Source organism: Nelumbo nucifera, chromosome 6, assembly GCF_055504915.1.
Source record: "Nelumbo nucifera cultivar China Antique chromosome 6, China Antique-T2T, whole genome shotgun sequence".
Taxonomy (NCBI): Eukaryota; Viridiplantae; Streptophyta; class Magnoliopsida; order Proteales; family Nelumbonaceae; genus Nelumbo; species Nelumbo nucifera.
Window position 1 is genome coordinate 8,973,033 of NC_142654.1, and position 126,340 is coordinate 9,099,372.

At 37.8% G+C, this 126,340-nt stretch overlaps 6 protein-coding genes across 19 annotated transcripts; 3 read left to right on the forward strand and 3 right to left on the reverse strand.

Annotated features, from left to right (window-relative positions):
• Positions 1–16,168: 16,168 nt before the first annotated feature.
• On the forward strand, positions 16,169–20,541 carry LOC104604603 (serine carboxypeptidase-like 51). Of its 4 annotated transcripts, none has more exons than XM_088889768.1 (14): positions 16,169–16,414; positions 16,539–16,748; positions 16,867–16,961; positions 17,073–17,180; positions 17,287–17,527; positions 17,678–17,721; positions 17,848–17,915; positions 18,015–18,120; positions 18,217–18,416; positions 18,550–18,619; positions 18,942–19,049; positions 19,238–19,290; positions 19,363–19,498; positions 20,098–20,541. In XM_088889768.1, the coding sequence occupies exons 2-14, from the start codon at positions 16,610–16,612 to the stop codon at positions 20,176–20,178; spliced, it is 1,449 nt and encodes a 482-aa protein (XP_088745894.1). In that variant the 5' UTR covers positions 16,169–16,414; positions 16,539–16,609; the 3' UTR covers positions 20,179–20,541. The 4 variants fall into 4 exon arrangements, with proteins under 4 accessions (XP_088745894.1, XP_088745895.1, XP_010267335.1 ...); XM_088889769.1 differs by having other exon boundaries at positions 16,184–16,414; positions 18,942–18,992; XM_010269033.3 differs by lacking the exon at positions 16,169–16,414 and having other exon boundaries at positions 16,432–16,748.
• LOC104604604 (protein FAR1-RELATED SEQUENCE 5-like) lies at positions 20,098–31,858 on the reverse strand. 6 transcript variants are annotated; one of them, XM_088889765.1, is made up of 7 exons: positions 31,541–31,858; positions 31,404–31,454; positions 27,982–30,326; positions 27,572–27,631; positions 27,107–27,485; positions 26,956–27,011; positions 20,098–25,960 (listed from the first exon to the last, which is right to left on the reverse strand). In XM_088889765.1, exon 3 carries the CDS (start codon positions 30,308–30,310, stop codon positions 28,097–28,099), a length of 2,214 nt encoding a protein of 737 aa, XP_088745891.1. In that variant the 5' UTR covers positions 30,311–30,326; positions 31,404–31,454; positions 31,541–31,858; the 3' UTR covers positions 20,098–25,960; positions 26,956–27,011; positions 27,107–27,485; positions 27,572–27,631; positions 27,982–28,096. The 6 variants fall into 6 exon arrangements, 5 of the variants coding, with proteins under 5 accessions (XP_088745891.1, XP_088745892.1, XP_088745889.1 ...); XM_088889766.1 differs by lacking the exon at positions 20,098–25,960 and having other exon boundaries at positions 26,018–27,011; positions 27,107–27,181; positions 27,300–27,485; XM_088889763.1 differs by lacking the exon at positions 20,098–25,960 and having other exon boundaries at positions 26,019–27,011.
• A 6,982-nt stretch (positions 31,859–38,840) lies between these two features.
• Positions 38,841–47,614, forward strand: LOC104604605 (vacuolar protein-sorting-associated protein 37 homolog 1-like). The gene is made up of 7 exons (XM_010269038.3): positions 38,841–39,107; positions 40,090–40,326; positions 43,676–43,763; positions 46,775–46,814; positions 46,902–46,948; positions 47,044–47,164; positions 47,282–47,614. Exons 1-7 carry the CDS (start codon positions 39,091–39,093, stop codon positions 47,440–47,442), a joined length of 711 nt encoding a protein of 236 aa, XP_010267340.1. The 5' UTR covers positions 38,841–39,090; the 3' UTR covers positions 47,443–47,614.
• Positions 47,615–49,872: 2,258 nt separating this feature from the next.
• LOC104604607 (uncharacterized) lies at positions 49,873–89,575 on the forward strand. Its single transcript, XM_010269039.3, has 9 exons — positions 49,873–50,267; positions 54,438–54,509; positions 58,389–58,478; positions 60,860–60,902; positions 62,304–62,410; positions 67,854–67,949; positions 87,124–87,314; positions 87,452–87,521; positions 89,171–89,575. The coding sequence occupies exons 1-9, from the start codon at positions 50,085–50,087 to the stop codon at positions 89,282–89,284; spliced, it is 966 nt and encodes a 321-aa protein (XP_010267341.1). The 5' UTR covers positions 49,873–50,084; the 3' UTR covers positions 89,285–89,575.
• A 2,006-nt stretch (positions 89,576–91,581) lies between these two features.
• LOC104604608 (DNA binding protein) lies at positions 91,582–98,087 on the reverse strand. 5 transcript variants are annotated; one of them, XM_010269042.3, is made up of 6 exons: positions 97,935–98,087; positions 97,730–97,775; positions 95,360–95,526; positions 92,590–93,475; positions 91,979–92,142; positions 91,582–91,843 (listed from the first exon to the last, which is right to left on the reverse strand). In XM_010269042.3, exons 3-6 carry the CDS (start codon positions 95,491–95,493, stop codon positions 91,735–91,737), a joined length of 1,293 nt encoding a protein of 430 aa, XP_010267344.1. In that variant the 5' UTR covers positions 95,494–95,526; positions 97,730–97,775; positions 97,935–98,087; the 3' UTR covers positions 91,582–91,734. The 5 variants fall into 5 exon arrangements, with proteins under 5 accessions (XP_010267344.1, XP_010267346.1, XP_010267343.1 ...); XM_010269044.3 differs by having other exon boundaries at positions 97,902–98,087; XM_010269041.3 differs by having other exon boundaries at positions 97,927–98,086.
• A 1,308-nt stretch (positions 98,088–99,395) lies between these two features.
• LOC104604609 (uncharacterized) lies at positions 99,396–119,621 on the reverse strand. 2 transcript variants are annotated; one of them, XM_088890623.1, is made up of 15 exons: positions 118,870–118,993; positions 118,715–118,785; positions 118,157–118,243; positions 116,829–116,932; positions 116,488–116,538; positions 109,088–109,259; positions 108,651–108,971; positions 106,709–106,912; positions 106,091–106,600; positions 105,792–106,001; positions 103,430–103,618; positions 100,926–101,098; positions 100,433–100,585; positions 100,271–100,352; positions 99,396–100,192 (listed from the first exon to the last, which is right to left on the reverse strand). In XM_088890623.1, the coding sequence occupies exons 3-15, from the start codon at positions 118,229–118,231 to the stop codon at positions 99,803–99,805; spliced, it is 2,634 nt and encodes an 877-aa protein (XP_088746749.1). In that variant the 5' UTR covers positions 118,232–118,243; positions 118,715–118,785; positions 118,870–118,993; the 3' UTR covers positions 99,396–99,802. The 2 variants fall into 2 exon arrangements, with proteins under 2 accessions (XP_088746749.1, XP_010267347.1); XM_010269045.3 differs by lacking the exon at positions 118,715–118,785 and having other exon boundaries at positions 118,870–119,621.
• Positions 119,622–126,340: the final 6,719 nt, after the last annotated feature.

Genomic DNA, 126,340 nt, shown 5'->3' on the forward strand with positions numbered 1-126,340 from the left:
TACAAAATAGTATGGATAGGGATATGCCACAATTTAATTTATCATTTATAGTATTTTCTTGCAGATGGGCCATACTATAGTGTGGACAGTTTGTTGGAAGGATTCAATGTAACGTAAGAACATTAACACTGGTCTAATGACTCTCATTTTATTTAATTTTTTAATATATTTTGATTTATATTAAAATTATTTATTGTTGAAGATAATATTATAATGATAAATATATTTATTTTTATATTTATTAGTAATTACGTATTGGTGTTTTATTTTATCCATCATTATTATTTCAAAATGTTTTTGGCTTAAATTGTGGTTTTTTCATTCATCATGACATGGGTGCAAATGGATTGGATCATCCAATCTGAATACGATCCTATTTTTGTTAGATTCGGATAAACCTTTTGTTGGATTTTTGGATCGGAGCCATTTGGAATTCGGATCACCCCTATTTGATACAATCCGACCTATATATATATTTATGAACATATTTACTTATAAAAATGCATATATATATATATATATATATATATATATATATATATATTTAAATATATTTATATTGCATTTTTGTAAATTATTTTATAAAAAGGCATGTACATATTAATATATATGATGAAAATAGTTGAAAAAACTACTTATATTTGTTGTTTTTCTTTAGATAAACTTTTTTGTTTTTTCTTTTAATAATTTATCAATTTTTTTTCATAATTTGAATCGGATCGGATTAGATTTAGATATTTGACATCCTTAACGAATTTGAATTCTAATCACCATTCCAATCGGATCTTTGGACCAGATTGAATCGGATTTGGATATACCTTGATTCGAATCCAATCCAATCTGATCCGTTTGCATCCCTACATGATCTTTTGTTTAAATTATCTCACAAGTTGTATACAAGTTAGTTCCTCTACAAAGTGTGACGCGAATCAATCTACACCCATCAATTTCTCATCCACATTACAGAATACCCCCTAAGTCAAGTCGAATTGAATTAAGCCAATAAAATTTAGATAAGCCAAACCCAAGCTTATTAGAACATGTTGGTCAAAATCAAGGTTGGAGCTGGATGAATTACTACTGCTCGACCAAAACCCCAGCCAGATCTGATTCGGGTTCGGACCTTCAACCCAACACCTATAGCTAGAGTAAATTAAGCAGAGAATAAAGAAAGAGCAATTGGGATATCAATCAAACGTTACTTCAGATTCTTTGTACAAACTTGTGGTGGGCCATGACTTTTTGAGGTTATGAAAAATTAAGAAAGAAGTTTTTTTTTTTTTTAAGCATTGTGAAAACAAACCACATGACCATCCAACCCTAGAGCTTCCCGGGCCACACATGGGCCTAATAATCCACAAGTCAATAACAAGAATTCTCTCCCATCCACTGAAGAGATGGCCCATTGGCGCTTATTGGAAACAGGTTCCTGAAAACCCTAGAATCCAAAGAAATTAATGCAGGCCCCAATGGGCCAGGGCCTTCTTTTCAATGATTTATTATTATAACACATTCTTGTTGTGTACTTCTTTGCATTTATTATATTAAAAGAACCAGAAATTGGACGACTTAAAGCCTTTTTCCCCTTTTCTTTTCTAGAAATGTGAAAACCCTTAAGCTTGGATTTAAAATTGGACCTGTAACTTCTAAGGCAAGGAATAGAGTGCAAAACCTTTATTTGTATTTACATTTTTCCTTTATGCTGTGTTTGGAAACGGTGCAAATATGTAGAGTATAAAACGGTTCATATAAATTGTGAAGTTGGGTTAGTTTTGCAAATTTAAAGCATATGCTTTTTTTATCAAAAATCTCTTTGAATGCAAATTTACTACTTTTTTATTGATGTAATTTTACATCTTATTATCAATGTAAATATGCATTGGTCTGTCATTTGTCAATGCATAAATATAAGCAAAAGTGAATGTAATGTTGCCAAATACAGGCAAAAGTGAATTAGAGTGCAAATTTACCCTAAACTAAGATTTACACTCCATTTGCATCGCTTCCCAAACACAGCCTTATGAGGAAGTTCCGAGTCAAAATTAGATTAATGGTAGGAAAAAAGAAGAATGTTCCCAAGTCCAAAGAAGATCCGGACTCCTATAGAAGGGTGTGTAGATTTACATCATCTCCCCTCATTGTGCCATTTGAAGGGCTGGCATGGCCAATTCAGACCAATGAGACCATCTATTGGTCAGTATTCAAGATCATGCATTACAGAAGTTAGGAGTGATCATTTCTAGCCAGGACCACAACTTTCTAGGTAGGCCTGGATCAATATTTGGGAAAAATTATAGGGAGGTACCTAGTACCAAGGTTTTTAAAATTGAACCGGATAATGAATCGGTCAGGGATCTGATTCTCGGGTCGAATGGTCTGATCGTTCGAAGCGAATAGAAGGCCCATTTTAATAAAAAAATTAAAAAAACGGTCAAAACCGTTAAATGGTTCAACCACCTGAATTAACAGTTTACTGATCAAATCAACGATTTTTGGTAAAATAACAGTTTTGGGGTAAACGGACATATTCATGGTTTTTATGGTCCGACCATTCGATCTGGTCAGGTTTTGAAAATCATGCCTAGTACTTTCAAAAATGAACACTCATCCAAGTCGTTAATCTATGTTGTGGTAAGTGGTAAACTTATCCAAATGCCCATTCACAGTTTGAATAATTAGAATAAAATTGTAAATTTATAGAAATGAGCATGGTTAATGCACAGATCATTGTGTTGCTTAAATGCCAACTCTAAAAAAGAAAACAGCAAAGAAGTTAATAACTAAGGGTTTTAGAAACTTAGGGGTGTGAAATCAAAATCAAAATGGACCATCCCAATTTTCACTGTTTGGTTGAACGGAATTAGAATCCCATTCCCATTTTTTAATGGAATGATATTCCCCCATTTGAGTGATGGTCATATTCCATCACTCAAATCTCATTTTTGAGTGATGGAATAAAATCTCCCTTGGGAATGAAATCTCATTTTTGCTTAATAAAGAAGAGGGAAAAACGATATCTTGAAACATGAAAAAGATAGTGTTGATATTTTTAAATATTTCAAGGTGCACATACATCACATGCTCTAGATAACCAATGGAGTGCCAACTTCTCAACTCCAGTATTGACTTCTGAAAGTACATCACTGAGGCTTACTTATGGGGCTGAACCAAAGCTTATCTTGAGCTGGCTTCTGTGGAAAGCCACATAAATAGCTTTATGATGATCAAATTTTGCTCTTGAGGATTTTTATCAAACATTGCTTAAGACCTTTCAAGTGGGCTCCAATTTATATAGCCAAAAGTTTCGATATAAAAATTACACCCTCTCAATTCACTCGGGATCTGTTATTCATGAGTTGTTCTCACATTTATATCCACGGAACACTACCGTATATTGAGAACATATCCTATGAATGATAAGGGAGATATTCCTAATGCACAGCTATAATTACTGGTGGGGAGGGATGTGGGAACAATTAAATCTGAGCCTTTCCCAAATAGGCATTGAATTCTGAAATCTACTTTTACAGCTTTAAGCTCTTGTTTTTTCAGAGAAAGGCTTTCTGTTCTTTGTTTTATCTGACACGGCAGGAATGACATTTTTTTTGGTCTTATATAATAGAAGGACTCAAGGGTGGGGATTATCACTGAATACTTACCCATAAACACTTTCCACATTGGAAATATCTCCCTTAATTTGTCATTTACAGGGAGATGCTCCTAATACACGGCGGAAACGTCTATTAGTGTTACGTGGGTAAGGATGTGGGAAGAATTTATAAGTAATAGATCCGAGCTCAGGGATTACACCTGTTCATGATTTGGGTTTAGGACCAATTTTACCACTTATTAATAGAAAATGTCCAAATTTGAGCCCAAGCCTAGCTTGATTATTAGATCTATTTTTGAACTCAAACCCAGCTCTAATATAAAATCCAAAGCCTGGTATACATTATACAATGTCTTAGTTTTATCTTCTAATTCCATATTTTTCAACTTATACCTACCCAATCACATATTTTGCATATCAAAAATATTATTAATAGTAAATACAAGGTATAACCTAATACCTATGACTAACATATATTTTTTATTATTTATAATATACTAATCAGGCCAAATTCAGGATCGGGCCAGGCTTATTTAAAAAGTTCCAAGACCAGCCCAAAAAATAATCAGGCCTATTATTTACAGCCAAGCCCGAGCCCATAGGCCTCAAAACTATCGAAACTGAATGACTAGAGGTCTAATCGGGATAAAAGTAGAGCACATGAGGTCCATTTACCTATGCCTACAGTTACTCGAATTTGATCCTACGCTTCCATTTTAGAAGGATACCAAGTGACTATCTCTAACTGTTATCTTCCACCTCCATAATCTATCTTTCTGCATATCTCAAATTTATCCTCCACCATCATAATCTTTCTGTATGTCTCATGAAGAAAAAACTGCATCCACTATGTCCTCCACTTAGTAAGGTGCTATACACTAGACCCAGTTAATGGAGTTAGTGGTAGCAGGGATGCATGCTTAGGCCCACTGGCATTCACCACATGGAAACCCTGCCCCTCAGTTATGGTAGTGTGTCATGCGCAGAAAGCTCCAAAACAACCCAGGCTGTAGGGGTATCAATTGGACTGGATTTCGTTTAATCCAATCCAATCTAATGTGGATGCATTATAAATGGATCAGGTCCAATCCAATCAAATGAATATTTTTGGACCGGTCCAATTCGATGTCTAGACTGTTCATTCTGTTCAAATTTGATTTAATCTGAGATTAGTTCTAACCCAAACATGATCCATTGACACCTAATTCTTATTTTCTATCTATGGCTCAAATGTTGGCTCATCTAACCCAATTCAACATAAATTCATTACAGATGTCCAATGAATACTTTGGACCATTAAGTCTGGGCCGGTCTAATTCAATTATGTCTCGTTGGTCCATCCAATCTGTTCAAATTGATTTTAATTTGGACGGGTCCAATCCAAAACAGCCTGAGCTGCTTTCGATCTTCCACAACATGGCACGTTACCCCACCGAGTTCCTTGTTTGTCTTCTTTACTAGAAAGAATATTGGTTGGTAATTACTCTTTTACCCCTCACCCATGGTAGCGTGTCATGCACAGAAAGCTCCAAAACAATCAGGCTGTTTTAATTTCTTTGAAACAGCCAAAGTTTTTCCAAGCTACTGGATTCAGTCAGTGCAAATCCCATTCGAACAGCCATCATAGCCGAATATCTCCCCATGAAATAAAACATAGAAGTATGGAGATGTTCCCAATACAAGACTGTAAAAACTGTATTCGAACAATATTAGAACGGGCCTTGCACTGACTGAAGCCGATCTTAATTTCGTAGTGTACCCAGTAGAGAGAAAAAGAGATAATAAGAAAAATTTAGTCCCCAAAACCAAAAACTCTTCCTTCTTTTTTTTTTCCTACCAAGCACACCCAATAATGATCTGAATTCTAAACCCATGTTAGAGGGAAAAATAAAAAATAAAAGTTAGAGAATAGCTTATCAAGCTTTTATCAATTTATTAATCTCCTATGAAGCTAAAACTGATTATGTTAATCAAAAATAGAAAATTGATTTGTGGGTAGAGCACATGCAATAAGGTTTTGCTCCAGAAGACCCACCATTTTGTGGCCAACCAGAAAGCCAAATGCCGCCAAAGTAGATTGGAGATCCTCTGGATTCTGAGTTTGTCCAGAAGAGAATATTTCTCCAAACAGCTCATCTAAGATTCTTGTCTGCAACTGCAATCCCCCCATCTCTCTCTTTCAGCCATGTGAAGAGATGATGCAGCAACAAATCTGGAGACTCCATTCAAGTGTGGGACAACTAGACTGCTCCCCAGAAAAGCAAAAGTGCATGCACTGTCCATGTCAAACCCCACTTCCTACTGTAACGATTGCTTAGTTGCCTAGCTGTCCCACTGCCTTCCTCTCTGTTTTTATTGATTTTCAGACGGAAGCGCTTTCATGGAAAAATGCCCACGTAAGCCCCCTCCTGTTTTTGGTTGCTAGGGCTGTAAATGGATCGAATCGAATCAGATATTGATAGATCCAAATTTGATTTGTTTTAATCCAATTCGAATCAGATAGTATCCAGTGGATTTACATTTGGATTATAATCGAATATTAAATAGGATAAATAAATTAAGCTAAAAATGATCAAAGTGTTATTTATAATTAATAAAATGATTTTAATAAAAATACAACATTCATATCAACTATTGATAGATATAATTTGAATTTTAAGTATATATGAACATATATATTTAAAACAAATTGAATCGAATTATATCGGATCAAATAGGATGGATCCATATTTGACCCAATTATGAACCAGATCAAATTTGGATTAGAATTCAGACAAACGAGTACCATTTGCAGCGCTAATGGTTGTATTAAAAATTCAACAACCACAGAGGAACTATTGGCATTTCTTTTCTAAGGTTTAAGCCCATCTAATAAGGTCTCGTCAAATAAAAGCTCGGCCCAACACAAATCCTTCGGCTAATAATCGAGCCCATGTAAAACCCAAAATCAGGTGCTTGGAGTTGGAGGCGGTCCGTTTTACCAACAGAAACCTTCAGTCCCTTCCCAATGTAAAAAGAGGTTTGGGCCCATTTGCTATTCATTGGATCTGTACCCAACATTAAAGGTCTCCCCGTCATGGACCTTAACTGGACCACAAATTTCAGGTTTTCTTTTTAATTATTTCCCTCCACGATTACAATGCAAATTTATAGTAGCAAATGGGCCAAGGGCTGTCTGAACTCTTAACTTAGGCCCCGTTTGGTTTGCAGGAATAGGGGTTTGGAATCGGAATCAAAATGGGCTATTCCAATTCTAGTTGTTTGGTTGGGCAGAATCGGAATTCCATTCCTATTTCTACTGGAATGGCATTCCCCCATTTGAGGGAATGGCCATTCCCTGCCATTTTCTTGGGAATGAAATCTCATTCCTGTTGATTTCAATTCTCATTCCCATTCCTATTTGAACCAAACAGATTAAGGGTATAGGCCATTCTGATTCCGATTCCGAAGGATTTTGATTCCAATTCCAACTGTGAACCAAACAGATGGTCAGATCTGGTTTGGACCAGTGCCAAACTGATCATTAATCGATTCCTTAAAATAAATCCAGAACTGAATTAATATTAATTTTTTTATAATATAACCTTAATAAAAACGATAAATTATCTTATAAACTATCTATGAAATTTACCCTTTTAAACAAAAAAAAAAAAACCGGGAACCGGTCCAACACAATTATTAATCAGTTCAGTTTTATCGGGTACCCCCGACCTATTAACAACTCTATTCCTGTTAAGATATTGGAAAAACCAGTGATAAAACAAGCCAAAAATTTTCTCGCAATCAAAGAAAATTTTTTACTTACCGAAAAAATGAAAATTTTCTGCTTTGTCAGAAAAACCTGTTGAGCAGAAAATGTTTGACAGAAGAAATGTAGGAAAAGAGGTATCTCTTTCATTACTTGGCATGAAGGGCTGAACTTGGTGGATTATCTAGGATTGTTCTAGGCCCATCTGATAAAGATTTTTGTCCTGTAACTGACCTAAGACAAACAAGTAGGCCCAACAACATAGCCCAAACATGGAACAGAGTTCTACCCATTCACAATAACGTACCATGTCACGGTATCATAATTGAGGTCTGTCTCTTTTCCTACCATTTTGAGTTGAAAACAAAGTGCATTGCAAGGGCTATGGCCCTACAGATCTCGATTCAAATATCCTCAAGTTCCATAATAAATAATAAATATTTTTATTAACAAGAGAAACAAAATACAAAATTTAACTCTGTCAACCCACCATGTTTTGATTATTTGTTTTTTTTTAATATGTTCTGATAAGAATATTAAAATTATTATTGTTATTTAAAATTGTAATGTACAAAGAATATGTAATTTACTAATTTATAATTATGCACATATTATACCACCATTGTATTCCTAATATAAAGCCCAATATAAGGTAGATCTGCAAACAACAGCTTAAATTTTAATTCAAACCCGATTAGCCTGACTAAGCTTACTCAAGCCCCAATTGGGCCCGAGCCAGGCTCCAGTCATGTTGAATTCAACTTGGATTGAGCTTGGGTTGATAAACTTGAACTTAGCCTTGAATTGAGCTTGGTTTGGGTTGATTAACCCTTGGACCAGGCCCAACCCACTCTAGTTTTACATATCACAACACCTATAAGTATATAATCATATATGCAGAAAACAATACATTCATAAACACATAATTTTATAAATTCCCCTAAATATATGGATACAGGTGCAATTAAAAAAATAACATATATTGTAATTTGTTATCTGTGACTCACTGGCCGGATCAAGCTGATTGACGGTTCAACCACCCAGGTTGACGGGTCAATGACCAAGTCAACAGTTTACTAATGGCAGAATTAAAGTTAATACAAACCAGAATCATGACCAGAGATGGATTGAGTGGTCCGACCAGACTACCCCTATCAGCCACTAAATACTTATTCACTAACCAAAGTAAATATCCCATTCCGGGGTGATGCGTAGGGGTGTTCCACGGTTTCATTAATTGAACCATGAGCTATTTTTTGAAATCAAATCGGTACCACCAATTAACCAATTGACCGGTTCAGCTCTTTAAAAAATCGTTATGTATTGTATCGGGAGCACCCCGATATGCCCCTACAAATAGTGTATTGGGGTTTTGACTGGTTCAGGGGGTGGAAGAACTTTAAACCGCCCCCTGAACCGGATTTAAAATAAATAAATAAACAATACCGATACTCCCCTACCAGCATATCGGGCGGATCAATATTTAGAACCTTGGGTTAACCCAAAATCGAATCAATCTTTTGATTTTTCAAAAATATTAAACTGATCGGTTTGATTAACCAGATCTTTTTTATTCAATTTTCTTGATTCGGTTCAATTTTTCGGTTTTTCTCTTTATAATAAGCACCCTTCACTCCTCACTTTTACGTCTCTTAGTGCAACCACGCTACGTTTTCTGCACACACAAAACATCTCGTTGATTGATTGTTTCTCGGTTTCTCTGCAAATATCTTCAGTTTTCTTGTTTTAAACAGCCTTGCAAATGACCACCGACCAATCCCACTTCTCCCCTTCTTTTTATCTTTATTTTGTTCATCACCATTGCCATCCTTTTCTAACTTCTCTTCCACGTTTCTTCGGTTGTAGAGAAAGTGTGGAAGACTTCGTCCCATAACAGTATAACAGTGCAAGTGTTTTAACTTTCTCTGTTTATCATTTAACCTTTTATTGTTTTTGCTCGATTTCCGAAGTGGGTTTCTGCTCTTTTCCCCTCTACATTGCAAAAATTCTGTTTTCTTCTTCGTCTCTGCTCTGTTTTCCCTGTTTCATGGTGAATTTTCCATGACTGATGGCACTGACTACGGATCCGCATTATGGGGACACGATGAAATCCGTCCAAGTAACTATATTTTTCCTTGTTTGATTCTTTTTCAGCTTCATTTTACGTTATCAGACAGAACTTAAGTAAGCATTGTTTTTCCCAGTTTATGATTTCTGCTGCTACTGTGTACTGTAGAAGCCCATAAATTATAGTGGGTATTCTAGAAGTCCGAATAGAGTTGAAGACCACTCACTCTGGCCAAGTATTCTGTGGTTACAGTGAGGACCCGTGAGTAGTCGCTGTTCGAAATCAATAGGAAACCAATGTTAGAGACCCAGATTGTCATTTGTTTTTGAGAAGGTTGCCTCAGGAATTGTATTGAGAATTCAACTTGGCTAGGCTGTAAGTATAACCTTCTTTTTCATTGGATTAAGGATGAATTAATTGGGTCTGTGCAAACAAATTCTGTTTATGATGACCCAGTTGGGACTGGATTTATTTCTGTGGAGAACGAGGAGTGAATGAAAAACAGATGAGGATTGTGGAGGCAGCAATTGATTTAACCCACCTGTTGAAGGAACTCTTTAACCAGAATCAGAACCTCCAAAACAATACTCTTTACATTGTTGCATAAGCTTATGGAGGAAAGTTTGGGGGGTTCTTTGAGGGAGAAAGTTGGTCAATGAGTTTTTTGGTTCCCATTGACCAAGAATCATATTTTTTTTTTTTCAATTTTATGTGAAGATCAAGAAAAGTTTATTTTCATGGGTATCACTTTCTGGATGTCACTTTTACACAGAAAAGTGATACCCATCTCTTAGATGGATAAATAATTTTTCCACAGAGGAGAAATTGCCAACACTTGAATGTATCAAAAATATCTCTTTTAATAATGGATTTTTATGGCTAAAATGGTCATTGCTTTATTTACCAGTGAAATAAAAAAAAAAAAGAGTAAGAGTAAATGCACTTACCCAAGTAAGTGTTTTCCGGTAAAATCTTACCCAGGTAAATAACTTATCGAAAAATAAACGGCCTTGGAGGCAATGAAAAATGAAACAACTTTTCCATTACAGGAAATTTTGAACTTTGTTGTGCCCATTACTTATTTGGTGAAGACAACAAAACTTCATCGAACAATTAACAAATTCAACCAGACAAAACTAATCCCTGTTATTTGGGATCAGATGTGTACTTGTTCCTATTTCTATCCTTTCAGGCATGCCACTTACCTATTTCAACTTCAAGGTGGGGGTTTTCTTCCATTGATCGATCCATTTGTAACTAAGGCTGGCATTAGTTTATAAATGTTTAAGGGTAGAAAATCTGTCTTCTCCACAGAAGGAGCAAAATGTATAGCTGAAAATTATGAGTGAAAAAATCTGCTCCTTTTACCATGAAAAAAAAAAAGAACTTAAGGTTCCCTTTATTTGCAATGCAAATTTCATTTGCACTGGTGTAAATGAATAAGAGTGCAAATGGGCTGACTGTAAACCCTGGCTTACTTTTGCTTCAGATTTGTAGGTCTTCTACAATTTTCCGTTGGATTCAGGTCCTTCAGAAAGGGATCATTTATCCATGATAGTCATAGAGTTGTCAAAGGTTAGAACAATTGAGAACTGCTCGAAGTATCTCATCTCTGTTAGGCTCTCCCCAGGTAATGGTGTGTACCTTGGAAGCTTGATTTTAAAGCCTTATAAGTTGAAGTGGGCCCAACAAAGAATTCAAGACACAATATAACAATTAGCAATGTCATCCTCGCCAATTTAGGGGTTATTGCTTGGTGTAATGGTAAAATATCAGTATGGCAAGTGTGAAAATGTGGGTTCGAGCGGGTTTGAGTCTTAGAGCGGCCACTTTGTATCAGAAAATGCTAAAAGTCAGGATTGCATTCAGTTTACCCCGCCAGATAGCTGGGACCAATATTGGGTAATGGCCTTTTTTCATCATTACCAACTTCTCTTGAAATGCTTCATTTCCCTCTGGCTAATCAGGAACTCATCAAAGAGTTCCAACCCTAAACCTCAACTTGGTAACCATATAAATAATGGTTTTAAACAAACGCGACCCAAGTCTTAATGCTCATTTGGGAGGGCTTTCATACAGAAGCTTTGGGCGTTGCATGAGCCAAGAAACCCAGAAAGCCCTGAAGCCCTGTTTGGTAAAAATCCAGAAAGTTAAAAATATAGGCTTACATGAGCCCAAAATTTTTTACTTTTCCCAAACGGGCTCTTAATTGCAATTTCTTCTTTCTTTCTTTCATCCCTTATCAATGCAGCAGCATGAGTTGGTTTGTATCGGTAAGCTAAGATGTAGGGGTGATCATTTCTAGCCTGGCCAAGCCTGGAAAATTCCAGATCCATCCTAGGCCCAGCCCAGTCTATAATTAAACTTTAATGTCATAAGCCCACAAGTCCGGCCCGGCCCATTATCACCCTACTAATATGACCATCGGGGGTGTCAAGTTATGGATGGATTTAAAGATTCTACCCAAGCTTTGCAAATTCCGACATTCAACAATTGAATGGCACGAGTCACGACTCACGAGACACGAATAACAGTAAAACGAACGAAGTACTTTTCCACTTTTCCTTTCCAAAACAAACAAATAAACCAGACAATTGGATGGCACGAAAAAGTAAAAACAGTAAAGACATTGTCAGCATGTTTGGATGCCACCTGCATTGAAATGATCCCATTGTCAATTTCCAATGTATTTGACGCCACAACTGACAAAGTCACCACCTAAAATTATTTGTTAAGAGGTCATTTTAAGGCTTCCAGGAATGAATTCATTTCCATCTTTTCTCAACAACCAAAAGTGGATCCTTTTTTTAGTTAGAATTTTATTAAATCGTGGTCCAAATGTTCAGAAAGCTTAATGAAATTATTTAATTTCACATGGCATCCAAACATACTATTGGTTACTTTATTTAAAATTACTGGTCCAAAAATGAGGCAGACCCACAAGGCCATTACTCAATGTTGGTCTCATCCATCTGGGGTTTTTGGCATTTTTCGCACAGACTCAAATCCATATTCACACACTCGTCAGTCTGAGATTTAACCATTACACCAAAGTGGATAATGTAGTTTCAACTTTCAACTGCCATATCATTGGATAAGAAGACAAATTACACTAATCACTTATGGAGTAAAATCCATTAAATTAAGTTTGAATGTTTGATGGGTATTTAAGTATTATTCTGATGGGTTTCTTTCAACTTGCTTCAGTTGTTTATTTGGTTAATTTAATCCGTTTTCTATTTAATAGAGGATACCTCACCGACATTGGAGAGTGGAGGCCAACCCCTTTTAATATAGGGGAAACCAAAGGCATAATTAGAGGTGAAAATTCTTGGCCCAATCTCTCAAAATTTCAGGGTTGGGTCATCCGGCCTAAGCCAATTTTAAGCATGGGTTGGGTTGAAATTAAACATTGCTTAAACAGTTAAACCAACCTGGACCGGCTTGACTAGGACCTGATCTAACCCAGATTCTCTACAGAAGCACCTGGTTTTCTGCCGGCTGCCGTGCTCCTCCAAGGTTGTGAAGTCAGGCTGGACTCGGCTGTCGGCACTTCCAAAGCCCACCGGGCACCGGGACTTGATTCTACCCAAAAGCCTGACCCAATCCAATTCTCTGGCACCTCTGGTCCTCTGCCAGTCAGCCATTCGACAGCAGGCGTACTTTACTTTGGTGGGTAGGGGGGTCCATTACTTTCAGATTGGGCTTCCAAACCCTGGACTAGTCTGAACTGTCTGGTGGTGGTGGGGGTAGTAGTGAACTGTACAGACACAAGTACATATCACCAAGTAAAGTCATACAGAAATAATTTAATCACAATAATCACTCATTCACTCCCCCACACATGTTCAGAATACTCATAATGGAGTAATATGAGTCTTAATTAGCTAAATATCTAGCTGGACCAACTAAGTCTCCTAGACTAATTTCATATTTGCTTTTGTATTCTTTCTAAACTGAGCCAGAGAAAATTACTTCACATTTGCAATGCAAAATACCCCTTTTAATTAGAACTTTATTTTTTTATTTTTTATTTCTTGGGATGAGTGGAATAGATTGTGGTTTTAAGGCTATGGAAGAGGATTTACAGAAGACCCATTATCTTTTCTGTAAAGCCCAGTCTATTTCTCCTTTGTAACAAGCTAGTTGTCTGCTCACGGGTCTATTCCATCACAAACTGATTACTGTGAATTTATTATTATTTTATTGTTAAAATATTGATATGGGCACATCAGGTTTTTAATAAATTGGGTACAACCTTGTATGAAGACGAAATGTTTGTACTTATAAAGACAAAGGAGGGCATCTTTTGTCCCTTTTGGCATTGGATGTGCCCTTTTCTTTTGCTAAAGATAGCTTGTGCCATAATCACCGCATCCTTCTTACTTGGTTTTTTTTTTATGGATTCTTACTTCTTGGTTGGATCTATGCAGAGAAATCTAAATGGGTGAGAGCTTTCCGTTTTTCTTTAAGATCACAAGAGCCTAACCCTAGTTTGGCAAGAGGCCTCTGTTGTTGGGATGCATTTGGCAGTCTGGGGCCCCATAACCTATCATTGTTATATTCAGTGGATTAGACCCAGTGGCTGAACCGGTGGCTCCATCTGACAGAATGTCTAGTCCAAAAATTCATTTTGATTGGATCACAAATTGTAATAGAAATTGTTTCTTCTTTGCCTCAAATAAATACCGTAAGAAAATATAGGTGTAATAATAAATAATCTATTGAAGATTTCTAGTAGGCAAGACCCAATCATTTTGCAGGGTTTGATCCTCAGAACATGCAACACAGAGAACCCAGACTGTTCTGTACTAAATATGGTGTGTCCTTGAAGTTGAAGGCCTGAGCCTAAGCTTTTCCCAGCCGAAAAATTGCTGAACTAAAAGCATCTTACCTTTATCAACATTGGGCACAGTGTAGGTACCTTGAAGATGGTGAGGAACTTTAGTTACTATCTTCATCCCATTCATCCCAGAGAAAGAGAGAGTAGTAAATAGTTAAGTTGCACTGGATGCTGCGTGAAGCCAATCCCTTTCATTACAGGCTGCATTTGTTTATCTGCAAACTGTTGATGAAATTTCTCTCTACAGCAAGTGCTTTGTTTTCCACACCTAATTTGTTTTGATGCAAATAGCAAGAAAAACAAAGTTTTCATTGTAAAAGGACCAAAGGAAGATACAGCCCGAATGATTCAAGCTGAAATATTTTCAATTCATTTTACTCGTCTTTTTTCATCCCATTTGAACCCATAAAATCTAAAATCACTCATCTACGATGGGGTTATTTAACTCACTCTTATACAACTGGAAATGGCTTCATTTCTTTAAATCTTGAAACAAACTCATTTATAAACCAAGGATCCAAAAACACAACTGGCAAGCAGAGAAAAGACAGAAAGAGAACAAGAAAAGAAAGAAAAAAAACACAAGAGATTTACATGGTTTGGCTTATAGCCACTATATAGCAGTAGGCATTACAATCACAGTCTTCACAGCTTCTCTCACCAAACCCTGACTCCCCAAACACCCGAGAGACCCTCTCACACCCATTATGCCTCACACACTCTCAAACTCTGCTTTTTCTTTCTTCTCAAGATACAACTATACAAGATAGCTTGTGGGCCTAGTTGGCATAAGCCTCTCTGCTTCCACCACAGACCACTATGAATTTTCCCTTCAGTTTTTTCTCAACTTTAATTGGAGCGGGTCATGGATCATATCGCAACTAGAATTCAAAGGCACCAATCCATTTCATTTTAGGTGACCTCTCCTCTAAAGAAAACCCTTTTTGAAGGTCTTGACTTTTAGGATGCCTTAAACACGAGAATTGAGTAATTTACAAACAACTGCCAGGATTCAAGTATCCATAACAAAAACCAATACCAAAAACAGAAACAAAAGCCCCAAAAAAGTTTAAACTTGATGAGAATTCTTTGGTGGTGTTGACTTTTAGGCTGCCTTAAACACGAGAATTGAGTAATTTACAAACAACTGCCCGGGTTCAAACATTCATAGCAAAAACTAAAACTAAAAACAGAAACAGAAGGCCCCAAAAGTTAAAACTTGATGCAGTAGCATGTCAACCTGTTTGCATCAGATTTCAACAAGCTGCATTCAAGTACTCAGCCCATTACTAATACCAGAGTAACCAGACAACTGGCTTTGATCATGCCTTTGTCTGAACCTGATTAGTTGACTAATTAGTGGACTTGTCGCTCTCCATCAAGGCAATAAATGACCCATCACATGTGATTTTGGGTACAGACAGTAGGCTCCAGATAAGAAATGGCATGGCATCTACTGGTACCCTCTTGGCAGAAAGAAACTATGGATTGCAGAGACCATTGCACCTTGCGAATCTACTAAGATCAAACTAAGCATGGATGTTCTTAAGTCAACCTGAGGTTGCTTAAGAGTGATGCATAATGCACATGCAAAAGTGAAAATTTGATGCCATCCTTCCATTCTCGTCCACATTCATGTCCCCCCATTTTCAGAGCTTTGAAGCAGGAGAAGAGAAGCTTCCTGGTCAATGGTATTAGGTTTGGAACAAATCTCCAAGACCCCATTTCTCTGAGATGAAAACAAAGAAAAAAATTATTAAAAACAGAGTCTCACCCCTCTCCACGTCTCTATACATTTATCTCAAAGAAAGTAAAAAAGTTTGTTGGAAAAATACAAAAAACCCCTCTTTTTGTGGGTGGGATCATCACTCATCAGTGTAACAGAAACTGAGAAAAAGGTGGAGTTTGATTGGTTCCAAAAATATATACAGATGGGGGTACATGGACAGTTATTATTTACTCATTTGAACTTCTTCAGAGCCTGTTCCTTCTACGTCGCTTTCACCACGGAGACCAAACTACTTTTCTGCACGCAATCTTCCTTCCTATCTTCATTGATTCCTACTGAATTTCTATTGTTATAATTAATATTCTAACACCCTTGGAGCTGAGGACAAAATACACCTTGAAAAGTGACAGCAATAGGCAAACACAGTTACCTTCTTTTGCTATATTTTTCTTAATCTAGAGATATCTTTATCATAAAGGACTCTGTTTTTCTGGATTTTTTTCCCATATTGTTTCAACGTTTTGTTGTTTGGTTCCACAGGAAAAGAGTGGCTTCACCTTAATCCATTAACGATTCTCTGAAGTGGGGTTTTTGATTGCCTCACCTTTAGAATGGAGAAGTTGTTTTTTATTCCTTTTCTTCTTCTTCTCTCTGTTCTGGTTTTTCCTTCTCTGTTCCATGGAGGAGTGGCCGGTGCTGCTGGAACCAAGGATGGATCCGAACAGTGGGGATATGTTCGAGTCCGACCCAGTAAGTCTCCCGCTTTATACTGTTAAACTGAATATTTGATAATCTTAGCGCAAGTATGCTGAGACAAAAATTTAATGGAATTGTTTTTCTGTTCTTCTTCCTTTATGGTGTGATGCAGAAGCCCACATGTTCTGGTGGTTCTATAGAAGTCCGTACAGAGCTGAATATCCTTCCAAGCCTTGGCCCATAATTCTGTGGTTGCAGGGTGGCCCTGTAAGTATTTATTATTTTAAATTCAATGAACAAATATCAGAAACCAAGATATTTGCTTCATTTAATCTCCCACACCTGAAATTGAATTTCTTGTGTTTCGAGTACTTACAGGGTGCTTCAGGAGTTGGAATTGGAAATTTTCAAGAGATTGGACCACTGGACACAGATCTCAAGCCAAGAAACTCGACTTGGTTGCAAGTAGCTGATCTCTTGTTTGTAGTAAGCCATGTTTTCCTCTCAATCTCTGTCAATTCTGTGAATGAACAAGGACTGTAATGAAGCAGATATGTTCTAAATGTTTGTTAATTTTCTTGGCGTAATGTAGGATAACCCAGTTGGAACAGGATACAGTTTTGTAGAGGATGAAAAGGTAATGGTGAAAACTGATGAAGAGGCAGCAACTGACTTAACTACCTTGTTGAAGAAACTCTTCAATAGGAATCTTGGGCTCCGAGGAAGACCTCTGTACATTGTAGCAGAGTCTTATGGAGGGAAGTATGCTGTTACTCTTGCACTGTCGGCTTTAAAAGCTATTGAAGCTGGAGAATTGAAGCTCAAACTAGGAGGTAATTGGGTTATGGATTGATTTTGGTTTTAGTAAAATTTATTTCTGATGAATCACTGGAAAACATAAACACTGCTTTTAGAGCAACGAGTGGAATCGTTCTGGATTTTTATTTTTCCTTTTTTGGTTTTCAATTCTATTTTGGACACAGGAGTCGCTTTGGGAGACAGTTGGATCTCCCCTGAAGATTTTGTGGTGAGTGGTGGCCTTGAAATCATCAGTTTCCTATAACTTATCAGATTAAATGCATCTATGTTTGCTCTTCTTTGAAGCTATCAAATTTTTCACTAGATGTTAAGCTTCTTAATGTGAAAATTGCAGATTTCATGGGCTCCTTTGCTCAAAGATTTGTCACGGATTGATGACAATGGAGTGAAGAAGGCAAACAGGTCCCATTAATTCTATAAAATCTTGAAAAGAAGAATGAGTGAATATAAAAAATTAGTGTAGCATATTTGATTTCTCTAACAACCCATTTCACAGAACAGTCTTGTTCAACGGATTAAGCAGCAAATTGCATCAGGCCTTTATGAAAATGCAACAGATTCATGGGGTGAGCTCGAGGACGTGATTATTACAGCCAGTAACTTTGTGGTACTACTGTCTCTGTTGCCTTCTGTCTCTTCACCACTATAATTGATTTTCATCAAAGTTTTCAAAATTGTGATGAAATTCATTTGGGTACTGCAGGACTTCTACAATTTTATGCTGGATTCAGGAAGTGAAGACATTTCTACAACAACCATGGAATCATCCAAGGCAGCGGTGGTGAAGAAGTACTCAAGATATCTCAACTCCAAGAGATTTTTTGCAGGTGGAAATGGCGATATTGAAACACTGATGAATGGAGCCATCAAAGAGAAGCTCAAGATCATTCCCACAGATGTAAAGTGAGTCTTTGTACATTGAAGCAAAGTAATTTGTATTTAAGAGTATTCCTACTAATTAATTTTCTTGGGATATTGCTTCCACTTGGAAGTTACACTCTTATCATCTTTTATATGTTTGGGTTACTTCCTGCAGATGGGGAGAGCAGTCAGGGTCTGTTTTCTCAGCTTTAGAAGGTGATTTCATGAAACCAAGAATAGCTGAGGTACTGATCAAACATATCAACCAAAAAGTAGTAATTGTAAATAGGAATTTAACTGTAATTAACTCATATCTAACTTGTAGTGACACCAGTAAAAGATCATATAATTATGGAATACCCTCTAATGGATTCTTAATCAAAATTTATAGTATAAATTAATCGAATCAAAATATGTTAAGATCTTACTGATGTTGCTTGTTTCATGGACAACACAGCATTTGATGTTTCTTACAGTGGATTCTCTTCTCATCCAGAGTTTTTTTCATGACTGACTTGAACAAAAAAAAAATTAAGAGATGGTCTGATATATGATTTTTGTGAACAGGTTGATGAACTTTTAGCTAAAGGGGTCAATGTGACAATATACAATGGACAGGTATCCATCCTTAAGTGTTTTTCAAGGATTCAGCACCTTAAATATCTACTCGGTTGGGTAAGGTTTGGACCACCCATTTGTATTTCTAGCCATAAAAGTTTGTATTGATAGTTGGCACTTGGCATTTACCTCCCCCCCATGTGAACCAATGAATAAACTTTCAAACATGTATAGGACAAGTTAACACCTTCTAATGAATTTCCTGTTCACATTGTTTTTTCTTCATTTTGATGGGGTTGTTGTAGCTTGATCTCATATGTGCAACCAAAGGAGCTGAAGCATGGGTCCAGAAACTCAAGTACTCTCTCTCTCTCTCTCTCTCTCTCTCTCTCTCTCTCTCTATTTATTAAAATTATTGATCTTAAATCAGGTGGAGTGGGCTGAAACAGTTCTTGAGCTTGGACAGGACCCCACTTTATTGTGGGAAGGACCATCAAACTACAAAAGGGTTCACCAGGTCATACAAGAATCTGCATTTTTATTGGATACTTGGGGCGGGTCACTTTGTAAGTTGTTCCATTCATCCATGTATCATCATCATCATCATTAATTCACTATCATCTTCATTTTCGTAGTCACTGTCTGTGTCATCTCTGAATGAATCTGAGGAGAAACACTAATAAAACAACTCCCAACCGGCTACTCCACTTTGGATTCCGTGGGTTTCTTTCTACTTTCAGAACAACCATTTAAAGAATCTCAAGTCTCAACCCGCCAGATTGTTAAAACATCAGTAGACTGGAGACTGGAGTGCAATTAATGGACTGAGTCTCGAGCTACCAAATCAGACCTCTTTTGAACAACTCTCTCTGAGTTGATTTGGTAGCTCAGCCAGTCACCATATTAAATACCATAAGAGCTCGTAGCACCAACTCAGGGATCGAATTTGAACTGGGGTTCTTTCGAATCCAAAAGGGTCTTCTGATTTGGTGGGTGGTTGAGGCTTGAGAGATGAGACTGCGTACTTCCTCGTCAGGCAGCAGGCATTTTTGTGGTCAAAGCTGTATGATCGTGGGAGACTTGATGAACAGCAAACTATTTGCCTTTTTTTAGTACTTCCAGTTCCATATCTGAACGTTATTGAATGATCGAGATGTGGGTGCAGGTGCCTGTAGATCAGCCCTGTGTTGCATTGAAGATGGTAGCTGACATCACACACTCTCCAGGTGCTGCTCTTCTTCCTTGAAACTAGAACAAAGCAACCAAAAGACAGACAGACAGACAGACAGAGAGAGAGAGAGAGAGAGAAAAGAAAGAGAATTAAATGACATTACAACAGTATAAGGAGAAATGGAGTAAACACATGCAAATAATAGCATGGATGATGGATGGGTCAAGGTAAGACACTTGCAGCCACGCAGTGGAGACTGGAGGAAGAAGACAGACAGAAGGAAACGTGGAGAGATAAGTACTGAATAAATGTCATCTCTTTTTCTTTTTCTTTTTTTATAATTCTTTTCTGATTCTCATTGATGATTTTCTGAATCTTCTTTATTTATAAATATAAAATTCAGTGGAAAATAAAAAAAAAAAAACTTTTAATTGTTAATATCTTGTTCTTGTAAATGCCGGCATTTGTGTTCCCCATGGATGATGCCCAAAAGACTGGATATCTTTTTATTCATTAAATCATCTCTTAATCTGTTGCTTTGTTATGAACAAATTAAATTTTCATTAATTAGTATCACAAAAAGTCCTACAGAAGTTGGTCGATTCAACTCACTTAGGCTGCAAATGGTATCTGTTTATCCGAATTAAAAATGGAGTGCAATCCAATTAAGGTCTTTTTCTTTGAATTAAATTAAACATGGATCCATGAAAATTTTTTACATATATATCTATATGTGTATTTATATATAAAAAATGCAAAAAGAACTAGAGCATTTCTAAGGGTGAAGCAGTGAAAAATTGAGATACCAATAAATATGCCAAGAAAATTTAGGGTGCATTTATTAATACATATTAATTATACCGTAAATCTAGATATCAACCAATCACATTAAATTCTGCATATTTTTCATTAATTCATATTTCACAAATTATAGCTTCAAATTTAATTGAGTATATTTTACCATCACATTTAACCAATCTGTCTTTTGTTGTAGGTGCACCATAGATTTTGCCTAAAGTGATGAATCTGCTTAAGCAGAAGTTTGGCCCCCCTGGGTTTATCCTTGGGCTTGCATGTGTGTATGACAGTGCATATGCAACCTTGGAATCCAGGTTTTATCCACATATCGTATTTGCAGTCATGCATTGGGAATATCTCCACATGAATATATAAAAACATGCAAATACGGAGAAATTCTCAATTCATGGCTGCAAGGATGGTGTGAGAATGGATTTTGTGAGGATGAAATCCAGATTCACAAACTTGAGCCTGAGAGAATAGGAAGGATTTGAATTTGCTTATAATGCCTAATTTATTTTTTCATTTGATAATTTACTTGGATAGGTAAACTTATCCGGGTAAGTTTTTTTTTTTTCCCGGGAAACACTTGGTAAATACATTTATCATTTTAGCCATAAAAAACTATTATTAAAAGGAACAATTTTGTCTGTCATGCATTGACAACTTCCCCGTGAGTAAAAAATTATTTAACCACATGGGAAATGGGTATCGATTACATGGATTAGTGATACTAGGGAAAATAATTTGTTATAAGCCTTAAATGAATATGAAAAACAAACATGATATTTGAAAACAAAATCTCATTGACTAATTTTTCCCTTAAAAATCAAGAAAAGTAATGGGGCCCAAGAGAAATGTGAACAACTAGAAGACATTGGTTTTGCTTAACCAATTAACCCCACCTATTGTATGCAAAGATTGATTAAAGAAGAGATTCATGGACTTTTGAAAAGAAGCCCCCTCTCTTTTACGTGTCACACATATAAGATAGAGCTAAAGCGCACAATCATGCACCAATCATCCTCAACAAAATAGGAGTCTAAATCTGCTGCATCTTTTCCCTCCACTAATTCATACATACTAATTAGAAAAATGTGAGAACGAAGTTAGAAGGAGAAATAAGAACTAAATATAAATGAATTATCTTCTATCAAGACTTTTGTTTTGTAAAAATTTCCTTAACTTTCCCTTTTTTTTCCTACTTTTTCCTTCAGGAAGCCATAAAATCATTTTCCTATCACCCTCTATTCGGTCTTGTCTTGGTAACAAATTGAAGTCTCCAAATATCAGGTCAAAATTGACAGCGGAGGCCGCAGGTAGAGAGGTAGTCCAAAAGGTGATGATTTTAGCATCTATGTATTAGTAAAATCTTGGACTGACAAGATGTGAAAACACGACTTCAGCCAGTCTGAGACCAGTACTGTGCAAATAAAATATAGATAATGTCTATAGTCAGGCCACCCCCCAAGAGTGGTTGGACCATTTCACACTGAGCCTCAAAAAGTGATTATCAATCAACTGGCATTCTTTTTTTTTTTAATACAGCAGAAAGACTAAGCAAAAACTAGAAAATGGTAAACCTAAAGGCTGCCTTTGGAAATTATGTAAATGGAGTATAAATTCAGGTTAAATTTGCATTCTGGTTTACTTTTATTTGTATTTGGCAATATTACATTTATGCATTGACAAATGACAAAAAATATATTTTTCAATACATATTTACATTGATAATAAGATGTAAAACTGTAAAAGTAGATTAATAAAAAAGAAGTAAATTTTCATTCAAATGGGCTTTTGATAAAAAAGGCATATGCTTTATTGGGATCCGTGTTTACATCCATTACAGCTAAAAGTCTGGTAAAAATGTTAATTTATCCATACAAAACTAACCCAACTTTACAATTTATATGAACCGATTTACGCTCTACATATTTGCATTCACACCAGCCTACCACTTTATTGCCTTCTCTGTGAATGTATGAATTGATTGGCTTCAACATGTCTATCCCTCTATTATAATTTATAAGATTAGAAGAACCTATCTCCTTGGCTATTCTATGAACTTCCAAGCCGTCCCTCATTTTCACACCTATCGAAACCCGCTGGCACTTTGAAATTTCTTACAATACAGCCAAAAGCACAATCTTCATTGATTTTTCTAGAGGTATCAAAGTTGATCTTGACTGCTAATGGGCTTGGGAATCATTTTACCCATATGACTGAGGCTTTATCTTTAACCTCTCCATTCGCTTGCACTTCAATAAAGTTTCTCGCAATATTTTCAAAATCGAACCGGACTGGATAATCGGACCAGAAAAATCAAGAACTAATTTAACCCCAAAATTACTTTTTTGTCAAAAACCGTTGATTTGATCAATAAACCGCTGATCAGTACGGTTTTAAAAACGTTGGTTTCTCCAAACTCTCAAAAGTTTTCTAACTATCTCTGAAAGTTTTTGAAGTTTATTATTATAAATTTTTTCTTTCTTGTTTTTGTAAAGATACCAGGGAGGGTAGCTAGTTTTTAGAGAAGGGTAAAAGATCTGTCTGATTGGTTTTCTATGAGAATGACACACCAAACAATAAGAGATTGGTTGCACTCGACGTTTGGTCACAAGAGACCAAACCCGGGTTGCCAAATGGCAATAGATAAGAATATGGTTGGCATCTTCCTTTTGTCCACAGACTTGATCAAATTTTCCTTTGTTGGAAGCTTTGTCCCTAACAAAACATAGGGGCAAAATACTAAGACCTCCTTGGGGGTTTTTCTGAAAATTACTAAAACCTCCCATTAATTTACAAAAGTGACTCTGACAGTTGCTCCGTTTGCATGTAACATGATGTGCGTGTTATATTATTTTGAAAACCCAATTGTGCTCTTTGATGATTGAATATTAAGTTAATTTTGTGATTTTTGTCTTTGATTTTCTTTCAAATTTTCAAAACATTCCAGTTTAAATACAAAGGCTCTCTTTAGGGGTGTCAATGGACTGGTTTTGGGTTGGACCTTGTCCAAATCAAAATTCATTTGGATGGATTGGACGGACCAATAAGATATATTGTATTGGACCAGTCCAAGCTTAATGCTCTTATGCTTCAAAGTATTTATTAGATTGGGTTGGATTGGATTGGACCTGATCCATTTATAATGAATTTATATTGGATTGGATTGGATTGAACCAATATTCAGCCTATTGATAGAAGATAAGAAAGTTCCAATGGACCAGGTTTGGGTTGGAACCAATCTAAATAAAAACTAATTTGAATAGATTGGATGGTCCAAACATTAAATTGGATCAGTACAACTGTACAACATGGTCCAGAGCATTCATTGGATTGAAACTGGTCCATCTGTAATGGACTCATATTGGACCAAATCCAGTCCAATTGACACCCCTATTCCCCGCCATCAAACCCACTTTATTTGGGTCTTCTATAAGGATCAACTTGCACGATCTGGGAGATGAAGAGGAGAACCAAAGCCAACTCCATGTCTTGTTGCAAAAAATAAATAAATGAGAGCAAGGAAAACCCGGATATAGCCCCATTAGCTCCTTCTACAATCTCTACAAATGAAAAAGAGAGGATGAAAACTGAAAACAGCTTGAGTTCCAGATCGGAAAGAGGGGAAGCTTATTAACTGTTGCTACCATCATCAACACCAAGTGCATGTTCACAGGTGTCAAGTGACTGCATCGCCGTCACCAGCCGTGTTTCATACCACAGCTTTGTTTTTGTCATAGTGTGGTGGTAACTAAAGCGTGAAACCAAGGTTCAAAATATAGTCATGTATCGACCCATATCGACCGATACGTATCATATCAGAGCCTTCACGATACGCCCCTATAGGGGGTGTTTCGGGCTGGCAAGTGTTTCAAGGGGTAGACCGGCCCCTCTGAACCTGATTCAAAAAAAAAAAACAGTACCGATACAGGTTGATACACCCTATCAGTGTATCATCCTGTACCGATATTTTGAACCTTGCATGCAACCATGCATGTGGCATCAGCCAATCCGAGCTGAATTGAGGACAATGGTGATGTTCCATCCGCAACCAGGCCCATAAATGGGAAATGGAGCAGATGCAGCAACAGTGGGTTCAGAAGCTGTTGTAGAACTGGAGTTACTACCTAAAGTTCTTCCTATACCCTGAAATGATACATGGTGCTTCTCTGGTTCAAGACATTTCTCTCCTCTCCTTATAAGATTAACTTGAACTGGAGATATTTGTTGGCTCAAGAAGAATCCATACCTGATGGAGTCAGGTTCTAATTCTAAGCAAGGTTCAAAGTATCAACACGTATTGGCCCATATCAGTTGATACGTATCATTCCGGGACCCCTCCAATATGCCCCTACAATGGGTGTATCAGAGGTCTGACCAGTTCAAGGGGTAGAGGAGACCTAACCCCCCTGAACCGGTTGCGAAAAAAATATAAAAAAAAAGGACCAAAATGTGTATCGATTCACCCGATACTGATAGGGGCAGAAAGTGGTGAGGAAGATTTGCTCCTGGGTGTCAGTGAATGAGGAATTTAAAAGTCAGAATGTTTCTCTCCTTCTTTGTAATAAATAATGGATGTTCTTGTAATATGTCTTGGGCTCAGGAAGGCCTAATTGGCCTGAGTCTTGTTGTATTTGGCTTTCTTATTAAATAAAATTGCCTTACCTTTTTCAAAAAAAAAGATACTGATAGGGACATATCGGGTATATCAATATTTTAAACCTTCATTCTAAGACGTATATTGAGGCCACAACAGCTCTCTTCTTCCTGGAGAGCCGCAGATGGGATCTCATGGAAAACTACAATAACAGCAGCAGCTATTATAACATCAATGCAGCCAATACAAACCAATCCGCATGTCCTTTGGTTCTGTCTGACACTCTGACTTCAATCTATGATAGCCACATCTTCCCAAGACAAGCTCTCAAAGCCCTCCCCCAGTTTTGGCTTCTCTAGGTTGTTATGTCTTCCTCAACCTCTTTTGGCTTCAGTCTTCTTTCTCCACTTGTGTCGGTGGATATGTCAAAGCAATCCTCCTCAATCAACAATGAATCTACATATCTCAAATACAAGGAGATAGCTTATTATGAAAGGAAAGCTACACAATAAGAGCTGCAATGTCATCTAATAACCCTGGTTCCTGAAAGGTTATAACTTTTTTGTACTGGAAAGTTGACAAGTGTCAACATGGGTTGACTGTTTGTATAGCTTTTATTAGCTTTCATCGACTTGTTTGTGATTGAATGTTAGCATCACTAGCTATAATGGATTTGAAAGAGATAAAAGGAAGAAATTTCTACTCAACTAATTGAAATGAAGAGGGTGATGGTCGAAATGGTGGTAATTGAGGCAAAAGAGATGAACTACAAAAATCCATCCGAAGAATTGCAACGATATTCTATTGTGCATTGTGTTTTATGTAATGGACCATATTTTTCTTCTTTGCTTATTTAAAGCCATTTGACCATTCCATTCAACATGAGCACTACCCATTCAACATGGGCATATCCGCACTCGCTCATGTAGTAAAAAGCTCCAAGTTGGTCCAAGTGGCTTATTTCGACAATTGATTTTTAGCTGATTAAAGATGTTGGGATTGATTTTGTAGCTATTTGATTCATAGGCTTTCCCCACGTATGAAAAGATCTGCATGATGAATCTAAATCCCATCTTCCACCCAACAGGAAATTAAGCATCTAATTGGGCAAATATCTTCCATCCCAAGTATATAGTTGGACGCGAGCATGACCGTAGTTGCATGATATTATGGTGTTTATATTTGGACAAAGGAATTGAACGTTCTTTAAGTTACCAAACGGGATTTCCTACTCACTTTTCCTACCCACTCTCTACCCGCTGTGAATTGCAGCCACACATCTCTATTATGAATTGAGAGATGTGTGGCTGTAATTCATGGCGAGTAGAGAGTGAGTAGGAAAAGTGAGTAGGAAATATGGGTTCTTAAGTTACAGCCTAACACAACCTTCTCCATTAGCTTAGTCGAGGCACAAGTCACAACTCAACAAAGCTGGTGCTCACCCCACATACCTGTACAAACAGAATCCAAAAGGACCAAAACCAAGTCTGCTACAATATGTTGGAATCTGTACAAAAATTGGTGTTAGCACATAGAAAGAGTATATTACAAACTATTCTCAGTTGAATAGAATAGTTAGATCTTGCAAGTTGTTGCATGTACCTGTTTGTTTAGTTCATTACTGTTACACGACTAAGACAAGTTCTTTGAGAAAATAGTCGAAGAGTCTTGACCATGCTGCTTTAAGTACAACAACATCCACAGCAATCATAAATCGTCAAGAACACCCTTGACCATCCACAGAAGATGAAAAATCTTACATTGCAGTTGCAAGTATGCAGTGAAGTGACCCTACCTAGCTGGCTGCACCAAAGCATCTGCCAGAACATACATTCAGACACTTGAACTTTCAAAAATATGAGGTTGCTTGCAAATATACATGTGATGTAATCTTTGAGAACTCAGCATTCTACAAACATGTCATGTGTGGTCCTGTGTATGTTGTTGAGTTCTTATTGTCCTAGTAATACAAAAAGTTTTCCTGTACAGAACATGAAAGTGTTTATTTAGTATATCTGGTCAATAAAAAACTAAAAAAGAAAGTAAAAGAGAAACATACAAAGTTACCTGAGAATACACTCGTTCATTTCATGATTGGTGTTGGTATAGTCTAATCCTTGATGAGCCCTGGAAAATATATTTTAGCATTTATAACCACACATCAAATTGAAAATGTAATATAATTCTTTTGACATAGAAACCATCACCAGACTCATATGAGATCCACTGGGAATGGGTTATTTAAAAAAGTTTACCAGGTAGTTGTGCCTATAAATAGAATCAATGAATGTGAAGAAAATTTTTATTAAGGCATTATTCAATAATCTAAATATGCCACTTGTATATTAGAATCACTAATAAACGAGTTGAAATGCTTATATGTGAAACAATTTGGTGCCCAAAGAAGATTGTGTCAGATATATAAATGGTTTCAATCTACTACCTGAAATGGTTATTGATCAAAAAAAAACCATTACCTGAAATAGTGAAGGTATGGTACAACTATCCTGCAAATCCATCTTGAATGTGCTAAAATTTGATTCAAGTGGATGCCATGCACTTGAATACCTTTTCATTAAGTGTAAAACCATGTTAGACCATGTTAGAAGATGATTCACCATACTTGCATATGCCATCAATGCAAGGAGAGCTACTATTTTCATTTTCAACTTCCATATTCTCAGATGGAAACAAAGATTGACCAAATGTTGTTTGCTTTAAACATGTTGACACATCTTCAAAAAGCTTCTCTCCATACTTCATCACAATCTTATAAGTATCCTGATTACATGCAGCTCTATTTACTATTTGGCTAAGCATATGAAACATCTCTCTTCTACGTATTGCCATTTTTGTATTTGCATCAAAATGCTGAGTGGAGCCATGAGATTCTTCAAATGTGATCATCCTCGCATTAATGGTCCATCTTCTCAATATATAGCATGAGGGTATCAGCTTTATGCGTCTATAATCAAGTATTTTCAATGCATGCCCACATAAGATCCCAACAAATTCAAACTTTTTACAACTACAACTGATTAAATCATTTATTGTGTCAAAGGTAACTTTGTATTGTCGATTTACTCCAAACATGTTAACTATATACTCAGTTGTTGTTTCAGACACAATATGATCTTCTTCAATGCTGCAACTCAGTTGTTTCAATACTTCATCATTAAAAATAGAAAGAACTGGTGGTGTATATATTTGAGCAATATAATTCAAAGTTCCCAATTGTGTTGCCAAGGCTGGAGTGCTTTGTGTTGTTGCATATTCAACTTTTAACTCTTCATAACGCCTATCAGCAACCACTCTCTCAAAATGCTGAAGGAATCTTGACAAAGTGTGTTTCATATTAAGATACTTTTTCAGACAGCTATTCATCCTATCGCTTCTCTGTGCAGTGCTCATGTCAGCAGAAAATGTTTGGCGCCCAAATGCTAAAGCCCATCTATACCTTTTATCATACAATTTTTGCAACCATTCATTCTCTTTAAGCCCATACCTATTGATCATGCTCTTCCATACATTTTCAAATTCATCCACATCCTCACAATCATATACACAGCTGCTGAAATCCTTAGGAAATGTCTTAAATTTCTCGAATACACTATTAAGGTATTTTGTAGCATTTTGGTACATATGCCAAATACATAATTGATGATGTGATTCCGAGAATACTGAATTAATTGCATTTACCATAGCTGCATCATCATCAGTTAGAATTGTTTTCGGTTTTTTTCCACCCATTGTTTTGATAAACACTTTAAACAACCATTCAAATGTATCTATGGATTCATCATACAATAATGCAGCACCAAAAATAATTATTTGCTTATAATTATTCACTCCCACAAATAGTACAAATGGTCGATTTTCTTGGTTTGTTCTATATGTTGTATCAAAGCATATCACATCACCGAAATGGCCATAGTCCACTATCATTTGTGCATCAGCCCAAAACAAATTTGTAACTATGTCATTTTGGTCCAATTGTATTGCATAGATAAAAGATGGGTCTTCTAATTGCTTGACTTCAAAATATTGTAGAACATTGCCTACCTCTCCCTTCTTCACTTTCCTAGTCCGATTTGAATGTAAGTAGTTCTTTTGATCCACAGGGGTGAATCCAATATTTTCATGGCCACTAGCTTCATTGGTCATAAGTTCCATTGATTCTTTTGGAGCTATGTTTGAATCATCTGCAATTGTAACTTGAGTACCCTGTGGCTCATTCACCTTTCTTTGTGATTTTGGCATGTGTACCTTCTTAGGTGTTACAATCATATGATTATGAGTCTCATTGAAAGCAACCACATGAAACCAACCATCTTTACGACGACTTATCTTCATTTCTGCCATACAACCGCATCTTGTCTCTGCTCGAGGTTTCTTGACAATAGGCCTACGCTTATCTTGGAGACGTTTCCCTTCTTTAGAACAACAGAACTTTCTGTATCTCACTTCATGAGTCTTAGAGCATGTTGCGCTACTACCTTTCCGAGCACTAAATCCAACCATTCCAGCATATCTATTATAAAACTCATATGCTTCTTCATCTGTTTTAAACATCATGCCTACCTTTGGGATCCAATCCCCCGGAACAGGGGTTAATTTGTCTTCAAATTTATTCTGTATTCTTAAATCAAGGCCTTTCTCTTCTTGAGTTTTAGGTGAACTATCAACAATAGGTTTTTCTTTATCTAGCTCAATAGGTTTGGATGGTTCATTTATGTCATTATGTTGATCTTTCTCTCCATTTAGTTCAAAACTTAGCTTTCGCATGGAGTGTGACCCAACCTCCATTTTATCTTTGATTATCCTGTTAAACACATAAGAATACAAAACATGCAATCAACTTGATAAAAATATCAATATGGTAATGCAATTTTATCATCAAAGTAACAATTATGCTTACAAAGAATACAAAGCAAGGTATTTTTGGGCATAATTTTAGCATAAAAAGACCAAGAAGGTATGGATATGCAAATTACAAAGTTTTGAAAATTTGGGCATAATTTTTGTAGGATCTTGGAAAAGATTAAATGCTTTTGTGTGTGTGTGTTAGGTGGAGGGAGGGGTAGGATCTAGATCGATAATCCTCCATGCTGGGTTTTTTTTTTTTGCAAAGGTAACTGATTGGAAAAAGCTTATAGATAGTTAAAAAAGAGGAGGTTGCTAGTAAATCTTATTACACCAGCAATAGTAACTATTTCAATTAGGTCTTGTGTATAAGCTCTATTGAATATTGTTTGATAATCATCTTTTTTTGATCGGTTTGTTTGATAATCATTCTTCTGAGATAATTAAATGATTTTCTTATATAATCGAGCTACTATAAGTATCTTTGCAAGTTAGATGCTACCTATGCAATTATTTAATTATATAGCCCTGAACTTTGACTCAACATAGAAGGCATGCAAAAGGGTCGGGTTCAGCTTTGTAGTTTTCTAGCTAGACTGGACCCAGCATTCAACCAGTGTATCAAATACTGAGTTTGAATTAATTTTTTACACGGTTTGAATCCCTAAATACCATAATATTGTCAAAATTTTGATATTTCTGTTTGTTGCATGGTGGGATTCAAACTGAGATTTCATGGTTGCAGTGAATATGTAAACTAATTGAGTTAGAGGCTCACCTCAAAATTGTAATAGTCCTACTAACCGTAGGGATGTGTTAAGATTATTAAAAAAAAAAGTCATAACCAATTTACCACATCAGAGTTTAAATACATATCTATTGTTTATGTTCTGGTAATTTTTTCCTTGTTAAAGTTAAAATTGTACATTCTTTTCATATTTAGGGATGGACCTATGCTTTAAATGCAGTACTACTGAAGGCTACAAGAATATCAGCATAAATGTATGGTAGCTTGTTTGGGTAGCCAATGAATTACCTTTCTCCTACAACATGTTCTGTATGGTAGTTAACACACCGGCATTTGGCTCTGAACAAAGGAACAGATCAAAATAAATAAAGCTTTGATATTGTGTATAAGCTCTAATGAACACTGATACAGGTAAATAAACTCACCAGAAAACTTCGGTCTCCGGTGAGTTTTTGGCCTCCAAGTCCGGCGTGTCATCCGTTGTGCAGAATACAGTTACACTCGTTTTGCTTTGAGTTGAGAGGGTGTGTTACCTGCAAAAGCCACAGGTGTATTGTTGCGCAGAAAATGTCGGCCTCCGGTGATTTTTTTATCCAACTCCAGCGTACTATCCGTTGTGCAGACTGCAGAGTAGAGTTAGGGTTAGGGTTTAGAGATGATGAAAGGGGGTAGGAGTTTAGGACTACAGGAGGCGGGAGGAGAAAGACTGAAAGAGAGCGAATTGTTTTGACTTATGAGTTGAGACTTGAGAGAGAGAGAGCACTAACGGATGAATGGGCTTAACGTGTGATGGGATTCAGTTACTGTAACTCCCGTTCGAACAACCATCATAGCCTTGCATTGGGAATATCTTCCCATGAAATAAAACATAAAAGTACAGAGATGTTCCCGATGCAAGGCCGAAAAAGCTGTTCGTTCGAATACTGTTCGAACGGGCCTTGCAGTGACTGAAGCCGATCTCGCTTAACGTCCATCGTTAGTGATTCGCACATGAGAAGAGTACTCTTGTGTCAAAGGGACACGTGTTGAGTTTTATAATGTTAGCAGGTTATTAGTAGAGTTTATGCTGATAGTGCAGCAAAAATCATGTAAGCACAACATCGAGCCGTATTTATGGAATATCTTTCCATGAATTTAACACAATTGTACAAGAGATATTCCCAATCTGCGTATTGATTTTGTGATCTCAGGATGTTTACAAGATTTTTGCTTTCAGGAGATCCGGGCTCGATGTGATTTCGTTTCAGCACTCGGCAGCAGCAATAAGAAGTCAAGAACGAGCGAAAGAATCGTCTGAGACGATCTCCTCCTCTGCTCTCTCAAAGTCTGAAGTATTTTCACGGCTGCTGTTCTCCAAATTGGAGATTCCTCTTTGTTTGGTTGAAGATCAAAGGAGCCGTTTCATCCATGTTCAAGTCCTTCTGGTATTCCGTCCCTTCTCCTTGTCACCTTTGAGGCTGAACCAATTTTGAATTATAAGACATCGCTTTCCCTTTCTGGCCGAAAAGTTTAATTTGATGTCTCTGTTTCGAAATTTTCTTTTTCGATTTCTTGGGTTCCTTGCTGACTGGAATTTGGCTTGTGGGTAATCAGCGATTCCCTATAAATTGTATTTGATCACTATTTATTATGATATATTTCGTAAATGAGCAGCTGAGTTTCGTGTTCGTTTTACATGGACAATGGAGACTGATGAGACAAATTGCTAACATATCCATAGAGTCACCTTCAATCGCCACTAGTGTGAGCTTCAAGCGAGAGGCAAGCTTTAGGTCCTCTATGAAAGTCTGAGCTTCTGCTTAGACTGGCGAACAGGCTAACAATGGGATTGCATTGCTACTCTGCTTGCCACATTGGACCCTGTCCAATCTCGGATCACAACCCCTACACCTACTTCTCTGAGAGTGCCAGCGCCATCAACATTTATTCTGAACACATTCACATTTCACTTCCATAGGGAATATTGCTATAGATTTATGGCCTCTAGTTCCGATTGATGAGCAACTAGCTAGATACAGGCATTTCCATTCATAACCTTTATGTGCGCTGCTGGCTTGGATTTAAAGTTCTGTTTGAAGATACAAGATTAAGCCTCCAAACTCATACTTCATATGTTCTCTACCTGCATCACCTTGTAGTTTTTTTTTTTTTCAATGGGTTGCATCACCTTGTAGCTTATTCAATGCCAAACCTCGTAATCCTTTTAATGGTCATTCTAATTATATCCACACAATCTTTTATTGTGCATTGAAGCTCTAACCAAGAGAAACAATCTCAGTCACATCCTTAGGAGGAGGTTCTTGCTGAGGCGTGGTATCCTCCTGTTGTTGGCTCCCTAGGTTCATCCTGCCAATCTACACTTGGCAGTAGCTCTTCTTCAACTTCATTGTACAAACTACAAAGGCCTTCAGATGGTCATATTCTGCATCACAAGGGAAACTTTCACATGCTGAAGCTGCAAGCATAATTAACATGCCGAAAGACAAAAGGTAGAAGTGAAAACTCTTGGTGTATTATTTTATTGATCAGTTACATCAGTAAAACATTTTCTTATGTCAATGCTTCTGAAAAATGGAATTGTTTGTGCATGGGTCTTATACATCTCATAGCCACATGAAAGCCTTCTACTCTTTAGGTAATGCATGCTCTATTAGTTTAGCTGAAAAGGAAAAGATGGTGATTCAACTATTGGGTTTTGGTTTTGGGCCCATTCAAACCAATAATAATACGGGCGATTTTATTTCGAGTTGGCCCAACCCAATAAGTATAATGAATTGTCGAAAACCGATTTGATAAGATTTGAATCGATTTGGATCCAACCCAAAACCTTCCAATTGACAGCCTAGACAGAGGGTTGCAGAGGGTTGGGTTCCCATTTTGTACCACCTATTTGTATTTCTGGCTACAGGGTTTTTAATGATAGTTGGCACTTACCCCCCAACCCCACGTTAATCAAATTGACCAATGAATAAATTTTCACACATATATAGGACAAGTTAATAAACACCTTCTGATCACAATCAAATTATGACTGGATTTTTTCTGTCAAAAATTAATATAATTTGAATTTCCTGTTCACATTTGTTTGTCGGGGTTATTGTAGCTTGATCTCATATGTGCAACCAAAGGAGCTGAAGCATAGGTCCAAAAGCTCAATTACAACTACCTACCTACCTCTATTTTTATGAAAATTATTGACCGTTAACTTTAAAATCAGGTGGAGAGGGCTGAAAACAGAATACCACTTCATTGTGGTGGTAAGGAGGACCAAACTACAAAAGGGTTCACCACAGTCATATAAGAATCTGCATTTTTATTGGATTCTTGGGGCGGGTCATTTTGTAAGTTCATCCATTCATCCATGCATCACTATAACCATCATCATCACCTTTTTCATAGTCATCAATGTCAATGCCATTATTGTCACCATCTATTCATCTCTGAATGAACTTGAGAAACATTAACATATATAAGTCCGAGCGGACGGAGCCGCCTTCCACTTGAGGGATGAACACGGTCTTGTGAGCACTGAAGTCGATCTTCCCCCCCAACCTGTACCTTCCCTAAAACCACCCGTATTGGGTTGGATTTTCAGAAGTGAGTAGGATTGGCAAGTTGAGTCTGGAATTATCATCTAATTCCTTTTTATTTCCCATCATAAATAACACGAATAAACATCAAAATTTTCAATTATTTGATGGAAAGATGTATAAAACACAAACTATCAATTGTTCTTTTATCAACACAATTTCATATGCCTTCCAAAGATATATGGCTCTGAGCCGGAGGTTTAGTCCAATACCAAGCCTTCCTGTATCCATACTAATAAAATCCTAAAACTAAAACCTATTTCCACCTCAAAATCCATTAAGCGGATACCTGCTAGGTGATGGTAGTTGTCATCTCTGATCCACAAACTACCTTTTTAGTTAATAATTTAATATCTTGTTCTTGGCTTCTTGCAAATGGCGGCATTTGTGCTCCAATGGATGATGAGTTCACATCTTTGCCCCACAAGAAGCACCCCACAATGCCCCACAATACATCCCAACCTTGTATTGGGAACATCTCCCTATGCTCATCATCTCCCATATTTATCATGGAGAGATATGTTCCCAAAATAAGGTCAGAATATGCTGTGGGGCATTGTGGGGCGCAAATCTGAACTCATGGATGATGCCTATATCATTACTTGAATGGGTTCTTTTCATTCATCTCATCACCATTTTTATCGCTTTGTTATGTACAAACTGTTCATTAATTATTACAAAAGGCAATTGCATCAAGAATCTTACATACAGTAGCTTTTTATATAACTTTTCATAAAAAAAAGGCCATAATCCAGTGTTGGTCCCAGCAATATCGGGTCCTAGGTGGGAAGGGTGGACTAGATACAGTCTTAACCTTTGGCATTTATATTTATGCATAGTGATCGCTCTTGGACTTGAACTTACATTGTCATGTTTGTTAGCATTAGATTTTACCATTACATAGAGTATTGACCTTTAAATGGCATGTATCCATTCTAAGGGGGCACTTTTAAAAGAGGTATTGAGATACATTTTGGATATTCATGGATATAGTGAAAAAATAATCCAAGAATATGTAAACGAAACTTGAATAAAAATATTTAAAAAAAAAAACAAATATGAATTTTAGATGATAGTTTAGGTCATATGCCACTAATGTCCACAGGGAGAGTGCCCTAGGTTATAGGTTGTGTCTATCTATAGTAATTGCATTTATAAGTAAAGTTGGTCTGAATGCTGTACCTTTATAAAAAGTTACTAAAGAGCTTAAGGGAATTAAATGGATATTATCGAATTTGGATCCAATCCATTTGCCCCAAATTCATCTAAGTTTTAACCCCAACTATTTCAAAACTGCTAACATGAATTCTAATATTCTATCCCACCCATTACTTAACATATTCACAAAATGGCATAGTACTCTCAGTTATGAGCTAATCCGTTGGCTCTTCTATTTGCGTAAATAACACAAGGCTGGAGTCAACAAACATTTGAGAACAATTTATTAACAAATAAACATTTTAGAATGACAAAAAATGCATTAATTACAAATAAAAGCTATTTGTAACAAATAATTCAAATATCGTAATGTATTGATGCTTAACATACAATATGTATTGATCTTCGGGGTTGCTGATGCCACTTGGGATCTACCCTTACACAACCAAATATTAAGGGTGGATTCGAGTCGAGTCGAGCTAAATAGCTAACTATCCGAGCTCAGTTTGAGTCAAAAGCTCGAGCTCGACTCAATCTTGATTTGAGAAACTGAGCTATTCAAGCTCGGCTCGAATAGCTTAGTTGAAACTGAGCTATTATTATTATTATTATTATTATTATTATTATTATGTAGCTATTCAAGCTCGGCTTGAAGCTTAATTGAAATTGAGCCGAGCTTGAATAGCTTGTAAAGAACTCAACTTGTGGCCAACCCTATAATTAATAATGCGGAACTGGCATGTTCACTCATGATTGGTTGTGTAGGGTTTTACACAGTGTGGCGAGCAGTAGATCCATACTCCAACGATACATTGGTACTCAAAATTCAAAAGATGTATCAATTCTTTAAACCTTGGATGCAACCAAAACAAGCTAATGACCAACCAAAATAGGTCCATTTCTTTTCCTTTTTTTTCTTCTCTGTTTTTTAATCCTTAAATTTGCTGTCATTAGATGGATATATTGATTTATACACGACCAAAAATATCTTTATTTAACCCCAAGCTATTTGCAATTTTACTAAAGTTTAAGATTCCACATCCATGTATATATTTGCTATGTAGAAGAATAATATATATTACCAAAAAAGAAATTTCTATATTTTTTTTGAACTTTTAAACATTGAAGCTGGGCCTAAAATGGTACCAAATATATAGCTTTTCCATGTGGCTCACTTTTTAATGCAATTTTTGGATCCTGTGTTCTCATCTTTATATGAACTTTTAGTCTATTAGATCATTGTGTCCCTTCCTTTCCTTTTTTCCCCTCAAGGTTCAGCTTGATAAGAGTACAAACACAAATATGTAAGGTAAAAATATATACAAAATACATGGTATTGCACTCTACATGCTTGTATTTGTATTTGTAGTCCTTCCAAACCGAAGTTTAATGTCTTCAACAGAAACAAGTGAAGCCTGTAAGACATGATTCACAAATATTCCTTTTTTATAAGGTATAACCAGTCAAATCTTTCATTAAAGGGATGATGTTTATAAAAAAAAAATATATATGCATAGTGTACAACATTAACATAAAAAAGTATAAAGTTAGAAGTAACCAATATATAAAACTCCTTATCACTATTCTATGAAGGCCATCAACTCCCAATGTGTATATATCACACACATTATATAAATTATAGAGGATACTTGGATTGGTTTTGGCATAGATTGTCATAAAAGTTTAATCCAAACTAACATATATCATATATGGTTAATACTTATTTGCTTATGCATGCGTTCTTACACTAGCGACTAGTGTATGCATATAGTGTATGACTGTCTAAAAGTACTTGTAATTCAATGAATTTTATTCTTCTTTTTTCTTTTAAGCATGGATACAATCTCCCTCACTCATCTGACCACACGGGATTGGCATTGGTTGCCCCTCAAAAAATGAAGGCCCCATTTGGTTTGCTGGAATAAGGGTATGAAATTGGAATGGTCTATTTCAATTCCAACTATTTGGTTGGGCGGAATTGGAATCCCATTTCCATTATTGCTGGAATAGCATTCCCCAATTTGAGGGAATGGCCATTTCTCTACCCCCTCCCTTAGGAATGAAATCTCACTCATGTCAATTTTAATTCTCATTCTCATTCCTATCTGAACCAAACAGTTAATAGACTATAGGAATGGACCATTTCGATTCCGATTCCTACTATAAATCAAATAGATCCTAAGTTGGGATTTGTTAAACTTGTTTGTATTGCACTTGTCGTGCACTTCCGTTCAATTTATGACAAGTGTCCTACTAGATTTGTTTAAAATCAACGGAAAAGTACGGACAGGCCTAAATGCAGATTTTTGAATTCCCCTGCAAATCTATAAACATTCAGAAGGTCAAAAACCCACACTTTATGCCCTCATACCCACATTTGAATTAGCATCAATTCCAAACTGGCACCTATCCTAACTGTACTTTGGGCCTATGAATTCTGACTATGGATTGAATGGTCATTCTCCCTAAAATCAATGCATATGAGATCATACATACATACATATATACACAAATAGTTTTGACTATAATATTAGAAAATCTTGAAACCGGTAACGTTATCATAAGAAAGGTAATAACCAATCATATGGTATTTGGGCTTTACATAAATTAAATTGTATTTGTCAAAATTCACAAGAGATTTGGTCAAAGTCCTTCTAGTATCATATCTTCCCAGGTAGTTTTTCCTATGTCTTATAATGTCTATACATCTATATTATATAAAATGAATACTTATACATTTAAAATGCAGTGCTCTTATACTAATACATAAATGGGTAGAAATATGTTAATTCTTGTAACCAAACAGTTTTAAACTTGCAGGCGAAGAAATAGAAAGCTCAGCGTTGACGCGTGGAAAACACCGTGCTACTTCACCCCGTTCCATTTCTCTACGCATCGTTTCTCACACGGGGCCGTCTCCCAATAATATTGTGCCACGTACTACATATTCTAATTTCAAAGCTTTCAGAATTAATTCGTAATCGTGTAATTTCGTTTCAGCAGCATTAGAGGGCGAGCGAACGAGCGAAAGAAATCGTCTCTGCTTCGCGTTCCCATAAACAGAGACGATCTCCTCCTCTGTTCTCTCTATTTTTTATTCTTTTTTTTCTGTTCATTTTCGTTTTATTCTCCGCTGCAAGAATTGATTTCAGGGTTTGTCTTTTCCAAGTTCGAGATTCCTCTTTCTTGGGTTGAGGTCCTTGAGGATCGAAGGAGCCGTTTCAGCCATGTTCAAGTCCTTCTGGTATTCCGTCCCTCCTCCTTCTATTTACTTTTAGCCTTGTATCCTATTGGATACTTGATTTTGCATCTAATTTAGGGCTCCCTGTTACCTTCGAGGCTGAACCAGTTTTGAATTGTAAGACATCGCTTTTCCTTTTTGACCGAAAAGTTTAATCTAGTCTTTCTGTTTTGAAATCTTGCTTTTATTTTCTCTCAATTTTCATTATTTCTGTTCGGTTGTGTAATTAGTTGGTATTATGGTGCAATTTAACTTTTATGATTGTTTTGGGTTCCTTACTAACCGGAATTTGGCTTTTGGGTAATCTGCGATTCCCTATATTTGGATTTATCTACTGTTTATTATGATATATTTAGTAAAATGATGATTGTAATTCAGATTCTGGTTCTATATTTGGTTTATCATGTAATAGTAATACAGGTAATCTACCAATAATAAGTTTTTCTTTCACCATGATATGTAATTAATAGTTCTAATAGGTCATCACTAGTATCAATACTAACGCGCAAATATACGTTTTCAATAGCCTAAAGTAATACTTAATGCTATAACTTTCTTCAGCTATAATCCGGTAGTAGCTTTGCTGCACTAGCGGGTTTGCTGCATCTCTCTAGTTACTCAGTACTTCCATAGGGAATGTTGATATAGATTTATGGCTTCTAGTTCCGATTGGAAAATGAGGAACTAGATACGTGTGGCCCATGGTACCGTATTGCCATTCTTATTCTTTATGTACGCTGCTGGCCTGGGTTTAAAAGTATTTAAACCTCCTAACTCATACTTTATATGTTCTCTACCTACATCACCTTGTAGCTTATTCAAATCTAATAATCTTTGATATTGATGTCATTTTAGTCATATGTACACAATGCTGTAATTTATTGTGAAGCTCCCAATAAAAAAAATGTTGTGTTTTATTGTGAAGCTCCCAATAAAAAATGCTGTGTTTTATTGTGCATTGAAGCTCTAACACTGTCTAGTACAGGGGTTCTCAAGAGCAACAATCTCAGCCACGTCCTCGGGAGGTTACTGCACAGGCGTGGTATCCTCCTTCTGTTGTTAGCTCACCAGGTTCATCCCGTCCATCTACACCTGGCAGTAGCTCTTCAGCTTCTGCCAGCTTCAATGTACAAAGGCCTTCAGAACGGCCATATTCTGCATCACAAGGGCAACTTTCACATGCCGAAGCTGCGAGCATAATTAACTTGTTGAAAGACAAAAGGTAGAGGTTAAAATTCTTGATGTATTGTCTTATTTATCAGTTAGACGAGTTAGACATTTCCTTATGACATGCTTCTGAAAAGTGGAATTTTTTGTAGATGGATCATATATATCTAATAGCTACATGAAACCCTTCTACTCTAACCTTTACTGTAGGCTACAAGAAAGACGTTAAGCCTCTCCATTGAATAGATGACCCTTTGGACTGCCCGTCTGTGCGGTAGTGTGGTATTCATACTCTGCTTACCACCATGCATTGGACTTGTTCCTGGTGACTCCAACCATTGACATTTAAATAAGTCAACCATTGAGAGAGAGTTTTGGTTTTTCCACATTGGTAGGGTTTGTTGTGCTGCAACTACCACATGAAGAGAGGGTAATAAGGCAAACAGATATCTGCCTTTTGTAAATTTTGGGCCGGGTTCTGAATTTTTGATATCTTGAATGCCATGCTTATCAGGCACCTTTTTGAAATCAAACATATTTGCATAAGCTGTTACCTTTCTCTCTCTCTCAAAACAAGGAAAATATGTATAGCCTTTTTGGCCAATCTTTTAAACTGCAAGATTAGTATTCTTGAGATGTTCATGTGTGTTTACTAGATGATCATTTTTTTATCAATTACTAGATGACCATTTAACAAATCCATTCCAATAATTGACATTTTGATTTTCATTCACATTTCAGAACACTCTTCACAAATGTGATGCAACCAACAAAATTGTTTAGAATTGGTTCATGAGATAGTTTATAGTTATTGACCATTGCTTAGAATTGTATATGATTTTTTGTGATTTGAAACTTAGGAAGTTAAACTGGTTTCTTTATTATGCTAAGATAACCTCAAGTTTGGCTCAAATACCACTTAATAACATGTTGACAACAAATTGATGACATGAAATTGATCACTCTGTAGGAACTAGTTTATACACATGAAAAATGCAAAAGTGGTATTGAATTTGCCTCGATAAGATGTGAATAGTAAATTAGTTGTTGGTTAATTGCATCAACCAAACAAGGGTTTTGCCTAGAGGTATGGTTGAAGTGTGGCTGTGTAATTACAAATAAATATCATCTGAAGATTAATTGTGTCAAGGATTTATATGGGGAGAACAAGGTTAATGGATTTTTTAATATTTGCAGATAAAATAATAAATAATCCATTGGCATTTCTGGAAATGCCAATGGTGATTGATGATGAAAAGAGCACTATCACAAGATTTGGGGAGTGTATGCACATTCATGATTTCGAAAATGCATTTGCTAGGGTTACTTTTTTGGGTCACATGGGAGGCTTGGTTGCAGCATACTCAACCCCTAGGAATTGAAAAAATTGTGGTTGAAGGAGACTCAGCTCCTTAGGCACTCCAACCAGTGTTGTCAGACTATGACTGGACTGGATGGTTAATGAGGTGATTTAGTGACCTAGGACCTATCCAGGTCATGGTCAGAGCAAGCTAACCATCTGGATAACTAGTAAAACCGTGGCCCACTGAGCATTCTGGTTTTCTATCTTGTCCAAGTCATACAACATTGACTCCAAATATTGACCACCCAGACAAACATCTCATTCAGCTAGATTCGAAGATCAGGTAGCTTGTTAGCAGAAGGTTTAGCTAGGCAAGAAGTTGCTAGAGACTGTTTGATTGGTGGACTTTCTGGGCTAGTCATTGCATTCTGAAAATATTTTTTGGTCAGCCTGTATATGGCTGTTTTATATTTTGTTTATACTTTTGCCTCCTCTTCTCAATATTAGAACAGGAAGGGTTTGTGTATTTCTGAAACACTTATATGATTGAAATTCTTTGACTGTATTTACTAGTAAAGAAAAAAATACAGTGTTTATAAGGTTGTTCTTAACTGAGACTAAATCAGAACATTTGTTGTAAAAAATGTGACATTTTCTTTCCTTCCATAGAGTTCACAAGATCGCAGCTGGAAAAGTCCTCCTTAGCAGTTTGCCCCTTCTGTTCAAACCCGTGATTATCCACCCCTGCAGAAGCTGAAGGACTCTCAGGTGGGCAAGAATGTACACCAAAACAGGACCAAGCCATTTCCCACAATTGATGAGAAAAGCTACAATGGATTAAGAGGTGAGTGGAGGATTCAGGGACCTCATTGCATAAAGGACACAAGATGCTAGGAAAGGCATCCCCCTTCTGATCAGCCAGTCTGAAGTTAGGCATCTACCAAGAGCTGTAGTCCAAACTAGGAAGGCTGTTTTTGAAGGGATGTGGGGACTCCAGATTAAAGCCCAAGGGAAATCATTGTCCTGTCCAGACAAGAGGTTACTGTAGGAAGACTGAATCGAAAACTTGCCTGGACTCTCTCACGATCCAATTCTTTCATCATCAGTTTGAGAGTTGTACTTTATATTTCAAATGAGGCTAAACAACTCACTCATTGGGATTTCTTCTAAGAGTAGGGCCTCTGATTACTTCACCATTTCACCAAATCAAAGCAGTCTTCAACTAAGCTTCCATATCTTGGGCAGTATCAAAACGAGAGGGAAATCTTCCTCACAAATCAAAATTCTCACACCATTTATCATGCCAGAATTTTATATGATTGCCTTTGCCAACCTTGTACCTGATGCCCTTCAAGAAATCAGGATGAACATCAGGAATATTACTCCAAAGAGAACTCCCTTGTGGGAAAGCCAGGGGCCTGAGTCCCAATCAAGGCTTTTGAGCCCATACTTCTGCAATAAGTATGTAGTGATACCTTTTTCTAAAACTTTAGATTTCTACCATACCATTAGTACAACCTACCAATATTTCACAGAACTTTAATGAAATTTTGGTGAAACTAGGAGCCATGTTTTAGGGTATTAGAACTAGACAACCTATCAAGACAAGGTAAGACCTTTCAGACCTTTCACTCAAATTAGGAATGGGAGCCAATAGCAAACTGAATGAAAGAATTCAACCTATCAAGACAAGAAGCAACCCATGATGTCCAGATACCTGTACATGCCTAGCATAGTAGTGTCAAATATGATAGCGGATACTGCTTAGACACTTCTAGGTGCACTCTATGGCATTAACACTTTTAAAATATGTATTAACAAATTATACTAAAAAATCTGCACATGTTAGAAATTTAACTAAATTTGGAAAGACAATAATATTGAAAAATGGCATTTACCTTAAAAAACTAGATATTACCCATATCCGTATCCAGGATTTTGGAAAAAAGAGAGTATGATTATTTATTCATCAGAGTGGTTTCAGGAGTGTATTAACGAATTCTTGAGGTTGTATCTGCAGCCATTTCATTCTTATTCTAATATGTATTTGTAGGTGGTGATTATCATCTCATTCTATTGTTTTGTGATTGGTTTCCTATAGTGTTGATGAATTGCGAAAGCTTTTGTCTGACAAGGATGCATATAATCAATTATTGCTATCACTTGATCAAGTGAGAACACAAAACAATGTAAGTTGCAAAGTTCACTTTTTATGTTTGTCTGGCTACATTGAAACTCCTTTGTAATTTTTCATATATTTCTTGCTATACATAAAAAATAAGTTGTAAATTAACTGTATATACAGTGTCTTTTATAATTCTCCACTCAAGAAGAATATATTATTTTGCATGAAGTGTGGAATTGGTGTTGCAGAGACTCCAGTCAACTTCACAACTATTATTGCTGGTGTTGGTGATGTTGTTGTTGTTACATTATTGTTATTATTATAAGAATAAAAAGATGTGATATTATCAGGTCAGTCTAAAATTAGCAAGATAGAACAGGGATTTGACTCTGAATCATGCCTGAAAATCTAGTGCTTCAGTGAATGAGTCTGGAACCATCATATGGATAAGATAAACAACAAACCAAGGAAAGTAAAAGAGATAAGAACATGAGAGAATTATTCAAGTGCCAACTTTGCACCCTGTTCTTTCTCACCCTTCTGATTATAATATGATAGGATTTCAATGCCATTGGTGTAGGAGTACTTACAGATGTGCTACTGCAAACCTTGAGAACTTCTTAAGGGAGCAAGGAACTCCAGCATGACCTTTCAGTGAATAGGAAGAAATTGTATAAACCTGAAGATAATCTTTCATAAAGCATAAGAGAAACTTTTTTTCCCTACCTGGGAAATGGTTGTGAACATTTCCTCTTGAGTGGAAAAGTTTATAGAACTCAGTAATTAAGCATAGATATGTGATGCACAATAATGAATGGGATTCAAGGCCAGTAAACAATGCCAACCAACATGGTCATCTTTGTCTGTTTTTCTATGATGTATCAAATATGATGTTATTTCATCCAATGAAATCAGTCTGAGGAAGATTTGGTGGGTTGACACTGTCCTTGACTGAGTTCTTCCTAAACTCTACTTAATATACAACCTTTTTGGTTACCTGTTGCTTCTTATGCCCACTCTGATGCAACTAGTGTTTCATGAAATGTGGGTTCTAGTAGAGGCTTGAGACACTATTAGAATAATGATGCCTCAAACTATTTAGGGAATAGGGATTAACATTTGGCTTGTTTGTCTGGATATTCGGTATCAAGAGGAAGATCATATGGAGATGCCTTATACTTGTAATCTTGTAGGCTGTGTGGAAGGACTGAAGTTTGAAGTATTTCATATTCAAGCCCCCTCTTATGAGTTTGATGCATGTAAAGGGTCATCTATTGGATTTAAGAATTTGACATTTTTAGTGACATCTTAGTTGAGTTGCTGTTGAGAGTGGTTTTATTGAAGCAAGATTTCCTACTTGGATTAACATTGACATGGGGCAGGTGGTTCCTTTCTCATCAGCATGTTATTAGGCTTAATTTTGATGGAATACTCTTTGGGAAGAGGAAGCCCTGGTGCATGTATTCTTCTAGGCTGCACGGGATGAGTGAAATTTTAGAGCATTTCATACTCAAGCCCCTCTTATGAGTTGATGCATGTAAACAGCTATTTATTGAATTTAAGAATTTGGCATGTTTAGAGACATCTTAGTTGACTTGCTGCTGAGAGTGGTATTTTTGAAGCATGATTTCCTTGGATTAACATTGACATAGGGCGGGTGGCTCTTTCCTCGTCAGTTTGTTAGTATGCTTAATTTTGATGGAATGCTCTTTGGGAAGAGGAAGCCTTTGTGCTTTTGGGAGGTGGATTTTTTTGGGAAGTGTATTTGTGGTTTGTTTAGGGACAACATGGGTGTAATTATTCTATTTTTGGACAGGGTGGAAAAGGTATTTTGGTTAGGGTGAGCATCTTAATCCTTAGGATTGTTTTCATATTGTGTTTTGAGAACCTTATTGTTGAAAGAAACAACTACCAGAGCCTTCATTAATGAAGCGAAAGAAAATCTCTGCTATTAAAACCTGATAGCAGGGGGACAAAATCATATAGTATAGAGGGTGGGACTAGGTAAGCGGAAGAATGGCTTAGTAATAACACTCAAGGAGCCTGGCAATATTGCCATACCTTGAGGCAAGCCATTGGCATCAATGATTCATTTGCAAGGCAGGGGATTAACAGGGAACAATTGTATTTGGGGGTTTGCAATGCAGCTTTCATTCATAAGACAGAAAAAAAGGGTTAGGTAGCAGTTGATCACCTAACAATATGGGGCTTATACCATTACTCATCCAAAAATTTAATAAAATAAAAAACAAAATCTTACACCATTTCTCATAAAAAAATAAAAAAAGATCATACAGTACAATGTACACAGCTTAAAGCTGACAAAGCATACCTGATATGAGGATCCACCTGAACAAGCTATTCAGGCTGGAAAGTAAAGCCTTAGCCTCTCTAATGAGAAATCTAGGTGCCAAGGGCTAACCTCCATCAAGAAATCCAATCAATACAATGCAATCACCTTCAGCCCCTGCAATGGAAGTCTTCTCGGTATTTCACTTGAAAGCTCCTGTTTTTTTCACTTTAATGCTTAAATTTTCACTGGTGGGAAACTATAGATGGCTTTGACCTGGTTTCTGAGGAGTGAGGACAGGATGCCTAGAATCCTGGAGAGTAGAGAGCAATATGGCCTAAAATTATGCATTTTAGCATTTGGCGTCTCTTATTTAATTTTAGCTGATGTGCTTAAGCATGGAAGGATTGGTGCTTCTCTCCTATATTGTAGCCCATGTTGCAAAATATACCATCTAGTTTTATGACAGTTTAATTCTTAGAAAATATCTGCAAGTTCACTCTTCTCGATGAAGCTAGCATATAATGAGAGATTTGCAAGTATGGTTACGATGAATGGACAAATCAGTATCCTTGCCTTCATTAAGGATGTGCTGAAATAAGCTTCTATTTTGAGGCCCAAGGGGTTGTGTGAATGCACTTTGCTCAAAATTATTTTGTCTCTTGTTAATGGAAATTTGAAGTTTTTATTTCTAGTTTGGTTTTTCTTCTGTAATTGCTAATTATTATCTTTGAAATACCATGCTGCATTTTCCTTGGTTATTAATATTATTTGTCTCTTGTCAGGTACGGGATGAACTTCGGAAGGAAACTCTGCAGCTTGCAAGTAAGTTTTTGCAGATTTGCATGTACTATATTTTCTAGGTAGTTGGATCATATATAGATGGGAATACTAATACATCTTTTAAAATAGGGGAGAACTTGGAGAAAGAACCACGCATCTTGGAGCTTAGGAACCAGGTGAGCACTTGCAAACTCAGTTCTTTTTTTCATAGCTTGTGAGCTGGTTCTGAATTTCCGATGGTGATCTCTGTTTCTTGTATATGGAATAACAGTGCAGAATTATCCGGACAACAGAGCTAGCTGCTGCCCAGGAGAAACTAAATGATCTTGAAAGACAGAAGGAAGAAACACAGAAGTTCTTTTCTGCTTCTAGCTTGCTCCAGAAGCTTCAAGGTAAACAAAAATAGGTTTTGGTTCATTATCTATAATTAATAATTCAGTGAGAGATACCTTCATTGTGACTGGTAGAAAAGTTGTTTTGAGATGATTAATCTGGTTTGATTTGTGTAGAGGCAATGAACAAGGCAGAAGAAGAATCTGAAATTCTTCACAGGCAACTGCTAGATAGGGAGATTGACCTGCCGGCTTTCATACAGAAATACAAGAAGGTCCGGATAACTTATCATAAACGGGCACTCACCCATCTTGCAGCCAGGGCATCCTGTGTATGACTCAAAAAATGTGCAGAAACATTATTTTCGTAGTGTCCAAATATGTGCAGAAACATGAAGGAAGGGATGCTTGCTTTTTATAGTGTCTCAGATGATACAATTGCTTGTGATTGGATTGGAACAAAATGTATCTTATTTCTGCTTCTATGTCTTCTCAATTTGTGTGCCTTCATCCTTCTTTCTCTCTCCAACATGAGCAGCCTTTGAGGTTTTGGTTTCATTTGAATAATAGTTATTGGATGGCTGGAAGTTGAGAAAGATTCTGAAATTGCTTAGGAATTTTCCAAGGAAGACACAATTCACAAGCAATTTGAATTTTCCAAGGAAGACAATATTTGTGTCCAAATATTTAATTTTTGCTTTCTTCCCCCCCCCCCCCCCCCCCCAAAAAAAAAAGGCAGCAGCCAGCAGGGGTAGTACCACAAGTCACTAGCAATTTGAAAAGGCCTTACCTCTTCGTTGTGTGCTGTGTAGATGTACGGCTAAACAGACCTGGGCCAGGTCTAGACACAAAGCTTACACCTGCTTGGACCGGGCTAGTGAGGGCCGTATGAAAAAACTTTTGACAGTCCGAATCATGGTGGAGGATAAGGCCTTACCTCTTCGTTTCTGAAATTTTGCATGTTGGATGATGCCATGAAAAAGCTGTTTATGTACAAACCAACAGTAAGGTTCAATAGGAGAACTTAACAGTGGAGATGGGCCATCAACTTCATTTCAAGCGTGCATGCTGTAACTATTGTTGTTTATGGGGTAAAGTTTGACAGTCCAAAGCTCTATAAGGATCATTTTTACATAATGATGATCTTTTTTTATAATTCTAGTCACTAATTGTTCTTTTTTAGTGCTTTTCCTGTTTTTCTTTTTTGGGTTTTCCTATCTTATAACCCAAAAGGCCAAAAATAAACCTCAATATTTTGATGTGTTAAAACATTATTTTATCTGTTTTTTTTGGGGATTTTATTAGTTATTAAAATTTCAATTAATCACATTAAGGACATTATATGGTGTACTTAATTTTCATCCATTCACATTTTATAAGATATACTCTTTATTAAAAACTTTAGTAACAATATAACATTAAAGATGTCATTATGATATATCACTTTATCATTGATTCTTTTATTTTTTAGTTACATTCAACAATTTCCATAAAATGCACCATGGATTTTGCCTATAGTTTCAAACCATTTTAATCATGATATGCAATATTAATGTCATTTTAGTTCGTGTAGTTTATTAGTAAATTAGATACTCGCCCTTTGTAGTTTTGAGTCAAGTTACTCATTCTACTTATCCATAACGGCAGTCAATTTTAGTGACATAAAGTATTTGTGTGTGTTTTAAAACATTTTTAAGTCTATATTACCCTTTTATTAGTACTTTCTTATAACTCTATATGGGCAAAGATATTTTTATTCATACTTCTCAAAGGGACAAATATTTTTATCTACAAATATGTTAGGGCGATAATGACAAATTTTAAAATAAAATTTGGAATGGTGGAACTGTATATAGTGTCTATACATAAGAATACTTTTGTCAATCTCAAAATATATAATTTGGAGGCAAGACTAATATTTATTTATAAGTGGACCATATTTCTATCTTAGTTTCGTTTATTTTTTCGATTAATCAACTCCATGTAGTTTTACAATTTTATTTTGTTCTTTCCATTATTGAAAGAATGCTTCCCTCTTGTTTTATCATATATATACCTCAACCCTAAATTCTAAACTCCAAATCTTGTACCTTAAGTTATAAACTCTAAAACCCTAAAATTAGTGTATAAAAGGCATTTAATTGGATGCATTCCTCTAATCAGGTAGGAGTCAGTTCTTTTAGTAGTTTCATCAACAAAGGGAAGTTAATAAGTAAACCCAATAAAAGGTCTTAATTGAAAAGCTTATTGCTTTAGCCCTTTAGTGAATAAGTTTTTAAGGGAGTTGGATAGATCACTATATTCTTCAAAGATTTATTATTTAATTATTCTAATAACTAAAAGACAGCAAAAAAGGTTTTTTCAGTTTAATAACTTAAAGTGTTATCAAATAGCCCCTTAGTATATGACTCAAAGCTCAATAAGGTATGATATAAATAAGTGGTTGTTTTGACTTTCAACTAAGTTTATAAAGACAAAATTTATAGTTTTTTTTTTTATTTTTGTTTGATTAATGAAACAATACGGAAATGAGTGTTTTTGGGCTCGATAGATTCCATTTTAATTGATGTGACCGCAATTAAATTAGATAAAACCAATTATCTTCTTTAGACACGGTCTATAAAGACTATCCGATCCATAAAGAGGTCTAATCACATCTTTTGGCGTACATCGGAACCAATCAGTCACACACAAACAAACAGCGGACGCAGTTTGTTTGTACTGATAGCATTTCTGATTTCTGATTCGTAAGCAATACTACAGATATTTGTACTGATAGCATTTCTGATTTCTCATACTACAAACGGTCAAACACAAGAGAACATAATAAACCGGACGCAGTTTGGTCAGAAAACCACTGTCGACCCAAACAAACAGCGGTTCGAACTTCGAAGCAAACAGAGAAAGAGCTATCAAATTACCAGCTCTGAGCTCTCCTGGTCTTATTCTGTGGGAGACGGGTATCGAACTCGGAAGTTCGATGATGGAGAATCTTCCTCAATCGCTCTCTCTAAACCTTCCTTTTGCGAACCCAAATGCTTCTTCTGCTAACCCCAGCGCTGCTCTGCTTAAGAAACACCGTAAAATGGCTTCGGCCGAGCAGTTGGTGATCGATCTAAACAACCCTGATCTCAGAGAAAATGCTCTTCACGAGCTCTCAAAGGCAATTTCCTTTTACCTTTCACCCCAACAGTGACTGCATGCTTTGTTAATAGGAGGACCAACTTATTTTATGTTGTTAAACTTGTAGTCTCTATCTGTCATTCCTGTTGCTTGATTGTTGTCAATTATGTGATTTTATCATTTAAATCTATGAACTTTAAGGCACTGTTGAAAGCGTTTAATGTAGCAGATATATGCTGTTCCTCAAAATCTAGATAGTCTGTTATATTTTATTACTTTTAATTTCTGCGATGCTCAAGTGGCATTGATGGAGCTTGATTGAAACAAATTAAAAGTTATCATTCTTATGAGATGGAAATGGAAGGACTTTTTTACCATCTATATCTTAATGCATGCTTGTTGTTTTATGTTAATTGATTGATATATGCTCACTGGAAACAAAATCCTCAAATGAATCGCTCTTTGTTTTATGTTAATTGATTTAATGATCAATCACTCTTTGCTATGTTACAATAAACCGAATAAAAAAAATCCTCAAATGAATGTCTGGAAGGGATCTTATGTAGTTGGAGTTCATCTCAACCATTATCATGTGTATTTATCCATTTATTTGGAATAGGATCCATATGATGCTTGCAGTAGAGGGATAATTTTTGTGGTATGTAATCTAATGATTTTGGAATTGGTCTAATTGATAGAGAGGTAGGACAATTAAATTAAACGGTTACTATTTACTTGGTGTAATAATAAAATCTTGGGCTGGCAAGTGTAATGACATAGGTTTGAGGCGGAGGGCGGTCACTTTGTGTGAAAAAATGATGAAGGTTAGGACTGTACTCAGTCTATAGCTGGGACCAACATTAGGTACTGGCCTTTATTTTCATGCTATAAGTATTTGGAACCATGTGGATGGAGCAAATACTTTCCAATTTTCTTTTATGCATTGGAAACCATATAAATTCTCTCAATAAGTTTCATCATTTAATGTTGAGTAGTGCTAATGGTATGATGGCATAAGATGCACAAATATGTCTAAATCCTCAAAAAAATACAAGCCATAAATAATCCCAAACCCCTATTTATTATCACAAAAACAGCTGTTTAGCATTTTCCTTTTTGTTATATAGGGGTACAATAACTTATAGCCAGGGTTTTGTAGACTCTCCTAATAGCTGAAACGTCCATCTTGGACATGTTTTTGTATTTTGACACTACATAGATTCTTGAGGGATGCGTTTGTTTAACATATTCTTTCTCTCCTTATTTGACATAATTTAACAACTAATGTGCACAAGAAATTCCATTTTTTCCTGTAAAACATTATTAAGTAAATAAGATAAACTTTTAAACCTATTTTTCTGAGAGAAAGGTAACTGATTTCATTAAGAAAAGAGGAGGGTACACAAGGTGTACAAAATATAAAGAAAAGAAAAACAAAAGCAGGGATCAGACCCTTAGGAATTATACAGGAGGAAACTTATCAGAGTACAAATCTTCTAACAGAGCACCTAATTTTGCTAGTCCATCTGCAATAGCATTAAATTCCCTTGGAATCCAAATCAGGTTTGCATTAGAAGCAGTCAGTACCCTTGCCTCCATCAGAAAATGTCTGAGTCTCCATGGCCTGGTCTCTTGTTTTCCTAACCATATTATGGTGTTTGCTGAATCGCCTCCAATGGAGAGGTTCTGAATACCTAATCTGTTAATTATTCTGATCCCTGTAAGTGCAGCCATCACTTCTGCCTTGGTAGAGTCTGCTATGCCTATTGGCCCACTGTACACCCAGCAGATGTTTCCATTTTCATCCCTTAGAACTCCTCCTATGCCAGCAGCACCAGGGTTGCCTGAAGCACTTCCATCAAAACTTAGAGTCCAAAGGCCTTGCCTTCCAAGAATTGGACTCCTATAGGTGGGTGGGGAGGGAGGGGAGGAGAACAGGAAATTACCAGCATTCCTGTTGAGATCATTTATAGAGTCCTTTGAACTTATCTGTGCTGGAGGCCCACAGATTACAGAGGTGGTTAATGTGAGATAATAGATCACTCTTTGACTTAACCTTGTTCTCAAATAGCCGATTATTTCTTTCTTCCCACACTCCCCAAGGTACAGCATGCAAAACTATCTGCCAGTACACCTTTTCTCTCTTACTCAGACCTTTTCCTTGCCATTGATGAATCAGATCTTGTAGGTGATTTGAAGCCACCCAGCTGTACCCAACTAGTTGTAAGAAATGATTCCAAATAAACCTGGTTTCCTGACAATGAATGAAGAGATGATCAGTTGTCTCCCCTTCTCGAAGGCAGAGTATGCAGGCATGAGGGGAGATAAAAAGTCTGCCAAGACTTTTCTTTTTCAGAAGCTCGCATGTGTTTATCTGATGAAGATAGGCCTCCCAGACAAAGAAACATACTCCAGAGGGGATAAATTTGCACCAAACCTTCTTGAAAGGGAAACAACAGTCCTGCTCTCCTGCAAGCAAAACCTTGAAGAAAGATTTGGAAGAGAACTCGCCAACAGGGTGAGGTTTCCAAGCACGGGAGTCTAGGGAGTAAGGGGAGATGTAGACTTCTCTTAGAGAGTGGACAAGTTCAGTTATCACTGATCTCCGAATCCCTTGAGGGCCTTCTAAGTTTCAAGTTTATGTTACTCTCAGAGGGGGAAGAGGGGAGGCACTGGGAGATGGTAGCTTCTTTGTTAAGAGTGAGGTTAAAAATTCTAGGGTAAGAATCTGCTAAGGTGGCATTCTAGTACCATTACCCACTTTAAACCTTAAAAAAGGACAAAAAAATTTGTAGGTAGAGATGATACCTTTCCAGGGGCTTGAGGAAGCTACTCGGTTTGAATGAATGTTGCAGTCCCAACCATTTTTGTTCAACCCATACTTGCTGGTGATGACAGCTGCCCAGAGAGAAGTTGTTTCCGTAGGGAATCTCCAAGTCACTTTCCAAGAAGAGCAGTGTTCTTCTCCTTCAAGTGTCCAATCTCCAACCCTCCAGCCTCTTTAGGCTTACAGATCTGAGCCCAATTCACTAGATGACTCTTTTTCTTTCCTCCACCTTCCCAAAGGAAGTCTCTTTGGAGTTTTTCAATCTGTGTTCTGATTATAGTAGGAACCTGAAACACTGAGAGAAAGTATATGGGCAGATTTGCTAGAGCAGCCTTAATGAGGGTGAGTTCTCCCCCCTTTAGAGAGAAAGAAGCGTTTCCAAGTTGCTAGCTTCTTTTGACATATTTCCAATATTGGTTCCCAAAATCTTGGAATAAGTGAGGGGAAGGTTTTCCACTTGGCCGTTCAGAATTGCTTGGAAGCTTTCCAGAAGAGCTCCATCGACTAAATTTATAGCCACTATACTATTTGAGTAGTTAACCCTCAGTCCTGTGACTAGTTCAAAGCAGTTTGGAACCCTTTTCACATTTATTATATTCTCCATGTCGGCTTCCAGGAAGAGAATAATGTCGTCTGCAAATTGGAGGTGGGAAGCAATTAGGGCATCTCTTCCTACCTCAAAACCTTTAATTAAATTTAAACTTTTAGCCCTGTCTACAGGCTGGCTGAAAACATCCATTACCAAATTAAAGAGGAAAGGGGAGAGAGGATAACCCTGTCGAAGTCCTCTACTTGCTTTAAAATAACCTTTGGGCTCTCCATTCAGTAAAATCGAGAACCAGGTTGAAATGATGCAGCTTTTTATCCACTTCACCCAATTAGAACCGAAACCCTTTAGTTTCAGAACTTGGAGAAGGCAGTCCCAATCTACTCTGTCGTAAGCCTTTTCTAGATCAAGTTTAACAAGGTTACCCGGCCTGCCCCTCTTCCTTCTCTCTTCAACACATTCATTTGCTATTAAAATGCTGTCCACAATTTGTCTACCTTTCACGAATGCAAACTGGTTAGGAGAAACTAGATCTCTTAGGACTTCTCTAATCCTTTTTGCTAACACCTTAGCCAAGAACTTTTAAACCTTTTCTATACTTTTATATAGACCTGTCCATGAGTCCTTTTTTTGGCATCATTGTGTGCGATTCCCAGACGCATTCATGTCCATGCAACACTCATGTAGCTCCTTTCTGCTAGCATTTGTCTTTAATGTTATTAGCATATGGGAAACCATTCATGTCTTTATTATTTGTATGGAACAAACTATGGAATTTTTCCTCTTTGCTTTTCTTTTTTCTCAATTGATGACTGATTTTCCTTTCCAACTTTCAGAAGAGAGAAATATTTCAAGATTTGGCCCCATTGCTGTGGAACACACCTGGTGCTATTGCTGCACTCTTACAGGTATGCTTATTTCCCTTCACTAATGCTGGCCAGACTACTATGTCTTTGAATCGAGAGTGGAAGGCTTATCAGGAAAGAGAGAAGTATTTAGCATGGATTGGTTAAAATAACAATTAGATTTGAGTTTCTACTTCAAGGAAACCACTGGATTTGGAGTTAAGAGCTATGGACATGCCAAACTCCACTCATGTAGAAGAGTAGATGGTGGGGCCAATTTCTATGGTATATTAGATATTTAGATTAATACTCCACTTTTTTGTTTTACATTCCATATAAAATTTCAAAACAAGTCATCATGGATGGATTAACTTAAACTAGCTACAAGACAAAGGTTGTATGCAATACTAACTAAAACAGTTATGGATAACAAGAAACAATAACGGATGCAAACATAGGGGCAACAGTTTGATAAATAATCTCTACAATAATGGCTGCAATGCATGCTTACGTTAACACTTATTATTTATATAGAATTTGGTAAATAACCTTCGTAGGCAATGACTCACTGATTTATTAACTCAAACATATTCCCTTATCCTAATTCCTCTCCTAATCTTAATCTTTTTCTCATTCTATACATACGCGTGAATCCTTCAAATCCTTCCAAATGATTCTGTATTTTCTAATATTAATCCTTCATAATCATAGTCATAGATTTTTTTTTTTGAGAAAAGGTAATGTATTAAAGAAGGCAAAATGATATACTAAGCCCCGCTCAAAAAGAGATTGAAGCAGGGGAAGGAAACTAAAGAGCTAATTACATTTATGATCTAGATACAAAAAGAAATTGCTACGTACATTTTATTTCTTTAGAAATCATTAGGATTTTTATACAAGTTATGTACTTACATTTATTCATAATCTCTCTCTAAAATTGAGAAACTATTGTTAATGCATACATCACAAAAAGGAAACTACATATGTATGTATTTACAAATATGCACATGCACTCTGGTGACAAATCTTGAATCCAGGAGATATTAATTTTTGTTGCTCGTGTGTTACCTCAAGTCCTTGATTTTAATTTTTACTCTATGCTTTGGACACTTGGGTTGACTAGTGGTTTATCTAATTAGTTGGTCATCAATTAACCTGATCTGGCCTAATTAATGCTTTGTTTTCCCTAGCATCTGCATCATGGGCATTGATCAACTAGTAAATGATGCAGTATGATTTTGAACTGGTTAGTCATTCTCTGGTTGACACTTTTGCAACACTGTGTTTAAGTTAACTTTCATGCATGTTGTTATCCAAGTTGCTTCTTGCTAGATTTTGGTGTTAAGGAAGAAATAAGTTAATTAGGAAGGTGGAAATGGTGGCGTATGATGATTTGGAGGTTACAATACAACAATAAGATCTGAAGAATTGCTATGTTAGCTAATTGGATGCCATGAGTGCCAAATGAGGTGGCAATCAGTTACATATAACAAAAATGAAGTGACAATCAGAGAGGATTAATAAGGGTAAATAGGGGGCAAATGTACTGGGCTCAGTTGTAATTGTTGTTTTCTAGGGGTTTTTACCCCTTTTCTTGCATTCTTATTCTGCATATTTGTTTATATTAATGAAATGAATTGAGGTTACCTATCCAAAAAAAAAAAATCAGAGAGGATTAATCAATTCTATTAAACTCTTCTAACAAACTGGGAGTGCAATCAAGAAATTCAATTTCCAGCTAAAATTTACAAACAAGTCACATTTCACATTGGCATTGTATTCAATGCAGAAAACACTTTTTTAACTGCATGAAGAAAGCTTCAAATATAAGAAATTTTGAAGGAAAGGCAGGAAGCAAAATGAAGTTTTGTTTGAGAGTTGGATCAAAGTTGATGGAATGGCTAGTGATTCTTCCAGTTTTCAAAGACATGCCAAAAGAATATTTTGGGGCAGGTTTTTGGACCACTTTAGAAACGAAACCTGTTGGGGATGCTTGAGAGTTTTTTACTATATTGAATTTCTTTTGTTTTGATATCCTTCAGTTGGTGATTCCACATCACCTTATTGTTGTAACCCACTTTTTTATTTTAATGAAAATTTCATTTTTATTTATTACATAAAAAATAAGGCTTCAAATAGGGGCTTACCCATGAGCTAAACTAGACAGCATCTTAGGTGGCTTTTGATAAATCTGAAAATTCAGATTTGAAAAGTTAAAAAGATATTAAAAGCGTCTGAAATCAGAAAAGAGGCATAGATGCTTTTCTACTTTTTAGAGGATCTGAATCCATAAGTTTGCTTGTGTTGGACCAACCCTTTACCATCTGAAATTTACTGATTTTACTATTTTACCCCTAAAACATACTATTTGGAAATGTTGAATTCAATTTGCATTATCTCATAAAAATAATTTTCAACCTCAAAATAATATTGAAACAATACAAATAAAAAATAAAAAATTAATAAGTGAAACGATTAAAATTTTAAAAAAAAATTAATGACTATAAAAGTATTAAAATAATTAATAATTACTAATTAATAATTTACACAAATAAAAATTAAAATAATTTTTAAAAATTAATGAAATAATTAAAAATTAATAGTTAATAAAAATAAATAACACAAGTAAATTTAATAAAAAATATTAAAATAATTAATAATTAATAATTAATAATTAATAAAAATATTATTATTATTCATTGAACCACCACTGCACAGAGAGAGAGAGAGCCGCCATGGCAAGTTGCAGCGGCGGTGGCGGGAAGACAGGGCGAAGAGAGAGAGAGCGCAAGAGAGAGAGAACGAGAGAGAGAGGGGAGGGAGGGAGAGAGAGCGAGAGAGCCACTGCTGCAAGTTGCAGTGGCGGTGGTGGGAAGACAGGGCAGAGAGAGACGGAGAGAGAGAGGGAGAGAGAGAGAGCGAGAGAGAAAGAGAAAGAGAAAGAGAAAGAGAAAGAGAGGTCGAATGTTTAGGTTTTCTGGGTTTGGGGTTATCAGGGGTAACTCGTGTCATTTCCAAAATATTATAAGGATATTTTGGACTATAAACCAGCTCTGAAATGCGTCAGTGCGTTAAGAACCAGCTCAAGGTCTATTATTTTCAGATCTGAAAATAAGATTTAGACCAATTTTAAGAGGTAAAACCAAACAAGGGGTGATGTCTGAAAAGTAGCATTTTCAGATTCAGACCTCTGAAAAGTGCAATCAAACGACCCCTTAGCAAACTGAAATCAAAAGAATCATACTTCCATCAACTTTACCTTAAAAAATCCCTCATATTATGGGGCTTATTTGTTTTTTGATCCTTTTGTGGGGCTTATTTGTATGCTCTTTTTCAGTTAATAAAATTACCTTACCTTTTTTTTTTAAAAAAAAAACCCTCATATTAGTCCTCTGCACATACTTCCTCTAACCATGAATAACCTCTTTTACTTCCTTCATACTTGTTATTTTCGGTTCACTTTATAGGTCTCCACTCAAGTTACATGGGAAATTTGTCTATAGTACTCTAATCATCCCCAATCACTTGAATCCCTGCTGTGCAGACCAAGATTTCTCTTAGTGTTTCCTTTCCCCTTCTTCCACATCAATTCTGATAATACTGCTTTGATAACTTTACTTTCAGCCCTCTAAAAACTTCCAAGCATCTTGTAACATTCTTTACACCCAATATTTTTTCACCTTGCTTCTAGGAAGATAAGGGTTGTTGGCAAACTGTAAATTAGAAACTTAGTGTCCCTCACCACCTTAGATCTTCTGATCAAACCATTTGACTTTACTTCCTCAGCTGACCATTTATTGTTACTGTTATTGTATATTCACATCTTGTACATCATCTATTTGTTTTCTCACCTGGTTCTCATTTATTTTCTTGCTCTTAAACATGAAATTACTTAAGCATGATTTTTATGACTAATGTGGTGGAACTTATTGTTATTTGCAGGAGATAGTCTCCATATACACCTTCCTGTCACCGCCAACTCTTACACCTGCTGCATCAAATCGAGTTTGCAATGCACTTGCTCTTCTGCAGGTCAATTAGCTTAGTCATTCCTATCAATTGTCTATTTTTTAATTCTCTCTGAACTTATCTTTCTAGGATGTCCCTTCTTGGAAATTATTTCTTGTTTCTTGCATGGTGATACTCATTTAATATGCTGATGAGTTTAATATATGTTGGATTTACTTGGTAATTTTCAGAGTGAAACTTGGTATCATACTGAGTAATGCTACAGATGTGGTTCTCTTTCTCTTATACTGCATACATGTGCATCTTATACCACATATCTGGAACATTTGGTTTTCCCTTTGCAAAGCAAATGGTGGAGTCTTCCATCTAGTATGTCAAGTTTATTTGCTCCTAAAACTTTTGTTTGGCTAAAGAAAAGGGGAAGGATTATGTGGAGAAGCACCAGGGCAGCTATCACATGCTAAGTTTAAACTTTAAAATGTCAATGTAGTGGAAATGTCAGTCATCCAAATATAGGAAACATGTCAGAAATATCATATGGAAATATTGTAAAATTATAGAAATGGTGGAAACATTGTGAAATATGCACAGATATAGAATGATATTTTATGAAGTGATAAAAGAAACGTACACATTTAAATTATTATTATCCTGTTCTAAATCATTAAACAAAGCTAAAAACTAAGGTTATAGACAAAACAATACATTACGAAGCTGTCCTGTAAACCTTAAGGTCAAAACTACATTATAAAATGACTTCAAGCAAAATGTAAACTCATAGAAAACACAAATGATTCTAATAGATCAACCAAATAATCTATTATGCAAACAAAGAATAATATTTAACTGCATGTTGAAAAGAATATCAAGCTGGCTCAAAGTGGTGATCATGTCCATTAGGTGGGCAATAACATTGCTAGTCCACGTATCTACAATGTTGTCATCATCTTATGTTATAAATACTATCTCTTATTGTCCACATAGTACCGGTAACAATGTTTTCAAAATCAGACCGGAAAAACCAGGAACCAGTCACCTGATCAGTTCTGTTTAACCCCAAACTGCTTTTTGGCCAAAAACCGTTGATTTGGTCAGCGAACCACTGACCTGGGCGGTCGGACCGTCAAACCGTTCGACCCGGGAATGGTTTTGGCCGTTTTTTGTGTTTTTATTTTTTTAATCAAAGCAGGCTGCTCGTTTGGACCAGATGGATGGACCTTTTGACCTGGGAACTGGACCCCAGAACGGTTCCCTGTCCGGTCCGGTTTTAAAAACCTTGGCTGGTAGTGTTCACTAGGAATATGTCTACTCCAGTAAAATTTTGTGTCAGTACCCATGGAAATGGAAATATGACATGGAAAGGAGCTAGGAGTGAATTTTATGATCAGAAACATAGGGTACTGACTAGGAAATGATGTATTATGACTTGAATTGGTTAGTCATTCTCTAGTTGTCACATTACAATGGTGTGTTTAAGTTTACTTGCATGTGTGTTACTATCCAACTTGCTACCTAGGGCCTCCATGAAATGATAAAAGAAATGTAAACACACCTTTTAAATTGGTGAAACATAGGGCCTCCATGGAGGTCAAACACCTTCAATGTGATGGGAAAAATCAAAGTCTTGGTTTGGATTGGAAATCCAATTCTGCCTCAGTTCACTCTAATTGAAGCGACTACCTCTAGCATCATTTTATATGTTACTGAAAATCCATGTTTATATTCCCTATCTCCAAATTAATGAATGTTCTGGTAATTGTGTACTGCAATTTCTGTAGTGACAATGATCCTTCTTTGGTGGTGAGATTCCATCCTTCCCTCCTTGGTTAGACACCAATTTCTATTGGTAGGTTGGTCCCTGTTTTTCTTGTTTCTTGTTTCTACTTTCTTCACTTCACTTTTCTTTTCCATCCTTCTTCTTTGTCTGTTCTATTTCTGTGCAAGAACACCTTTAAAGTTACCTGCAAATTCGAAGTAATCCAGGCCATGGACATGCCACATCACCAAGTCAACGAACCTTGCTGAAAATATCCTGTATACACTGAAAGCAAATTAATGCATTCACTTGCACAGATACATACCAAAAGAAAATGGAGATGTTGCATTGAGATGTATGTCACAACTCACTACTTTGACTTGGTCTATTTTCTGAAAATATTCTGTATACACTGGAAGCAAATTAATGCATTCATGATTCATGTCCACATACAGATACATACAAAGAAAAAGGGAAAATGTAGCCATTGAAATGTTGGTCACAACTGTCAACTTGGTCTGTTTTGTTTTTACATGACATGTAGCTTTTAGTTCTAATTCTTATAACAATTTGAATTCATTTCTTGGAATTTTAGAAATGAAATTATGGGTATTACAATTTTTTGTGTTGCATTTCTTGCTCATTTTTGGCAAGGTTATCAATGTTTTCAGTTTATTTATTTTTGCAGTGTGTGGCTTCTCACCCAGACACAAGGACACTATTCCTGAATGGTAATTTTCCTAATTCCTTACAAGGAAACTTTTACTTAACTTTGGATTTAAAATTTAATTCACATCTTCCAATGTATTGGTACCTCAAATTTCTGATCATAAAAGCACAAAGTTTGTTTTCCAAACTGACCTGCTGCTCGTTTTGAGGTCAACTAGGTGGTTGACACTGAAGGGATTGATAAGAACTAGACCAGCTGGTACAGGGGGGGTACCAGGCATGCAGACTTATGCGAAACTGTGATGTATTTTTAGTGTTTCCAAATCACAGTCCAGGCTATTGTACTGGTCCCCTTCAGTTGAAACACTGAACTCTTGGGGCTTTTGTTTCCATGCTACATTTATAGAAATTTTGATCACTTACCATGGCTGATAACAAAGAAAATCCATTACCCAATTTTGGCCCCAGATATCTGGGGTCTTGGGTGGGGTGGACTGGATATGGACCTAACCTTTGTATCTTTTTTTTGGCACAAAGTGGCCACTCTCAGACTCAAACCTGTGTTATCATGCTTGTGGGCCCTAGATTTTACTGTTACACTAAGCAATGGGCTGATAACAGAGAAAATCTCAAACTCCTCAACCACCCACTCTAATGACCACTCCTTTCTTTCCCTTTGAATTTCTTTGAACCCTAAGACTTGCTTCTCTGAATTTCTATTGACATTTTAGTGCTTCATTCACTGACTTGAAATTAGAGTTTATCAGTTGTAGTCCTTGTTCAGTTAAATCGTACATTAGTCTAACTACTGTCAATATTATATCTAGTTATTCTAGTCATATTCACTCAACCTAATTATAGTTGAAAGTCCTGTTTTCACATTTCTAGTCTTACATCACCATACATGACATTGATGTTTTTTTAGTGGTAAGGTAATTTTCATTAAATAACATATGGTACTAATGTTAGGTGCTTTAGGTTAGCAAAGGAAGCCTATTTTAAGTTTCAACTTGTGGTTGTAGAAGAAAACTAGAAATGTTGAATTATCTCTAGATTTTTCTGTTGCTTTTGGAAATAACTTTGTTTGTTGGTTTAGCAACTTGTAGTAATATTTATCCTTTACTGCTCTGTAAGAACTCTAAACTAGTAATCAAAGTACTTTTCTATTATCACAGGTTATAAAACAGGAATTGTTTTTTCTAACCATGTGATTGGTATTTCAGAGACCTTTCCATTGTATTGTGATGGCTAGAAGTGATCAATATATTGGCATTCATTTACTTCAAATTGTAACTTTTGCTTGGATTATTATGGTTAACAATATTATGGATTGTTCTTTGCGGTTTCTTCCATTATGATGTATTAACATTATGGTTAACAATATTAGCCTGGTTAAAATTTATATGAGGTAACATTCTTTCATTTTTCTGATTTGTTCAAATTTCTTTCTTCTTTTTCCCCAGCACATATTCCTTTGTACCTGTATCCTTTCCTCAACACCACAAGCAAGACACGACCTTTTGAATATTTGAGGCTTACAAGCTTGGGTGTTATTGGTGCACTTGTAAAGGTACAATTTTGTATTTCAAAATGTAGTTTGTTGTTTTCTTTTATTTTTTTGTTATATTTACCTGAGAAAATATGTAGTTTGTTGTAATGTTTATGTTTCCTACAACCTATAGCAAATTGAGTTTTTTGGGAATGGAAAGTCAAAATCACTATGCATTCCTATGGGGGATCAAGGGAGTGGGTAGTGGAGTTTTCTCCAGGAGGCCTTGCAGTTGAAAAGGTGGCAACCAATGTTTTAAAAGCCGACCCGGAGGCTGACCTGCTTTTGCCTCTGGGTTTTGGATCACCGGTTTAACCGTTTGGGTTGAACAGGTCAGACCGTGCCACATCATCAAATCTATGCATATATACATGTATATATGCATATAGGCATGTATAAACATGTATTTTATCATTAAAAAATATATAATTATTTTGAGATGTTATATATGTATATATAAATATTATTTTATGTTTTTATGTTTAATTTATATATTTTAACTTTTTTATTTATAAAAAATGTTAAAATTGCAATTTAAGGCCCAAAAAATGTTTTTTTTTTCCAAAATAGAAGGGCAAGGCGCTTTCGACCCCTTGGGATTGGTAGATCTCAAAAAGTTACCCAAAATTAAAAAAAAAACATCAACCCAATTGGACATCAGAGTGCAAAGTTATGGCCACCAGAAGTTTGCACGTGCATAGATTGTGCAACCCATGACCTAGTGACTGGGTCAAACGGGTCGACAGTTGATCACCCAGGTCAGATGGTTTTTTACCAACAGACGGGTTTCGGTAGAACCAGATCCGGAATCAAGGCTGGGTGACAGTTCTAATGGTTCAACCGATTGGGTCAACGTCGGATTGAAAGCATTGGTGGCAATGAGATAGATGACATTGGAGTTGGTGAAGTTAGAGTTGAAAATGTTACTGGGAAACCTATGGAGTTGGGTGGACAGACCAAACCTGTTAGAGGGTATAAAGGTGTTCTGCTGAAGGCTGAAGATGTTGTTATGCTAACAAGAAACAGAGTGTGATACTTGGTTTTTAAAAACCTTTCTATGCCAATGCTTAGGAGGAAACATTGGTCTGTGAGGTGGAGGAAAGACCTAATCGGAGTGTCCTAGGCCAAAGTATTGCTACAATTTTCAAAGTAGAGGGTCTTTTGAATCTGTTGCCTTTTGGGGATAGATAGCGATAGTATTCAGTCTGGAGTTAAGGTAGAAGGCTTCAAGGTGGCTAAACCAGTGGGGATACACTACACAAGGGAGTCTCTTGGGAGACATCCAATAAAATTGGAATGATACTCTACACAAGGGAGGTTCTTGCTGTGGCCTTGGTTTAGAGAAGTCAATGCTGTTAAATGGAAAGGAGGAGACTGGAGAGCTGGAAATTAGAATAAGAGGACTTCCTTTTCACCTCTGGAACTTGCCGATACTAAAATCTATTGGAGATTGTTGTGGGGAGTTTATTGAGGTGTCTCATGAAACACTAGCACTTCAAAATCGAAGATGGGCTGCGGTGAATGCGAGAAGCGCCTCCCCTCACAATATTCTAAGAACAATGGAAGTTAGGTAAGGTCTGTTACTTTGTTTATAGTGGTGGTTGCCATTGAAGTTTTTTGGAGGGTTAATCGTAGATGAACAATCTTCTCCAGTGCTGGTGGCAACTGTGTAGGATGGTGGTGCTGCAACCAGTAAGGTTAGGGAGGATGGTGGTCCTGTGAGTGTAGCCTGATGGAGTTGGTCAAAGTCATACGGATGAACCTGTTGAAATTGAAAGTTTTTCAAATAGAGAAGAAAGAGCAAACACATGCCATTCAAAAATCAGTATTTAATTGACTCAGATTTCATATTAAGGATGGCTGTGATGACAAGGGAAAGACAGAAGGAAAGGATAAGCCTGTACATCTGAATGAAGTGGGGGAGGATTGTCGAAGGATGGTAGAAGGAAGGAAGGGGGTATTAGACAAACTTTTTTGGGGCCCACAGAGATCTTAAAGGAAAACAGAAAGAGCAGTTCAGGTACAAGGAATTGGCAAGATTGTTTGAAGGCTGGTGGTGGAATGGGGTCCTCGAGTGAACTGGGTTGGGCTGAACCAGGGAGGCTAAGGTTGGTCCAAGTGACCCCAGTGAATCTAAGGCGAGGGGATTTAATAAGGAAAAGGGAGGAAAGGCGTAGATAAGAGGAACTTCCATAGGTCTCAAGGGCCGAGAGGGTGTTTCCACTACAGAAAAAGTTTTTGACGCTGGCTATGGGGTAGGACTTACATTGCCCAACCCCCATGAAGAAGCATTGGGGTGGGGATGATGGATTTTCCTCATATGCAAGCTTAGGGATTGGAAGTATCATGAGCAACAAAGGTTGGTCTGGGAAGGCAAGCTTTGTTGGGTCAATCAATGAATCATACGAAGGGACCCTATCTCTGCTATTTGAGGATAGCAGAAGTAGGGAAGGGCATGAGGGGTAGGAAATAGTTAAGGTGATGCTGTCATAATGGAGAGAGGAGGAATTTGGCCTATGTCCTATTTAGGGCTTCCATTAGGGGCAAACCCTAGGGAGAGTATAGGTTTTGGACTCCAGTGTTAGAAAAGTTTGAGAAGAGATTAGCCTTGTGGAAGAAGAATTACATTTCTTTAGGTGGTAGGATCACCTTGATAATCACTACATCAGCGAACCTACCTACTTATTTTTTGTCTGTCTTTAGGATACCACCTAGGGAAGCAAATAAGCTAGAGAAATTAATGAGAGATTTCCATTGGGAACCAATACAATGAAAAAAAAAGGATTGCCTGGTTAAGTGGGAAGTTGTGTGTAGAAGTAAAGAGGAGGGGGGATTTGGGATTAGGAAAGGTGGTTCAGAAAAATCTAGCATTGTTGGGGAAGTGGTTGTGGCATTGGCCATTGGAGAGAAAGAGAGGTTATGGCATGAAGTGGTGGGAAGTATTCATGGCAGTTCAGACAATGGGTGGGATACTAGTGTATCAAGGCAGGCTAATTGGGCAATATTATGGAAGGCCATTCACAGTATTCTTCCTCAGTTTCTTAGGTATGTCAGGTATGGTGTTTGTTCTGGAAACCCTGTCTGAGTTTGAGAGGATATTTGGTTTGGAGATACCCCTTTAAAGGACCTTTTCCCTTTGTTGTATAAGAAAGAGGTTGTTTCAAACTTTCTCTCACCTTTGGGAACCCCCTTGGCTCTGAAGCCCAAACTAGAACTTTGGCTTCCATAGGGGTAAGGGATGAGAAATTGAATCCCTTTCTAATTTGCTCCATCTCCTAAATCAGGTTTGTTTGGATCCTTCTAAGCTAGACAAAAGGTTTTGGGTTCCTAGGTCCAAAGGGACCTTCTCTTGTGCTTCTTTTTTGAGTCCCTTTGTCAGTCTTCCTTTTGGCAGGTGTTCCCTTCAAAGGAAGTTTGGTACAGACCGGTTTCCCCTTAGATTATGGCTTTTTGTTGGGAACATGGGAAAGTAAACACTTTAGATAACCTACAAAAGAGAAGACCTTTCCTTTGTATCTCACCCTATTGGTGTACTCACTGTAGAGCTCGTGAGGAGGATTGCTACCACTCTAATTTCCTGTTCTCTTTCTGCCGAGTTATGGGATTGGCTTTTTTTTTATGTTTGGGTGCGGGTGGAGTATGCCAACTAGAAGTATACATGACCTTTAACCATTCTACCTTCAATTGGCCTGAAAAACAAGGGAGACTTCTGTGTAGATGTGCTAGAGCAGCCTTGATTTGGACAATCTAGGAAGAAAGAAATGCTAGGATCTTCCAAGAGGAAAGGAGCATCCGAGATTTGAAGGATTGTGTGTTGAATAGGGCAATACATTAGCTAAAGACCATGGAACACTTCCATCAATTCTCCTTAAATGATTTCTGGAAAAATTGGTTAGCAGTAGCAAGGTGCTCCTCCATTAAGAATAGGGCAATTACTAGGTTCCCCCTTCTAAAGGTTCACTGGAACTGAATTTTGATGGGAGCAATCAGGGCAATCCAAGGCTATCTAGAATTGGGGGGGGGGGCTAAGATATGATTGGAGAGATTGTATTTCTTTAATAGGGTCCCATGGGATTTGGGAATTCTATTTGGGTAGAACTACTAGCTGCCTTATAATGAGTGCAATTTGCAAATCAACTGGGTGTAGAGCAACTATTTATTGAAGGGGATTCCAAGGTGGTGGTGGGGTGGTTGAAGAACCCCAAGGATGCTGTGTGGTGCTATAAGAATGAAATCAAGAAATTTAAGTGGTGGACAAGGAATGAGTCTGTATCTATACAATGGGTTGGGAGATCAGAAAATGCATTGGCTGATGGTTTATCCAAGCAAGGGGCAAATAGTGGTAACCCAGGGCCTTTGGGTATTGGTGGTGTTTTAAGGAATGAGGAACGGAAAATATTTGCCTTGTTCTCTGGTCTAATTGAAGCAGGTGACTCACCGACTCCCTTAGAGCTGTGATCTTGGCAGCATTGAAAGGTACAGAGAGCCAATGTGTTAAATACAAGGAAGCTGATTATAGAAGGAGACTCCAAACTGGTGGCGGGCTGGTTGAAAGAAGACAAAAATGGTCTGTGGACTTACAGCAATGAAAAGAAAAAATTTAAGTGGCTGACAGAAGACATGAAGTGAAAGTGAATTGGTTTAAGAGATGTGCCAACTCTTCTGCTGATGGCTTAGCAAAACAGGGGGTGAACAGGGGTTTGTTTCTTGTCGGGGGAGATAAAAGAAGTTATGTCTTCCCATTGTATCCTTAAATTTCTTCAATGAAATCTTCTGTTATTGATCAAAAAGCAAGGGGAAAATAGGGAAGAAATGTTTTGGGTTCATCTGTAATGTTTGTTTCTTCTCTCTAGTTTCCTTACAATCTATTGGGAGAGGCTGCAGCTTGCACCTCTCCAAGGGCTGTTGTATGAGCTTAAAGTTCTATATTAAGTTCTGAAATAATAAAATTTTCTTTTTTATTCATAAAAAAGAGAGTATTTGTTGGTTGCAACAAAGGAGAACAAAGGATGGTGTTCCAGTTGGAAAGATTAAGAGAAATGATTAAAGAGAAGGAACGAACAGATGAAAGGGTATAGCTCCTGATTTAACATAGAAAGATATAGTGATCTATTTTTGTATACAAAAATCAAAAGAAAAGTAGAAAATTGGCTTGTTGTGATGAATACCATGACAAATGCTACTAGTTAAAGCCCTACCACAATGAATACATTAATTTCCTTTTCTGTTGTGCTTTTTCCCTAAACTCATTTATGGATCTCTAAATTGAAAATTAATTTATCATGATGCCTTTTTACACCCTTGTACCCTTATTTATACAATGCAATATGGTTTGGCTGCACTAAACCTAAAATTTGTACACCCTCACCCCAATGCAAAACACTAAGGCGATGCCTTTGGTTCTCTAATGCCTAAAAGATTATTTTTGTTATAATAAAGTAACTTCTTTGTTATTCTTTTGCAGGTTGATGATACAGAAGTCATTAGTTTCCTTCTCTCAACTGAAATAATTCCTTTGTGTCTGCGCACCATGGAGATGGGTAGTGAACTTTCGAAAACAGTAAGTGAAAACTTTCTTATTCCATCACAACTAGTGAGTCTTTCCATCATTTTTATGCATTTAGTGCCATTATTCCTTCTTAACTTACCATTGAAACTGAGCCATCTCATCTTTTGTATAGCTGTGTATCCTCTGTTATGCACTTCTTGCCTATAGCTAATGTAATTCTGTACTGTTTGCCTTTTGCCAAAAATGTATTTTTGCAGTTCCATAATATAGGGGTGGGGTTGGATAGGAATGCAACTTGGGTTGGGTTACCCCGAACCAAATTTAACTTCAGGTTGGTTTAGGGTTGAGGCCTTGGCCAACCTGAACCCAATTTAGCTTCATATTTGCATGTATAAATATCAAGTAAACATTAATTCATCTTTTTTTTTTGATCAATAACACTTTCATTAATTCATCAAAGAAGATTTACAAAAGGAAGACAAACACGCTTATCTTCCAAGAGCAACAAAGAATCTCAAGAAAAGGAAAAAAGAAAGAGAAAAGAAAGAAAACACACTAAAGTTACAGCTTGGCCCAAAAAAGTGAATCCCTTTCTGCTCCTTGTTTAGCTAAACCGTCAGCTAGGGAATTAGCCAATCTTTTAACCCAACGTATCTTAACCTCCATCTCCCGCACCAGCCACTTGAATTTCCTCCTCTCATTATTGTACTTCCATAAGCCATTGTGATCTTTAAGCAGCCACCCTATCACCACCTCTGAATCCCCTCCAATTAAGAGTTTCCTGATGTTCAACTCCTTAGCTTTTTGGACTCCTTCCATAACTGCAAAGATCTTAGCTCTAAGGGAGTCACCCACTCCAATTGGGCCTGAGAGCATAGCAGAAATGACCCCATTTTCATCCCTAAAAACACCCCCAATCCCCGATTGTCCCGGATTTCCCCTGCTACACCCATCAAAGTTTAATTTCACGAATCCACTAGGTGGAGGGGTCCAAGCCACACTCATTACTGACTTAGTTTGTGTGCAACTTGCAATTTCACCCCACTTCCTCAACATGTCATCCACAGTGTAATCTGTGAAAAGCTCCAAAGATTTCAGCCACTGTACCGCCCTCTAATATGAATGATAGCCCTCAGATCTGCTGCTTCTCTCTGAGCTTCTAAGAATATCCTGGAATTTCTTTCTTCCCAAAGTGTCCAACATATCGCAGTCCTTAGTCCTCTCCACATTGTCCTTCCCCTTTTTATCCGCCACCTGAAAAAAGAAGGGGAAAAAAGGCCTTGTAAGTCTGATGGGGGGTTCCAACAACAACCAAATAGGGACAAAGCCCATTCCCAAATTGACCTCGCAAAATGGCAAGACACCAGTAGGTGAAAACCAGTCTCCCCATCCGCTTTACAAAGAACACACCACTGAGGTGACAAACAAGTATTGGGTCTCTTTTTCTGGAGTAAAGCACCAGTGTTGATTCTTTCCAGATAGGCTTCCCAACAAAAACTACCAACCCTAGGAGGTATTGCTCTGCACCAAACCTCATCAATAGGAAAAGGAGGGGAGGTAGGACTGGTGGACTGAATTAAGACTTTGAAGAAAGAAGCACAAGTAAAAATGCCATTGGGAGAAGGTGTCCAAATTCTAGAGTCCGCCCTAGTGGGGTCTAAGACAACGTTATTAAAAATTGCACTAAGGCTCAAAATAATGTCAAAGTTTGAGTCCCTCAAATCCCTTCTTAGACCCAAGTTCCACCCAATCCCAGAAATGGAAGAGGACGGGGTGGTAAAAGACGAGATTGGCTCATTTTTCAAATCAGAAAGAGCAAACAAAGAAGGAAACTGATCCTTTAGAGGGGCACTCCCCACTCAGGTTTGTTCCCAAAATTTTATGGAGTTACCAGAATTCAAATCATACCTGATATTAGGGGAGAAAACTGGTAGTAGGTCATGAATGGCTTTCCAAGGAGAATTGCTTGTGGTCCTAGCTCTGATTCCAGCGTCCCATCCATTATGCTCCAGCCCATGAATACTTGCCACTATTCTAGCTCAAAGCTTCTCCTTCTCCAATGGGAATCTCCACAACCACTTTCCCAACAGAGTCATATTCCTTCTCCTAATATTCCCAAGCCCCAAGCCACCACAAGTCTTACTCCTACAAACTATCTCCCAGCTCACTCTATGATCCCTCTTTTCCTCTCCCGGTTCCCACAGGAAATCTCTCATTAACTTTTCCAATCTATTAGCAACCTTCACTGGGATTTTAAACACCGACAGGAAAAAGATAGGTAAATTAGCAAGCGTGGCCTTAATAAGAGTAATTCTCCCGCCAAGAGAGAGGTAGTTCTTTTTCCATGACACTAGTCTTTTTTCGAACCTTTCCACCACCGGGTTCCAAAAGCTCTCCCTCATGGGATTATCCTCTAAAGGCAACCATAAGTAGTTTAAAGGCCAGCCCGAGACTTCACACCCCAATATTTCAGCACTCTCCCTGATCTCACCCTCCTCCAAATTCACCCCCACAACACAACTTTTCTCAAGGTTAACTTTCAAGTTGGATATTTGCTCAAACAGTTGTATCACCGACTTCAAATTCCTAATAAAGCTCACATTACCGCCTTCACAAAAAAGAATCGTGCCGTCAGCAAACTGCAAGTGAGTAAGAGGGGTTTCCGCCCTCCCAACTCTCCAGCCTCTAATGAGCCCCCTAGAATCTGCTCTGTGAATCAATTTCCCCAAAACCTCCGCAGTTATAATGAACAAGAAAGGAGAAAGGGGGTCTCCTTGTCTTATACCCCTACTGGCTGGAAAGAAGTCTACCACTGTCCCATTCACTAGCACTGATTAATGACAATTCCGGACACAACCCATGATCCACTTACACCATCTAGCCCTGAACCCAAATTTAGTCAAAACTTTCCTCAAAAATTCCCAGTTCACCAAGTCATATGCCTTTTCCAAGTCCAACTTACAAACCACTCCCTTCTTCTTATCCCTCTTAAAGTTCTCCACACTCTCATTAGCAATTAAAATCTGATCAATGATTTGTCTTCCATTCACAAAAGCTCCTTGGTAGTGTGCAATGATATCTGGCAAAACCTTCTTCAGCCTCAAAGACAACACTTTTGCAATGATCTTATACAAGCTATTAACCAAGCTAATTGGCCTAAAATCCTTCTGGTGGGAAGCATCTTTCTTTTTTGGAATTAAGGCTATAAATGTGGAATTCACACCCGAATTGACAATTCCTCTCCTGTAAAACTCCTCAAATACCTGCAAAAGATCATCTTTCAAAATGTCCCAACAGTCTTGATAAAAACCCATTGTGAACCCATCCGGCCCTGGGGCTTTTGTTCTATCCATAGAAAAAACAGCCTCCTTGATCTCTTCTAAACTAAAGCTTCTCTCCAACCTTCTCCTGTTCTCCACCCCTACATCTGGCCAGTCCAAACCTTCTACCCACACCCTTCTACACACAGGCCTTCTTAGGATAGATTTGAAGTGCTCCACACAAGCCCCGACAATCTCCTCTTGATGCACTGGCTCAACTCCATCTACTACCAATTTGGAGATCAGGTTCTTCCTTCTCCTGCCTTCTACTAGAGAGTGGAAAAACCTAGTGTTTCTGTCCCCCTCTTGCACCCATTTACACCGAGATTTTTGCCTCTAGCTAATTTCCTCCTTGTGCAGGCAATCCTCTAACTGTTTTCTTAGATCTCTCCTGAGCTCAATGTCTTCCTCTCCAACTTCTCCCCTTTCTTCTTTAAAGTCAAGGCTTTCAATCTTCATATGGCGTTCATTGATCTATAAAAGGCTTATGATATGTAAATTTAGTAATAATAGGAGTGTAAATCAGGATACACTTTGGATTGAAGACCAAAAGATTACTCAATGTAACCATTTCCAGTACCTTGGTTCAATAATTCAAAACAAGGGAGATATTGAGGAGGATGTCACCTAGAGAATTAGAGCAGGTTGGGCAAAATGGAGGGGTGTATCTGGACTTTTGTGTGATAGGAGAATACCACTTAGATTAAAAGGAAAATTCTATAATAACATTTGTAAGTCTGGTTGTGTTGTATGGAGTAGAGTGTTGGCCAGTCAAGAAACATGTTCGATGAGTGTGGTAGAAATGCGAATGCTAAGATCGATGAGTGGAAAAGCTAGAAATGATAGGATTAGGAATGACGGTTTTTGTAGAAACCTAGGAGTAGTTCCAATAAGTGATAAAATGAGAGAGTAGGCTAAGATGGTTTGGTCACGTGCATAGAAGAGCACCAACAACTCTAGTTAGAAGAAGCGATTTGCTACAAGTGGAAGGGGCTAGAAGAGCTAGGGGTAGACCAAAAAGGGCATGGGTAGAAACATGGTTTCAAATATCGCCAAATGTCGCTAATGTCGCTCGACATATGTCAATGTCGAGGCTCACCGACATGAAAATGGATGGCAATATAAAAATTACATTATGTCGGTCGACATTTCCTATATTTCGGAAATGTCGACCAAAATGGTCCAAATAACAAAAAAAAATACAGTTTTTCCTATTATGTCGACAACATGTCGACTAATGTACATTAAAAATATAATATATTAGTATATTATATTAATATAATACAGTATATTAATATAGATTATTCCATTAATATTTCTATTTAATATTTCAAATAAAATATTTATAAAAAGAATTAACAAAATATAAAAACAAAAGAATAAATTAATATATAAAACATAAAAATATTTTTCAAGTAATAAAATATTAACTAGTTAGTATTTTTTAAAATATTTATTAAAATCAGAAAATGTTTATTAAATGTTATAATAAACCATATTCTACATTTAAAATAAAAAATCAGAATAAATTTAATAAATTTTATACTAAATCATAATTTATTATAAATTTAGTATTAAAAATCATAATAAATTCATTAAGTTTTATAAGAAATCAGAATTTATCATAATCTTAATACTACAAAAAGGAGAATCATTTTATTAAATTTATAATAAAACATAATGTATTATAACTTTAATATTTAAAAAAATCAGAATAAATGCATTTCTATTTACTAGTGTGAAATGAATATATTAGAATTTATAATAAATCAGAACTAAAAATAAGAAAAGAAAATATCAGATAACCTTGTAAAAACATCAAAATGCATAATAAATCAGTAAATCGTCATTTACTAATTTGTTATTGATCTTAGTTTCTTAGCTTTATATAATGGTTGGGAATAAGATAATAGTCTAGAAATATGTATTAATGCTTCTTTTATCATTTTACAACATATCTTTGCATATTTCCACATATTTCATAATATTTCCACAATGTCTCTAATTTTTACAATATTTCCCCTTGACATTTCCGACATATGTCCTATATTTTGGTAAGCGACATTTCCATCGACATCGACATTTTAAACCTTGGGTAGAAGGGTTCGGCTTCAGTCAGGGCAAAGCCCATTCGGGCAGCTTTTACTGCCTTGCATTGAGAATATCTCCATACTTGTGTGATTTATTTTATGGGGAGATATTCTCAATGCAAGGTTGCAAAAGGCTGTTAGAATGGTGTGGGCACAGATTTGCCCTGATAAAAGCCGACCTCTGGGTATTAGTAAGAAATGATTTAAGCACTATTAATTTAACAGTGGATATGGCTTTAAATAAAATGGAGTGGCGAAACAGGATTCATGTAGCTGACCCTATATAGTTGGGATAAGGCATGGATGATGATGATGATGAATTTATGTAGGTACTTATTTATGTATGTATGCATGCATGTATGTATATATGCATGTCAACAATTTTGAGTTTAAAGACAGAAATTTTTCAAAAGCATGTATAATAATGCTAAAACTAAATTGACCTCATCCCTTAAGTATGGGAAATAAGAAAATGTGGCAAAAAGAAGTAGAGAAGTTGGGCCAACCTGAACCCAAACCAAGCTCAACCCTAAACCAACCTGAACCCAACCCAACCTGAAAAGTTTGGGTTGGATTAGGGCTAGGGTTGAGGTTTCCATAGCTTGAGCTGAGTTAGGGTTGACTTCAAAACCTGACCTAACACTGGCCAACTTGCACTCCTAGGTTGGGATGACGTGATGAGGTTTTATAGATTGTTTTGTTTTTAAAGTGGTGAACTGGAGGCTTCTGTGTTTCCTTGGGTATATTTTGTTCTTTTTTTTTCCATGGGCTGGGCAGAGAGGTGTATTATTGGCTTCTTGCTTTTCTTTTCACCCTGTAAATTCTGTATATATGTTCTTTCCTTTTCTTAGGATCATCATCTAATCCTTGTCCCAACTATATGGGATTAGCTACATGAGTCCTGTTCTGCCATTCTGTCCTGTCAAGGACCAAATCCATTGTTAAATTGTTGGCCCTTAAACCATTTCTCATTACTTCAATCCATGTCCTTTTTGACCTGCCCCTATCTCTTCTAGTTCTTTCAAGTTGTAACAGAACTCTTCTTCTTACTGGTTTTGTAGATGGTCTTCTTTGCATGTGCCTAAACCATCTTTGTCTACTTTCCTTCATTTTATTACCTATTGGAGCTACTCCTAGGTTCTTTTGAATATTCATATATCTGTTGCAGTTATTTTTTGGCTTTCCTTTTCTTATTGATTTTTATCAGATCTGCACTGATAAAAATGGTAGTTTGAATTTTTTATTCTTAACAATACTGAAATTTTATTAAGGTATGTGAGATGACCTCATTCTCATTGTTATGGTTATGAGGCCCGGTATTTCAAGTTTGAAAATCAACATAGGGAAAAGTTGTGTAGCAGGGATAAATATTTTTTTTGAAGATGATCAAGACTGCTATTAGTCTTGGACACTAAGGAATTTCAGGTTCGAACAGAAGAGAAAGTGAAGAAGAAAGAGGAGAAAGATTAGTGAGAGAGCAGTAGAACACAGGTTTGAAAGGAAGGACAGATTCAGAAATGATCTGGCGCCGCCACTTCAATTTAATATTTATATGTTATGCTAGTTACATGAAATGACATATTTGCCCTTGGTGTTTACATCATAACACTTGACAATATAAAAAACTGAAAAGTAAATAACAGAACTAGAATAACAAAATAACATAACAGATAGACTAGGTATATTCTACCCTACGGACAAAGTGACCCCACAGCTACATAACAGATAGACTAGGTATATTCTACCCTACGGACAAAGTGGCCCCACAGCTGTGGGGCCCACATCAGTTTCTCTACACTCCCCCTCAAGTTGAGAGTAAATGTTTATCATTCCCAACTTGGATAGATCCGCTTCTAGCTTCTTTCTTGATACAACTTTAGTGAGGATATCTGCTAGTTGCATACTGGATGTGATGTAAGGGAGGCATATTTCTTGAGATGAGACCCTCTCTCGTACAAAATGTCGGTCAACTTCAATGTGTTTGGTTCTGTCATGCTGCATTGGATTATGTGCCATATTAATGGTTGCTTGATTATCACAATATAGCATCAGAGGCTTCTCATACTCAATACCCAACTCCTCAAGTAGAGATCTTAGCCATAGGATTTCAGCCACTCCGTTGGCCATGGACCTATATTCTGCTTCAGCACTAGACCGGGAGATAACAGTTTGTTTCTTACTTCTCCAGGAGACAATGTTTCCTCCCACAAGGGCACAATATCCTGAGGTAGATCGTCTGTCATCAACACTCCTAGCCCAATCGGCATCTGTATAGACCTCCACCTTCATGTGGTTATTGTTCTTGAACAGTATACCCCTACCCGGGCATCTCTTCAAGTAGGCTAAAATTCTTTCTGCCGCAAGAAGATGTGTGGTTCTAGGAGAATGCATGTATTGGCTGACAACACTAACAACATAAGTAATATCCGGCCGAGTGAGGCAGAGATATAGGAGCTTTCCTACCAACCGCTGGAACATAACTTTGTCTTCAAGCAGCTCCCCACTCTCTGCACTAATCCTGTGATTCTGTTCAATGGGTGTATCTGCAGGTTTGACACCCAGCTTTCCAGTTTCAGCCAACAGATCTAAAACATATTTCCTCTGAGAGACAAAGATCCCCTGTTTAGATCTAGCAATCTCAATGCCCAAAAAATACCGTAGTGTACCCAGATCTTTCACCTCAAACTCTTGATGAAGGAGCTGTTTGAGGGACTCAATCTCATGACTGTCATTTCCTGTCACCACAATATCATCAACATATACTGCAGTAGTGTCAGTGAAGACTCCACCCTCTTGATGAACAGTGTATGATCTGACTGGGCCTGTACATAACCGAACTTTCCAAGAGCTAGTTTGAATCTGTCGAATCAAGCTCTAGGTGACTGCTTCAAACCATACAATGCCTTATTGAGCCGACAGACCTTCTTACCTGTCTCTGTATCATAGTATCCAGGAGGCAACTGCATGTAAACCTCTTCCTCCAAGTCCCCATTCAGGAAGGCATTTTTAACATCCATTTGGCACAAAGGCCAAGTGTGGCTTGCTGCAAGAGATAATAGAACCCGAATGGTGGTCATCTTGGCTACCGGGGCAAATGTCTCCAAGTAATCTATACCATAAGTCTGAGTGAACCCTTTTGCAACTAGCCGAGCTTTGTACCTCTCAATGGATCCATCCGCATTGTGCTTCACAGTAAATACCCATCTGCATCCAACTGGTTTCTTTCCTTTGGACAAGTCAACTAGCTCCCAGGTATTATTTTTCAACAGGGCATCCATTTCAATTTGCATTACACCTCTCCACTCCGGGACTGATAGGGCCTCTTGTACTGTTCTTGGAATAGGGACATTGGAAATGGAACTAAGGTAGGACCTGTAGGTAGGAGATAGGCGATCATAGGATAAAAAATGGGAAATACAGTGGGCTGTAGATGTGGTACAATGTCGTTTCCCTTTACGGACTGCAATCAGAAGATTAAGGTCATCTGTAGGAGGTGAAATAGCAACAATAGAAGAAGTCTCTGTGGGTCCTGGGACTGTAATGTCTGGACCTGAAGCCGTAGATGAGATTGGAGCTGGCCTGGACTGCTGATGATCGGGATCAACCTGCCTGCACCGCCTGTGATAGACCCTCAACTCCTGATCCCTCTGACCACCCTCACCATTGCAGCTCCCTCTCAACTCCTAATCCCTCTGGCCACCCTCACCATTGCAGCTCCCATCACCCAATGGAATAGGTAAAGGAACTACCCCACTCTCACTGCTCTCCCCCTGAAGACAAGGACTTAAACCCCTACTCTCACTGCTCTCCCCCTGAGGAGAAACCCGAGGATAATAGGGTGTCTCCTCAAAGAAAGTGACATCCATGGAGATGAACTTCCTCCCTGTGATAGGATCATAGCAGCAATACCCCTTTTGAGTTTGTGCATAACCAAGGAAAATGCATTTGGAGGCCTTGGGTTCAAACTTGGAGTGATGGGGTCCGAGAAGGTGAACAAAGCAGGTACAACCGAATGTTTTAAGGGGAATAGAAAACAACTCCTCATGTGGGTATAGAAGGGAAAAAAGGAGATCACAAATCAAGAACCCGGAAGGAATCCGATTAATAAGATATACCGCCGTGAGGATAGCATCACTCCAGAAGCGGATAGGGACATTGGAGGTAAACATAAGACTTCTAGCCACCTCCAAGATGTGCCTATTCTTCCTTTCTGCAACCCCATTCTGCTGAGGTGTATGAGGGCAAGAGCTCTGATGGATAACCCCATGAGTAAGAAGGTAAGATGCCAATGACTTAACAAAGTATTCCTTTGCATTATCAGATCTAAGAACTTTAATCTTGACATCAAACTGGATTAGGATCATTTGGTGAAAGTTTTGGGTCAGGGCGGGAACCTCATCTCGTGAATGACTTATCTTATCTTATCAGTTCAGTAGGATAGATTAAGGGAGTCTTATCTTATCAGTTTAGTAGGATAGATTAGCAGGGAGTCTTCCTAATTAGCAAGGAGTCTTCCTAAAAGTATGACTCTTATCTCTTGTAATCTCCGATTTAAGGAGCTGAGAATATTGAATAAGATCATCGAAAATTTCAGTCAAGAAAGAGAGCAAAGGAGAGTTGGTGATCTCTTGAACAAATCACCTTTTAGGGCGGCAAGATAGGTTCTTCAAGAAAAGGGAGGAACAAGGAAAAACAGGAGGTTTTCCTCGTGGACCGACCCGTGACGAGATCCTATTCCCGGGCCCATAACAGAAGGTTTCTCTGAATGAGGAAGCTGGAAAGTCGAAGGCCAAAAGCAAAGAGGCATTTGTGGAAAAGTTTTCAAATTTTTTTGAAAACCAAAACAACTCTACCGTTGTTTTGTCCTATGCGGACTTGGTCAAAGGGGTAACCAAGTCGGACTAGGGAGGGGGGGTTCGGTCCAAGACTAAGTTCGAGCTACACACCACACTCTCTGAACCAACTGGTCCATTTCTGGGTCGGGTGGTTCTCACCGAGCTTAAGGGCCACAATCAGCTTTTGGACTCATGTGACCACTTAAACCACTTAAGTGGTCACGTGAGTCAAATCTCTACTTAGTCATTGATGGACAAGAATATGGGTCTATCTTCTTCTTCACGTGGCTCGACCCCTGGCAACCGAATTTTTTCTTCAGGCAACCAAAGCTTATTGAAGAGGAAGCTAGGCTGGTTACCGGTGACAAAACATAGAGAAGGCGACCAGGACGGATCAGAACGAGAAAGGCCAAACCTGAGGTACTCCAGGGGGAGTAAGGAAGACTGTGAAGACGAGGATGGCGGATGGGTAAGTTGCGACAGTTCAGAGGAGATGTCAGACTCAGATGTTGAAGCTGAACTTCAGTGGGAAGATCATCAAGGAGAGTTGGAAGATGCCCTGAATACTGACATCCTTTTCTTAGAGCACGTCGTAGAGGATCCTTTCTTGCATAAATCCTCCACTAGGTGCGGAGGGCTGAACGTTGTCGAGCATGCCTTAGAAGATGAGGGGGAAAATCTAACACCAAGTAAGGGAGAACCAAACCAGGAGAGTAACTTAAGACAAGGGACCTGCAAGAGGACTTCGGTTGCTCATCATAATTCGAGCAGAGACGGCATAGATGGGGAGGAACGACAAAGCCTTGGAAGTACGAACAAGGGTGAAGTTAGCCTAGGTGCCGACTAGATAAGCCCTACACGAAGAGTGAATGGACTTGCCCAGTTGGATGCCTTTTCTCCTTCTCCTTCAGTCCCAGGTATGGCCGTGGTTTCGATTTTAGATACTATTGTTTGCTCTGCCTGTGATGTTTGTCTTTCAGACCCCAGCCGTGCTCCTTTGCTGAATACCCAAGGTCTAGAGGCTGATACTGAGGAGGTTGGGGAGTTACAAGAGGGGGGTGAGAAGGTGGGGAGGGTGGGGAGAGCAGATCCAAATGATCCAAATGAATTAACCAAAGGGGAAACTAAGGAGGACAGTGGTAAGATGGAGGAGGAGGGGAATAGGAGGAGTGAGGTAGGGGGGGAAAAGGAAGAGAAGGGAGAGGAAGAAGTGGAGTCATTAGCTGAATTTGTAGAAAAGTTAGGTTGTAAGATGAGAAACCTAAACAAGTTGAAAGGGTATTTGCAGGCTGAAAAAGGTGGTGGGATTAGGAGGAAGAGAAGGCTAGGCGAAGCTGAGAAATTAAAGTTGGAAGTGGACGTGAGAACGGAGGCTAGAGTGAGGAAAGGGAGGGGAAGAAAAGGAGGCTACTAGAAGGAAAGGGAGTGGGGCTAGGCAGAGTTGTGGAAGGAATAAAAATTATAAGCTGGAATGTGAGAGGATTGGGGGGTGTAAGAAAAAGAGCCTTAATAAAGGAAGTTTTAAAGAAAGAAAATCCAGACATTGTTTTAATTCAGGAATCTAAACTAATGACTTTTGACAAAAGGTGGGCTAGAAGTGTGGAGAGTGAATGGACTGAGGTGGGTTATGAGCCCCTCCTGGGGCTCATCTGGATGGTTAATTACTTTGTGGAAGGATGAAGTAGTGGAGGGAGTGGAATAATTAGTGGGAAGGTTCTCAATTTTTGTCAAATTTAAGCAGGTGTCAGATGGATTTGAGTGGGTCCTTACCAATGTTTATGGTCCCAATGATTACAAACAAAGGAAGGAGCTTTGGGAGGAACTGGGAGATATTAGAGGTCTGTGGGAGGGAATTTCAATGTAATAAGGTTTCATTGAAGAGAGCAATAAGGTGAGACAAAGGAGCACTACCAGTATGAGGAAGTTCAATGAGTTCATTAATGCTTTTGAGTTAAAGGAATTGGACATTTCTCACAATAGCTTCACTTGGTCTACTCTCCAAGCTGAACCTATCTGCTCCAAATTAGATAGATTCTTGTTTACCACAGACTGGGAGGAGCATTGGGGAGACTTGGTGTCAAGGGCTCTACCCAGAGTTACTTCTAATCATTGGCCAATAATGATTGGTAAGTCTGATATTGGTGGTAGTGGGCCCTCTCCCTTCAGGTTTGAAAATATGTGGCTACTTCACCCGGACTTCAAAGACAGTGAAAACTTGGTGGAATGAAAGTAACCCGAAAATCAATTGGGAAGGGTTGAAATTCCATTGGAAGCTGAAAGAGCTCAAGGTCAAAATTAAGGAATGGAATTCTCTCCACTTTGGTAGGCTAGAATAGAAGAAGCAGCAGTTGATAAGTAAAATAGAGGAGTTAGATGCTAAGGAAGAAAGAGGATGTTTTGGGGACCGAGATAAAGAAATGAGGTGGGAGTTAAAGAAGAGCCTGGAGGACATAATCTTCAAAGAAGAAGTAAGTTGGAGACAGAAATCTAGACACAAATTGGTGAAGGAAGGAGATAGGAATACAAAATTTTTCCATGCAATAGCCAATGGCAGAAGAAAGAAGAACACCATATCTAAGCTGGTTGTTGATGGGACAGTTTTAACACAACAACAAGAGATTGCCGGGGCTTTTGTGGAACACTTTAAATCCATCTTTAGAAAGCCTCTGCAGAAGAGATTAAGGATTGAAGGGTTGGATTGGCCTAAGCTCCCTAATGAGTTGATGTTGTGGCTGGAAAGAGAGTTTGACTTGGAAGAAATCAGAGAAGCCATTTTCTCTATGGATAGATCCAAAGCCCCGGGTCCTGATGGCTTCATGATGGCCTTTTATCAAGATTGTTGGGAGATATTTAAGGCTGACATTCAAGTAGTGTTCTTGGAATTCTTTGAAAGAGGTGTGATAAATTCAGGCCTGAATTCTACTTTTATTGCTTTAATACTGAAGAAGGTTGGGGCTTCTCATCCTAAAGAGTTCAGACCCATCAGTTTGGTTAACAGCCTCTACACGATCATTGCTAAGGTGTTATCCAGAAGAATTAGAGAGGTGCTCCCCTCAAGCATCTCCCATAACCAAGGTGCCTTCGTGACGAATAGACAAATTGTGGACCAAATCTTAATTGCAAATGAGAGTGTGGAAGACTATAGAAGTAGAGGTGAGAAAGGGCTAATGTATAAGTTGGACTTGGAGCAGGCATATGATCTAGTTGATTGGTCTCTGTTGTTGGAAGTGCTAGAGTTTTGTGGTTTTGGGCAGAGATGGTGCAAGTGGATTAAAGGGTGCATTAGGACTTGCCATTATTCTGTGTTAGTAAATGGCAAGGTGGTGGATCACTTTCCAGCTATGCGGGGTATTAGGCAAGGGAACCCTCTCTCCCCTTTTCTCTTCCCTAATTGCTGAAGTGCTAGGGAGGCTTATTGAGAGGGCAGACTCCAGAAATCTGATAAGTGGTTGGAGAGTGGGGAGGGATAGGGTTCTGGTCATTCACCTACAATTTGCAGATGACACAATTCTGTTTTGTGATGGAGAGGAGATTAGCTGGGTGTGCAATATGAAGATGGCGATTAGGGTGTTTGAACAAATGACCAACCTCAAGGTAAATCTGGGTAAGAGTTGTGTGATTGGTATTAATATGAGTGAGGGAGAGGTGGAGGAAAGGGCTCAAGTGTTAGGATGTGAGATAGCTCATTGGCCACTGAAGTACTTAGGGCTTCCTTTGGGAGACGATCCCAGAAAAAGGAGCTTTTGGAATCCGGTGATTGATAGGTTCACTAAAAGGCTAGCTTCCTGGAAGAACTACTTGTCTTTGGGGGGCAGGATAACACTGATTAAGTCAACTTTGGCAAACCTTCCAGTATATTTCTTGTCGATGTTAGGTGGGATCATGGGGAGGAGAGAAAGGACCATAGAGTTAGGTGGGATCTAGTTACAAGACCTAAAAGTGAAAGGGGACTGGGGCTGGGAAATCTGCGGAAGAAGAATGAAGCTCTTTTAGGGAAATGGTTATGGAGATGGTCCAAAGAAAAAGAAAATTTATGGGCTAAAATAATCCCAAGTATTCATGGGCAAGAGGTAGATGGCTGGGATCCGGGACTATCATCTAGGGCTTCAAGAGCCTCCCCTTTGAAGTCGATTCATGCAGTCTTGCAGTCTTTTCTTCCATTTATCAGGTACAATCTTGGTTCTGGTTTGTCTGTACTTTTTTGGGAACACACTTGGGTGGGGGATTTTCCCTTGAAAGAGCAGTTTCCCTCTTTGTTTGCTCTGTTTAGGTTTAAAAATGAACCAATAGCAACATTTTCTAACTTGTCTAATTCCGCTACTAGTTGGAACTTGGGTCTCAGAAGGGCTCTCAGAGATTCTGAGTTGGAACCCATTTCGAATCTGCTTAAAATCTTGGATGAGGTAGTCCTTGAACCTTCCATTGTGGAATCCAGGGTGTGGTCTCTTGTTCCCTCGGGTATCTTCTCATGCTCCTCCTTCTTCAAAGCATTGACACAGTCTAGTCCGGTACCTGGGCCTCTTTTTCCAGTTCGGGAAGTTTGGGGTAGCCCCATCCCTCCTAGGGTGGTGCTTTTTGCTGGGAAGCAATCCTAGAAAAGTGCAACACTTCTGACCTACTTGAAAAGAAAAGGCCTAATTGGTGTTTATCCCCACACTGGTGCATCTTATGTAAGAAGAATGGTGAAAGCTGCTATGACTTGCTTGTCTCTTGCCCTTTTGTTTCAGATATTTGGTGTTGGTTCTTTTCTTTATTTGGTTGCAGGTGGCCCTCCCCTTCAAGTGTGCAAAGCTTGTTTAGCTCCACTCCAGTGAGGGGTCTAAAGAAGAGAGGTAAAATTTTGTGGAGATGCACTAGAGCTGCTGTTTGCTGGACGGTCTGGGAAGAAAGAAATCAAAGATTATTTCATGAAAAAGAGAAAAGCAGGGAAGCCCTCATAGAACTTGTATATGTTAGGGTGGCTCATTGGGTCAAGTCTTTGAAGCTTTTTGAAGTCTATTCAGTAGGAGACATCATTAGAAACTGGGAAGAACTGGCTCGGTCAGCTCCTATGTCTAGTGATATCAGACCTGTTTGGACTCCACCAGACTTGGGTTTCATCAAATTGAACTTTGATGGTAGTAGTGAAGGAAATCCAGGCCCTTCAGGCATAGGTGGTATTTTCAGGAACGAAGAAGGGCAAATTATTGCTATTTTCTCAGGACCTATAGGCTGGGGGGATTCTCTGAGAGCTGAAATCCTAGCAGTTGTAGAAGGAGTCAAAAGGGCTAAGCAGTTTAATATTAGCAAGTTGCTGGTGGAAGGTGACTCCCAACTGACTGTTAGATGGTTGCAGATGGAAGAGTTCAGCATGTGGAAGTTCTCAAATGAAAGAAAGAAAATCAAGCAACTAACTCAGAACATGACCATAAGGTTTCAATGGGCTAAGAGGAGTACCAACTCCATGGCTGACTCCTTGGCTAAACAGGGGGTGGGAAGATCTAATTTGTTTTGGACTATTCTGTAATATGTTTTTTCGGGTTTGAAAGGGAGGGTCAAGACATTTTACCCCTCCTTTCTGTTTGTATCTTACTTATCTCTTTTAATAAAAGTGCTGTTATTGATAAAAATAAAAAAAAGTATAGTATGGCCTTATTCATGGGAAGAAAAGAAAGAAGGAAAATAAAATTTGATTAGATAGTAGTAGTAGTAGTCGTAATAGTAGGATTAGATAAAATTTTCATTTCTTCCTTACTCTTATTGGTTCAGGTTTTTAAGTCTTTGAGGGTTCAATACAGCATTTAGCAATGTTTGTGTTGATTAAACCCTAATAAATAAGAAAACAATAAAAAGAAATTAGTATATAAACACACAAAATGATTATTTTAGTTTAATAATGCCTATTTTATAATTATAATCTCAAAAAAGAATGAATAAAAAAAGTATTTTACAGTAGGAAGTAGAAAACTGCTAGGCGATTAGGCGAGGCGAGCTTCAAAAGGCACCTTGACGCCTAGGCGTCGCCTTGACAACTATGATGTTAGAACCTGAAGACTTGGTTTGGTTGTGGGTTATGTCTTTGTAACCTGAAATAAAACCAATATGAACCTACCTGTGTATGTATCAAAAGCCCCGACCTCCCTTCATGTTTTTTGGTTTGTTAGTTGAATCAGGTTGTCAGCCCCTAACCCACCTCTCTATTCTCCAGTCTCTGTCAGTGTCGGGCTGTCTCCCACAAAAAGCCAAAAACTAAAAAGTAAAAAGCCTAAAAAAAGAAAAATCTTCGCAGACTTTATATCTCCCCTTGTGCCTGCATACTCTGCCTTCGAGAAGGGGAGTCAACTGATCATCTCTTCATTCACTGCCAGGAAAACAGGTTTTTTTTTTTTTTGATAAATGATATAAGCTCTATTAGAACATAGTTAAGTATCACAAGATTACAAAGTACAACCAGCCATATAATCAGATTACAACTGAGCCCAGAATAATTCAGACTTATGCACCCCCTGTTTTGCAAAGAAATCAGCCAACCCGTTAGCTGACCTCCTTTCCCATTGGACTGAAATTGTCATATCTCTGACCAGCCACTTAAATCTTTTCATGTATTCTTTGTATTTTCAAATTACAGTTTCAGGTTCATTCAACCACAGTCACCTTCAATTAACAATCTATCATAATTTAAATCTCTAGCAAGCTTTACTCCTTGCAGGACAGCTTGGAACTCTGCAAAAACAAAGTCCCCTACTCTAACTGGACCTGAGAACACAGCTATAATTCCAAAAACCAGGTTTATTTGGAATCTTTTCTTACAACTAGTTGGGTACAGCTGGGTGGCTCCAAATTACCTACAGGACTTGATTCATCAGTGGCAAGGAAAAGGACTGAGAGAGGAAAGGTGTACTGGCAAATAGTGTTGCATGCTGTACTTTGGGGACTGTGGGAAGAAAGAAACAACCGGCTGTTTAAGAACAAGGTTAAGTCAAAGAGTGATCTGTTATCTCACATTAACCACCTCTGTAATCTGTGGGCCTCCTGCACAGATAAGTTCAAAGGATTCTCTGTAAATGATCTTAACAGGAATGCTGGTAATTTCCTGTTCTCCTTCCCTCCCTCCCCACCCACCAACAGGAGTCCTATTCTCATAAGGCAAGGTCTTTGGACTCTATGTTTTGATGGAAGTGCTTCAGGCAACCCTGGTGCTGCTGGCATAGGAGTTCTAAGGGATGAAAATGGGAATATCTGCTGGGTGTACAGTGGGCCAATAGGCATAGCAGACTCTACCAAGGCAGAAGTGATGGCTGCACTTACAGGGATCAGAGTAAACAACATATTAGGTATTCAGAACCTCTCCATAGAAGGCGATTCAGCAAACACCATAAAATGGTTAGGAAAGCAAGAGACCGGGCTGTGGAGACTCGGTCATTTTCTGATGGAGGAAGGGATTTACTGACTGCTTCTAATGCAAACCTGATTTGGATTCCAAGGGAATTTAATTCTCTTGCAGATGGGCTAGCAAAATTAGGTGCTCTGTTAGAAAAATTGTACTCTGATAAGATTCCTCCTGTATAATTCCTAAGGGTCTGATCCCTGTTTTTGTTTTTCTTTTCTTTTTAATTGTACACCTTCTTGTAGACCTTTCTCTTTTATTAATGAAATCAACTACCTTTCTCTCTCAAAAAAAAATCTAAAAAAAAGTGAAAAGAGTCATGCATATGAGATGACAGGGTTTCATTCAAGCAGGTGAAAATCTGAGCCACAAACTTCGTGGGGCCCAATATTGTACTTGGGCACACAATGGAGGATGTGTGGTCACAATTTAATACCTTACCGTCCAAAATCCGAAAGTGGACAGTATTTGCCAAGTAAAAAACTAAAAATGGAAACGACTCTTTTGTCAGTAGTGTCCTGTCTTCGAGCCATCTTTTTTAAATTTCTAAGGATATATGTTTGTAGAGGATCCCAATGGGTTTATTAGTCCTCCTAACATATGTGTCTGTGCTTTAAAATTCCTGTCGGTTTAATTAAAACCGATTAAATCGACTAACAATTAGGTGAAACTGAGAGTTTCGGTTTTAATGCCAGTTAGTTTCAGTTTGCACAAAAAATGAAGCTGACGGTTTCAGTTTGGTTAACAAAATTACATGAGAACAAACTGATTAAATCAACTAGTTGGGGGGCTTAGAGGGCAAAAATGTATGAAATTTATCCATACAAGGGTGTTTAGTAAATTGCATATGAATTAGGGTATCAGGAATTGTAAACTCCTCCTAGCTCAACACTATAAATACTAGCTTTCTGCTAGGGTTGTAATGATTGATTGAAAATAGTTGAATTTCATGGGGATCCTCCATGGGTGTAGGCTCAATATGCCAAACCCTGAACCACGTAAATCTGTGTTTGGTACTTCGGTCTTCTCTTTTGATTTCTTTGCTACTCTTTGTTATTCCTTGTTCTCGTCACAATAAAAACTGGTTTATTTCTCCATAGATTCTTTCCTTGCTTCCACATCTGCATCATTATATCAATTTTTTGGATAAATAACTGTGAAATTTTATTAATCAAATAAAAATAACAAGAGGATACAAGTATGACATGCATCCCAAACAGAGGTATGAGGTGCAGTGCAGCTTATCACACCCATAGAAAATTTATAGTTGAGCCCAATACAAATGATCCCTATTCCTTATTCACCCCTTGCTTAGCGAGAAAGTCCGCCATCCCATCTGTCAATCTTTGTTCCCATTGGATCCTCGCAATCTGCATCATTATATCATTACATTTCATTTTTTGTTGTTTGAAATTGCATGCACATAGGTGCAATCAGAGAGGAAAGGGGTGGAGCAGATCCAAAATGTTTTTAAGACAAATAATTTCTATTTAGTTTTTTTCGCCCATTGTTAATTAATAACCTATCATATTCCAATAGTTTTAGGAAATGTAATTGTTTGAAGTTATGCATGCTTCTTCATGGACATGAATCTTTGTTTGTATTCCTATACAGGTTGCTACATTTATTGTTCAAAAAATTCTATTGGATGATGTGGGCCTACATTATATCTGTGCTACGGCAGAGCGGTTTTTTGCAGTGGCTCGTGTTTTGGGAAGCATGGTTAACTCACTTGCTGAACAACCTTCATCCCGGCTACTGAAGCATATTGTTCGGTGTTATCTTAGGCTGACAGATAATTCAAGGTTGTTTAACGAAATCATTTGTGGTCCAAGCTCTATTGTATTAGCGACATTCTTTTTTTTTTTTCCTTTTCTTGTTCTTTTATCTTTACATCCAGCATCTAACCATATTGTCTTGATCTTTGTCTTTCATGATACAGAGCTTGTGAAGCATTAAAAACTTGCCTTCCTGAAATATTAAGAGATACAACCTTCAATAGTTGCCTTCGTGTAAGTGTTACTTTAGAAATACTTTTGGCTCTCTCTCACAACTTTGTTTGTTGCCTTGCTATTTTATTCTTGGCATTATTCCACATGTCCAGAGAATGTCTTTATTCAAGAAAAAACGGAAATCATGGTGTATATGTTTCTTGTACTTTATATCCTTTTTATTTAGTTCATGAATTAAATATAATGTGCATAAATACACTCTTGCATGTCCATGGATGACTCGTTGAGGGGATGGTAGAAAGTGGCAAGATTTTCTTTCAGACAAAACAGGAAAAGGGTTTTGGACAGAACCTGAGTTTTGGGGGGAGAGACTGAGCTTTTTATGGGTTCTGTTTGGGTAATCTGGGAACATCTGTTATTGGAGTCATTAGGGATAATAGGGGAAATATTCTTCTCAGCTTTTCAGGACCTGTTGATGTGGATACTTCCAATAAACCTGAGCTATTATCTCTAGTGCAAGAGTTAAAATTGGCTCCTTGTAGCTGGACTGATTTACAGGTTGAAGGTGACTGTCAAGCTGTCATTAATTAGATAATGCATAGGTTTGAAGTCCCTTGGATTTTCAGATTCTTATTTACAGGAGCAAAACTTAACTCTTTTTTCCTGGGTGGACTCCCAGAGTTGCAAACAGCTCAGAAGACTCATTAGCAAGGACTGGGTTCCAACTTCCAAGAAAACATTTATGTTGGGGATCACTAGGGCCTTGGGTTAATTTGTGAAGGTTTTTCAGTGTTATGGGGATGGTTCAGCAATGCTGATTTCTGTTGTCTGCTGTTATAGTTAACAGCATATTTTGTTTTTCCTATTAATAAAGTTCTTGTTTAATGTTGCTTATCAAGAAAGGGCATTGTGGATTTTCCCAATTTGATTTAGACAATGTGCTGAGAGCCTAGTCTAAGCTTGTTTGATTTAGCCAGCCCAAGATCCCATATTTGTGGCACAGTGAACTGAACTAGGCAGTTACTATTGGCTTGATTAGTTCATGAACATAAACCAGAATTCCACACTCCAAGGTGATAGAGATGCATTTAGAAGCCATTCGAACCCCTTCTTATCTGCTTTAGTATGTTCTGAACTGGCTATCTTATGGGCATTTTATCTTAAAGAGTTCCCTTCATAAATGCTACACTATTAAGGATTTAAGGTGGTAAGTAACTTCATATGTTCCATTTCTAGGTGGTTTTATCCTTTATCAATTCTGACACCAGTAGTGTATGCCAGTGTCTGTTCTAGGTGGATGGTTCCAGAATTGGGGCATGAAATGGAGCTGGTCATATATCTGAGAGATTCATCCCCTCCATATCCATATTTAGTGGGTTTGTATCATGACACATCTGTATGACAAAATGTATTTGAACCATATCCAATAAATAATATAAGATCTGAACAAAGTTAGGAGATGGTGTGGATTTCACCATCCATCTGTCCAACCTGAAATCCATGTTCTAGTTCCACAGTATAAAGGACCTTTCTGGGTTATGCATTGTTGTATTTTTGTTCAACACCGTCTAGCATAAAGGACCTTATTAAAACTGCTATTAATATATATCTGAATAAAGTAAGTGTTTCTTTCTGGGTTATATGCATTGTTTGATTTCTCTATCATGATGTTTTCTTTTGTTGTATTTCGAAATGTTTTTGTTTTACAGGAAGACCCAACTACCAAGAGGTGGCTGCAACAGCTGATTAATAATGTGACATTAGGAAGCCGGGCTACAGCATTTCTGGCCGGGGTAGGATTCGAGCATATTCTGGGAAACTAAACAAGGTTATTAGCATTCTCTAACTGCATATTGTTTTGCTTCACGTGGAGTTCAAGTGTGTTATCTATACAAGCAATGAAGTACCACAGAGAAATCCAATGATTTTGTCAATTTATCTCTTTGTAAAATATCGTCTGAAACGTGTAGTCCTGTAAAATATCATTTCTGATCATTTTAGATATGAATTATTTGAAAAAGGATAAGTGTAATGCCAAAGGCCAAAAATTGGAAACTGTAAAAAGTTAGAAATATGGGGATCAAATACACTATATAATTAGTTCTTTTCTTGCATTCTTCTTGCCCTTTCCAACTCGAATACTACATGATCATCCATTTCACTGTAGGCTCACTCGAGCTTTAGACGAGATGAGACCGTTTTAGGTTTTAATAAAATTATAATTTCTGAGGCAAGTAGAAAGGTGGAGCTAGTGAAAAAAATAAAATAAAATAAAAAGAAGAAAACCAGTGGTTTAATAGGTATTGCAATGTGCTTCTGCTATTTAAAGGTCTGAGCGCCTGAGCTCTACACATCCAATCTCATTTCATATTTCAAATGCTTGGAGAACTGTTTAATTTTGCCTCTTCAGACTTCACCTAGCAAGCAAGGTTCAAAATATCGATATGCCCGATAGGCTTACAGAACCTAGCAAGCAAGGTTCAAAATGTTTAGAGAACTGTTTAATTTTCCATTCATCCATCTCAGCGTATGCATTTCTGCCAGTCATTTTTGCCAAATAGGCTTACAGAAGCCGCGAAATCAACTTTCTGATGAAATTATGTCAGATAACTTCTCCCAAACGGCTCCATCAACACAGATACCCTCCCAAACAAGGCTGCAGCAAGAAACGGTTGTATTTAAGGTTCCTGTTGGTTGGGTTTGGCAAGGCCTACACAGCCATTTTAGTGGGGCTTGATAGGGTTGTTCCGGTGTACCAGTTTTAGTGAGGCCCAGTTTGGCCATTCTCCATCAGTGGAGTGTGGAACACCAAATCCAATGATCAAAAGTTAACTTTTGGGAGTGGCCATGCCCCATGTCTTTGATTCCCAGCCTTCATAGTTCGTACTCTAAGTCTCTAATTGCTCATCTGGAAAATCATCAAGTGCAAGTGCATGCATATTGAAGCATGAAATTCCAGCTGACAGATATTTTCGCAAAATCAAACCCCACATATAAAGGTTTACTCACAAGTCACAAGGTTGTTGCCAGAAAGGATATCAGTTTCTTCCCGAGTCATTCCCATCTCCCCAAACTCAAACCTCCGCGTTGGAAAAAAAGAAGAAAAAAACTCTTGGCTCTTGCGCCATTGCCACAGTTTCTTGTGTTCTTTGTAACTGAAGACTCAACTTACGATATTAAAATTTATAAGAAACACCGCTGATAAAATTCTAGAACATTAAATGTTTATGGCGAACATAAGGAACGTCATTTCCCCAAAAATAAATACACTTTTGGGAAAAGTCCATTTTCCACAGCCATTCTACGTGCAACTGCAACCAAACAACGGAATAGAGAAGATTTATCAAATAAATTTTCTGGTTCAACACCAACCTGGTAAAAAAACTCATAAATACCAATAACTTTTTTTAATCAATAACAGGTATAATTCATTAATTAAAAAGGAAAGATGGGGAGAGGTAAACTTTGTTATCTCTCCCAAACACAAGGCAAACCATGAAAATTACGAATGAGCCCAAAACAATGACACCCTATTGACCCCTTGTTTAGCTAATCTCAGCAAAAGAGTTGGTACTTCTTTTGACCCAACCAACTCACCACCAGTTTGAACACTTTGTTATCTCTCCCAAACACAAGGCAACCATGAAAATTACGAATGAGCCCAAAACAATGACACCCTATTGACCCCTTTGTTTAGCTGATCTCAGCAAAAGAGTCGGTACTTCTTTTGACCCAACTAACTCACCACCTGTTTGGACACTGTGTCTGGGCTTTGATGGTTGATGTTGTGGTTCTCTGAACCAAGTCAAAACTCCACTAGACTAAGGATTAGCTAGTCCAATTGGATAGCCCCCCGTAGGGCATGGCAGCCCATCCAGTGATACTTTTGACTGATCACTCTTAGTTGAAATAGGTTGTTTGGTCTTAAACGCAGTGCTTGTAGGTAATAGGTATCCTGGTTGGGACATCTCCTGGTTGATGCTGGTTGTGCCTGGACAATACGTCATAATGACAGATCAGCTTCCAACAATGGAGCCGATGAAAAAGGCACAGAGTTACACCTGGGGTAGACAGTTTTGAACTCGCTATTAAATGGGCCTACTCCAATAAGACCATGAAAGACCAAAGGAAACTTTTGCCTTTTTATTCAAAATTTCAAGTCAACAATATTCTGCACAATCAGAGAATCTAAGCATCATTAATTGATAAAAGAATCTACAAGCCTGATGATTATGGCCATCATATAAAATAATATCCCTTTCAAAGATACACTCTATTCAGACCAAAATTTCACAAAGGAATCAATGAATGCTTTAAACACAGCCCAAATTAGATTAGTTTCTGCCCCTGCAGGTTTCTTGGATTCTCCTTTCCATGACTCACTGCTCAACGAAATATACAAAAGGAAATATTTTAGTGAACAATGAAGATAGAAGGATTGCTCCTGAAACAGTTGAATTATTGAATCTTTGTGAATAAAACCTAATAAATTTGGACTTTGTTTTTGAAACACTTACAGTTTGGTTCTGTTTAATGTGGAGCAAATCCCATCCTCAGTGCTGCGACTATGTTGGATACCAGCCTTTTTTACCACCGGTTGAGAATGTGATTCCCCATGAGTACTGCGAGTAGTACTAGCATTGACACTCTGAGTAGGAATTTCATTTGGAGCAAGTTTAGGCTGCAAAAGCACATAAAACAACAATAAGCATAGCTACTCAGTACTGCAGGATCAAAGCCTATGCTGGCCCGTGCACTTCCCTACCCAGTTAAGCCAGATTGTTTGGGGCCGCATTTAGCATGGTACATATTGCCATGACCTTTGGTATCAAATCTGAGAAAAAGGAATAAAGATCCATACAATGGGTTGAATAGGAATATTCCACGTAAGTATGATTGTGAACAATGACCCATCCCAGAGGTAGCTCACAAACAGAATGGTTACAGGATTAACCTACTGGCGTATAATGTGTAGAGCATGGGAATTGGAAATCATGAATTTACTAAGGTGATAGCAGCAATTTATATATTTCTATTTTCACTACTATTGTTGTCAATGATTTAGAATATTTTGCATACAAAACAGAAAAATATGACAGGATAAAATGGAAATAACACCAAAACTGACCTCAATTCTTGAAACTTCACGGTTTTGATCAGGGAGGTGCAAGGTGGGGGTATCATAATTTGATACATTGGTTAGGTTTGACCCCTCCAGAAGGCTGTTACTAATGCCTTTTCCAATTCCAGAGCTTCCTATACCTTTCTTTGGTGGATCTTGAAGGCTTGTTGCAGCATTTGCATTGATCAAACCAGTAGAATTATCCTCCTCAGAGTCAATACTCTGGAATATGGGATAGGAATGGCCTGATGCTGCTTCCACCTCAGTTTCCTGTTCCTCCAGATTTCCAGTTAAATCCCTTGCTTCTTGTGACCTCCCATCCATGCTATTAATTGGCTTAGGAGCAGATTTTAGTGGAAAGGTCTCTACTATAATATCTGCTACTATAGGAGTTATTTTAGCAATGGATACTTCAGTATTTTTCACTATTTCCATTTTCTCAGTCACTTGATCCTCTGTAAATACAGGTTCATCATCCACTTGTGCTGTGCCATTCCCCTGTTCTAAGGGTTTCCATTCATTAAATTCTTCATGCTTTTCATCTATGCAAGTCCGATTAACATATGTCTTATTGTTGGAACTCTGACTTCCATGATCAGTACAGTCCCCTCTCAAAGTTGAAACCGATTCCTTACCAATAGTCTGATGATCAATGGAAACTAAATGGACTTCATCAAACTGAAGTTGAGGTTCTGTAGAAATTGATCCTAATGGATACTGTTTGGAGAATTGATCAGTGCCTTGCTCTTCTGAAGTCAACTTAGCAGGGCCAAGGACTCTATTTTCCTGGATTATTTCTCGGACAATTTCCCGGACTGTGTAGAAGGATCCACCAACTTCCTTGTGTGTGAGACTGAGTGAAGGGAAATTCCCATTGTTTTTGCTCTGGTACCTGAAACAAGTTATTATCCAAAAACAGAAAGATTCAAACTGTAAGTTCTAGAATAACTGAACAGCAGAAAGTTGAAGAAAATAATATATGGCCAAACAAGCCAAAGAAATTCCAATTAGATACTCAAGGAAGTTGTGGCAAATGAATATTTATTTTTAAATTAATTCCCAAACCACAAGTTGAATAAAAAAGAAAAATAGAATGGAAATATTAATCAAATCAATTGGTTTTCTATTTTTCATCTAATAATATGAATATGAAGAGCTCATTTAATGTAATCAGGATTTGTTAAAAGGTTTCAAAATATAGATGCACAGCAAAGGGCAAAACAGACAATGCCCTAATTTGGTAGTCAAATGATGACGTGAGATTGGCAGAGGAGCTTCCCTAGGGAATTGGCATTGAATTTGATGGGGAATGGTTGCATTGGATGGGTCAATTAGCTGCTAATTTTTCTTTTGTTTGCTTGTTCTAGTTTAAGTAGCTAGGGTATTCAAGGGATAAAACTACATGTTATATTACTTGCCTTTTATTGAAGGAGTTATAGCTTATGGGTAGTGTTGCATGGGTTCTCCTAAGTGGATGCAGTGTCCTTGTCTGACACACATGGGATTCCAACACTACATGGATTCCTGATGGACACTTCAATATAGCATTTTCCTTTACCTACTTCCTTACTTGACATAAATGAATAGCTAATATAGACAATGAATGCCATTTTTTACTAGAAACAATAACTAAGTAACAAAGATAAAGTTCCAGACCTTTTTTAGGTAATATAATGTCATAATTCTAAAGAAATATGGAGTATAATAGGTTATGTTTTTCTATAAATTTTCAGTGGGTTCTTTTTTCTTATTGTGAAGTCAGATTCCTGGAAACACGCCAAGTTTTGATTCTCCTGCCCTTCTCCATGCAAAACTGATTAGAGGCATTCTGGGAATTCAGCTTCAATTGTAGGGCTGCAGGACCAACACCTATGTTATTGCTTTATGATCTCAAAGTAAACTTCTGGAAAGAAATCTTTAGTTTCCCTTGATCCTACAAAAGTGTGAAGCTTTTCTCTTGATCCAAGAAACACTACTGTGGAGCTGGATGATTCTTTTCTCCTAATTTCTTGATCAAAGTCTTATTTGAAATTTCAACATTCCATTCCTGTTGCGACTGCCAACAAAATAAAATACAGGTAGAATTAAATAGTAGAGGTTCTAATTTTAGTATAGCTATGGCAGTACATCAAGGTGCAAACCAGTCTATGGAAAACTATCATAAGCAGCATGTATGGAAGGTGAGCGTATGACTGGGAATCTTTACCAGTCCACTTAAAATCTCTGACTCCCCTTTCATCATCCACACTGCAGCATTAAAGACCATCTACTGAAGCAAGAGGTACAGGAAAAAGATATTTGTATTAGAGAGGCTAAACCATTGGTGCAAGGGGCATACCTTGTTCCACTGGATTGCTAGATCCACCAATACCCTAGCTGACTCTTTAAGCTAGAAGCTGGGTAGGAAGAAGCAAATTGTATTGGACCTCAGGCCAGATTAGTTTGATTTTTCCACAGGGTGCATGAGAGGCTATTTTGTGATAGCCTGGAGTTTATTGAATTTCTTTTCTTTTTTCTTTTTTAACTTTTTTATACCCTTTATGTTTTATTTGTTTGATGATTCATGAATAAATTCTCTTTGATCTTGTTAACTATCAATAAGTAAATATGGAGTAAATAAATATGCATTCAACAATCTAGATCATCTGCATCTTTGCTGACAACAAACTGAAAGTTCTAGCAGACAATGGACATGTTTGCTTTAACAATAAGTTGCCAGTATCTAAGCTGCAAATGAAGTTAGCATCTTAAACACAAGAAAGGATATAGAAATTACTTCTTTATGAAGGATTCAACCATGGCCTTCCTTTCCTCCTTTGATCGCCGAACCCGGGACTTTTTCTCTCCAGAATCATTGCACTTTGCCTGGGCAAAGGTTCGCCCAACCCAGCTAGCCTTTACGGTATGCATTATGTGGACAGTTCACCAGGTTCTCAGCCCAAACTACATGTAACAACAGCCAATTTCTGAAGCGCTTACAGATAGAGGTCCATATATAGTAACCAGTTTCTTCTTTTATATGTAAAGCAGTAATGGAACCATGGCAACATTAACCAGCATACCACACATTAACCAGTTTCTTCTTTTCTCTTCCCTGATCAGTAACATAACAACCATTTTTCTTTCTTTCATAAAATCTAATGTACTTTTTGGTAAACCAACCTCTAACCCATATAAGTTGATAGGAGTGAGACCAACAACTTGATAGGTTTAAATGGAGATCTAGTTCTACAAATTTAAACAAGATCACTTTCATACACTAGTTGCATTGGTATTAAATTATTAATGTGAAAATTGCAGAAAAAAATTACCCCTTTTGTCCTCAAAATGAAATGGCAGAAGGTGTATAGTTTTGCCTTTTTCCCCTTCTACATTGAAATACCAGTCACAGGGACCTTCCCAATTGGGTCAAGCAGGGAGATTTCCTAGACAACCCGCCCTATCTTTGCCATGTCAAGTGACAATATGGACAATCTGAATTGTCCACTAGATTAGGGACTTTGAATTGGAAATGCTCAATCCCCCAGTCCATATAAACCCTAAACCCTATTTTGCATGACTATTTCCCCAATTGATATTAGCTATCCATGGTTTCAATTTTTCAATTTAATAATTGCCTTCATAAAGGAGATTCTTTTGGACACATGGTTGTGGTTTCTCCATAAATAGAGGCCGAAGAGGCAAGCATGTCAGGTTCTTCTTAGCCCAATTACCAAAGCTCTAGCCTCTATGTGTGTATATCACCAAAAAATGGGGAAGGTCCATATCAGAAAACCAATGGATTGTAACAGCCACCTAAGCAGGGTCAATTTGGCACAGGCAGTGGCAGTCTCATATTTCGAACCCATTACAAATTCTGCTGTACACCAAATGATCAGTCTACTATTGGTACAACAACTACGCAATTGCTGGTTGCTTTAGGCTTCTTTGATGGTTAAGTACTTTCAAATGATTTAAGAAAATGAAAAAGGCAGTCCAGTGCACAAGGCTCCTGCCAATGCAGGGTCTGGGGAGGGACAGATGTACACAGCCTTACCCCTGCACATATAGAGAGGCTGTTTCCAATATTTGAACTCAGATCACAATGGAGCAACCCAACTATTGCACCAAGGCCCACCCTTGGCGCAGAACTGATTGCTTCTTTTAAATGGGGAAAAAACTTTAAGTAGTTGCAGAAGGAGGAATTCCCAGAAAGGAAAGGAGTTAAACTAAATACTAATACACTATAAGATAAACAGATTGCAAATGTAATGCTGCTAAACCCAAAATAGTTCATATATGGAAGTAATACTTATTATTCTCATTCTTCCTCTTGCCAAACCATAGTCTATTTCAATTAGAGAATTCACATCTCCAGCTTTTGGGTCAAACCCATACAGCAAGTCAGCAACTCTTACAGAAATAAGGCAGATTACTGATATTCAAGGAGGGACCGTTTATTATCAACCCCGACTTGTCAGAGAAGAAAATCATCATCAATAACTAACTTCTTCGAGGAACAACCTCCACAAAGAGGAGGTAGAACTCATCGAGCAAAGAAATATCCCAAGAATGAGCCCACCAAAGTATCTTTAACAACCCACCAGAAAACATAGAAAAGAAGTCTCAAGAACCCAATTATAAGTTTAGTGGATTGAACTTGAAACCGAGTATCCTTTGGTTCAAGTTTCAATAGGAAGAAATAACAAACGGAGAGAGACGTAAAGAAGCTAAATCTTAGTAGCATTTCTAGTCGGGTAACAAGATTATACTTCCACCGCATTGCAAGATGACCCGAAATACATTAACAGATTAACAGAAAGAAAAACTACGGGTTATGGGCCGGATACATACCAGGGTTTCCTCAGTAGGCAGAGAACGATTCAACAACAACCAGAAAACATAGAAAAGAATTCTCAAGCATCCAATTGTAAGTTTAGTGGATTGAACTTGACACCTAATATCCTTGGTTCAAGTTTCAATAGGAAGAAAGAACAAATGAAGAGAGAGAGAAAATCCTCAAGAAGCTAAAAATCTTAGTAGCATTTCTAGTCGGATAACACCTAACAGAACTATACTTCCACCGCATTTCAAGAATCAAGATGACCCGAAATGCATTAACAGATGAACAGAAAGAAAAACGACAGGTTATGGGGTGGATGCATACCAGGGTTTCTGAAGTAGGCAGAGACAGATAAACCCTCGACCTGCAACTGCACGGAACAGAGAAAGTGACAATATTATTTAGCAGGGTGGAAGCGGGAGCTGGGAGGATGTAGCTTTCGTATTCATATTTCATAATTCATCGTAATTAAAGAGTAAACACAGAAGACTGTAACTATGTAAGTATGAGATGCCCTTTACAGCTTTACTTTAGTTCTTGGACAAGTGCTGAGCGGCTACGTCGGTCCTACACAGTACACACCCACCAACACCATTAACGATCCCGTTCCATGCCGAGGCATACAAATTTGTTTTCTTATACCCTCTTCAGATTTCAAATGCGGATCCCAATAAAGATGGGTCCCAACATTATATTCCAGATGTATGGTCAGTGATGAATTTTTAAGGGATACAAGAAAAAGATAATCCACACTCCACAGTCAGACAGTGTATTACTTTATACAGGAGGGGGATGAAGGACAACATCAGATTAGAACTCTCGTATTGACCTGGGGATTGAAACGGTGTATTACATTGTACAATTAGATTTACAAAAGAGCTAAAAGATTCCAATGTAACGGTTTTCTTGGTGGATTTACTATCCTGCACGTAGGGACTAGGGGTAGAGGTAATTACCCCTGAAATTTCAGATTCCGACAAAGACCCGCTCTGATAGCATTCCGTTTAATTTTGAAGTCATCTGACTATTTTAAGTTTTTCTAAATCTCTAAATTACCCTTTTTACCGATGAATTTTTTAAAGTGTTGATTCGTTTTATGTTTTTTTTTTCGGGTTTGAATATGCTATCCTGCTCGTTCCTACGTCTCTACTCTATACAGTTGCGCATTGAGAATATCTCCCTTTGTCATAAAACATTCGTAATACACGTAGTGGTGCTCTGTAGGTAGGGATGTAGGAACGACTCCGGATCTCTTGCCCACATCTACTCATAATACACTACCCCCATGAATTGGGAAAACCTCCCCTATATAATATTATGTAATGTAAATGAGATGTTCTCCATGTGTAGCTGCGATGTTATGTGAGTAAATGTGGACAGAATTTGTGTGGGCAAGAGATCGGAACTCAGAAGGAACAATTCATGGGTAGCATATCCCGAGTGTTTGTTCCCAATTTTCATTTATTACCCCAAATTAGTGGTTGCGAGAATCGATTTCGTATCAATGCTGGAGCCAACCAGCTAACATACCAATGAACCACCAACACCATCCACATCCAGCCCTTTATACTCAAAAAATATTTGCTAAGCCCATTTCCGCCCACTACACACAAAAATGTTTGCTGTTGGATTACATCATATAGCCGATACAAGAAATACTAGAAATTAGGGAATATGTAAATGTCCAAACTTCAAAGCTTATTAGCAAGGATCAACTTTTGAAATAGGCTGATACACGGAAGTATAAGAATTAGGAGCATCAATGCTTTGAAAAAAAAAATGAAGCTTAAAATACAATTAAAATTACATATTGAATAATTTTCTACCCTATGAAAAGAATTTTCAAACAATAATAATTCAAGTCTCCCACAATCCCACGGAAACCTTGAATGCAAAATATGACCTAATTATATAACCATAATAATACAATCTCATGCATTACTTTTCCAGGTGTACAAAGCAAGGATGAACCAATGACCAAAGGGCAAAGTACATAATTCATATTTTCATTGAGATTGCCTCTAAAAATGTTGAATGTATATACAGTTAGGAAAGAATACAGCTCAATTTGTGCCTACAGAGTATAAATGAATGATAAAAATGAAAAAAACAAAAAAAAAGGTTTGCATGGAAAGAAAAATTTCTTGGCCCCATTTGATTCGTAATGGACCCTTGAATTGATTGAATATCCTTCTATGGCTCATTTCGATTCTGATGCAGAAAATTGATGATAAAGAAGAAAGAATATGAATGGCAAATTAAAAAAAAAAAATGTGATTCTCTTCAATCTGCACAATCTTTCTTGGCTCCCAGTAGGATGAAAAAGAATGAGTTGAATGCTGGTTGATGAAATTGGTTAGTGGTTAGACCAAACCTCTGGAATGAGATTTGAGATTCCTATAATCCAAGTGTTTTCTGACTGTATCCATGCTTCTGCCTGCGTAATAATTTATCCTTTGTCTTTAACTTTTTGTCCATCTTCTGCCTGTACCTTTCCTCTCTTTCTCTCTCATAAATCCCTTGCCAATGCACTTCTCCCGTTAATGGCCACAGCCACCTCTCCCGTGGATGGTCCTTGTCATCAGCTGCCTCTGCCAGATCTTCATCTGTACTCTTTAATAACGTAGAATTAAAGTATTTTGTCCACATTATCCCTTTCCGTTCTTCAATAGGGTGTTGTTCCTCAAGGGAACCAGAATGTGGATCAATATAAACCATCTTCCGTGCACTATGGTAAGCCCAGACATTGACCAGGAGCTCCAAAATCCGGCAGTAACAGTGTTTTTTCTGTTGATCATAAAACAACCAATAATTTAATAACCCAAAAAACTAAAACTATAAATTATGACAGGTCATGTAGATTACCTCAAGCTCTGATAATCCCAGTAAACAGGTAGTGGTCTTGTTCAAATTATTACCCAAGCTATCAAGTGAATCAACAAATATCCTGTAATTCAGTAACGGAACTGTCAAAACATGAACAAATCCTCAATTTTGAGAGATACTGCCAGGATATCCACAACCTACCTTGAAAACATCACAAATTCCATAAAAGATGGTGTTGGCATTACCCAACAATGCAGTGCAGACCAGTGGCCACCATCTTCAGGCATGGGGGGTAGAGCTTCAATATGTGAAGGTAAGCCATACATTCGACGGAAGGCTTCTTCAAAAGCAGCTCTGCACGAATTTACAAATAAAATGATATTTACACTCTTCACTTGTCTGGGCAAAACAAATGAGTACTTTGTCAATTAAATAGCAATACAAATACAAATCTATGACCACTAATTCTAATATAAGGTTGCAATATAGCACATACTTAAATGCATTTTATTTTGCATCAATTTGGAAACACCACAAATTAAAGCAAGCCACTTTAGCTCAGGTTGTTAGTTTCAGCCATACAATTCCACATTTAGAATTTTAATGTGTTGATTAAAAGTTTAGAGTACAACATTCCCTGCCCACTCGTGCAAATAATTACATCAAACTCCAACGAATTTTTTATATTACACACCTGCAGTGGCCACCATTCAATATGTCACAAATAGACCAAAATGTAAGTATATTGTTTCCCTCAGTAACTCGACTTTCTAGAGCCAATCTGGCCCAGTAATAGATCACATCTCCTTCAGTTTCGGCCAGTATAGTTCTTTCCAGTGCTTCTTCAGCTTTAACAGATAAGGAAACCTGTTTCAGAAACAAACAACACATGAAGCTGTAAGCTGCTCACTGATGAAGCCACAAAAATTAAAAAACTCTCAAGGAAACTTTGCTTCTTTAGACCAAACAATAAAAAGAGTAGCAAGATCAACTAGGACAGCCACAGGAAAAAAAAAACATGACTTTCTCTTTACTTTTCCTTTTTTGGAATTTTAAAATTAAAGTATAGAAGTGATGTATATAGAAATGTTTAAATTGTTTTTCAAGTGTCCAAGATTAGATTTTCATGTCAGACACTTGTAGCAGCTACTTGTTACCTATATCTAATGTTGTTTATATCTGTAACTGGAGGCACACTAACAACAGCAAAGAGATTGGTACGGTACAGGTCATAGATGTCATGTTGATCCTACAGTTAAGGTGATGGAAGCTAAGATAGAGGTAAGGGAATGAATGGGATAGGATTGTAAATGGCTATGGAGGTGTGCAAGGTTAGTTAAAAGTGGAAAAATAAGCAAAATTTGTGGCTGATCAAGAGATGATCATGGAGTAATTAGATGATGAGGGAATGATGGGACAATGAGAAGTGATATATATATATATATATTGTGGTGGAGAGTAGTGATCTGATCCGATGATCAGTAGGGGGTATATTGGCTGGTCAGTAGTGGTGTCAATTGGACTGGATATGGTCCAATCTGATCCAGTACAATGTGAGTCCATTACAAATGGACCAGGTCCAATCCAATCCAATAAATATTTTGAACCAGTCCAATTCAATGTATGGACTGTCCAATCTGTTCAAATTCGTTTTAATTTAGATTGGTTTCAACCCAGACCTGGTCCATTGACACCTATATTCTTATCTTATATCAATGGACCAGGTATTGTCTTAATCCAACCCAATCCAATATAAATTTATTATGGACGGACCAAGTCCAATCCAATCTAATAAATATTTTGGACTGGATTGGTCCAATCCAGTATGTCATATTGGTCTGTCCAATCCGTCCAAATTGATTTTGGACTGGATGGGGTCCAGTCCAAACCGGTCCATTGACACCCTTACTAGTCAGCACCTGCAAGAAAGATTATTCTTATCTGGATCTGAGGTTAGAAGTAAATGCAATCTTCTAATGCATGAGCAATATGTCAATGAGGGAGAAATATAAACTTTCCACTCAAAAGGAACAACATAAAACATCCAAATTCTTCTCAGTGTCACACATCTACTACTGCTCCATTTGTAAAGAAGGATTTCCTAAATCCTATGGATGTTTGGCACCAATGCGTTTCATGAGTGTTCCATTTCACAAGCTTGACACATCACAAAAAAAAAATGGAAACACTGTTTAGTCATGTTTGGAAGCCATTTTTTGGGAAAAAATATTGCTGTAATGATTACATCTTGGGACTTGTGAGAGGGGGTTTCTTGAATCATCAATTTGGCATTTCTGGATCACCTTGTTGATCTTGAATCGCCAAGGGGATGTGGCACATTGAAACCTGAAAAAATGAATCTTTTCTGAGATGTCATATGGTTCTCATGAAAATATTATAAAAAAAAAAAAAAAAGCCAAAGCACTTTAAACTCCCAGTCAACATGCATCTCCACTAAACAGTTTTTTTTTTGTGTGTGTGTGTTTCAAAAAAAAAGAAAAAACAGGGGATTGCTTTCTGATTCTTGGAGAAACAGAACACATATGAAACGCATTGGTGCCAATAACCTGTCAGATATCTTGCACCACAAGTTTCTCTTCCTATCTATTACCCTATTAAAACCATTTCCTTCTAAACCTAATTTACAAACAAAAGATAGTAATCCTGGGCCAAATCTCTTATTGTTCTCCTAGTAATCAAAGATAGCAATATGTGACTTGAATCTTAAAAATCATAAGTTGCCAACATGGACCTCTGGGATCCGTAAGCCCAACAGTGAACCTTTTGGAAGCCCAAAAAGGTCCAATTTTCAGTCCAAAATTAGGCCCAATAAGTGGCCCAAGTTCAAATCCAATACACAAGCCCATTTTTAAGAAAACAGCCTTGACAGAAAGTCATTGTTGAGGATTTCTTCCATATTTCTGACCCTGCATCAGTACATCAGAGGTAATTGTAAAGAAAATATAGATTTTTGTTGATTATACAGAGCCATGGGGGAAGATGGAGAGAGGTTGCATAATGTAAGGTCTAGAAACAGTGATTGCATATCATTTAAGCAAAAAATGACTTGCTAAAGCTTCCCGAATACAAATTAGATATAATATGAGCTATAAATATGTGTGTGTTTAAATTGTTTGAATCAAACTTGTTCTAGATCCATGAATAATATTAACACCAGACCACCAAAAAATTGCATACCATCTTTCCAGCAGCACGCCACGACTGAAAACCAATCCAAGGTATATTGTGAATATTATCCACTCTATTTGCAATAGAGAACATTCCCCCAAGCTCACATATAAGATCCCTGTAATATGTATCATTCAGTACAGGAAGCCGTCCAGCTGCGTTCACATCATCTGAATTTAATCTCCGAGCACTTGTAGACTGATGATAAAGAGATTGAACAGTAAGAACAATTAAGAGAAATGGAGTGCAAGAATTCATCACGTTCAATGTTTAACTAGACCAAATAATATTCATCTTGCAGAAAAAAAGGAAGCCAAGAATATCCTTACACTAGGAATATTAGGATTTCAAATATTTGCAACAGAAACTAATTATCAAAAAAACATGTTTGCAACAGAAACTATAATAAATTAAATTGTTGTAACCATACCATCAATACTAGAAAACTATAATAAATTAAATTGTTTGAACCCACTAGGCTTAGGTTTGATAGTGCTAACCATAGCCAACTGCTCAATGCCAGGATTTCTCATCAGAACATTCCTCCTACTCTCTTTTCTAAAGACAAAGGTATATGCCTGAGAGAGTTATACTATCATAGGAAAGAATGTGTTTCCCTGCTAGGAACTCAAACACTCTGTTCTTCTCCACCAACTTTTGATAGGTAGAAGCATCCTTAGTACTCTCCCAAACTATAATCTCCAAATGGTCTATCTCCTGCCATAAAGTTTTCAAGGCAGAAAAGTATACAGCAAGAGGCTTATCTCCCTGTCTTGTTCTAATTACTTGAGTTCTTAACTGATAAGCTCTAGCAGCATTTTGACTCTGTGAGGTAGCATAGAGTTACATAGCCAATTACCACCATGTAATTTTCTTGCACCTGTCAAGAAGAATTTGTCTTGGGTTGCTTCTGTCCACCAATAATATATCCTAGTTTTCCATGTGCACCAATTGCCATCTTGGCTAATTATGACCATTCCAAATAATTTGTATCATCTAGTTTAACAATAGTGATAGTACCAAAAAGTGATTCAAATCTGTAGTGATAGTTTGTACCATCTAATTTAACAGTAGAAGTTTACTCAAAGTTGGTGGTGGGATGGCTACAAAAGGAAGAAGCTGGATTTTGGAACTACATAAGTGAAAGAAGGAAATCCAAGTGTCTGACACAAAACATGGATGTGAGACTAATGTGGGTTAAAAGAATTGCTAATGCTTTTGCTGATGTACTAGCTAAACAAGGGGTGGGAAGGAATCAACTGTTTTGGGATCAGTTGAAACACTGTTGAGGAGATTTAAGAGAGTTTACCTCTCCTCCTTTGATTCTTCTTTTGTACTATGTTTTATTATCTATTAATGAAATTTGTAGTTATTGATAAAAAAACATGATAGTACTAGACCCCAAAGGATCACTGGCACCTACCACACCCAGTCCAGGGTCACTAATCAGTTTTTGTTCAACTCCACTGCCTCCCATAGCTTCTCAAACAGCATAAAACACTAATAAAAAACATAACCTCCAGGATCAGATTAATCCCTTCTGGACAGCCCAAAACTCTTCTGAAAACAAAAAACAAAGAACACTAATCCAAAGAGATTTCTCTGCGAAACAAAATGGCTATCGATCACACTAGGATCCCCAGAAACAGCTAGAAATCGAACCGTAACTTATACAAATTCCTTAGAAATTCAAAAAAAAAAAAAAATCCTGAGCACCTCCCTCCAACTCAAAATCAAAGAGTCCACTTCAACAAGATCACTCACCTAGTGTCTGAAATCCACCAAAAAAATCCAAGAACAAGGCCTTTCTTGAACCAACAATCAACCCTCTATTCTTCCATGCAATCAGCTGATATAGGATAGCATGGATCAATCTCGAGAATCTCTAAAGATTGCTCTGATACCAACTAGAAATTAATAGAGACAAAAAAATATTTAAGAAATAAAAGAAAAAAGAAGAAGAAAGTCTCTTGAGAATAGAAGAAGGAGAAGAGGGAAGAGAAAGCCAGTAATGATCTGGCCACCTCTCCCATTAACTTTTGTACTTAAGAAATTAAAAACATACAGTGTCAAACATGCCCTCAATAGGGCGGATACTGTCAACATACTTAAACACCAGTTTAAAAGAGAACTAAAATAATGGGCCTTGGGTCCAATAACACTAACTAAATAACAAGAAAACAAATAACAGTAAATCCTCAACAATGTGCATAATAAAAGAGAAAAAAAAAAGCAAATCTCCATAGACATGATTTGGCATCTAGTTGCAATTAATGGCATGAAATAAGATAGAACTTACAAGAGATATAAATACATGGAAATCAGTGATGGAAAGAATGGTCCTAGAAATTTTAGAGTCAACAAAACTCACCAAACTTAACCCACGGTACAGAGAACCATGATGTAGAAATGGCCAGGCTCCAGCTCCACTGTAAATTTCATAAATACATAATGGCTGACCTGTCCTTTCTAACTCACCTTCATCTCTTTCATTTGCTACAAATTTAAGTTTTTCATGTTTCTTGGCATTGCGGTATATCCCATCCCATGACCTTGAGGTTTTCTCCATCCTTTCTTCAAGCTACAGATTGACACACAATGCTGTACTTTAGTGTTTTTTCCACTGGAAACAAAAATAAATAAAGAAAAGAAAAGAAACAATCGCCATACCTCCTCCATTTCCCGCATCTCATAATCTATGTAGCTTTCTATTTCCCCCAAAACATCCCAATCTAGCTGGGTGAGGATGTCTTGTGTCAGAATCTCGGGTTCATTGTCTGTGATATTCCATGCATTATTTTGCCCAGCAAATTGTTCCTCCAGGACATACACAACACTGGTTTTTCTCCTGGAACTAGTATTTTGACCAAAATTCAGGATTTCAGTACCTCTCTCCATTTCATTCCTAAAAAAGTTCCACTCCCATGCATGTCCCTGAAACTGAGAAACAGGCTGGGGAAACAATGCATCAGATGGAAAATGAAGTATATTTTCTAGAAGCTTTGCATAAGAAGCTACACATTCTGATGCCATCATGTTCTTAGCAAGCAACTTTCCAGAGGAAGAAACCAAATGAGCATATTTAGAAAGTTTCCTGTCTGTTATTAAATGAGAGAAAGCTCTCAACAATGCCTCAGGATTATGTTTTCTGAAAATTAAGGCATGAACTCCATCAAGAACCTGTAATTTTATAATTGTTTTATACAAAGTAAGAAACACAATAAAAAAAACACAACCAAGCTTTTAGATTAAAGTTGACCAGGATAAGATAAACTAGCCTAAACTCACATATCTTTTTATGATGGGCAAATCAGGTGCAACCACAGGGATTCCAAAGGCCATGGCCCGGGTCAGTAATGGAGGAAAACCTTGTTCATCTTGGAAGGATCCATACAGAACAATGTCAGACATTAAAAAAGCACCATTTGCATCACCATCAATACCATAGTGCCTTAAAGAATCATGAGGAAGTCCTAGGTGTGAAGAAACTTCCTGCACCAAAAAAAAATATGAGATCAATTAACACTTCAAAGTAATAGTCATCAAGAAGAGAAAAATAAGATAGTGCTCCTACAATAAGATGATAATAACACATCTAGGGAATATTAAATCTGAATAAAAACCATTTTTGTTAGCCAGCATTGCTGTTTCCAAAGGATAAAGACAAAAGCATATAACTAAATAAAATCTGCTAAAGCACAATTGGAATTGAACCCTGAATATTTCTGCGGACCATTGGGTGTGATAAACCCTTTCATATCCTGTACATTAAGATCATGGATTAGGGAAATAATAACTCTTAAACATCCTTTAAATTGACCTTTTTGTTCCATTTGGAAATTTATTTGATACAAAATTATACAAAGAGAAGTTGCTAACAAGAGATAACACAAATTAATTTTTTTCCCATGAGAATTTTGTGCCAGCAAACAGAACAAAATTACAATAACCTATTATCAGTTATGTATATTATTTTTACCTAGGCTTTCCTTTGGGATATTGCATTTGATAACTATAGCCCTATCTCTATTCTTCCTGCTTTTGTTTTTCCCATGTTAGCCTTGTTTACCAATAATGGTCAAAAGTTTTATTGATTATGCTCTAAAGAATGCTGTACAAGTTATGATAAAGTATCCCTATCATTAGGTCAGCAACTGCTACCCATCCTTCCTTTTCCTTTCTTTTGTTACAACTCTCCCCAGGGGATCATCCCCCAATGCAACCGTCTCCATCCACTCCTTGAATTGCAAGTGCGCCAGCCATATAATTGGCTGCTCTTGGTGCCCACCTGTATTTGATTCCCAATAACCCAGCCATCTTTTTAATGTCTCTAAATCCATGTTATAATGCAATGATCCCCCGTTTTCATTGTAAGCCAGCCAACTACTACATGATGTCATGAGTAGTGAAAATTAGAAGCCATCTGCTAATTTCCCCAATGAACCACCTACATGAAACTGTTTTCAATGATATTTTCTTTCAATTGTATTTTCTCTTTGAAAATTTTGGCATTTGTCTCTTTGCACACACCAAAGAAGAATTGCTCTAGTGCCTCTCCACAGCCACTTGCCCCTTTCTTGGGAGAGAAAACGAAGAGCTGAAGATGCTTTTGATATCCCCAGGAGCACTCCACCTACAGCCTAATAAAGAAAAAGAAAATCCCAAAATACTTCAAATGAAAGAACAGGAGATTGGTAGGCAGTATGTAGTCTCACAACTTGCCTTACAAAGAAAGGATATATTGAGCAAGAGATACCAATAGGGACTTCCCTTTTGGAGATTCTCATAAGTGTTGGTCTTCACGTGTATGTCTTCCCAATATAAGGCTCATATTTTAGGTGGCCCAATTTTGGTAAGTATTGGTCTTCATGTCTATGCCTTCCCAACATAAGACTCTTATTTTAGGTGGCACCCGGCCACCATGCTAGCCTCCTTAATAATGTAAAATTAAATATTAGAGGCTGATTTGTGGGTCTACTCTTCCTGGGAATCCATTTGTAGTGATTGTTAGACTATGGATGGCTGGGCCAAATGGCTCAGATTTTTCTCCTCTAAAGGAGTGCACTAATGCTGCATTTTTATTTATTATCCTATAAAATCTTGTTGATCTCGTAATAGTCAAGGAAAAAACAACAAATTATACTATTCCCATATTTATTTCCATACATGATAAAAAGTGTAACTTCAGTTTGATAGCTAATACATGAGAAACTGATTGATAGCCAATTACCTGCAAAGCATCATTATATCCATCACTTGAGTTTCCACACAAGAAGACAAATTTAAATGATCCTCCTTCCTCTTTCTTCCTTGTAAATTTGATCAGCAGAGGTCCTATGACATGCATGGCCACAGCATAGTCCCAGGAGAGCTTATTGTAGTGGAAAGAACTCCCAATAACTAAAATCACCAGATCATCATTATGCAATCCATGGTCTTTCTTTATTTGATATTTGGAATGGGACCTAATATAGCTCTCTGCAGCCCAAGCATCCAATGGAGATCCAGGAACTACAAAGAAGTTCCCAGTATCAAGCAAACTATACAACATCTGCAAGAGGTAGGAAAAAATCATAAAAAGGAATTCCATAAGAATGTCCTATTAATGGATTAATTAACAATGATGTCTTTGTAATAAAGCAAATTTTGATAAGCCTGAAAATTTACCGGCAGAGAAAAATCGGGAAAGACAACAACATCAGCCCTGCCAAAAGCACTTCTCCATTCAGTAATAATACGTTCCCATCCCATCTCATCATAAATAGGGAGCCGCTTTGCAAGGGTATCCTCTTGAATTATCCATATCATTGGTACAGAACAAAACGGCTCCTGCATAAGGCTGCATAACATATAAACTTCACTAATCTAAAATAAAATATACCACAGAAACAGACCATGAGATACCTTTGTTTCTATATGCATGTATATGTTTGTATACATATACTTGTATCAATGCTTCAACATATTTAAGGACATTTTGAGGTATTATTTAAAATATATACTTTATTAAGAGTTGTTAAAATATTTATAAGAATGCAATGGTTTTCTATAAAGATCCTAATATTCTCATCCCTTTGTTTACGTGATCGTTTATTCATTTATATGTTTTTCCTACATAGAAATAAACTCTTGTTATGCATGCTACATATTTCTACTTATAATAGTTTGATTTTTTTCAAAATTTGAAAAAATCATGAAGCTTAAGTCTCATTCCTCGAGGCTTATTACCTGTTTGAGAGGTCTATCCCGCTGCATCTTTTACCTTTCACAAATTTCAAGGCACAAAAGGCTAAAAAACGATTTTTGGTGAAAAAAAAAACAAAATTAGAGGTCATTCAGCCCCTTGAATGACTCTTGTCTCAAGCTTTTTTTAGCTTTGGACCAGCTCCTGGCGTTTTTCCTTTTAAAACATTCCATATAAGACAAAAGTGTTCTTTTCACTTCTTTTCATGAAATGCCATTCCCTTTATGCAACCATCATTATTAATCAAAAAAGCACCCAAGTGCTCACCAAACATTCCTCAACTCTTTCCAACTGCTGCTCCTAAAAATCTATTGCGAAGCAGTTCAACCTAAGCTTAAGCCCTTCAAAATGGGGACTATGTCTCACACATCTAAAGGTCCTTGTGCCTTGCCTGAATCCCTGGATTCACTACATATAATAGATGCTTTCCTACCCATTATTTAGGAATAGTTTATTCCGTCATGCTGTCCTTCAAATTAGTAGTGAACTATTTGCAGCAAGTTCATCTGTCGCAGGTGGTCCAAATGCTTAGACTGTATGGAGAGATATCCCTTTTCTGTGTGATGGGAAATTTTGGAACAAAAAGAATAAAAATATTATGGAAAAAAAGAATACTATTAATCGTGTATGCCTGGACCTGTGCTCTTCTGTACTTGATTTTATGTGGTCTAAAGACTTCGAGGAGATAGAGAGACTTCTTTATAGGACATGGACTTTACATTTTGGTCAAAATTGTTAACAATTTTATGGCATATTTTCGTATTTAGGCATTGTTTCAATAGAATCTATATTTATAATTTTTTTCTTTTTAATTAATTTCTTATTACTTATTAGCTATCTGTTGAGTGGGCCGACTTGTGTTTAGTTTATTTCCTTTTAAATTAAGATGTTGTTGGGCCTTGGGCCCATTAGTCTTTATTTCTTAAAGAGTTGTAATTACTTAGGTTGAGTTGCCGCCCTACTTAGGGCATCTTTGTAATATCTCATACTTAAGTTAATTATAAATAGAATGAGGGGTTGGCAGCTAGGGTTAAGTAAATCTATCCTAGTCGACCTTCTTCTCTTTTCTCCCCTTTCCTTTGTCTCTTGCTGAAATCCCCAACTTTCTACTCTTCCTTTCACAAGAAGCTTGGCCGAAATCAGCACATAAGGTTTTCTACTTGGCATCAGAGCAGGTTGAAGGTTCTTGAAGAGATTTGTTCCTGCAGCCCTAGATCGGCCGACTGCATGGAGATTTAAGAGGCTGATCGAAGCTTTCAGGTAAGCCCAGTTTTTGGATTTTCTTTATGGATCTGTATGCCCTATAGCTGGTCTAGGGTTTCTCATCAGAATCAGGAAAAACTGGAGAAAGGGGAAGAGTCCTGATTTTGTTGGACTCTTCAATTTTGACCTAGGTAGTGGCACCCTATTTTTTTAGGGTTCCTCTGGGTTTTTTGTAAGGGGCGATTCAAGTTCCATGTGGTTTGGAGGCCTCTACAGAGGGCGGTTGCTTCTTCTCTCTCTTCTCCCCATCCCACCGAAAAGGAATCTTTCGTGGGAAGAAAGTCCAGGACACCAAAGGAGTGTCGTTCATTCCAGAAGGTATTCTGTTTATTCTTGTTGCATTTTTTAGCTGTTTTCTGTACTTCTTTGAGACACATGGAGGGACACAGAGTTGAATATAAGCTCGAGAATGAAATGAGACCAGTGGGAGGAGGTGCTGGAGACCCCTTCGGAGCCGGAACCATTACTACAATTAGGTTGGATGGTACAAATTACTTGGAATGGTCCCAATCTGCAAAGATGGCCATTGGGGCTCATGGAAAATTGGGGTATATTACTGGTGAAGAGGTAAAACCCGAAGCTGGCAACTCCCGATAGGTGCAAGAAAATTATATGGTAATGACATGGTTGTGTAATTCTATGTTGCCACATATAAGTAAAATCTTTTTATGGGCAAACACTGCTAAGGAGATATGGGATGGGGTGGCAGAGACCTATTCACAGAAGGAGAATGTTGCTAGGGCTTATCAACTAAGAAATCAGATTATTGCTACTAGGCAGGGAGATAGATCTGTTGCAGCTTATTTTTCAGTCCTTAAGACCCTGTGGCAGGAGATTGATCATCTAGAGACCTTTGCTTGGGAAACCACCAAGGATGCAGCTACCTATCAAAGACACTTAGAGAAGTATAGGGTGTTCGAATTCCTTGCTGGCCTTAACCCTGAGTACGACATTGCACGACAGCATCTTCTTTCCAGGGATAGTGTCACTATCTCCCAAGCATATGCATTCGTGTCAGGGGAGGAGTGCAGGAGGGATGTAATGATGAAGAATCTCATGACTGATCAGTCTGCTATGGTAAGTGCTGTGAAACCTAAACAGAATGGCAATGAGAACAAGAAGGAAGACAAAAGGGACTTAGTCTGTGACTACTGTAAGAAACCGAAGCATACAAGAGATACTTGCTGGAAGCTTCACCCACATCTTGTGCCAACCAGATTGAAGAATAAGAAAGGAAATGCACATATGGCAGTTACTGGTGACACTTCGGCCCCTCCTACAACAGCTGCCTTGGAGTCTGTTGCAGCTGCTGCAGTAAGGGCCGAGCTTGAGAGGTTTGGGTTACTTCTGAATCAGAGGGATGCAGCTAGTTCCAATTCAGCCGCAACCGGACAACAAGGTACAGGTAGCACAGGTGGAACTCACTCTACCTCTCTTGCCCACACAGGTTGTCCACATGTCACTGCAAACTATGTTTCTGCTTCAGGTAAGGAGAGATCTCCTTGGATTATAAACTCTGGAGCCTCAGAGCACATGACCCATTGCTCCACCATTTTCTCCTCTTACCAGCTCAGTTCTGACAGAGATAGGGTCTCTACAGCTGATGGATCCCATGTTCCTATTGCTGGGAAGGGATCTGTCAAGATTAATGATTCCATTTGTTTACCCTCTGTCCTCCATGTTCCTAGATTGAGCACCAACTTGTTATCTGTTAGTAGTTTGACTAAGAATCTGAACTGCTCAGTAATTTTTTCTCCTGGACATTGTATTTTGCAGGATCTGGATTCAAAGAGGACGATTGGGAGTGGTCGTGAAGTGAATGGAATCTACCTCCTGGATACTCTTCCAATTCACCAAAGTCATCATGTTTGCAAGGGCAGTGAGTCAAAACTTGTGGATCAGATTATACTTTGGCATAATCGTCTGGGCCATTTGTCTTTTTCTTCTTTAAGTTCTTTGTTTCCAAAATTGTTTGAGTCAATGAGTCTGTCAAGGTTGAAGTGTGAAGGTTGTGAACTTGGAAAGCATTGTAGACACTCTTTTAAACCGAGTTATAAAAGATGTTCTTCTCTTTTTGATGTTATTCATTCGGATGTGTGGGGCCCTTATCATGTTCCCTCTATGGGCGGTTATCGCTATTTTCTCCTGTTTGTGGATGATTTCTCTCGATATTCCTGGATTTACTTGACGAAATCACGTGATGAGGTACCATCCTTGGTGAGACAATTCCATCAAATGGTATTAACACAGTTTGGAACTAGAATCAAGATGTTCAGATCTGACAATGCTAGGGAATATTTTGAAAGATATCTTGCCTCATATCTGTTGGAGTATGGTGTTGTCCATCAGAGTAGTTGTTCCTACAGTCCACAGCAGAATGGTGTTGCAGAGAGAAAGAACATACACATTGTTGAGACGGCAAGAAGCATGATGATCACAGCGACAGTTCCGGTTCGTTTTTGGGGTGATGCTGTTCTCACGGCAGTATATCTGATTAACAAGATGCCTTCTCGTATACTTGGATTCAGCACTCCATTCAGCCTTCTTTTTCCTCAGGGGGAGATGTTTCATATTCCTCTAAGGGTGTTTGGGTGTGTCTGCTTTGCGCATATTCTTGGTCCTTACCGTTTGAAGCTTGATCCCAAGGCAAAGAAATGTGTCTTCCTTGGATATGCAGAGAATCAGAAAGGGTACCGCTACTATGATCCAGTCTCTGGGAACCGGTTTGTTACTATGGACATCACTTTTTTCGAATCTACATACTTCTTCTCAAGGAATCCTTCTCAGGGGGAGTGTTTTGGGGAAGTAAGTCAGCAGTCTATCCCTCTCCCAGTTCCAGTTCCTATGCCTACTACTACTGTGCTTGACAACCATTGATGTCACCTACCTTGCCCCCCCCCTTTGCGTTCCGTCTCACAGTATTACTCACGGCAGAGACTTCATAAGGAGGTTGATTCCACTACAGCAGAACTCACACCATTTCCTATCGATCCCTTGGAGACTCCAGATTCGGCTGATACAGATCCAGGTATTCCTCTTGATCTCTCTACTATTTCAGTTCCCATTGGTCCCACTAACACTGTTACAGATAACCTTGATCTCCCTATTGCTCTTAGAAAAGGGAAGAGGAAGTGCATTGCTTATTGCATATCACAATACTTATCCTACAGTGGACTTTCTCCTTCCTACCGTGCTTTTCTCTCTTCTCTTGATTCCGTGTCTATACCCAAGGGTGTTAGTGAGGCTCTCTCCAAACCTGAGTGGAAGGCAGCTATGCAAGAAGAGATGGAGGCTTTGATTAAGAACCAGACATGGGAGATTGTGGACCTACCAGAAGGCAAGGAGACAGTTGGATGCAGATGGGTTTACACAGTAAAGTATAAGGCAGATGGAAGCATAGAGAGGTACAAGGCAAGACTTGTTGCAAAAGGATACACACAAACCTATGGCATTGATTATCTAGAGACTTTTGCACCAGTTGCAAAGATGACCTCTGTTCGGATACTCCTTTCTCTTGCTGCCTCATACTCTTGGCCCTTGTTTCAACTGGATGTGAAGAATGTTTTCCTAAATGGGGATCTGCAAGAAGAGGTGTATATGGATCTTCCAGCTGGTTTTTATGATAATGCTAAAGAGGGAAAGGTATGCAAGCTGAAGAAGTCACTATATGGCTTGAAACAATCCCCTAGAGCATGGTTCGACAGATTCAGAAAGGCCCTGATTGTTTTTGGCTACACTCAAACTCAATCTGATCACACCTTGTTTGTGAAGCGCAGGGGATCCTTGGTGTCAATCCTAATTGTTTATGTGGATGATATTGTTGTCACTGGGAATGATCTAAGTGAGATTGATAGTCTGAAGAGGAACTTGCATAAGGAATTTGAGATTAAGGACCTTGGAGAACTGAGATACTTCCTAGGCATTGAAGTTGCAAGATTGAAACATGGAATTTTTATCTCTCAAAGGAAGTATGTCTTGGACCTTCTCCAAGAAACAGGGAAACTTGGAACAAAGGCAGCTAGCACCCCCATTGATCAGAACCACAGAATCAGTGCATCAGAAGGTGAACCAGTAAAGGACCTCGGGAGGTACCAAAGACTTGTGGGTCGGCTACTATACTTGTGCATGACAAGACCGGACATCTCCTATGCAGTAAGTGTAGTGAGCCAATACATGCATGCTCCACGAGACCAGCACTGGAAGGCAGTTGACAGGATCCTTGCTTATCTGAAGGGACATCCAGGCAGAGGCATATTGTTTACTGATCATGGATAGCTCAAGCTAGAGACCTATACAGATGCGGACTGGGCAGGATGCCTCGATGACAGAAGATCAACTTCAGGAGTGTGCACCCTAGTTGGGGGCAACCTAGTCTCATGGAAGAGTAAAAAACAAACAGTTGTGGCAAGATCAAGTGCAGAAGCCGAATATAGGGCCATGGCACATGGAGTTTCAGAACTTCTCTGGATCCGTTCTCTATTGGAAGAAATCGATGTTCAGGCAGAAGAACCTATGATGCTATACTGCGATAACCAGGCAGCAATTAATATTGCTCATAATCCAGTCCAGCATGACCGAACTAAGCACATTGAAGTAGATAGACATTTTATCAGAGAAAGGGTAACTTTTGGAGAAGTTTGTCTTCCATACATTTCTTCTGATCTGCAGCTTGCTGATGTCCTGACAAAAGGCGTTGCAAAGAATAAGCTGGAGCATGATCTACGCAAGTTGGGGATGTATGACATCTACTCCCAACTTGAGGGGGAGTGTTGAGTGGGCCGACTTGTGTTTAGTTTATTTCCTTTTAAATTAAGATGTTGTTGGGCCTTGGGCCCATTAGTCTTTATTTCTTAAAGAGTTGTAATTACTTAGGTTGAGTTGCCACCCTACTTAGGGCATCTTTGTAATATCTCATACTTAAGTTAATTATAAATAGAATGAGGGGCTGGCGGCTAGGGTTAAGTAAATCTATCCTAGTCGACCTTCTTCTCTTTTCTCCCCTTTCCTTTGTCTCTTGCTGAAATCCCCAACTTTCTACTCTTCCTTTCACAAGAAGCTTGGCCAAAATCAGCACATAAGGTTTTCTACTCTATCAAAACGCAAAGATAATAATGATTAGTACTATACAGAATCTTTTATCAATCTCCTTTTGTAGGATTGGGTTTGAAGAGCCATGAGAAAGGAACCAAATATTTTGACATGTTTGGATTCTGATATGTGTTTTATGATACACAACTGTTCTTCCTCAATTCACAACGGGAATGCAGAACAACAATGCTTTCCTTGATTCACTTTTGAGGCTTTGACTTCATTTAGTCTTCTTTCCATTGACAAGCTGAGGTGATTGTCATTTTAAAGATATAGTAATAACATTTCAAAGTTACAAAACTCGTTACAATAAGGTTTGCGTTTCATAGAACTCAAAACTCCCACTTTACTCTTTTCTCTTGCCAAAAAGAAAACTCCCCCTTTTCCATAACCATGAGATGTCAAGATTGTGTGCATGTTGGTGAAAGAATCAAATGGAAAATCTAGATTAACTGCACCAAATAGCTCATACCTTGAAACAATGCCTTTTGTTTCAAGAGAGTCTACAATAATTCCTTCAAAACTGCAATAACAAAAATATCATAAGCGATTTGCACTTTGCAACCACTAGCAAAAGCAGTTAACAGTAAAGATGTATGCAAAAAGCAATAGGTTTGAGAGTGCATAAAAATAATACATGATATAATAACTTTAGAAATTTTCATACAGTTAAACAGTTAAGTCTCCTTTAAAGAAATGAGTTACAAAAGAAAAGGAAAAAGTTGGCAGCTGAAAAAAAAAATCTTGTTTTGGAACACCACAGCCACATGCAGAAGAAAACTAGACAAAACAGTAATAACTTGTTAAACCTACATTGACCAATCAACATTGACAGTTCTCTCCGGACTTAAAATGGAAGCCCGGCCTCCTATTTGCTCCCACAGTGAACGTGCTTGACCATCCTGTACTGCATATATCTGTAGAATATCACAATAAAAGAAAATAAGCTTGGAAGAGCCAATGGTAAAAATAAGTACAATAGGAGGAATCAACTTGGTGCCATAGTTTATGACTAATATTCTCTGGTATGTATTAACTAAAAGTTTTTTAAGAAATTTTCTGTGCATTATTAGATATTATAATGTATTTTCTGCCTATACATGTATAGTGTGGATAAATAGATGAATATCTAATATGACATTATTAACAAAGGATATGACACTGAACAGAATGGAATGGAAAAACAGGATTCATGTAGTGAACCTCATATAGTTAGGACAAGTCTGAGATGATGATGATCTAATATGACATTATTAGATAGCATAGACCAAGCCAATTATAACATCAAAGTGAATATAAGGAAATTCCTTAAGAATGACTCTTCCAGTTTGTTCTTTATATAAAAGACCAACTATTTTGTTTCCTTAAAAATAGAAATTACAAAAGATGAAAAGAATAAGAAGAAAGTTGAAAAGACAAACCCATCACTCATATACACTTAGTCTCTCTATAGCGAAAAAAATCAAGAAAGAAAAAAAAAGGTTTTCTTCCTACTTGACACTACCTAACCCACCCCTATCCCATACTCTCATCTTTTTCCACCCTAAACCCCTTACAAAATTTTTTTGAGGCTTTGAGATACAATTGACATGGATTATTCTTGTTTTATGTTAATCTGTCATTTTGTTGATTTTATTGTCTCTGTCTAATCCAATGCTCAAGCTTTTTTTTCCTTTTTTGTTTCATTTCCCATTTTGAACTTGACGATAATGTTTTGGAGGTTGGAAGGAAATTATTTTATTTTAGTAGTAGGTATAAATTAATTATAGGAAGCAAACACAAATTTTTAACTTTTATCCTTATATATACATACCTAAAACAAAAGTTGGAAGTAAAGTGTTATGTTTTGCAAAGGAAAATAATTATAAAACAAAATATATAAAAGCTGCCTATAACCAATATGCTAATAATAACTAATAAAATATCTTTCATTTCAGGGCCTACTGTACACAAAGTGGCCTTCAATAAAAATACCTTCATAGTTTATTAATTAAGTGCATTGAAGTAACAACACATAAATTGAGGTAAAAGTTCCATTGTTAGTTTATTAATTAATAGTAAGAAACTCTTATGCATGGCCTACTATGAAAATGAGCCCTGCAAGTTATGAGAAAGAAAACATAATGAAGAAGCAACGCCACCTTGAGCACATATCCTATCCCCTGGAGATTCTTCATCACAGTGAACAGCAGCAAGGAAGATGGGTTATTTTCCATATTTCCTAAGATCTGAGATTCAAAAAAAGAATTCAGTTAATTCAATGGCAGATTGTAAATGTAAAGATCTTCTCCTTTGCAAAATATTGTCGTTCAGTCAACATTAGACTGATTTTTTAATCAGCTCAATATTAGACTGATTTGTTGGCACAGACATCGGTAATGCCTACATTGGAATTACCAATGTAATCTGAAAATAAGTTAGTAATTTTTCAATTTATATCACAGAAGGCTTTCTTAGTATAGAAGCTTTCGGTATATGGAAGTCGAGTGCAATGTAAACAATTTTAGACTGCGAATCATGCACATACAAAAACAACCTCAAATGTAATGCACAAGTATCTATGAAGTGTCAGAAACTGAAACTAACAAATAGCCCATGCAATTCAAAGAGATAGAGAGGTAGAGAATGGCATCTAGCCATACGATACTTTGCATATATAAAAGTGCAGTCTTAGGATCTTAAACACCAGTGCACATAACTGTGTAACACCATGCTGCGCTCAATTATGTGAAACTAAGCACGTTCTTGATATAACGATCCACTAAATCAGCTGAGAAAAACAATTGTTAAATGTAACCAAGAAAAAAAAAAGCACGCGAAGCGAAGAAGAATAAGAACTATAAGAAATACTCACAATCGCCAATCTAGGTGGACGAATGGCAAGTCTTGCCTCCAGTCGCATCCGATCAAGACCGCCCTGTTTCTCAAATCTATCCAACAACTTCGTTGGAATGAATTGAAGAGAAGTTCCAAACCTCAGCACCTTCCGAAATGGCATCCTTCTATCTCCGCTCTGGCTAAAAACTGAAGCCATCGAATTCTGTAACACTACAGATGCCACAACAAATACAACAACAGCGAAAATGACCGCGCCATAGAACAAGGACGTTGCTTTAAACGGGAATCCCTTGCGAACGACTCGATTAGGATTGCGATGCCGCCATAGCCTATCCGACCGACGATCCTTCTCATCTCCCTCTTCGTCATGGCTTCTCTGGCCCTCGTGAAAAGGATTTCGCTTGAACCGAAACCTGTCGCGAATCGAATGGAACCCTAGACCCCAACTGTTGTCCGATGCCGGAGGCAGAATCTCAGGAGTCGAGCCTCTTCCCATCTCAGCTTCCTCTTCTGTTTTGTTTCCTCCCGAACGAACAAAAATTACAAAATCAAGGAAAGCTAATGGCGGGAGAGGCGTACGTAAGATAGGTGCGCCCTGAGGACGGACGGCTCTTCGAACAGTGGCTGCCGTGGCAGTGTCGAGATCGTCGGCATGAATGAATCAATCGACCTGGCTTTGAACCTCTCTCTCTCTCTCTCTCTCTCACTGTGAGTTTTACATTTTAGTCGTTTTTTTTATGGGTATTGCGGATCTGTTATTGCCGGTTCCTTTTTTGCTTGTTAGTTAAAAACGTTACGAAGAGATGACGTTATATGCCGGAAACTTATGCTGTGTTTGGTTGGAAGGAGAAGATGGAAAAGAAAGGGTTGTATAGGTTTCCCTGACTTTTCTTTCAAACCAAACACAGCTTAAAGTTTATGAATCGGGTCGGGTGGCTGGGACGCAGCACGCAGGGTGTTCACATTCCGGTTTGGTGATCAAATCAGCGAAATACGGTTGACAATCAAGCCAAAATATTTTGATACGAAAATTAATCAAAATAAACTTTTTTCCGGCGAAACCAAACTGTTTTATTAGGGTGTAGTGTGGTTTTCAATGGGCTTTGGATCATTCCATTGGATTAATCCTTAGTATATGGGCTTTCATAAATAACAAGTATAGTCTATGTGAGCACTAAATTTAGTTTGAACAAAATATTTTTAAGAGACCAAAGTCAATTCCATTAATCATCAAATATAGTTTCAAAAATTCATATAATATATGCATATATACGTGGTTTGGTTTTTAAAATTCAGGAAACCAAACCATTTTTATGTCCAAACCATCAATTTCAATTGGTTCAATTCGGTTTAATAGTCTCGATCATATAATGAGTGAAAATTAGAGCGGCAATAACAAATACTTAGTAGATAGTATAGCAATAACCAGATAATAATAATAATAATAATAATAATAGGAGTACAAGTCGAGTGGTTGACCTAGGTCTAAGCTCAACCCATGTCCAACCCTAAGAATTAGGCCCAAGTCTCAAGCCTGATACCAAGCTCTTTCTCTCTCTACATCACTCTTTGTGAGAAGTTGTTGCCGCTATCTCACTGACGAAGAGTTGATCGGTATACTGTCATCGGATGCAAAAAAATAATAATAATAATGTCCAACAATACCAAAAAAACCATTTGCATCTTTTATGTTGTGGCCAGAGAGAACGTTTGTAAACACATATACCATACTAGCTATTTTAATCATATCACAACCAATATTTTTATGAATTATTGGGTTGGGGTAAGGTTATTCAAACAAATCATAAAATTGTAGTTTTTTATTTAAAAAGCTTTATTTTCTAAAGTTAATTGACAAAATACTAACAAAGGGGTCTTTGTTACAATGTAAAAGTTTAGGGGGTCTTTGTCACAAGTAAGAGTTTAAGAAAGTCTTTCTTACAAATGAGTAAGTACAGAGAGTATTAGATACAGACCCCATAGTGCAGGGGTCTTTGCAATTTATCCCCCGCCCCCAAAAAAACAAAAAAAAACAGGTAGTTTCTTTGCAATTAATGCAAATTCGTTTGCATTGATGCATGCAAAAGTACAAGAGTACAAATAAATGAGAGCAGTACCTTGTTTGTTTCAGGTTTTATTTCACTTTGTTTGTTTGCAATGCAAATGAAGTAAAAAACATAACCTAGAACAAAGTAGCACAAAACTTGAAGCAAAAGTGAACACAATAGAATTTGCATTCTTCTCATCTTCACATAATATATAGGGATTCTATTACTTTTATTTTCATGTTTGTCAATCGGTGATGCAGTCTTAAAGGGTTATAAGTTCTAACCATGAAAGAGGTCCTAAGGCTATGTTTGGTTTGAAGGAAAAAGTAGGGAAATGTAATGAAACCTATACAAGGTTTGTAAAGGTTTCCCTTCCTTTCCCTACTTTTTTTCCTTCAAACCAAACACAGCCTAAAGGAAAGGACTGGATGGTGGTTCCAAATCTTACCAACCCCTTTAAATTAACACATCACCTTCAACACAAAGGGGCCTGTTTGACGCCAAGATGAAATGGTTGAACTGAATGACTTGTTTCTTTGCGTTTCAGTGACTGTACTATCAAGTATTTTATCTTATAGAAGACAAAACAATAATTCATTCAGTTTAGCAACTTCAGCTGTTATCAAATGGACCAAGGTGTAGAAATGAATTTTCACCCGGTTACGATGTAAATTATGTCTAAATAATATCTGAAATATCTCAGCTGTCTGAATTCCTTTTCCATTGATTACAAATAAACAAAGACAATATGTAATTTATGCAAACAATTATATTTTTTTTGGTTAAAAGATAATCATGGTTTTCAAAACCGGACAGTCGGATTGGAAAGACCAGGAACTGGCAGGTGACAGATTCCATTTTACCCCATAATTGTTATTTAGCCAAAAACCGTTGATTTGGCTAACAAACCGCTGACTCAGGTGGTCGAAACCATTCAAACCATCTAACGATTTGACCCTTTTTTTTGTCAGAATGGGCCATCCATTCAGTTAGAATGATTGGACCATTCAACTCCAAAACTGAACCCCTAATCGATCCATTGTTCGGTTCGATTTTAAAAACCTTCAAGATAATTATAATCTTGCATTGAGTGTTTGGTGACCCAATAGAGTGGTTCTTCAATCATAATCCAACAAGGTCCAACACAGTTTTCGGATTGGGTTCAGATTGATCCCTCTTCTACTTGTGTCAAATGTACTTATTTTCTTGCTCGAGGGTCGAGGTGAATCCAGTTTTGACATTATCATATGCAAAATGGATACAGTTATCTTGGTTCAGAAAAAAGAAGCCTTTAAACATGAAATTATTGGCATGCCTATGTATATATTATATAAATAAGTACATGTAAACATATTTATGGATATATAATTGTGCGCACATACATATATACATACATACATCTATATTCACCTAACCTAATTGAAAGTTAATTGGGTTATTACTTTTAAACCGTAACCTAAACTTTAATTCAAATCAAATTTTTGAATTAAGTTTGAGTTAATCGGCCCAAATTGCAGCCCTATGGCCATCCATAAGGTTTGACCCCTCTCATAAAAATTTCTTAGCTCCACCCTTGAACCGTCCCATTGGACAGGGCACATGTGTGTCGAGATCCTCTAGAGATAAACATGGGCAATGGGCATTATCAAATAACTTTAATCACATTTTTTTTATTTCCAAATAAAAAAAAAGGCATGTATTTCTTAGCATTATGATAGCTAGTGCCTAGGGATAATGGATTGAGACCCATCACACACAATCATAATTCATAACGCACATAGTATGCATATTATTTTGGGAGAATGACCGATACCCCCAGTGTCAGAATTTATAGGTTCAAAGTACATTTGGGGTAGGTGCCAGCTCATAATTGATGCCAATTCACGGGCGGGTATGGTGCATAGGGTGTGGTTTTTGGACATTTTGAATGTTATAGCTGTAGTGGGAATCAGAAATCTTCATTGGGTGTATTTGTACTTCTCCATATTATTTTCCCTTTCCTTGGACTTTTCAATTCACCTTTTGGGCTCTAGGGCCGAATGAAGCTGCTCTTCTTTTTATATTTTTTCTTTCACTATATTTGTTTTGGAAAGGATGACTATTGGCTTGCCCAACGGGGTTTATTGTAGGGTCATTTACTAAAACACTCTATATAGTTTTATATATTTACTAAAACCTACCTTATAGTTTATATTTTACTAAAACTCTCCTTATAGTTTGCAATCAATTTACTTAAATGACTTTCTATCAATAATCATTTATATTTCTGTCTAAAAATGGTAACTTGACCATCTATACTGAATGAAAAATGTTCAAGGGCATGGGTATATGTTATTTTATTCTGAAATTACCCCTAATATATCATATTGAGCTTTTTAAAATGAACCATTGTTTGATTTTCAGATATACCACACAATGTTTGATTTATATAGAATGAAGAAGAGAGAACAGTGCATACCAGGCTATTAGTTAATTTGCAACATCATTTCTTCCTTCTTCAAATGGAGAATAAAATTGATCGAAAAGAGTTGTGGCCCATGTTTTACTAGGGGCAAGAGTGACATTTCCATTTATATTTTTTGTAGATTATATTGGTCCAAACAGATCCAAGGTCAAAACTATCATTTCCACTCCAACCTAATGGAAGGTTGATTAAGTAAATCAATTGTGAACTATAGAGGGTGTTTTAGTAAAACACAAACTATAGAATACGTTCTAGTAAATCCATAAAATTATAGGGGTGTGTTAGTAAATGACCCTTTATTGTATTTTTATATTTTGACAAAATTATCTACTTGAAGTTTAAATGGGTTCGGCTTGATATGAAAAAGATATGATATTCGAAAAACAGCTGACCAATAAATTGGAATCATAAAAGTGGTAGCAAATAAGGTGTTATTTATCAAAATTTATGGGTGGATTTTGATTGCTCAAAACTCTTCCCATACCATGTCTTTCCCGCATCATAGATTTCCCTAGTTTAAATTTATGCATCAATTTAAATATTTTATGGAGACAAAATTTGATTTCGCTAAAAAATAAAACATGACTGCATGCAAATTCTTGCATTTTTTTGTTTATAGTGAAAGGTTCATTACCTGAACAAAAATGTATTGCCCTTAGGGTGGCAATGGCAATGGAACTGTGGAAGTGGCAAAAGGTAGTCCATCTTCCAAACCTAAAACTCCTCCAACTTTGATGAATGTGAGATTTGACCCCAAGTCTCTGTTTTGCCAGTCACAGACCTTATTAATGGAACCAATTAGCAAATGCTCTGATGAGGGCGAATTTGGCCCTCCAATGACATCATGACACATGGCATATTGGAACAACTACTTGACACATAGACACCACCTAAGCAATGACTTAGAGTCCCATATCGTGGTTTCTCTTCACCTAGACCTAGCGACCTACCTTCACCGCCAACCTAGCGACCTCCAATGACATCACTAGCCGAAGTGACCTCGATGCAAGGAGCGACCTCCCTTGAGGGCATGCCGACCTGACTGAGGTCTAGGTGGCGACCTGCGAGACATGCTCGTTGACAAATTCGGCATGCATATCCCGACACTCCCACGATTCTTGGAAGTTGGCCACATATTGAACATTCCGGAGGGTGGTCAACATGCATGATGTTTACCTCCAAGGATTTCGGACCGGTTAGGCACAATCTCCCAAAAATCTCGGATGCAGTACGTGAGGCCCACACTAAACAATGCTTATATAAAGGCACCAACCCCAAAGACCCAGAGAGGAGAAAAAAGAGAGGTACGCGCGATTATTTGCTCACTAGCGCTCTAGCATTCAAGTATTCAGCTTGTATCCATAATATAGTATTGACTTAAGCATCGGAGCGACCTCGCCGGGTTAGCCACCCCGGGTTCTCTGATCTATTATCATGCAGCTTGGTCTAGTTCACCATGCGACTGGTGTTCAAATCATCTTCCAACTAGGAGTATTTAGATCGCGCATCATCAATTGGCGCCGTCTGTGGAAAATGCTACAAAAGGCTATGTTCTCACTCGAGTCTCTGAGCCTCAAGTAATAACATCTTCAAGCAACAACAACAACGCTTGATTAAAAGAACCCCCTAGGGGGGCAGAAGCAAAATGATTAGCCCAAACGAGTTCTCGCAGTCTTGCCTGGACAAAATCTCCCTAACTGTGAGGCCACCCCCATATGTCGAGCTCTACGTGCTCTCTACAAGAGTTGACGGCCAATAGAATGTGAGGCCACCCCATATGTCGAGCTCTACGTGCTCTTTGCAAGAGTTGACGGCCAATAGAATGTGAGGCCACCCCATAGGTCGAGCCCTTCGTGGTTCCCATGCGAGTTGATAGCCAACAAACTGTGAGGTCGCGCTGCAAATCGAGCCCTCCATGCTTTTTGTGGGAGTTGATGGCCAGCGGGTTGTGGAGCCACCCTTGCAGGTCAGTCCTGCTGAGGTGACGAGGTGTTTGTAGACCAAGGTACTGAGAGCAAAACTAGATTGTCAAAATTCCGATGACCTGGAGACCTGGAGACTTGCCTCCGAACTGACGACCTGCTTCCGTCGGCCTAACGACCTACTTCCACCAACCTAGCGATTTGCCTTTGCCGCCAAGATGGCGACCTACTTCCGCTGACCTAGCAACACACATAATCAGCCCGGATGAGCTTTGTTAGCCTTGTTCGTGAGGTTACCCCTATAAGTAGAGCCCTCCATGGCTCCTGCAGGAGTCGGCGGCAAACAGACTGCAATCGCCCTTACGGGTTGAGCCTTTCAAGGTTCCCATGCGAGATGGCAAATTACAGTTAGTAAAGATGCCCCCTGCAGGTTCAGCTCCTTGTGGCTTATCGTAGGAGTAGACGACCAACGCCTTAGAGGACTGACATAGTGCAGCCGTGACACCGACCCGCTATTTAAATTCCAACATCGACACACATAGCAAGGGGAAGCTAAACTGCTTTCAGCATCAAGGACCCCTAAACCGACCTCGAAATATGTTGGTAATATGCCAAAGGACCAACGACGAAGCACGAATCTACTCCCTTCGCTGAGCTGATCTTAGCTCGGGAGTGGGGGGCAATTGATGAGGGCAGATTTGGCCCTCCTCTGACATCATGACACATGGCATATCAGAACAGCTGGACTACATCCCAGTATCACCTAGGCGACAACTTGCCTTAGCCAAAATGGGGTCCCAGCTGGCGACTTGACTCTACCGCCAACCTGGCGACCTACTTCTGCTGGCGACCTGGCGACCTACCCTTACTACCGACCGGGCGTCCTACTTCTGTTGCCGACCTAGCGACCTACATCTTCCGCCGACCTGGCGACCTGGCGGTCTACCTCTCTCGCCGACTTGGCGACCTACCTCTCTAGAAGCTTGCTAGTTGTCTCTGAACCTTTCGGGATCACGCCGCGTAACCGTAGGCCTTATCCTCATCCTGCCCGAA

Excerpts from the sequence above, each read along its gene's own strand:
- LOC104604609 (XM_010269045.3), bottom strand. The coding sequence starts at position 119,349 with ATGGGAAGAGGCTCGACTCCTGAGATTCTGCCTCCGGCATCGGACAAC. Across the intron at positions 118,244-118,869 it reads GTCCACCTAGATTGGCGATT|ATCTTAGGAAATATGGAAAA; the intron begins GTGAGTATTTCT and ends TTTGAATCTCAG. Across the intron at positions 116,933-118,156 it reads GGATAGGATATGTGCTCAAG|ATATATGCAGTACAGGATGG; the intron begins GTGGCGTTGCTT and ends GATATTCTACAG.
- LOC104604608 (XM_010269042.3), bottom strand. The coding sequence starts at position 95,493 with ATGCATACCGTAAAGGCTAGCTGGGTTGGGCGAACCTTTGCCCAGGCA. Across the intron at positions 93,476-95,359 it reads GTTGAATCCTTCATAAAGAA|GTACCAGAGCAAAAACAATG; the intron begins GTAATTTCTATA and ends AACTTGTTTCAG. Across the intron at positions 91,844-91,978 it reads ACATTAAACAGAACCAAACT|TGAGTCATGGAAAGGAGAAT; the intron begins GTAAGTGTTTCA and ends TTCGTTGAGCAG.
- LOC104604607 (XM_010269039.3), top strand. The coding sequence starts at position 50,085 with ATGATGGAGAATCTTCCTCAATCGCTCTCTCTAAACCTTCCTTTTGCG. Across the intron at positions 58,479-60,859 it reads ATGCACTTGCTCTTCTGCAG|TGTGTGGCTTCTCACCCAGA; the intron begins GTCAATTAGCTT and ends TTATTTTTGCAG. Across the intron at positions 87,315-87,451 it reads AGGCTGACAGATAATTCAAG|AGCTTGTGAAGCATTAAAAA; the intron begins GTTGTTTAACGA and ends TTCATGATACAG.
- LOC104604604 (XM_088889765.1), bottom strand. The coding sequence starts at position 30,310 with ATGGAGGTTGGGTCACACTCCATGCGAAAGCTAAGTTTTGAACTAAAT.
- LOC104604605 (XM_010269038.3), top strand. Across the intron at positions 40,327-43,675 it reads AACTTGTTGAAAGACAAAAG|TGTTGATGAATTGCGAAAGC; the intron begins GTAGAGGTTAAA and ends GGTTTCCTATAG. Across the intron at positions 46,949-47,043 it reads TCTTGGAGCTTAGGAACCAG|TGCAGAATTATCCGGACAAC; the intron begins GTGAGCACTTGC and ends ATGGAATAACAG.
- LOC104604603 (XM_088889768.1), top strand. The coding sequence starts at position 16,610 with ATGGAGAAGTTGTTTTTTATTCCTTTTCTTCTTCTTCTCTCTGTTCTG. Across the intron at positions 17,722-17,847 it reads TCTCCCCTGAAGATTTTGTG|ATTTCATGGGCTCCTTTGCT; the intron begins GTGAGTGGTGGC and ends TGAAAATTGCAG. Across the intron at positions 18,121-18,216 it reads TTACAGCCAGTAACTTTGTG|GACTTCTACAATTTTATGCT; the intron begins GTACTACTGTCT and ends TGGGTACTGCAG.